General features: G+C 40.8%; 2 protein-coding genes and 1 non-coding gene across 11 annotated transcripts in view; all 3 read right to left on the minus strand.

Annotated features, from left to right (window-relative positions):
* Nucleotides 1–4,386, minus strand: part of ccser1 (coiled-coil serine-rich protein 1) — a 1,301,473-nt gene extending 1,297,087 nt beyond the window's left edge. For 7 of the 8 annotated variants that reach the window (XM_087979948.1, XM_087979953.1, XM_043674394.2 and 4 more), the window contains exon 1: nucleotides 4,239–4,386. The gene's annotated coding sequence lies outside the window, so the exon portion shown is untranslated. The remainder of the gene's footprint in view (nucleotides 1–4,238) is intronic. The other variant, XM_087979945.1, reaches the window with a different exon arrangement.
* A 40,553-nt stretch (nucleotides 4,387–44,939) lies between these two features.
* On the minus strand, nucleotides 44,940–45,068 carry LOC122539610 (U8 small nucleolar RNA). The gene has a single exon (XR_006309132.1). It is a non-coding gene; the product is annotated as a U8 small nucleolar RNA (small nucleolar RNA).
* Nucleotides 45,069–53,298: 8,230 nt separating this feature from the next.
* Nucleotides 53,299–121,691, minus strand: LOC122539489 (multimerin-1-like). 2 transcript variants are annotated; one of them, XM_043674387.2, is made up of 8 exons: nucleotides 121,327–121,687; nucleotides 110,196–110,315; nucleotides 96,141–96,247; nucleotides 87,024–87,119; nucleotides 85,791–85,964; nucleotides 78,572–80,638; nucleotides 64,485–64,631; nucleotides 53,299–60,192 (listed from the first exon to the last, which is right to left on the minus strand). In XM_043674387.2, exons 1-8 carry the CDS (start codon nucleotides 121,635–121,637, stop codon nucleotides 59,771–59,773), a joined length of 3,444 nt encoding a protein of 1,147 aa, XP_043530322.2. In that variant the 5' UTR covers nucleotides 121,638–121,687; the 3' UTR covers nucleotides 53,299–59,770. The 2 variants fall into 2 exon arrangements, with proteins under 2 accessions (XP_043530322.2, XP_087836080.1); XM_087979954.1 differs by lacking the exon at nucleotides 85,791–85,964 and having other exon boundaries at nucleotides 121,327–121,691.
* Between the last annotated feature and the right edge of the window lie 2,640 nt (nucleotides 121,692–124,331).

Below are 124,331 nucleotides of genomic sequence, written 5' to 3' on the forward strand. Positions count from 1 at the left end.
CCAAGCCGCCCGTTTGCTTGGCATCTTTATACACACAAAAAAGATGCCAACAAGGAACAGGGCCAGACCATTCAACCTGTCAAACCTACTCCGCCATTCAAGAAGATTATGGCTTATCTGCTTGCTTCAATTCCACGTTCCCAATCACTCCCATACAAAGGAAATCTACCACCGCCTTCAACACCTTCCAAGGCACGAGTTCAAAATCACATACCCCTCGGAGAAAAAAAACATTCCCCTTATTTCTGTCCCAAGAGAGCAATTCCTAACTTTAAAACAGTTTGCCCTAGTTCTGGACTCAAGAGAAAACATCCTCTCCAGTGTCCAAACTGGCAGTCAACACCATTCAGAATCTCAAACACTTCAAATCAAGTCACCCCCTAAACGCCAGTGGAAACAAGCCCAGTATGTCCAAACTTTCCTAAGGCAAGTCACTCATTCCAGGTATCAATCTCGTCAACCTCCTCCTGACCACCTTTCCTTAAATAGGGAAACCAAAAATGTGTGGTATTCAAGATGTGGTCTCAGCAATGCCCTGAATAACTGTATAACACTCACTCCCTTCACTGCCTTGTGACTTCTACTCTAAATCACAGAGCATTCAGACTTGGAACGATACCACTTTCGCTGGATCAAAATCCTAGAATTCCCTTCCTAGGCGAGTTCACTCTTAAAAAAACAACCTTCCCAGGAACGATTCCTTATTTATAGTATTTCAAGCTTGTATTTTCATGAAACGTCCTTGAACTTTTAAATCTGGACATGTCTCCAAAGATTGAAGAGGGTTGTCTTATGCAGCATGTCTAATGGAGTGCACTGCCCCGAAAAAGGTGGCAGATTCAATGGTTAACTTTCCAAAGGGAATTGGATGAATATTTGATGACGTGCAAAACGATGGAAACTGCACTAGAGTGGGACTGATTAAAGTGCCCTCTCAAAAGAGCTGACGCGTATGCTGGGCTGAATGGTGTCCTCCAATGAGTGAAGAATTCTGAAGAGAAACTGATAATTTGAAACTTCGGTATACAGGACTGCTGAGATTTGTTTTCAGCTGAGAGCTTCATTTTTTTCTTGTAAAAGGGTAAGAACAGAAAATACTGGAGAAACCCAGTAGGTCTGATTGTTTCTCTTTCCACAGAAGCTGAGTTAATGATTTAAATTGGAAGAGAAAATCATATTAGACTCTAAACGTTAGCTCTTTTCTTCTCTCTCCACAGATCTGCTGAGTTTCTCCAGCATTCTGATTTTCTTTTTTTAAAGAAAAAGGTGTTTTAAAATTGTTCAGTTCAATATCAGTGAGATGGACCTTTCTGCAAGTAAAAATATAATGTAATCAACCCTCAGCTTCTGAAACTCAAGTCAACACAACATGGGAACTGGCTATATATATCTCCTCTTTTCCAATCTACGCATTAATGTCAAGTCATATTAGCGGATACAACACGATTAGTCACAACCGTGTCAACCCATCAGGTTTAATCTCGCGGAAAGTGGGCGAATTGGGAATATTATGCAGGATTAAAGTGTGATCTGCAAAATCAAAAAAAAAACTTTTACCAGCAGACTTTCCCAACAATTATCTCGAGCACAAATAAAAAAAGCATGACTTTCCAATTTCTTTTGTAAAGAGGGAGAAGATAACACTTTTAAAAAAAAGTTCGCGTCTTTCTGCTAAAGCCGAAGCCTATTCTCGCTCCAAATGCTGAGAGGAACTTGCTGCTCAGAGCTTCTCCCTTGCTTTCTGTTCAGCGCCTGCGATACATTTTCCTCTCAGCGCAATTTACGGTCGGGAGAAAAATCAGGAAGTTCAGGAAAAAAAAGCTCCTGGGAACCAGAAATGGACATCACCCGCCCTCCAAACACTGAAAGGCGGAGAGCGAGAGAGCCCTGCTGTGTCACGATGCAGTGTTGGACTGAACTTTGTCCCTGAATACGTATAGCACCGTAGGCGGTTTATTATGGAATAAAACAAATATTGTCACCATGAATGAAGCATGTTGTTTTATGTCACTGGTCAAAGGGCGCAATAATCATCTTTCGGCATTCCATTAGTTCCAGACACTTAACCTCATCAGCGACAGAACGAGGGTTGTGCAGTGAGCGGGAACTGCAGGGAGTCTCAATGCTGGATTGAATGCCCCCAACAGCCGCAGTAGCTGAGCAGAACAGCAAAAAACAACCCCCGAAAAACAGTGGGCAAGGATTGTTTTTATTATACGTTCACAGGATGTGGGAGTCACTGGCCAGACCAGCATTTATTGCCCGTCCCCAATTACCCAGAGGGCATTTAAGATCAACTACATTACTGGAGTTACATCTAGACCAGACTTGGTAAGGATGGCAGTTTCCTTCCCTAAAAGGACATTAGTGAATCCTGACAGTGGATTCATAGTCATTATTAGATTTTTAATTCCAAGATGCTTACTGAATTCAAATTCCACCAGCTGCAGTGATGGCCAAGAAAACAGAATTAATGTTTCTGCCACTCCAGAAGCGCCTTGCTTCTCCTCTACAGATGCTGCCAGACCTGCTGAATTTCTCCAGCAATTTCCGTTTCAGATCCGCAGTTCAATGTTTTATGTCCTTAAATGGACACTGAACGTTTTCTAGCAAACAAGGCCACGAAGGGGACTCCAGTTGTGCCCAGGTTCCAGTCTGTCTCGCCCTGATGGACAGGCACCATTGGCGGCGAGGGGGAAAGAGAACTGCGGCGGTGGTCTTTCTGAGCGGAAAGCTGGCCTGATGCTGGTTCGACCAAACCAAAAGGTGGAAGGAGCGAAGATTGGGCCGTGAAACAAACAGACAGACATTGCTGGAGATACTCTGCGAGCATTTTTTGGAGAGATAAGGAGAGTTAACGTTTGGAATAAAAAGTTCCTTCTTCAGCTATCCGAATCTAGCACCTTGGGCAGTCAGGCCACCCTACCTTGGAGCAAACCATGATGTTGGACTGGAAATTATTTGTCCAAATAATGTAGTTGTCACTTCACACTGTACAGTGATAGGACCTGGACTAAGATGTTAACTTTGTTTCTCTCTCCCTAAGGATACTGTCAGCACTGAGTTCATCCAGACGTTCTGCCTCTGCTTCTTATTTCAGTCATATGATTGATTATTTGATTGACCAGTGTCCTTTTGTTTTCGGAGTCTTGTAGCTTTCAAAATGTGTCAGCCCGATTATGCAGATACAGTATTTGTTTTTTTTTCCTCTGGCATGTACATTTGTACAATGACAATGAAAATAAATACAAATAAATTACATTTCTCAAGCGTCCTAGAACAAAATGTATTGCGCGGAAGTTGAGTTCTTAAAATAAATTGCAACTTTGCCCGCCCCACTGAGCACTCAAGTAGCGTCAGCTGAAACCATCTACTGCACAGTGTCGACTGAAAACAATACATAACAAATCCTGTTCATTGAGGGGGAACATCAGATCAGGGTGCTGTTCAAAAAAGTTACAGTAGCATTAAAATCAACTGCTATTTCTTACAGGTTAAATGTCACATGTGAAAATCCACTGAAATCAGCAGGTGCCAGAATATAGACCACTCGGGATAAAACATTGGAAAAAAAACACATGGGGAGTGGGGCGGGAAAAAGTGGCGAGAATCTTACTTCCAGCTATAAACAGTCAGTGTATGTCAGGCAACAACAACACAATACATAAGTGCCATCTTATTTATTCTTGGATGTGGGACAGCCTTTGAATAAGATCCACAAACAACCCTGGCTTCAGAATTACAAATGTAACACTACCCTGATGAAGTGATACATGCCTCCCTGTGGCTGCAAAGTAACAAAAGGGAAGCAGTACTGTTGTGAGATGGATTTTATATACATTCAATTAATTGCAATACAATTTCTACCACCTTCAGTGCGTATGCCACAGAGCCCCGCGCTTGCGCTCTGCCCCCAGACGGGACCCAATGTGGATACATGCCTTATTGTGGAGAGTCAGTGATACAATTTTATTCTCAATATTTAACGACAACAGTCCGTGACAAACCCGTCCCGTCAAAGTCTGCACCTCACACTCAATGTGTGTGTGTGTGTGTGTGTTAAGGGGAGGTCTATTTCTCCCAGGAAGTAGCAGCAATGGGGCCTGTCAGTGTGCTACAGATACACACACAGATCCAGTGTCTCTGCGCCACCTGACACTTTCTAGATAAACGTACGCAGCAAGCCAGGGAAAGGAGAGAGAGAGAGAAACAAACATGTTGAGAATTACTCCTGTTACCTGCCTTGTCAGCTTAAACCCGCTGACTGATGTCCACCTCTGTGTTCAGGTAGAAGGTTGTATCCATTAGAACCAGCGCCGGGAGTGGGAAGTGTATTTTTAAATGGACGGATTTAAAGGTGAATACCAGGCTCTTTGTACCTCACTGAGTGGCTACAGCCTCCGCCTCCTCCTCTTCCGTGTATATTCAATCACTGACGTGCCGAGCGTAGCCCGGGCGCACAGCGCTTCCCCCGGGTCCTAGAGCAAGCGAGGCAAAGTTGAGCCAGTACAGAAACCAATACCTACCTGAGAGACACACACACACAGAGACATGGGTACAGGCACACATGTAGTACCCGCGCAGACACAGACAGAAAGATACAAAGATGCTCTAATATACAGTGACACGCACAGATGCTCAAAGACTATATACAGAGATCCACAAAATCAAAAAAAGCAAATACACACAAAAACTGGGCCCAGTATGTGGAAAGATTGTGATATTTTCTTCCATTCACTCTAATTTTGAAAGTAGTGGGTTCAATGGATTTCTTTATTCATTTGTGGGATGTGGGCATTGCTGGCAAGTCTAGCTTTTGTTGCTCATCCCCAATTTGATCTCATACTGAGTGACTAAGCCATTTCAGAAGGCAGTTGGTGGACCACATAAATGTGCTGCCTTTAATCTTTAAGTCTGACATTTTTAAGGGTGAGATAATGCCTATGTTTTCCGAAAGTCCAAAGCTTCTTTATGATTTCTGCTTGAGATGTTAGCCAAATGCCTTATGAAAATTAATGAAACAATGGAGATAGAATGCTTGTCCTGAAAATGCTTTACCATAGCTTGAACCAGCCTGTTAAATCCTATTGGCTGCAAATTATGCTCAGTCAGTAACTCCATTATCCTTGTATCATGTAAAACAAGAAGGATGAAGATGCAAAAGATCATGATTATTTTTCTTCAAACAATTCCGATATGAGTAGCTCTTCATTACAATCATTACACGCCTTGCAGTACCTTAAGTCAGCCAGATGGACCTCAGAGAATATGAGTTCCTTGATTGGGGCTGTTAATCTGGAAGCCTTGGCTGACAGTTAAGAACAGGGGTGTCAGACATCCTGTTTGCTCTTTGAGCTGTCTCAATAGACAATAGACAATAGGTGCAGGAGTAGGCCATTCTGCCCTTCGAGCCTGCACCACCATTCAATATGATCATGGCTGATCATCCTTAATCAGTATCCTGTTCCTGCCTTATCTCCATAACCCTTGATTCCACCATCCTTGAGAGCTCTATCCAACTCTTTCTTAAATGAATCCAGAGACTGGGCCTCCACTGCCCTCTAGGGCAGAGCATTCCATATAGCCACCACTTTCTGGGCGAAGACGTTTCTCCTCACCTCTGTCCTAAATGGTCTACCCCATATTTTTAAGCTGTGTCCTCTGGTTCGGCACTCACCCATTAGTGGAAAGATGCCTCCAGAGTGTCCAATCCTTTACTAATCTTATATGTCTCAATCATATCCCCTCTCAGTCTTCTAAACTCAAGGGTATACAAGCCCAGTCGCTCCAGTCTTTCAGCGTAAGGTAATCCCGCCATTCCAGGAATTGACCTCATGAATCTCCGCTGCACTCCCTCAATAGCCAGAATGTCTTTCCTCAAATTTGGAGACCAGAACTGCACACAGTACTCCAGGTGTGGTCTCACCAGAGCCCTGTACAGCTGCTGAAGAACCTCTTTGCTTCTATACTCAATCCCTCTTGTTATGAAGGCCAGCATGCTAATAGCCTTCTTCACTACCTGCTGTGCCTGCATGCTTACCTTCATTGACTGGTGTACATAAACACCCAGATCTCTCTGTACGGCCTCTTTACCTAAATTGATTCCATTTAGGTAGTAATCTGCCTTCCTGTTCTTGCCACCAAAGTGGATAACCATACATTTATCCACATTAAACTGCATCTGCCATGCATCTGACCACTCGCCTAACTTGTCCAGGTCACCCTGTAATCTCCTAACATCCTCATCACATTTCACCCTGCCACCCAGCTTAGTATCATCAGCAAATTTGCTAATGTTATTACTAATACCATCTTCTATATCATTAACATATATTGTAAAAAGCTGCGGTCCCAGTACTGATCCCTGCGATACCCCACTGGTCACTGCCTGCCATTCCAAAATGGAGCCGTTTATCACTACTCTTTGTTTCCTATCAGCCAACCAACTTTCAATCCAAGTTCGTACTTTGCCCCCAATACCATGCGCCCTAATTTTGCTCACTAACCTCCTATGTGGGACTTTATTAAAAGCTTTCTGAAAGTCCAGGTACACTACATCTACTAGATCTCCCTCGTCCATCTTCAGAGTACATCCTCAAAAAATTCCAGAAGATTAGTCAAGCATGATTTCCCCTTCATAAATCCATGCTGACTCTGACCTATCCTGTTACTACTATCCAGATGTGTCATAATTTCATTCTTTATAATAGACTCCAGCATCTTTCCCACCACTGAGGTCAGACTAACTGGTCTATAATTTCCTGCTTTCTCTCTCCCACCTTTCTTAAAAAGTGGTACAACATTAGCCACCCTCCAATTCACAAGAACTGATCCCGAATGTATCGACCTCTGGAAAATAATCACCAACGCATCCATGATTTCTCGAGCCACCTCCTTCAGTACCCTGGGATGTAGACCATTAGGCCGCGGAGATTTATCAACCTTCAGACCTAACAGTCTCTCCAACACCAATTCCTGGCAAATATAAATTCCCTTCAGTTCAGGTCCTTCAGCCACTGTTACTTCAGGGAGATTGCTTGTGTCCTCCCCAGTGAACACAGATCTGAAGTACCTATTCAATTCTTCTGCCATTTCTTTGTTCCCCGTAATATATTCCCCTGTTTCTGTCTTCAAGGGCCCAATTTTAGTCTTAACCATTTTTTTCCCTTTCACATACCTAAAAAAACTTTTACTATCCTCCTTTATATTATTGGCCAGTTTACCTTCGTACCTCATTTTTTCTCTGTGTCTTTCCTTCTTAGTAGTCCTCTGTTGTTCTTTAAAAGCTTCCCAGTCCTCCGTTTTCCCACTTATCTTTGCTATGTTATCCTTTTTCTCTTTTAACTTTATATGTTTCTTAACTTCCCTCATAGCTCCATAGTTCCCTTTATTCAACAGAAATATTGTCACTTCCGATTGTACCCTCTCCCTCTCAAATTGCAGATTGAAGCTTATTGTATTATGGTCACTACTTCCCAATGGCTCCTTTACTTTGCAGTCCCTGACCAATTCTGGTTCTTTGCACAATACCAGATCCAGAATTGCCTTCTCCCTGGTCGGTTCCAGCACCAGCTGATCTAAGAATCCATCTCGGAGGCATTCCACAAAGTCTCTTTCTTGAGGTCCAATACCATCCTGATTCTCCCAGTCTACCTGCATGTTGAAATCCCCCATAACAACTGTAGTAACATCTTTGTGACAGGCCAATTTCAGCTCCTGATTTAACTTACATCCGACATCCAGACTACTGTTTGGGGGCATGTAGGTAACTTCCAAGAGGGTCTTTTTACCCTTAGTATTTCTCAGCTTTATCCACACTGACTCTACATCCCCTGACTCTAGGTCCCCCCACGCAAGGGATTGTATATCATCTCTTACCAACATGGCCACCCCACCCCCTCTACCCATCAGTCTATCCTTACGATAGCACGTGTAGCCTTGAATATTAATTTCCCAGGCCCTGTCCACTTGAAGCCACGTTTCAGTTATCCCCACAATATCGTATCTGCCAATTTCCAAAAGAGCCTCAAGCTCATCCATCTTATTTCTAATGCTTCGTGCATTCATGTATAGTATTTTTAATTTGTTACTGCCTTCACCCTTCCCATCAACTCCTATTTCACTCAACCTTACAGCATGATCCCTTTCTGAGTTTTCTGCCTCATTGATACAGTTGTCTTTCTTGACTTCCCTTGTTCTAACTTTTCCTCCAATTTCCTTCTTAAACATCCAGTTTGTCCCCTCCCCCCGCAACTTAGTTTAAACGTAGCTGTGTTGCAGTAGCAAACCTGCCTGCTCGAATGCTGGTCCCTAACCTATTAAGGTGCAAACCGCCCATCTTGTAGAATTTATGCTTACCACAAAACATACCCCAGTGATCCAGAATTTAAATCCTTGCTTCCTGCACCAGTTCCCCAGTCACATATTCAAGTCTCTGAGGCAGCTGGATCAGTGTCAAGGGCTCTCTCCATGTGTAAAAAGAGGGTGACTTGGTGATGGCATACCCACCCTCTGTGGAATTATTTCAGTGGCAACGGGAGCAAACCACATTCCTGAAAGAACTCATTCATAATATTAGTCTTTGAATTGGGGTAAGCATTTCTGGCATCATGCTTTTATTTGGGAAGCTTGACCCATTCAATCCTGCCATCAAAGACTGGGCCCAGTATGTGGAAAGATGGTGATACTTTCTTCCAGGCAAATGAGTTTGGGGCAGATGAAAAGCATGGTGGCTCAGTGGTTAGTGCTGCTACCTCACAGCACCAGGGTCCCAGGTTTGATTCCAGCCTTGGGTGACTGTCTGTGTGGAGTTTGCACATTCTCCCCGTGTGTGTGTGAGTTTTCTCTGGGTGCTCTGGTTTCCTCCACAGTCCAAAGATGTGCAGGTCAGGTGAATTGGCCATGCTAAATTGCCTACTAGCTGAAGCCAAAGCTGGTGGGGGGCTGTCATTCACATGAGCCATGTGTCACTACAGTTACAGTTAGATGAGAATTCCCAGAAGTATGCTACAATTTAACTTGTAAGGGTTTGAACCAATGTACGAGACTGTCATTTGGGATATCGTCAGCCTGTGTAATGTTTCTGTGGATGATGGACAACCTTTTACAAGGTCTGCCCCAGGTAACCATTTATTTAGTTAATATGCTAATAACAAGAAAGACCAATAAGGAGCACTTAGCGAACTTGGTGATAGTCCTTAGACATTTCTCCAAGGTGAATATCCACCTTAGAAGAGGAAATATGTGTGTTTCAGGCACCCCAATTGGCTTACTTGAGCTATGAAGTCAACAAGCCTGGGTTACACCCATCGGAAGATAAAACAAGGGAAATCAAAGGTGCTCCGGCTCCCATGTTTGTGCAGGAGCTTAGATCTTTCCTTGGACTGTTGTTTTATAATCAATAGTCCTTACATAACCTGATCTCCATTCTGACACCTCTGCATTAACTCTTCAAAAAGAGTTAGGTTTGGAAGTGGTCGCATGGCCAAGCCATAGCTTTCAGGGAAGTAAAGAAACAGCTGTCAACCTCGAAGGTAGTGGCACACTATGACCCCAAGCGAGACCTGGTATCAACATATTATGCCTCCCCATACAGCATCAGGATAGCATTAGCTCATAGGTGGTCCAGTGGAGAGGAATGCTCAATAATGTATGTACCCATGACTTTGGTTAATGCAGAGTGTAAATATGCTCAGAAAGAAAAAGAAGGTTTGATGGTCATATTTGGAATTAGGAAGTTCCACCAATGCTTTTGTGAATGTAAAGTTGTATTAATAATGGCCCACAAACCCCTGCTATGTTTTCTTAAAGAGCACAAGGAAATGCTGCCTATAGGTCAGGTTGTATTTAGTGGTGGGCTGTATTACTAAGTCCGAATAATTACAAGTTAGAACACCGTCCGGGAGGCCAAGTAGCAAACACAGGTGCACTGAGCTGCCTCCCTCTGGCCAGTACACCACCAGTGGTACAGCCACTGGAGGAGTCTGTAATGGTTTTAAATTTTCTGGACACACTTCTAGTCACAGCAAGAAGTGTGTCCAGCTCCTGGCACAGCTGAAACAGCACGGGTGATAGGGAGAACCAAAGGGCTGTCACAAATAGAACTGAAACATTTTTTGGACACAGAGAGACCAGATCACATTAGAGGATGGAATATTATTGTGGGGAGCAAGAGTGATTGTCCCAAGCAAAGGCCGCTGTGAGATACTGGCTGAACTCCACCAGGGTCATTGAGAGGTTTCCAAAGTGAAGATGTTGGCAAGAAGTTATATCTTGTGGCTAGGATTGGATGCAGTTGATGGGGCAGTACCCAGAGTGCAAATAAGGATAAAAATTACGACAAGCAGCTCCCCCACATTTGTGAGAATGGCTGGATAAACTCTAAACTCAGTTACATGTTGGGGTTCAATGTTCTTGTTCATTATGGATGTCCACTTAAAATAGCAGGATGTGCATAGAGGTCATTCATCAAATACAGGGATGATAGAAAAACTGCACATCTTTTGCAATACACCGACTTCAGGAAGTGTTGGTCACAGATAACGGGCCATTGTTTACCAGCAGGGAATTTGAGTACTTCGTAAAGTCAAATGACATTTAATTTATAAGGACAGCTCCATACCATCCATCATCCAATGGTTTGGCAAAAAGAGCAGAATAAACTTAGAACAAAGGCTAGAAGGAACAGCCTACACCTTGACTAGATACCAAATTGTCCTGGTTCCTATTTTATTATACGACCATCCTTCATGCAGCTACAGGGATAGCTCCAACAGATTTGATAATCGGGAGAAGACTAAAACACCTGGTTAAATCTGATCTTCCCAGACTTTGGGGGTGGGGGGTGGGCGGTGGTTTGTGGGGGGTGGTGAAGCATCAGGAACAGCAATACCTGACACAATACTCTGCTAAGCGAGAGAAACACTTTACTTCAGGAGATAAACGTTGGTTTAGGAATTTCCCTGTATGGGTAAGAGGCACAGTCGATGTGAGGTCATACCCAGTGATGTGTAAAGTTTGATTAGTGTGATGGTACTGAACAAGCATGTGGACCATATGAAAACTGCAAACTCACGGTGCAGGAGTAAAATGTGCCCAGCTCTTGACTGCCTTTCTGACTGTTCCAGAACCTGTGAGTTCTCCATCTCTGTCAAGCATTAAAGATACCTTGGAGTCTGAGATAGACACAGTGGATGCTGCTACCTTGACACCTTTACCTCCTAAAGAAGAGAATGTATTTCTTCCGTGATGCACCAGGTGCAAGAAGCAAGATATTGTATGTTGCATGCCATCCGTGTCAGAAGCAGAATTGGAGAAACCTGACCTGGTGTTAAAACACCCCAGGAGGAGCTACAAAAAAATAACTTGCCTATGTCCTTAGATTCAGGGGAGAGAGATATAATGATTGCAATGAGGTCAGCCAGGTGAACCTCGTAGAACACGAGTTCACTGATTGGGGCTGTTAATCTGGTCTAATCAGGGAGTCCTGGCTGATAGATACCAAGAGTAAAAAAGTGTGGCACTGGAAAAGCACAGCTGGTCAGGCAGCATTTGAGGAGCAGGAGGTTTGAAATTTTGAGCATAAGCTCTTAATCAGGAATGTTTGCAATCCCAATGAAGAGGTTATGCTGAAAACGTTTATTCTCCTGCTCTTTGAATGCTGCCCGACTGGCTGTGTTTTTCCAGTGTCACACTTTTTGACTCTGATCTCCAACTCTGCAGTCCTGACTTTCTCCCTGACGGATAGCAACAGGAGTGTCAGCCATCCTGTTCATTCTGAAACCTAGCTCTGAGGGGGAGCTGGATCATTGTCAAGGAATCTCCACGTTTAAATAAAGGTGACTTGCTGTGGGGGATACTTGCTTCTGTGGAGTTCTTTCAGGTACCTCTTAAGGATGCGCCACCTATCACAACATGGCATGTGCACAGCAACAAGGAGATCCATCTTAAGAATTTTGAATTTTGAAAGGATGTGCGAAGTTTGGAAATGGTCAAGCCAAAATCTTTATTCGTAATAGTTTTGATAATGAAAAGGACCATGTACAGTTGGTTCTGTATGACTTCAGACTGTCCGCATTGGAATTTCAAAGCTCCCCCATATGTTTTCAAGTGTGCTTCAGGTATGTTTAGAGTATAAATTTTATTGATCAATCACCGTTGCAATAAACATTTATATATGTGTTTTTCCAGTTCTTTTTGCATATATTGTATATGGGATTGTTATCTCAGTTGGCTGGGTGGCTTGGTTTACTCTGCAGAATAATGTCAACAGTGTGGGTTCAATTCTTGCACCAGCTGAGGTTACTATGAAGATCCTGTCTTCTTAAACTCGCCTCTTGCCTGAGGCATGGTGACCCTCACTTAAACCCACTACTTGTCATCTCTTTCTAATGTGAGAACAGCCCTATGGTGTTCTGGGGCTATGGTGACTTAATGTTTCTTTACTGTCATGCTGTGCAATGAAATAGAGTCAAGAGAGTGGTGCTGGAAAAGCACAGCAGGTCAGGCAGCATCCAAGGAGCAAGAAAATCGTTGTTTTGGGCATAAGCCCTTCATTTGAAATGTTGTCTCATTCCAAATGAAGGGCTTATGCCCGAAAACATCAATTCTCCTGCTCCTCGGATGCTGCCGGACCTATTGTGCTTTTCCAGCACCACACTCTTGACTCTGATCTCTAGCATCTGCAGTCTTCACTTTCTCTCTGTGCAATGGAATAGTTAATGTTCCTGGTTGAATGTTGGGGAATGGGCAAACTTACAGTGAAGAGGATGCTGATTTAATTTACTTAGAATCAGGGAAGTCTAGCTTTCATTACAAAGGCATGTTTATTTATCAAGGAACATTTTACTTTTAAATAATATTGGAACGTTTCCACTTGGGGCAAGATTGGGAATTCACAATTCAATTGAAATATGTAACCTCAAACAAAAAAGCCTGTATGAACGAACACATTGGAGGGGAGGTGACATCATAGAATTTAGTTAGTTTTATTGGGCTAAAGTACTTAATTAATGTATTTATGAATGGTTACCTGCCTCAGTTATGTTATAAAGATACAAATGGGTTAAACCAAAAAAACACATTTTATTAAACCATTCCAACATTCCATTTGGAGGAACCTGATTTTAAATCAATGAAAGAGTTATGCGCAGGAACAAAGTGGATCCATTAAATACTTTCATTGATTACACCAATCAGTTTCTTAGTAAGTTAACTATTTTGACAGGTACAGGTCTTTAACATATGTGTTAGAACCTATCTGCCAAATTAAACAAACTCAATTTGAAGACCCTCTGTGAACATGCAAAAATATCCTGGTCATTTTGATTTTGGGCTTTGGCCAGTGGGCAAGATTAGCTTCTGTTAAATTCTTTTTGTAACCAGTACTAAAAATCACAGAAACTCAACTGTGGACAGACATGATGTACACTATGGCAGGCAGTAAAGGTGTGAGAGATTCCCTGTCAGCAATGTGATGGAAAAAGGCATTGAAATCTCTGTCATCACAATCCATATGTCCAGATTAAGCATGCATACTGAAGTTCATATTGCAACCGCTACTGAGACTTCCTGACTGATGATCAACACATGACCAACTTCTGCTTGAGTTTTTGTGATTTCTTTGCATTGGTTTGCCTAATTTCACCAAAATCACACTGATAAATCGGGAAGAAAATCTACCCCGTCCATGGAGATTGTTCACATATTTCAGCCAGTTCTTAAACCATCCATGGTATTTCCAAATCAAAGTCTCTTTAAATCCATTGAACACCTGTGCCACATGATTGGCTTCCAAATGAAGTCAGTGGCCAAATTAGTCATCAATGTGTAGCAGACGATTGGTTATTCCATCTTCATTAAGTGCCACTCTACATGGATTGTTAAAAATGCATTTGAATTGACAGGCATGATTTTTAGTTCATAAACTTCAAACTATTTTAGATGTCAGGAAGCATTTCTTTTCAACGTGTGATGTGTGGTTTCACTTCCAAAATTTGAAGGCAAGTTAGATGATTAATCATTTGTTGTGTGGAATTAGACAACATTTTAATTTGTCCCACACTGTGCTATTTAGGCCCAGTGTAGATCAAAATCAAAAAGTGTGGTGCTGGAAATGCACAGCCAGTCAGATAGCATCTGAAGAGCAGGACAGTCGATGTTTCAAGCAGAAGCTCTTCATCAGGAATAACTTCCTGATGAAAAGCCTATACTTGAAACGTCGACTCTCCTGCTCCTCTGATGTTGCCTGACCAGCTGTGCTTTTCCAGCTGCCCACTTTTTGACTCTGATCTCTAGCATCTGCAGTCTTCACTTTCTCCTTCCAGTGTGGGTCAACTCTGTGACTTCATTGTAAGGTTGCTCCAGAGATCTTATGCATCAAGTACCTGAGTCTGGCCATGATCACTATGTATGGATGATAGGCAGGGTATTGACAATATGTTTCTTAGTCACTGTGTTCTCCTCAAAGTTGTTTTGCAGTGACACTGTTTTCACAATGTAATAGATGACATGCTATTTAAGCTTCTATCTGTACTCTCACTGGTTGTTTATAAGCTTAGATCTTTGTAGAACAGATATTTACTGAGAGAAGTTTAATTGTAGCACTCTTCATCACTTTCTGGATGTCCTAAACAGCTTTCAAATAGATGAACTAATTTCAAAGTGTGTGTTTAGAATATCAAATCTGTGAGGAAGATGTCTGGGCATTTTGAATTTAGAATTCTGATGGGAAATAACATTAAATCTTTCAGACAGTATGTTACACCACTCTTACACTTAGGAAATTGAAATGAAGTGCTTACTCATGCATCCTTCTCACACTTCAGTGGTTGGATTGGCACTTCACACTACTTCCATTATTTCTTTCTAAAGTCTAACACTTGCTGTAAAACTGTTAATGATGGTGCTTACTGAATCAAATCTCAAAAATGCTGCACAGTTGTAGAGAAGCAAAACCTGGTGACATTCAAAGCTTCAGGACATTGCAAAATTATTTCAGACGCAACAAAATATTTTCAAAGTGTAGCCATTGTTAATATGCAGGAACCCATTTTTTTCATAGAAATGAAATAAATTACCAGAACGCCTATGCTAGGTTTCGGTTGAGGACTAAATAGAGAAAGCTGGTAAAACGTGGTCTCCTGCAAATTGTACAGAGCTTTTACAATTACCCAAGAAAGTTACCAGGGATAAAGAGAAACTGCTGGAGGAACTCAACAGGTCTGGCAGCATCTGTGGAGAGTGAAACAGAGTTAATATTTTGAGTCCGATATGAGCATCATACAGAATGGGTTTTCCAGCATCCGCAGTATTCTGCTTTTATTTGAGGGCAGGTAGGAGCTTGTAAAGGTCTCATCTGAAAGATAGCATTTCTGACAATGTTGCACTCTCTGGTGGAGGGTTGTTTTTCAGATTGGAGGCCTGTGACCAGTGGAGTGCCACAAGGATTGGTGCTGGGTCCACTACTTTTTGTCTTTTATATAAATGATTTGGATGTGAGCATAAGAGGTACAGTTAGTAAGTTTGCAGATGACACCAAAATTGGAGGTGTAGTGGACAGCAAAGATAAATATGAGATGCTGTATTTTGGGAAAGCAAATCTTAGCAGGACGTATATACTTAATGGTAAGGTCCCAGGGAGTGTTGCTGAACAAAGAGACCTTGGAGTGCAGGTTCATAGCTCCTTGAAAGCGGAGTCACAGGTAGACAGGATAATGAAGAAGATGTTTGGTATGCTTTCCTTTTTGGTCAGAGTATTGAGTACAGGAGTTTTGCCTTGTACCTGGAGGAGAGATACTGAGCGGTAAAAGATGTGTTACTTACCACTGAATTCCCAGCATCTGACCTGAGTTTATAGCCACACAATTTACTGTATGTAGCTTATCTAGTTCAGTTTCTGATCAATGGTAATCCCAAGTTTTGATCGTTGGGGATTTACTGTTGACAATGGCAATGAACATGAAGGACAGATGATTAGGTTTTCTCTTGTTTGAGGTGATTTATTGCTTGGTTCTTATGCAACTTGAATTTTTAAAAAATTATGTGTGGCCTAAATGAGAGGCACCAAGCTGAGACCTACTGTGATGGGAGAGGGAAACTACGGTCAAAGTTGCCTGTGACCATTCTTACACACCTCCTGTTGGATGAGTCAACAACAAGGGCAGAGATTGGAGTGAAGTGCATAATGGTCATTCAGTTAGATCTTAGAATGAACGCACCACATCATATAAAAAAAAAGGGGATAATATTTGAAGGGAATTATGCAAGGTAATACAATTTATGGGATGATGTATATTCATTTCTATAAAAATTAACATCCACCATTTGAAGAATGAGGAATTCCACTGTAATGTTGTTAGTTGCTGAAGTTATAGAGGGAGACATATTGTTGACTATTTCAATCACTGTACAATATAAAGAGGATGTGCACTCTGCCTTTCATATTCTCTGGACAATAGCTTCATGTTGTTCTTCATGGGGAAGTTCTGTGCAGGAGATTTGGTTACCCAGCAGGTTTTAAGCACATAGGTAATAGCAGAAAGTAATTGAAGAACTGATGAGAGTAATTAACTTTCTTAACATTATGTATTAAATATGGCAGTATGTGGCTTTTCAGGTAATATATGTCCCCATTAATTCAAAGTAAGCCACAAAATGATAAGCATTCAGAGGAGAAATGTCTTTAAGCAAATTACAATAATTATGTAAAACTGCATGAATAAGTGATGAATTCTGAAATAGATAATGTTTGAAAACATGCATATATCTCTATTTGTACTCTTCAATGAGCTCACAGATGCATTATTATTGTTAGTTTAAGAGTGTATGCCTTCAGATTTAGCATAACTTTGGCATTTGCTAAAACATAACTGGGGCATCATACTTTGAAATGTTGTGGAAAGAAATACAGCAAGGTCTGGACAAAGAGAAGGTGGTGAGCTCAGCTCAGAGGAAGACAAAATCTTCCCAAATAACAACGACTTAACATTTATAAAGCATCTTTAACATGGTGAAACTTCCCAAGGCACTTCACTTCACAGTGGGTGTAATTGGATATATAATCATTTCTACAATCAGTAAAGATCTGTCATGGGAAATATAATTAGCCTTCCTTTAGGCAGGAGTGTGCAGTTTCAATTTACATAGCTTTTACATATTTAAAATGATTGTCTGGGTCATAGCTAAAAAATAAGAAGTGCCCATTTCAAACAGGAATAGGGAAAAAATATTTCCTCTCAGAAGTCTGTTTTTGATTTAACTTGTGTATTACGCACCATCACACCCCACATATATTTTGTTTTTTAGATACCAAATATATATTATTTTCCTTGTAAGGTTATTATTTCATTGACAGATTTAGATGAAGGTCATGTCCAGAGAGGCAGAGCAAAGCAGAAAGAACTGAATTAACTCAGCAAGTCTGATAGCATCTGTGTAGACAGAAGTAGAGTTAACATTTTGAGCCTGATATAACTCTTCCTCGGAGCTACAGAGAAAGAAAGATCTGGTGAATCAAAAAAAGTAATGGTGAGCTGACCATAGCTTGAATTTTAAAAGCCTATAGATTATAGAAAGGAGGAAATCTTGAGGAAGACAAAAGAGTTTGTCAGTTTTGCCTATCACAATCACAATCGATAGTTATGACAGCCAAAGTAGACACTGTTCTGCTTGATGTTGAAGTAAGGTGTGAGCAAGTTCATCTGTCTTTACAAAGCTGCTCTTTTCATTAATTATTCTCACAATGAATCTCTAATTGAATCCATGTTAGGAATAAAATGAAAACAATAGGTAATGACACATAAAAGAATCTCGGGATTTATTGACAGTCTCTGTTTTATTAAGACTCAGTTGAAAGTTTCTCCCATTTATGTGCCTTATTGCCATATCAATTGATACCTGAAACCAACAACAACATTTGTTATTCTCAGTCTAAAAAAAACTCTGTTGATGCAAAGTCCTCAGCATTTTTGCTGGCATTAATTCCAGATTTCCACACTGTTTCGTGTGAAAACATGCTTCTCGCCAGGTGAGTAGTTTTGCCCTCCAGTACTTGATCTGCCTTGATCACCTCAACCTACAGGGGGCAAACTTTTCCACAAAGGACAGGTGATTTGGAATACTTGGAACATTCCGTGGCACCAAGGCCTGGCCCATCCTTTGTAACACCAGGGCCAGGTGTAGTGATTCACAGATGCTACCGGCCAGAAACATACTGTCATACGTCATACTCCAGCAGGTAATTGAGTGCCATACAGGTGAATACAACATGACTGGTAAGCCACCACTTCCAAACATTTCACTCTTCTCAAAAATTCAAGGGCTTAAGTCAGCACATCAAAGGATAACAGCTGGTCCAGGGTCTCCCATGTGCTGACCCCTCAGACCTCCATGACAGAGGACAAGAAAGACTGGGAGGGCCACATTGTCATACAGTCTGGTATAAAAGGAGTTGGTGATCCTCAGGAAGTCAAACAAAGATGACGTGACTGAACGATCCTCTTCCTTCAAGCTGCTGATCATAGTGCTCTCCCTGTGCACCTTCTGGTAGAAGAAATGCGAGCACATCTCATCCTGTTCCGTGGAACGGACTCTAGATTGGAAGGCCACCTTGGAAACCTTCAAGACAAAGAGCAAGGCTTGCTGGCTCTTCACCTTCTAGAATTCGTCCTTGACACTGACACCTGTCATCTGCAGCGGCAGAAAATCCTATTCTTTTCTGGAGTTTGGACAGTTTTCCCTTGCCTTCTGAACTCCTTTGAGGATAAAGAATCTCTTGATGATCCCTTTGACTGTTCCCACAGGGGTCAAAATCCTGGAACTATTTCAGAACATCGTAGGCATACCATACCACCATCATATGAGTTGTTCAAGAAGGCAGCTCACCACCATGACCTTTACGAATGAGCAATAAATCTGGCCCACCCAGTGGTGCCCACATTCCATCAAATATTATCAGAAAAAATAAGAATTTGCTGAACTGGGTCAGCAAACAACGACATGTAAGTTGTGGATGTCGGTTTGCTCGCTGAGCTGGAAGGTTCATTTTCAGACGTTTCATCACCATACTAGTTAACATCTTCAGTGAGTCTCCGGACGAAGCTCAGCGAGTAAACTTACATCCAGAACCTCAACCTGAGCCACAAATCTTCTCAAAACTCGTTAACATGAAAGTTATGTCATGACTTACTGGGTGCACTGGAATTCAAGCCCTACTGTTCCCAGAAAATTTCAAATATTGAAAAGACTTAACCATCTATCCATAGAAATGGCAGGACAGGTTAATGGAGTAGTTAATCAGGGACAGTCCTGCCATGTATTATAAAAGCAGGGAAGTCATGTTCGAGCCAAATAGAACTTTGGTTCGGCCACAGTTGGAGTACAGTGTTCAGTCTGATGCCACGGGAAGAATGTGATTGCATTGGATGGGGCACAGAGAAAATTCACTATAATGTTGCCCGGGGTGAAATATTTTAGCTATGAAGAGAGGATGGATAAGTTCGGGTTTTTTTGGAGCTGGGAAGGTTCGGGGGATCTCACGGAGGTGTACAAGATTATTAGGGGCATAGACAGAGAAAATAGAAAACAGCTGTTCCCCTTAGTTGAAGGGTCAGTAACAAAGGGGCACAACTTTAAAGTGAAAGACAGGAGATTTAGAGCAGATATGAGGAAAAACTTTTTCACCCAGAGAGTGGTAGGGTCTGCAATACATTGTCTGGGAGGGTCATTGAATGGGAAACCTCACAGCCCTTAAAGCATTTGTTGAGCACTTAAAGTGCCTTAGCATTCCGGGTTATGCGCCTAGTGCGAGAAGATGGGATTAGTGTAGATAGCAGAGTTTTTTTGGGTTACAGATTTGATGAGTCAAAGGGCCTCTTCTGTGCTGTGTGATTCAGAAACCAATCAGGAAGATGGTTTTATGTTGACTATGTTCTATTCATTCCCTGAAGTCCGCCTGCAGCACATAGATGCAGTGGTTGAAAAAGGCAGCCTCACCACTACCTGCTCAAGGGCAACTGGGGACAGGCAATCAGAAACACACACAGACACACACACACACACAGACACACACACACAAGCATACACATACACATACACACAGACAAACATACACATACACATACACACACACCCCACTCCTGATTTAAAAGACTATCAAAAATCACACTTTGACGAGCATCCTCCCCCACTATATGAACTATAGATAAAGTTCTAATAGTCTTACAAGCCTATAAGACTGTTCCCTCATCAGAGGGATGACTGGTGATGGTTTAACCTGACAATCACCATGTTTCAGGAAAGGGGAGAGGTTGAGAAGGTGGGTTCTTTCAGATAACCTCAGCCAGAGTAAGAATTCAACACATTGTGTTGGCATCACTCACCAGCCATTCAGCCAATTGAGCTAACTGACCCACATTGCATATACTACTTGCAATGAGATCTGGTAAATGATTTTTCTTAATTGCAGTATCTTCTTTCACAGTCCAGTGAATGTCAATGTTGAAAATTGCTCAGGTATTTTGTTCTGTTCACAAAGTATATCAAGCCAGTCACTTATCACCTTCTCAGTGTATGCTCAAATATTAACAAAGTGATGGAAGATGTCAACACCAGTATTTCATCAATGACATTCCCTCCATCATAAGGTCAGAAGTGGAGCTGTTTGCTAACATTGCACAATGCCTAGCACCATTTATAACTCCTCAGACACCGAAGAAGCCCATCTCCACATACAGTATGACCAGTCCAGACTCAAGCTGATAAGTGGCAAGTAACATTTGTGGCACACAAGTGCCAATCAATGGCCATCTCATATGAGAGGATCTAAGCATCTGCCTTTGACACTCAATGGCATTACCATCACTGGACACCAACTATCATGGAGTTCACCATTGACCTAAAACTGAACTGGACGAGTCATTTAAACGCTATGCCTATAACAGAAGTCAGAGGCCAAGAGTTCAGCAGCTCATTACTAAACCTTTGGTTCCTCAAACCCTGTCCACCATCTACAAGGTACAAGTCAGGAGATTAATAGAATGCTCCACACTTGCCTGGATGATTTAGCTCCCACAACATTCAAGAAACCTGACAACATCAACTCTAATGACATCTTTTAAAGAAAGTGATTCAGGTATTTCTACAAAACTTGAAACAAATCTATTTTTTTCCAGACATTCAAAACTTAGGTCTTCCAAGGAATATGAAGTATGACGCTTCTTCATTACAATATCCCAAACTTAAAACACCAGGAAAACACCTAAATCTTTGATGCTCCTCCTTTGAGTGACAAATGTTACGGGCAATTTTAAACATTAAATTTTAAATATTGAAACAAAATCTCTCTCTGTATTCTCACATCTGTCCTTATGCGGAGTGTTTTCCAATTTCCTTCTTTTTGTTTAAGAAACAATGATGGTGTAATTTCCCTGCACCTTCTATTCACAGGTTCTGTTTTTTTGCCAAGACTGGAACAATAGTATAGTGAAATAAAACCAGAAGTAAGGTTACTTTCACACACTAATGGAGACACACTAATGGACACAGTAATGGAGATGGGGGGAGAGTGGAGCAAGGAGGTGAAATTGTTTGCAACACAAGCACACTTACAAATATGCAAAATATGTAGATGTGGAATCGGAATGGATAAAGATATCATTCAATTAGTAACAACTTAACTTCAAATGCCTGCGGGACACCAGTTTAACAATGCCCTTACTTTTAAGCTGAAATCCAAAGATCTAACATTGGAGTTAGCAGTTTGGACTTCCTGTTATATGGATGAGTTGTTTGGCTAGCCAGGACTTGAAGAGCTGTAGCCAGTTTCATCTCTTTAAAATCCCTTATAAAATTCTTATGAGGAAGTTTCTGTGAAATGTGGCTTATGTTTCACTGTTTTGACAAAAGGATTGTTTTATTTGCAAAGTGTACAAAACAGGTTGGTGACTTCTCCCTTTCCTTTGTAGCCTAACATTAGAGGTGTTGAATATTGTCAGTCGAACTTGTTTGTAGCAGTTCTGACCCCTTAACTGTCTGTTATTATCAAGTTGTCTCATCAAAAAGGCAACTAAATTCATTACTGTGGGAGTCATGTGACCAAGCCTCCTGTGGGATGAGAAAAAGTAATCACTGAGACCAAGGCTTGCATTGTAGTTAACCAACTGTCTCTGGTCCATTCCAGGGGTTAAGTAGAAAGTCATTAACATATTTTCTTGTGTGATGGATATAACTTGCAAACTTATAGTCTATTTTCTTCTTCTTCTTGGAGACAATCACCTCTGTGACAGATTTTTGTTCAATGACTTGTGTTCCAAATTCATTAGTAAGTAGGACAACCATAAAGTCTAGAGAAATTCAGGACTTCAGACAGCATGCGTAGAGAGAGTAGTAGAGTTAACAATTCGAGCCCAGTGATCCTTTTTGAACACATTCTGTTCGTGTTTCAGATTTCTAGTATCTGCAATTCTTTGTTTTTATATTTCCATTAATAGGTACCTGGGTGTTGATTACTGGGCAGATGGCTATTGCAGCTATCTTTATTGTGATTTTCACTGTGTTTTTAAAACAGTCACAAGATACATACATGCATTAGCAATGGATTTTATTCTGTTTGTGAGATAAGATTAGTGCAGAGTCAGCCTATCTGATTGATCCTGAGGCTTATTAGGATGAATCTTCTATTTGACGTGGCGTCAAGTTTATGATTAATGGGATACTGTTAGTACACTAGAGTATGCCTAAGAGTTGAAGAATCTTCGTGAAGGGAAACTTTGACTCAATTTGGATGTAGAAACCTTGTCATGAAAGTATTTAAGTGGAATTCCTGTGGAATGCTAACAGTTGTGTTGATTATGAAGAAAAAGTTATGAGGTGTCTTGCAACATAAGAACAATAGGTTTAATGGGGAAAAAAAATCAATCTTTGCGAAAGAAAAACATTGTTCATGACATTTAGAAAGATAGCCTATGAAGACAAATGAGTCATAGATTTCACTGCTGGTGCATGATTACATGTTTAAGGTCGACTCACAGTTTTGTAAAATTGGGTGGAAATGTTCTCTCTGTTAGTAGAACATGAATCCACAGTTCATAATAGAAGTAGAGAATCTTTTAGTGACTTATAACAAAAGCATAGTTCCTCTGTAAAGACAAACTGTTTACATCAGTAAAGAGGAAGTAACAGCAATGTGGCTGCTGCTGTAGGCAATCAATAGTTGCTCAAGAGGATTGGCAATGGGACACAAACTAGGAATAACTGATATGGGTAAAATAAAGGATTGAATGCAATCAAACAAAGGAGACCATTAGAGGGGAAAATTGGTGAAAAGACAGGACTGTGATTATTGATTACTACCAGCCCTTAACATTAGACAGAGGAGGTGAGGTAACAAAACACAGCCTATAGTCAGGTAATGTAGCACAGCTTGATTTAAAATCCAGCTTAGGTGGAAAATTATCCATTTGAATCATTTCTATTCACGGTTTACGATTAGGATCCTTTTGCATATCAGATTATTTTTCCATAGGATATCATGTGTCCAGTAAACGTTTCAATACTTTGTAACTAACATTGTGAAGTTATCACATTAGTAGATTCTGTCACATACTCTCATTTACTTGACCGACATCTCCAAATCATTACCTGACTTTGAGTCACAGAAACAAGCTCCAATCACCTTGTTCACTCTCTGTCTAACAAGACAAAACAGTGCACAGTTGAAACCCCGTTGAGGTCATTCAAACTTGCACCATAACACAATTCAGCTGTTAGCCATGCGCTCGATGGTTCTAAATCCATTTTTAAATTTTCATCTTTGTTTTCGGTGTGTATCATGGCCTTCCCTTCCTATCTCTATCATCTTATGCAGCTGTATAACCCTCTGAGATATTTGCACTCCTTCAATTCTAGTCCCTTATGCAACCCTGGTTTTGAACGCTCTGTAAACGACAGTCATGCTTTGATTTGCTGAGGAACTAAGGTCTGGAATTGCCTCTCTAACCCTCCCAACCTCCCTCTATTGCCCTTTCTTCTATTTGAAAACTACCTTAGGTATTTGATCAACTAAGGTAATGCCATCTCATGTGTCTTGCTGCCAATTTTTTCTCTGAAATGCTGCTGTAAAGTGCCTTGGTATATTATAAAGTAACAATGATGCCACATATATTCAAATTGTTGTTTGTGCTGGTATTGGCATTTAAGAAGACAGCTTTGACGATAAAAATTAATTGTTCATCTCCAACCCTAAAATACATAAGTCAATTATAAGCATTTTTAAAAATTCTTTAAGTGAAATGGGCATTGCCAGCACAACCAGCATTTATTGCCTGTCTCTCATAGTACTTGAACTGAACGGCTTGCTTCAGATTTATGTAATGGAACCTTCCCAGCCCCTGAAAGGTGTTGGCAAGCCAGTTAGGAAAATGTGGCGAGCTCAGAAGTCATGAAAGAAGAAGTCTGATTCTGCAACTAAGTTTTGAACAGTGAGATGTAAACCTTGCTAGCAAGCAGCAAGAGGTCTATTTGGTTGAATTTGCATGCCAAAAGTACCTTATCCATTTAATTGATTTGCATATTACCATTTTCCCATGTGCTGGAGAGAAGACAATTCCTGACAGAAAGGTCATAGCAACCCCAAAGGTCATAGCAATCCCTAGCAACCCCAAATCTCTGCTTGCTCCTTCCAGCCTCTACCTTTAGCAACAGTCCCTAACATTTCAGAGCATGCTCCATGGGAAGCAAATCTCCTCACTAACTCCACACACCCCCAACCCCTCCATCCAACATGTACTGACCTCTCGACATCCTTAGGGTTCACTTGAGGACCTGTGGGGGATCTTGTAACCCTCAACCCACAAATGTACTAAAGCTGTTACCAATGCAACCTGTTCCAGCTCATACCACTTCACCTCATTTGTTTGAAGGCCTTCCAATATGTGATACTTCCACATTGAACAATGAGATGTTATATCACACTGGGCATTAGGGCAATAATAGCATTTAATTAGAGTGCTAATGTGGGATGAGACTAAGGACAAGTGACTGTTTAGCTTGGTTCTTGTCGCTGCAGTCACGATGACCAGCGATTGGATAAATTAGCAATACATTAATGTATTTGTGAGGAAATGACAGCTGTGCCACCTAACATTCTCTTGAAGTTATGCTAAGTTTTTACGCACCGTATCAGCACAGTGATCATGGCATTGACTTGTGGTTCCATGAATCAGTGTCGCTCATGGGACTCAGAGGCCTGTGTAGCCAGAAAGAAAAGGAGAAGGGACACCAGTGCAACCAATGTCCCCTCAAAAACATTTATATTTTGTTCTCCTCTCACAATATGCACTGACAAGGGAAGTTCGTGGCTGACAATGTTTGACCTGATGCACAACTGGATGGATACCTCCACTATTGCTGAGTGCAAAATAGAACAAGCCAAGGGTCCATAGAGGTGAGATGCATATCTAATAAGATGAGCTGCAGGGAATACCATAAGTAAAGTTGCTAAGGCTCACATAATCCCCAAAATTGACAGTCGATTTCTGATAAAATTCAGTACATGGTTTCCTCTTCAGCCTATTGTAAATTAGCACCAGATTATCTGGCACACATTTTAAATTAAAGCAGTTTATTATTGAATTACTAAAAGGAAGGAGGCTCCAATTAGCTGGAAGCAAAAGAAGTTAAATTAAATTTTGGACTGAAAAGAAATTGCTCATTTATATTCTATTAAAGAAATTATATCCAATTTGACTCTACCTGGCAGTAGCATGTGTAACTGCCATCTTATAAAATAATCAACATTGTCACGATGAAGTATAGATTTTCAGACCATTTTATTTGAACAGCAAGTGGTTGTTGTTGAAAAGGCTTAACTTTAATTTAGTTTGATTGCGTGAAATAAAATGGCACAAGGTGCAGCACAAGGAAGACTAAGCATAATTAGATGGTTTTAAAACTTGACCTTCAAAAGGGTCACAGTACATCATGAATTTTGCACTGGTTTCACACTAATGCATCATCTTATGCTGGTGAGGGGTGAGAAATGACAAAATAAGTTCACCAAATCTGCTGAGACCAATTGTCAGAAAGCCCATATAAAAACATGGGCAAATTTGCCAAAATTACTTTGCAGTTTTTGCCAGCTGTGTTAGGCTTGCACATGAACATATCTTAAAACAACACAAAGGCAATTTATGGGGAACTCAACACATTGGGAATCATTAATATCAGAAATAGACATACAACAAGGCCCGTCTGTTTTAATGTAGAAGCTGTTTACTAAAATCCTATTTTATTGATCATCCCTCTCCCCAGATATCTTAATTTGTTTTTATGTGTTTATATAACCTTGGTTTAAATGTTGTGTTTGTCACAGCATTAATAATCAAATCCAGCAATCAATAGAAATAATCTATTTGTGGGTGGCACGGTGGCACAGTGGTTAGCACTGCTGCCTCACAGCGCCTGAGACCCGGGTTCAATTCCTGCCTCAGGCGACAGACTGTGTGGAGTTTGCACGTTCTCCCCGTGTCTGCGTGGGTTTCCTCCGGGTGCTCCGGTTTCCTCCCACAGTCCAAAGATGTGCAGGTCAGGTGAATTGGCCATGCTAAATTGCCCGCAGTGTTAGGTAAGGAGTAAATGTAGGGGTATGGTTGGGTTACGCTTCGGCGGGTCGGTGTGGACTTGTTGGGCCGAAGGGCCTGTTTCCACACTGTAATGTAATCTAATCTTTCACTGTTCACCTTCTCAGAGTCTTATAAAATATTGAATATCTTTCTTAGACTCCCCTTAACCTTTTCTGCTAAATCAAACATGGGCTATTTTTGTTCATGCTCTTAACTCCCCTGCCAAGCTGCTTCCAAGTAAATCTATGTTGTATTATTCCGTGGTCCCAAAATTCAACTTAAAATGGGATGTCACTAACTTTAGATAATACTGCAAAAGTGCTATAATCAGCGCTTCATATACAAAACACGAAAGTCTATAAATTTGTAATTTATCTATACTTCCACTTTTAAATAATTGTGTGCCTATACACCTATACCCTAAATGCAGATTATTAAACTTAAGGTGATGTTATGTTTACATATCTATGTACTATATGGAGAACTCCAAGATATTGAGCTGTTTGGACATTTTCAACATTAAAAAAGATTTTGTTTATCAAAGGTCAAAGGAGCCAACAGGTTTCTTGGAAATGATGTCTAACATAAGCAGTTCTACAATCTCATCCGTAAATTTCCATGTCGTTTGCCATGCACAACCACTTCACCCTGTTAGAGACTCCTGTAATTTGAAACCAGCAGCAAATTTTGTTACAAATCCCTCTAATTAATGTCTAAATTGTCAAAAATAAATTAGGTTCCGATGCTGCTTAGTCACAAGATACTTCTTACTGACTTGAGAATTATTATCCCTCAATAGATGTTGCCATCACTTTTATCAACAGAAACCACATATTTAGCATGTGTTCTGGGAAGCATATAAAAAAAAAAGAAAGATTTACATTTATATAGCATTGTTCACCATTCCTGAACCAAATACTTTACTGCTGAAGCATTGTTGTAATATTAACTGTTAATAGAACATAGAACATAGAACATTACAGTGCAGTACAGGCCTTCGGCCCTCGATGTTGCGCTGCCCTGTCATACTAATCTGAAGCCCATCCCACCTACACTATTCCATGTACATCCATTTGCCTGTCCGATGACGACTTAAATGCACTTAAACTTGGCAACTCTACTACCGATGCAGGCAAAGTATTCCATACCCTTACTACTCTCTGAGTAAATTATAATAAAATAATTTTGGAGCTGTGCCATATCTACAACATTTTTATGCTTGTTGAATTGAATAAATTAATCAAGCTCAATTTTCTCTGTAGAACCAAGTTTAACAATGCTTGATCAGTCGATAGTTAAAAGCTCAACGATGTGATCCTTCATTACAGGTTCCAACACTTCTGCTCCAAACGGTAAACAAACTGCTCTATAATTACCAGAGCTCATCAATTGTAAAAGGCTGTTAAAAGTGACTTGAAATAAAAGCATGTGCTACTTTCTCTGCAGTTCTGGAGGGAAAAAAGTACAACTTTCTTTTTTCAGAAAATTAAAATAAAACGGAGCAGATTTAGGACTGAGTTGAGGAGGAACTTTTTCACCCAGAGGTAATCTGTGGAATTCCCTGCCCAGTGAAGCAGTTGAGGATACTTCATTGAATGTTTTTAAGGCAAAGATAGCTGGATTTTTGAACAGTAAGGGAATTAAAGGTTATGGTGAGCAGGCACATAGGTGGAGCTGAGTCCACAAAAAGTTCAGCCATGAGCTTACTGAATGGCGGAGCAGGCTCAGTGGGTCAGATGGTCTATTCCTGCTCCTATTTCTTGTGTTCTTCTGTTCTTAAACAAGAATCCAGTTTCTGCCACAGACAGAAGTGAATGCAAACTGTAAAATTGATTTTCAGTCATTATTGTTTTGGAGGATTGGCGTGTGAAGTCAAGAAAATATTTTAATTGATTAGCTTTGAAAATTATTTCAATTTTTTCTCTTTGGAGGATTATGTTTTAGGACAGTGCAAAATCAGTGTCGAAAATTGTATCTTTTGCCCCCGTTATAATAATGTCATTCGGAACAGGATTCAGACAAATATGTGACTGATGGCTAACCACCTCTGACAATTGACCTAGTTGTATGACATGATGGACCGAAAGGCCTCTTTTCATGCTTTAAAACTCTATGACTTTATTACAGTGGCCAAGGCTCCAGCCTTGTTCTATTCTCAATTGCTCTTGACTAAACTCCCCTCCCCCACACCTTCCACCTCTACTTTGATTGATGAATAGATGCAGCCCTCACAATGAAGTGAAAATATGCTGGCTGTTATCTCAAATGGAAATCAAAGGGTCTTTTCTATGTCTATGTCTTTTAAAGTAATGCACTACAACTCCAAGGCTATCTTTTAACCGAATTTGAATTTATTTAAGGAATCATTTGATGTCGGAACTGAAGAAAGGTGAAAAATGAATTTGAGCACAAGGCCTGAATGAAATGTAATGGATGTTTGTCACACTTTACGAAGTTAACAGGGGATCACATGTGATGTATAACAGAACGTCAATTATTTTGATTTCTGTCTCTCGGCTGTCACCTCTCTCCCTATACTGATCAATAATCCCAATGGGAACAGATACTTCCATTGCATGAATTTTTAATTATAAACCAACATCTATAAAATTATTCACAACTATAAGGAGCCTAGTTGCTTACTTTTGCATTGGATATTTTGAAAGCAACTGCACTCTTTGCATTAGGCAGTAAAACAGCAGCATACTGTGATCTCATCAGGAATATTTGTTAGTAATTTACTCCTTTTTCTCTCCTGAAGGTGCTGATTCCAATTGCAGTAGACTTTCTTGAATAAGAAGAACTCATCTTCTGCTGCCAAAACCATCTTTCATACAAGATCCTTCACAATGAAAATGTGCTGATTATCCAGTGGCTGAAGCCATTGTAAGCAAGTCCAGTCCAAATGTCAAAGCGAATCTTTCCAGCAATATTTCAATTGGAGTGCTAGTTCCCAGGACAGGGGATGTCGATCGTGATCAATTTGCATGTGCCTTTTCTCAGAAAGGAGAAGACTTGTGGGGAAGAATTGCTGGTTAGTTGGAAGTCCCCAGGAGCATTCTCAAAGCATTTACATTATATTAAACAAAAGCAAAGTTTCCATAGTAATAGAGTCGTAGAGTCATGCAGCATGGAAATAGATCCTTTCGTCCAACCAGTCCATGTCGAACATAATCCCAAACTAAACTAGTCCCACTTGCCTGCTCCTGGCCATTTCCTATTCATGTACTTATCCAAATGTTTTTTTAAATATTGCAAATGTATCCAAATCTACCACTTCCTCTTAACCTCCTACACTCCAGTGAAATTTGTGGGTGGCATGGTGGCCCAGTGGTTAGCACTGCTGCCTCACAGCGCCAGAGACCCGGGTTCTCCCCGTGTCTGCGTGGGTTTCCTCCCACAGTCCAAAGATGTGCAGGTCAGGTGAATTGGCCATACTAAATTGCCCATAGTGTTAGGTAAGGGGTAAATGTAGGGGTATGGGTGGGTTGCGCTTTGGCGGGTCGGTGTGGACTTGTTGGGCCGAAGGGCCTGTTTCCACACTGTAATCTAATCTAATGTCCCAGCCTGACTGAATAGGCTGGGGCTGTTTTTTGGAGGCTGAGGAGTGATCTTGTAAAGGTTTATAAAATCATGACGAGCATGAATAGGATAAATAGACAAGGTCTTTTCCCTGGGGTGTGGGAGTCTAGAGCTAGAGGGCATAGGTTTAGGGTGAGATGGGAAAAATATAAAAATGACCTAAGGGGCAACGTTTTCACACAGAAGGTGGTGCATGTATGGAATAAGCTGCCAGAGGAAGTGGTGGAGGCTGGTATAATTGCAGCATTTAAAAGGCATCTGGATGGGTATATGAATAGGAAGGGTTTAGAGTAAAATGGGTCAAGTACTACAAATGGGACTACATTAGGTTAGGATGTCTGGTCGGCATGGACAAGTTGGACCGAAGGATCTGTTTCTGTGCTGTACATTTCTATGACTGTCCAGCCATTCTTTATAACTCAAACCTCTCAGATCTGACAACACCCTGGTAAATCTCTTCTGAACCCTCACTGGCTTAATAATATCCTTCCTAAAGCTGGGTGACCAGAACTGGACGCAGTATTCCAGAAGAGACCTCCTACTCGACCAAAATGCTATTCTTTCATTAGAAAGAGATGTCTGGTGGTGGTTTCACCACACCCCAGGTGAAAGGAGAGTTTGAGAAGGCCGGTTCTTTGTGGAAACCTCAGCCAGTCTGGGAATTAAACCTATGCTGTTCGCCAGCCATTCAGACAACTGAGCTGTACTCTACACGCAACCAGCTTTAAATTCACAATTAGTTTTTCTCATTTGTTTCCAGCAATACCCAGATGGTGAGAGGTGATGATATGATGGAGGTGTCAATCATTAAACTGTGGAAGTAATTTGAGGAATTTTCTAGTGTTTTCAGTTAATCACCAAGTGTCACTTCAGTTTTGTGCATACGGGTTCAGTGCTCCACCTAGTGGTAAGGTAGAGCACTGCTTGTTTCATTGTAAGGCAATCGAACAGAAATCTGATAGATATTTCAGTTTCCAAGTTTAACGATGAAGAGCAAGCAGTTTTAATTGTATTTTAGTCAGGGCATTTAGTCAAGCAGAGTAAGCATGACTTCATGAACAGGAATTCATGCCTGACAAATTTACTAGGATTTTTTGAGAACGTTGCAAGCAGGAGGGATAAAGGGGAACTAGTAGATGTAAGGTATTCCACATAAAGGTAATGCACATAAGGCTAGTACATGTAACCAGAGGAATGCCACAGGGATCAGTGCTGGGGTCACAATTATTTACAACGTAGATTAATGACTTGGATGAAACAAGTGAAGATCTGAGTGCCAAGTTTGTGAATGACACAGAAATAGATATGAAGGGGTGAACAGTATCACAAAGAACCTGCAGAGAAATAGAGACCGGTTAAGTTACTGGGCAAAAACTTGACAGGTGGAGTATGATGTGGAAAATGTGAGGTTATGCACGTTGCAAGGAATAATGGAGGAACTAAATATTATTTAAATGGAAAAAAACTGCAGAAAGTCATAGAACAGAGGGATTTGGGGTCCTTATACATAAATTGCAAGAAGCAAGTTTAAAATTCAGTGATTAATAGGGAAGGCGTTTCGCATGTTGCCTTTCATTTTAAAGTGAGTGGAGAATGAAAGTTGTGAGGTTTTGCTAAAACTATACAAGGTAGTAGTTAGACTATACCTGGAATATTGTGAACAGTTTTGGACCCCTTACCTAAGGAACGATAACTTGGCATCAACCATAGTCCAGAGACCTTCACTTCATCCTGGGTATGGAGTTATTTTCTTACGAGGAGATGTTGAGTAGGTTGGATGTTCTCATTGAAGTTTAGAAAAATGAGAGACAACCCTTTTGAAACATACAAGCTTCTTAGGGGGCTTGCCAGTGTTGATGCTGAGAGGTTGTTTCATTTGTGGGAGACTGTAGGACCAGAAGACATAATCCCAGAGTTATGGTTGCCTATATAAAACAGCAATCTGGAGAAATTTCTTCTTCAAGAAGGTTGTAGAGTCTGGGACATGAGTATATTTATGGCTGAGATACACAGATTTTTAGTCAGTAAAGGAATCAAGGGTTATGGGGAAAATGCAGGAAAGTGGAGGTGAAGATTATCAGATCAGATATGATCCCACTGAACAACTGAGCAGATTTGATGGCCAAATGGCTTACTTCTGCTCCTATGTCTTACTGTCTAATAGTTTGATAGGAGACAAAGACTCAGAATACAAGGTAGACCATAGGGGACTGAGATGAGAAGGCATCTTTTTCAATCAGCTGTAGTTGGGGGGGAGGGGATGCTAAATGTTTAGAATTCACTACTCCACTGGACTGTAGAGGATTAGACATGGAGTAATATTCAAGACTGCGATCAACAGATTTCTAGCTATTGAAAATATCAAAAGTTATGGGGTAAGTGTACGAAAGCAGCATTGAGGTCAAAGATCAACTACAATCTACTTGAATGGCAGAAAGGCCATTAATGGGTCAAATGGTCTTTTATTTCCCATGCTCCCATAATCCAATCACCTTCCTGGCTGAACCCATCAAACCTCACAAATCTGGGATAAATATTGGGCTCTCTGTCGTTAGTACCACAACAAGGAGTGAGTTTGCCCATAATGTTGGCCTTTTGTTGGTGGAAGCTCACTGGATAATGTCCTCAAATCTGACAGAAAGAGTTGGGGATTCAATCCACTCTTCGGAGACTTGAGCTTAACACCCAGTTTGGTGCTTTGGTGCAATACCATGGATGTGCAATACGGTTTGAGGTATTATCATTCAGATGAGTTTTTTTAAGCTGAGGACCCATCAATCTTCTTGGTCGGTCATACATGATCCCAATTGTTTCAGAGAGTAAGGGTGTGCTCCCTGGTGCCCTAGCCTACAGATCACTCAACCAATGTCACAAAAGAGGGAATCTGGATAACTCCATATTTCTGCTGTGGAATCTTACTGTGCTCAATTGGGTTGCTGCATTTCTAACATTATAACCATAACTACACTTCAAAAAATATTTGATTGGCTGTGATGCACTTTGAGATACTTTGGGAATGTGAAATAGCTGTACAAATATAAATCTTTCTGAAGTTTCTAGGGAACTGCAGCACTTCTGATAGATAAGTCATTGAGAATGCAGCAGTATGGTATAGTGATTCCACAATCCAGAATAATGTACTGCATCATTATCCATTCAGATGTGAGGGATCCTAAAGTCACTTTATAAAAGCACCAATTCATGATTATATCCTAAATGGTATAATCTGCCTTCAATACGCTGCACCTGCCCTCTCAAATGATAGTAACTATGTCATAGCCTTATCTTTCAAGATGTTAATGGTTAATTAAATGGAATCTGAAAGGGTATTATTAGCAGGGTGTTTCCCATTCTAACCATGGGCCATTCACTTGGTGTGTCTACAGTGATTATTACTCTACAGGGCATAGCTTAACACCTAAGGGATCATAAAGACACTCTGGATCACTCTCCATCTCTGTATGCTTTCAAACCATCTTTGATTTGTGATTGATTTATAAATTTTACAGCTCAATTGTCCATAGTCTCATGGATGCAATCATCAATGTTATGTAACATTCAGGAACATTGGCCCAGCAAATTATTGCAAATCTGCTAAAGCTGTCCATCTAATAAGTGGATGTGGTTTGAGAGGTAAAATAATGGAGTATATTGTGAAATGCAATCCTTTTCATTGCAGGTGTATGAGCACGGTGCAGCTAGGTTTCAAAGGAGGAAAAGCAATTGCTTACTACAGCACAGTTTGTAACAGAACAAGTCATGGGGTGCAGTTTGCTGCTTTTAAAAGTAAGTGTTAAAGGCTGCTGTGTGGAAATCTGGCGAATTACATATTTCAGTGAGAATTGCTTTAGTTAAGAGACTGCTACATGAGGGATTTCTCAGTGGGTTTCCTCAGTTTAATTGTTTGTGAAATAATCCTGTTTGTAAACAGAAGGGCTGAACACTGGAAAATTAATGCTATAAATTCAACTCCATTTTCTCAGAAATTGTTCGAAACCTTCACCTCTCACATGCCTGCTGCCAACCCTCACCTACAATCACCCTGTTTCCTGAAGGCCGAATAAAATCTTCACTTTTCTTAAATGTTTGCTATCACTTGATTTGAATTTTCTCCCAAGGTCTCCACCACTGACGTATAGTTCCAACAGTGCGTACCATCTACAAGATAAACTGCAGAAATTCTCCAAAGCTCATTTGACCGCACCTTCCATATCCACGACTACTGCCATCGAGAAGGACAAGGGAAGTGTATGCATGGAAACGCCACCATCTGCAAGTTGCCCTCCAAGCCTCTCAAATATCGCTGTTCCTTCGGTGTCAATGGGTCAAAATCCTGGATGTCCCTCCCTAGCAGCAACGTGCATGGACCTGCGCAAAAAATCTGCAATTCCCTATCGCCATCTCAATGACAATTAGGGATATTGATGCTCTGCTGGTGGGTTGTCCTCACAATCTGCATAAATTATGGTGAAAAATGAGAACAAAGTAAATCACATAATATTCATTTACTTCATATAATCAGTTCCAAATTTCAGTATTTCATGAAAGAGAGTTATAAAGTGATGGGAAGTGACTTGGCTGTGTTTTATGGTTTATACATTTGATTCACTTCAAAGCTAAACAGAAATGACAATAGGTGTGGAACAATTTCATTTACAGAGTTGTGTACGAAGCTTTAAAGTGTTGTTAGCCTATGCTTCTTGCTCAGCTTCTAGTATTTCAGTTTACTTTCCCTGGAATCAGTGAGCAAGTCTAATCAACCAAATCCTTCAGAAGGAAAAGATGGTCTGTCATTGCATCACAACACAATTTGTAATATCTTCACATTTCATCTCAATCCAAGCTCAAGTCCCGTTCATACATGACTGATGAAGATATCCAAAACCAAAATAGCTTTATTGAATAACCTGGAATTCCATTCTGAAGGCATTTCTTTTAAATGGATTCATCAGGATGTGTGCATAGCTGGTGAGGTCAGCTTTTATTGCCTGTCCCCAATTGCCATAGGAAATTTAAAAATCACACGACACCAGGTTATAGTCCAACAGGTTTAATTGGAAGCACTAGCTTTTGGAGCGACGCTCTTTCATCACGTGATGAAGGAGCAGCACTCCGAAAGCTAGTGCTTCCAATTAAACCTGTTGGACTATAACCTGGTGTTGTGTGAGTTTTAACTTTGTACAGCCCAATCCAACACCGGCATCTCCAAATCATGCCATAGGAAATGTAACAGTATGCCCCCTCTCCTGAATACTGAGTGGCTTGAGAGCAATTAAGTGTCAAGGAAATGGCTGTGGGTCCAGAATAAACTAGAAACCTGACCATTTATGGACAGCAATTTATGTTCACTGAAGAATAATAGTGCAGCAGATGTGTTCTAACAACACATCACTTTTAATTCACCAGTTACACTGCCTACTGTAGTATTTCTTGCATGATGAAGGTTGTGCCTGTTCTGTAAGAGCTTCAAGGTCATTGAACCATAAAACCATAGGACGATGACAGCACGAAAGGATGCCATTCAGCCCATCATGTCAGAATTGACTGAATCAACAAACTGCCATTCTAAACCCTCTTACAAGCACCTGGTCCATTGCCTTTTGGCTTTAGATAGAGATCCAGGTTCCCTCCAAATGAATCAAGGGTTTTCATTTCAATACCCAAAAAGGGTGATGATGATATAGTGGTGAGCATAGCTGCCTTCCAAGCAGTTGACCTGGGTTCAGTGCCCAGCCATCGCAGTGTTGTGGTTTCTAAACTGACTTTTAAGGGTGGCATGGTGGCTCAGTGGTTAGCACTGCTGCCTCACAGTGCCAGGGCCCTGGGTTCAATTCCTGCCTTGAGCAACACACTGTGTGGAGTATGCACATTCTCCCTGTGTCTGCGTGGGTTCCTTCTGGGTGATCTGGTTTCCATCCACACTCCAAAGTTTTGCAGGTCAGGTGAATTGGTCCTGCTGAATTGAGACTAGTGTTAGGTGTATTAGTCAGGGGTGAATGTGGGGTAAGGGGTCTAGGTGGGTTGCTCTTCGGAGTGTGTGGACTTGTTGGGCCGAAGGGCGTGTTTTTCACACTGTCGGGAATCTTAAAAGAAAAATTTTTATGGAGTGGCTCAGTGGTTAGCACTGCTGCCTCACAGCACCAGAGTCCCAGGTTCAATTCCAGCCTTGGGTGACTGTCTGTGTGGAGTTTGCACATTCTCCCCGTGTCTGCATGGGTTTCCTCCGGGGGCTCCAATTTTCTCCTACAGTCCAAAGATGTGCAGGTTAGGTGAATTGGCCGTGTTTAAATTGCCCATAGTGTTAGGTGCATAAGTCGGAAGGAAATGGGTCGGTGTGGACTTGTTGGGCCGAAGGGCCTGTTTCCACACTGTAGGGAATCAAATCTAATCTAATCACTAACTAGGCAGCAAATTCCAGACACCCACCACTCTGTGGCTAAAAAGATTTTTACTCATGCCCCCTCTAATCCTTCAACTAATCACCATCAATCTCTGTCCCCACTAACTGATTTCTCTGATTGGGGAAATAGGTCTTCACTGTCCACTCTGTGTACACCCTCATTATTTTGACATCTCAATCTTGTCATCTGATCCAATAATAACAGTGTATTAGTTGCCAGGAGCAGATGATTTGGAAGTAAAGGAATGACATTGACAATGGGATTACCTTTATACATTTGTGTTAGCTTGATTGATTGTTTCTGTCAAGATGTTGGTAAGTTCCAGAAGGTTTCTCTTGTTTGGATCATGATTGGTGAAATGTTGCATTGATAAGGCATGTTGGTAATGTGAAGATTATTTCTGCTGTCCCCCACCACTGATTCTGCCAATTATTCCAGGCATACATTTAAGAAGGAAAGAGAGAGTGCGGTAGCGGTGGCCTTGCTGATGGAATGCGAAGAGCAAGGAGTGTGATTTAGTGTACATGAAGAGGCACAGCCAATTTCCATCAAATAAGATAGGATTGTAAAATGGGCCATGGTTGTATTTTACTGTCTGTAACAAAAGAAAATAGACATGCATTCATGAAGGCTCTTTCAGATCGGTGGAACTTTCAAGGACAAAAAGAAAAGTGAAAGCCTTTTATTTACTTAGCGCCAGCCATGAGCACAGCAATCCGAAAACACAACAAATGAAATATTTTTGAAGTGTTGTCATCTGTGTAATGTGGGTAATGCAATAATGACTGATTAATCAACTTGAACAAAATTGCTTGAGGGATTATTATCAACTAGGACTGCAGACGCAAACCTCCTGCACTCCATCTTCTCTATTCACTCCCATTCTCAATTTCACAGGGTCTTATACTTCTATCTGAGGAAACAGGTGAGGGCTAATTCCACATCCCATTTAGAAGATGACATCTCCAACAATGCAGCAATCCCTCAGTACTGTAGTGCCTGCCCAGAGTTTGCTGAGGAATATAGACAGGTTGAGCAAAGACTGATCGGATAGATTTTAAATGTGAAGTGATGCACTTTGTCAGGAGGAATTGAGAAGCTGAACACTATTTAAATGCAAAAAGATTGCAGAAAGCTGTGGAACAGAGGACTTCAGGAGTCCTCATATATGAATCCCCAACAAGCTAGCATCCGAGTTCAGCTGGTAACAGGGAAAGGAAATGGAATGTCAGCCTTTATTTAAACAGGAATGGAGCATAAAAGTAGGGAGGTTTTGCCAAAGTTATTCAAGACACATGACAGACCACAGCTGGAAAACTGAACAGTTTTAGGCTTCTTATCTATGGAAATATATACTGGCATTGGAGGTTCATGAGGCTGATACCAGGAATGGTCAGATTGTCTTATGTGGAGAGGTTGAGTAAATTGGACCTTTACTCACTGGAACTTAGAAGAATGAGAGGTGATCTTACTGGACCATAGAAGGTTCTTACGGGACTTTTCAGTGAGAGGGTTGTTTCCCCTTGTCTGAGAATAGAAGACATGAGGACATAATTCAGAATAAGGCCTCATTCATCAAAGACGGAGATGAAGTGAATTTCTTCTCTCAGTGGGCTGTGAATGGAATATAATGGAATATATCACTTAGAGTCATAGAGATGTACAGCACAGAAACAGACTCTTCGGTCCAACTTGTCCATGCCGAATATATACCCAAAATTAATCTAGTCCCATTTGCCAGCACTTGGCCTATATGTCTCTAAACCCTTCCTATTCATGAACCCATCCAGATGCCTTTTAAATGTTGTAATTGTATCAGCCTCCACCACTTCCTCTGGCAGCTCATTCCCTACATGTACCACCCACTGCGTGAAAAAGTTGACCCTTAGGTCTCTTTTAAATCTTTCCCCTCTTGCCCTAAACCTATGCCCTCTAGTACTGGACTTTGACACCCCAGGGAAAAGCTCTTGTCTATTTATCCTATCCATGCCCCTCATGATTTTATAAACCTCTATGAGGTCACCCCCTCAGCCTTCAATACTCCAGGGAAAACAGCCCCAGCCTATTCAACCTCTCCCTATAGCTCTGTCAGGAAGAATTGAGAAGCTGTATACTATTTAAATGCAGAAAGCTACAGAAAACTGTGGAACACAGGATTTTCGGAGTCCTCATCTATGAATCCCAAACAAGCTGATAACCGGGAAATAAAATAAAGTATTGGCCTTTCTTTCAAAGGGAATGGAGCATCAATTCCATGAAATTCTTCACTGCAGATGTTGGCTGATCAACTTTATTCAAGCCTGAAATAGATAGTTTTTTTTAATCAGTGAGGGAATCAAGGTTAAGGTGAAAAAGAAGGAAAGCAGAGTTGAGGATTATCAAATCAGCCATGATCTCATTGGGATGATCAAATCAGCCATGACCTAATTAAATGGTGGAGCAGACATAATGGGCTGAATGGCCTACTTCTGTTCTTACATCTTACTGTCTGACTTGTCAATTTAGCATAACTTCCTGGCTTTTGTATTCTGTCCTGCTGTTAATAAATTTCAGGATTAGATTAGATTAGATTTTTTTTAGATTAGATTACATTACAGTGTGGAAACAGGCCCTTCGGCCCAACAAGTCCACACCGACCCGCCGAAGTGCAACCCACCCATACCCCTACATTTACCCCTTACCTGACACTATGGGCAATTTAGCATGGCCAATTCACCTAACCTGCACATCTTTGGACTGTGGGAGGAAACCAGAGCACCCGGAGGAAACCCACGCAGACACGGGGAGAACGTGCAAACTCCACACAGTGGAGGCTTTAAAATCCTCTAGAAATAAAAAGGTTGAATCTTTTCAAAATTTCTCCAGTCTGCGTCCATTACTCAACAGCGAATTACATTCCATCCCTATTTTTTGAATGGCAATACATTTGGAAACTCATCAATAAGAATTAGAGTTTCATCCTTCCTTACTTTGAAATACTGGCAAATTTTCTTCCTCATTTCAGTAACTGTGTGCAGTTTCTGCAGCACTTTGTTGGGAATGCAACCCAATTCCAATGTGGACAATGTTTTCATTTTGAAGTGTCAACAAGCCAATGTGGTCAGAATAAAAACTGAAAGAATTGTGGATGCTGTTAATCAGAAACAAGAGCAGAAGTTGCAGGAAATCCTCAGCAGGTTTGGCAGCATCTGTGAAGAGAAATCAAAGTTAACATTTTGGGACCCTTCCTCAGACCCTTCAGAGCAAGGGTCATCTCTTCATAGATGCTGCCAGACCTGCTGAGGATTTCCTGCAACTTCTGTTTTTATGATCAGGATAAGGTCTGTCATTTTGAGCAAAATAACGTGTAGAATGTAAAACTGCACGTTGTCTTTAGATGAGAAGCACTCGGGTTGTCACAACTTTTTCCAAGAGTATTTCCATTTGCTTTCTCAGTGATTCAAGAAGTTCGAATGAGGCTTTGACAAATATGCAGTTGAACATGGATAATATGCTTTTATTTGTGTGTTTTATTGTTTAAAGTGGAGTTGGAGGCCTCACATTGATACGATATATTGCATTGTTCTTTGGTTTGTGCTGATTCCCTAATTTGTTTGTTTTGTGTGTAAGGTCAGGTTATGGCCGTAATTAAGATTGATAAGAGAACGCAGGAGGCAAGGCTGTTGATAAATTCTACCTTTTATTGAGCATTGTTCTGACTATATACAGGAGGGGGCTTTCATTAGGCTCCACTTCAAATCATAGACTCTTTTTATATGATTTTGCATCACTATGACATAGATTTATAGTGTCATACACTTTTGGTCCAACCAGATGATTCTGAACATAATCCCAATCTAAATTAGTCCTAACTGCCTGCTCCTGGTCTATATCCCCCAAACCTTTCCTATTCATGTACTTATCTATGTGTCTTTTAAATGTTGTAACTGCCCACATCCACCACTTCCTCAGGAAGTTCATTCCACACACAAACTGACCTCTGTGTAAAATATTTGGCCCTCATATGTTTTTTTAAATCTCTTCTCTCACCTTAAAAATATGCCCCCTATTCTTGAAATCATCCACCTTATAGAAAAAAACACACCTACCATTAACCCTATCTATATCCCTCATAATTTTATAAATATCTATAAGGTCAGCTCTCAACCTCCTACACTCCAGTGAAAAAGTCCCAGCCTTTCTTTGTAACTCAGACATTCCATGTCCATATTTAACATTAATCATTCACACTACAAGCCAAGAAGCTCAGCTTTCAAAATGTACCTGCGTAAAGGCCATGCGCAATGTCCACCCTCTAATTTTTTATTTTCTTTAAAGAAAAGTGTTTATATAACATTTATATTATGTACTTCATAGCTACATGATATTTCAAAGCATTTTACAGCAATGAAGCATAATCGCTGTTGTAATATAAAAAACTCAACAATTGATTTCTATGAAACAAAGTCCCACAATGTTCTTGTAATAGTGTTTGCCATTGAAACACAGAATATAGACATATCAGATAACAATGATTATCAGTTGTGTCTTTGACAGCATGATGGGTGGAGGCCTTAAAATCCTCTAGAATTATAAATGTTGAATTTGTTCAAAATTTCTCCCGTCTGTGTCCATTCCTCACAACAAACTGCATTCCTTCTCTATTTCTTGAGTGGCAATAGGTGGCATACATCAATAAATGTACTTACTTGAATGTGATTTGCAATGAGTGGCTTGAGAGATGCTTGAATGCTCTCGCTGTGTTTTCAAAGGGTGCTTGGCTGATACCATGGTCCATACAATCTGTTCTGGACAGCTGGGAGCTATGATTTGATGGCACTTATGATAATACAGGTAATGTAGTGATGACTACTTAGGCATAACCATGTAATTGTTAACAATTTCATGAGAGCCGTGCAAAATTGTGAAGGATTAGGCAGTAATTCCTAAGTCGTCACCACCATTCCCATTTGACATCTAATTGGATATTTGCTCAAAGCATATTACAACTTTAACATTATGCAAGACCTATCGGGATATAAAGGGATACTTAAGTGGTGACCTGAGTTTAATTAGCTAGAATTCTGAGTAGACAGACTCTGCTTGCAGAAAATAAGCAGTGGCCCGGAGTAAACCAGAAGGCTATTAAATGTAAGACAGCAGTGTGGGAATGTGGCCCAGTAAAATGTGAGGCCGTGTGTTAGACTGAGCACAGACCAGGGAGAGAATTGACACTACTGACTGCCAAAGGCAATAAGCAGGTTTCTGACACTTGTAGTTTGTCTAAATCCAGGAGAGTTATAATGAGTTCTGAGACTAAAATAAGGACAATTTTACAGCAGGAGCCACAAAGTAAGACCTGTTATTTCAAGAATAATACAGACTCAGCATAGAAATGGAGCATTCATCCCCAACTGCTGTAAGCTGGTGAATATGCCCCACTCAAGTCCTGTTGACATGGAAAATGCACCTTCCCACACAAGAAATTTTACAATAGTACTCAAAATAAACACAAAAGATGCAATAGTGAATCTTTTAGAAGTTTATAGTACAGAAAGATTGTATCTTTGCCAGCTTATTCCTCAAGCAATTGGAATTATTTCTTCTGCTTCCATCACCTTCTCCTCAACTCCACAAAGCTCTATACCTCTGATCGAATATTGATATAATTTTCTCTTAGAAGACACAATGATCTCTCTCTCTTACCCATTTTCTGTGACCAAGCATTCCTCAATGTAACTGTCTTGTGCCAAACTTGTTCTCATAACCTGTCTCCTCACTCTATTGCTGACAATGTTAATTTAATGACCCCTTGTTATTCAGTCTATAAACATTCCTTATTCACTTTTTTTTATTTAAGACTTTATTAAAGCATTTATTAAATTCCTTCATAACTCTGAATTCTGATTAGACAGCTCCAGTATTTCTAGTTTCTCCTCATAATTTCTTACAGATAGGAACTTCCCTATTATTTCCTATGTTCATAAACTTCAGAAGCTCGGAATACTGAGGCGAGTCATTCACCTCCTGACTCCTCAAAGCCTGTCCACCACCTGTAAGGCACGAGTCAGGAGTGTGATGGAAATTCCTCCCATGACTGGATGAATGCAGCTCCACCAAGAAGTTTGACACCATCCAGGACAAAGCAGCTCAGTAGATTGGCACCACATCCATACGCATCTGCTCTCTCCACCACTGAAGTATGCACTGCTGCTTCTGAACTATCTACAAGATGAACTGTAAGAGTTCAGTAAAATTCCTCAGACAACACCTCCCAAACCCTGAACCACTACCATCTAGAAGGACAAGGGCAGCAGATAGATGGAAACACCACCACTTGAAAGTTCCCCTCCAAGCCACTCACCATCCTGATTTAGAAATATATTGCCATTCCTTCGGTGTCACTGGGTCAAAGTCCTGGAATTCCCTTCCTCAGGGTATTGTAGGTCTACCTGCAGTACATGGGCTGCAGTGGTTCAAGAAGGCAGTTCAACACCACCTTCTCAATTGATTTTGTTTAAGGGTATGTATCAGATTACAAATATTGTGGCATTTAATGTCTTTAAGTATATCTTTATGTTAATGTCTTTTAGTATATCATTAAATACATCCATACTAAATGTATTCTTTCATGGGATGTGGTATCGTTGCCAAGATCAATATTTGATGTCCGTCCCTAATTACTATTGAAATAAATGGCTTGCTAAGCAACTTCTGAAGGCAGCTAAAAGTTAACCACATTACTGTGGAGAATTGAGGGAAGTGTGGCTAGGTGGTGTTATTGTGTACAACAGAATTTGTGTGCCATACCATCACAGTGAAAAATACATACTCAGGATCTCAGTGCCAGTAACTGCATAGTCATAGTTGACCGGGGTGGAGTGGAGGAAGGGCTGACAGTAGCCTAATGTCAATGCGCAATGAGAAAGAAAATGGTTTGCAAGCTATTCACGTGTTTTTTGTATCACTGCTAAGAAAAGTCCAGTCATGGATGACACACATCCCAGAGAGGCTGAGGGACTTGCAGATGAAAATAATGCAAGAATAGCAGACTCAGAAAATTTGTAAAGGTATGATAAATAAGTCAACAAACACTTGGTGATTCTCATCTCAAAGGTATATACCTTGACCTTCTCCCCCACTGAGCTGTAATGTTACAAATACCTTGCAGTTCTACAGTGAATGACAGAATACTGTAATAGTCCCACCGCTATCTAGAACATCAAATCCCAAATGCAGGTACAAATATACAGAAAGTAGAAATATGTTACTGCTTGATTTCACTTCTGTGGCAGTAAAGGATCATAGGATGGAAGACCCTGTGAAGATGTGAAAAGGTGTAGAAATGACAGTAAAGTTGCCTAAATGTTGAATTGAACAAACTGAATGTGGTATGTCGATTTTTTTTTTAAAACTGGACAAACCATGTTGGTTATTTGCATTGTTAGACACTTACTTTCACCGGGCTGAGAATTCTATTGGAAAATGGGGAGCAGAGGCCAAGGTGGATTCTGCATTAATTATTGATTCTGGCATAACTCTATGCCACTGAGTACCACCCTGTGTAATCTAAAACGATGTTGCAGAAATCCCCTCAATATACAGAACATCACAAGTCACAATAAACTTGATGCAGATCACAGACTATCTTTTTGTTATTGAACCTATTATTCTAATTAACCCATTCAGAGATTTTATTACACACATCTGGAGCTGGTAGGACTTGACCTCAGGCCTCTCAGTCCAGGGGGTAGGGACACAACAACTGCGTTACAAGAGGGTCTCAAAATTTTTAAAATCTCAATTTTCTAAAAACAAGGGAGAGGCTAAACAGGCTGGGGCTGTTTTCCCTGGAGCGTCAGAGGTTGAGGGGTGACCTTATAGAGGTTTACAAAATTATGAGGGGCATGGATAGGGTAAATAGACAAAGTCTGTTCCCTGTGGTCAGGGAGTCCAGAACTAGAGGGCATAAGTTAAGGGTGTGAGGGGAAAGACGTAAAAGAGACCTAAGAGGCAAGTTTTTCACACAGAGGGTGGTACGTGTATGGAATGAGCTGCCAGAGGAAGTGGTGGAGGCTGGTACAATTGCAACATTTAAAAGGATTTGGATGGGTATATGAATAAGAAGAGTTTGGAGGGATATGGGCTGGGTACTGGCAGTTGGGACTAGATTGGGTTGGGATATCTGGTCAGCATGGACGGGTTGGACCGAAGTGTCCATTTCCATGCTGTCATCTCTATAACTCTAAATTGTACATTTGCTGCTACAGGATTTGAACCCAAGTTCCTATGACATGAGCTAAGTCCAAAAATTGCTAATCAAGCGACAACACCACTCGGCCACTGTCTCCCTGCAAAGAGCAAAATGGTCACTGAGAGGTTGTTAGTTCCTCAGAGGTGGGAGCGAGTTATTAATCACCATGCATTCCATTCACAATTTTGTGCAACTCCATAAGGAGTAACAGGTAAAGATGTACCTTACTGATGACAACAGACTGTCTCATTTGGAAAATTATATTGGATGGGGGTCTCTGTAGGAGCTATAAAACTTTGAACTGAATTTCAGGAGGGAAATAACCCATGGGCCATTGGAGGTTATCCTGCACTTTGCATGTAAATTAGAATTTATTTACATTCTGAATTTAGTGATAGCTCACATTCTACAGGGATGAAGTGAAACCATTTTGCAACCACAGAGTAATAGCTGATACCTCGACTATCTTGTATCATGTAGCCTGAATTTTAAACAAGGACTTGAGGGGATGGTTTAACAGTAACAGACTCATGTTTGTCTGACAACATTATAATACGTTCATTAAAATTCAAAGGAAAAGACAGCATTCAAAAAATTGGATTGTCTGCGAATGTGCCATCCAATAATATATTGATGTTGTAAACATTCTTTGTGCTACACAAGCCAGCATTATGTGAGAATGTGACATTCAAGGCACACTTAGTTCCAGGGGATTGTGATATGTGTTTTTTTTTCCAAAATACAAGTTATATGCAATTTTGCAGGAAACGAGGGCAAGGCTGGCTACATGGTTTTTAATATGCGACTCAGGACAGTTCTAGGGTCACGGAAGAACAGTACAAAGGTGACAGAGAATGAGACGAGAAGTAAGTGAAAATGTGAGGAGGAGAGAGAAAAGTAAACTCCATGTTGGGCAGTTCTGTTAATAGTTATACTGTTGGGAAGGAACCAGATGACACAGTAGGGGATTCTGTGAGATGTTCCAAGCATAATTGCATATCTTTGTGTTTTTAGAATTGAGAAAGAAGTTCAAGAAGTTAGTTACAGTCAACTGTGGAGTTAGCGATCTGAAAAGGTCTTGGCAGCTGTTTAGACTGAGAAGAAGCCAATTAATGGTACAGCTCATAGTCAGGGTTAAGATACTCACAAACAATAGTTGCTTGATATAACTGATGAAGGTTAGAGTCCTGAGGAAAAAAAACAGTGGCAGTTCTGGTATGGTGAAGCTAGTTGTTGGTAAAAAGTTGGAGATGTGCCTGCGAATAAGCACTGGAGTGCAGCTTCTAACTTCAAGGAAGTGTAGATCCAGGAAACAAAGTGATAAAATGTTAATTCAGGATGTCAGAATATAAATTGTGCATCTATTGTAGGTTATATTAGTGCTTTCATGTTGTGTAATAATTGTTTGCTTTAAACCTTACAATCTTGTGGTTTTATTCTCCTCTTGAGTCCCTGAATTACTTTGACAACTAAAATCAGTTACTGGTCTCAAGCCAGACTGTAACATATTTCTAGTCCAATATCATAATAATTGACAAATCATTCCCCTTATCCAAAATGGAGGCACCTTCATTATGCACGACTGGTGAGATACTTGGGAATTGAGCCAATCTGAAATAAAGAAAAACATACCAAAGAAGTTCTCTTACAAGTGCAATTTATTCTTCTCACCAATCCTGTCGTCGGTTTAGACCAGGTTCAGTAATTTAAATTGAATGAGCCAACTGAGTTGAACAGAGTTGATAGTTAATAGATAATTGAATGAAATTTCAGTAGTGTTTAGTAGAAATATAATAACCCTCTGCTACCCAGTGCAATATTTTGGGGAGGAGAAACCAAGGTGGTGCAATGACACTCTGTAGCATTTCTGACTACTCTGTTCGCACCTCCAATGCCAGACAGTTCGTCTACATCTGGTGGTGGACTGAAGGAAAGAGAAAGACTTGTAATTCATACAGGGGTATTCCAACCACTTGAGCCCTTGAAAGACTTTACACCCAAGAAGTACTTTCTCGCAGTGTAGTTATATTAGGAAATGTCAGAAATGTACAATAAGAATGTAGGAAATGCAGCAGCTAGTTTGCATACACCAAACCCACAAGCTGTAGTGAGATAATAGTGAGATAATCTGTATTTTTTAATATTGACAGAGGAATAAAGCTTCGCCAGGACACTAGAAATAACTCCCCTCTCTTCTTAAAAATAGTGCAATGGCATTTGGTACAGTGATCTGACAGGAGAATGGGGTCTTAGTTCAACATCTCATCCAAAAGACAGCACTCCTTTAGGACTGCACTAAATCATCCATGATTTATATCAAGCTGTGCAGTTAGGTGGCACAGTGATTATCTTTGCTGCCTCACAGCAGCAGAGACCAAGTTCAACACCAGCCTCGGTTGACTGCCTGTGTGGAGTTTGCATCTTCTCCTTATGGTCTGTGTGGATTTTCACAATCCAAAGATATACAGGCTGGCTAGATTGGCCATGATTAAACATTTGTAGAAAGTGAGAACTACAGATGCTGGAGATCACAGTCGAGAGTATGGTGCTGGAAAAGCACAGCAGATCAAGCAGCATCCGCGGAGCAGGAAAATTGATGTTTCCGGCATAAGCCCTTTAACAGAAATCAATATTGTTCCTGATGAAGAGCTTATGCCCGAAATGTCGATTCTCCTGCTCCTCGCATGTTGCCTGACCTGCTGTGCTTTTCCAGCACCACACTCTCGACCCCCATGCTTAAAAGTTTCCCATTATTTCCAGGAATCTATAGCTTAGATAGATTAGCCATAGGTAAAAGCTCATGTGGGGTTATGATGATGGGTTGGGTGTATCTCTGGATGAGATGCACTTCAGAGGGTTGATGCAGACTTGATGGGCCAAATGACCCTCTTCCTGCTCTGTAGAGATTCTATGACTTCAATCCAGAACCATCTGCCTCAGAAGCAAGATGGCTAGCTTCCAAGCTACTGCTGCAATAGGATCGGTTTGGATGACCACCGTTATGTCATCACCTGGGATGGAATTGTGATACTGAGTTAACAGCTTACTTGTTGTGATATGGCTAGGGAATTAATTCAGCTTGGGAGGCAGCAGATGATCAACAGGAAATTGAAACCTGTTCAAGCTGCAGAAAGAAAGAACTTCCAGATAAAAGAGCTGATTGTGAGCTCAGAACATCTCAAAGCACATCATAAGCAGCTAATTAATGTTTAAGGTGAAAATCATGAAACAGTATGAGCTTTGCAGAAATGCCACCCAGTCTGTTGTATATCATATTCATGAAGCAGAAACTGTGGCAGATTAGGGCAATATGGTCAAACAAATGGAAACAGATAGAGACACAAATGTCTTACCTGCTTCATGTTAGTGTTGTTTCTGTAATAGTGATTATGTTATGACATAAATTATGAGCATCTTGTTATGAAAAGTAAGAGCTTCTTTTGTTGCGATTTACTCATGGTCCATCCTTCAACACAGACTTTTATGAAGCCTCTCAACTAACATGGAAAGAAGATTACTGGGGCTATTTACAGCATGACACACTGAAGGAAGCATGCTACAGATTGTAGCCAAATGCTACCTCAGGTCTTGCAGAGTCTGATTAGCAACCCCTTTTTTTTCCCTTTCTGTGCAGATCTCCAAGGTCCATGAGTGACAGTGACTTCCCCAATTGTGCGCAGAACATCCCATGGCCTTCTCAATCACCTTGCCCAGCCAAACTGTTGCCTTCAAGGATCTGATTAATGACTGATGCAATTAAAAGAAAGATCTCAATACTGAGTGCTGCCTTTTATGAGTGTAACTCAAAATTGGCAGGCCTGGAGGTTAATTTTCAAATGTTTGAGTAAGCTTTTCATTCATGGTATAGAATCTCTACCGTGTGGAATCAGGCCATTCAGACAATCTTGTCTGCACTGACCCTTTGAAGAGTGTCCCACCCATCTTACCCTATCCTTATAAACTTGTATTTCCCATGGCTAATCCACCTAGCATACACTTCCTTGGACACTAGGCAATTCAGCTTGGTCAGTTCACCTAACCTACATATCTTTACACTGCAGGAAGGAACCAGAGCACCCAGAGGAAATCCACACAGACATACTGAGAATGTACAAACTCCACACAGATAATTGCCTGAGGCTTTTTCGAATCCAGATCCCTGGTGCTGTGAGGTAGCAATGCTAACCACTGAGCCACCATATACTGTTAGTAGAAAGAGGCTTGTATTGCAAATATATTTCACACCAGGAGTACTGATATTCTAGCCACTTCTAGAATAAACTTTGACACTGAGACACATATTGGATGTATCTGATACAACTGTACACTTGCAATAGACATGCGAAGGTAATTTCACTGCATGTCATTTCAAATTTGGAATAAACACCTATTAAAGAAAATTAATACTTCTCAGAAAAAACAATTTATTCGATGTCAGAATCTATCTTCATTTTCAACATCACTGTTGAAAGGGCAGATATGCAACATGAAAACCCATTCAACACGACAGAAACCAATTTGTAATAAGTTAACCTAGGCTATGTTTTTGCTTTCTGTCACTGAAACATTGTGCACTGCAATAAATTACTAACTGAATTGGATAATAAAGTACACAGATGCACTATAATGTAAACTGATGAAAAACGCCCAACTGAGACAAATTGATAACATACAGAATTTGAAATTTATGGTAGTCTCAATCCTTGTGTTCTCATCAAACAGTATTCATTCCATGTATGGATCACATTTTATATGATGGAAACTACATTGGAAATTACACTACAGCTCAAACAGACAGAAGGTACAGAATTTATGTTCTATAATAGTTTATTTCGACAAACGTATGTATAAAATGACCATCCACTTTCATGCAAACCACCCTTGTTGATTTATCAGAAACCCTGTCGTGTGAAGGAGGTTTTTTGTAGAAATAGGGCATTGTAGCCAATGTTATGCGGTGTGACATATCAGAATAAATGTGTCTGCAGGTTAAACTAAAATTCATTTGACAAAAACATTATCATGTGTATCAGTTAATAACCAAATTCTTCACAGTCATATTATTTGAGGGAGGGGGTCAAGACTGAAAGTCACTGCTTGAAGTGGGGGGGGGGGGGGGGGGGGGGAATGGAAGAGACCATTGCAGTGGGTTAAGTTTATTTTCTATTGTTTTGTATGTTTTGGACCACCCCTGACTCTCTCCTGCAGTTGGAAGCAGGATAACGCAATATACAATATATATTCAAAGTTTGTGAGAAGATTTGTAGCTTGGGTGGTCGTTGTTGTGGTTCTGTTCGCCGAGCTGGAAATTTGTGTTGCAGACGTTTCGTCCCCTGTCTAGGTGACATCCTCAGTGCTTGGGAGCCTCCTGTGAAGCGCTTCTGTGTTGTTTCCTCTGGCATTTATAGTGGTTTGAATCTGCCACTTCTGGTTGTCAACCAGAAGCAGCAGAGACAAACCACTATAAATGCCAGAGGAAACAACACAGAAGCGCTTCACAGGAGGCTCCCAAGCACTGAGGATGTCACCTAGGCAGGGGACGAGATGTCTGCAACACAAATTTCCAGCTCGGCGAACAGAGCCACAAAATACAATATATATTTTATAAAATATATTTGTGTTAGTCTAGAGCCCTGTGTCTATATGTATAAAGCTAAGAATTCCATATGTTTTCTGAGCAACTCTATCAAAGTCTCCTGCACCTTCAAGATCTGTGTATGTCTCACTGTCTCCCACCCAAATTTCACTGTTCCCACATATCATTTAACAATATACCATTGGAGTTCAATGCAGAATTGATGTCACAGGTTTTATTTTACATGGGGAAACAACAGCTAGATACCTTCAGAGTGGAGTCGGTTGCAACACAATTACAAAGGGTCATAATAACTTCTTTCCGTGATTCTATATATGAACACAACAAGATTCATTGGTGTGTTTGTATTGTATGTGAGTAACAACTTAAACATATTTATGGTGCAGTAAGAAAATATAGATCGAAGTGACTGGTGTATTGACTTATAAGTGCCTCTAAATAATCACTGATGAATACACAACAGAACTTGAATCTTTATTCATCACTGTGTTGAATCGTTATTTATTATCAAAGACTTAATTCACTCTATAACTTCTTGTGACTAATCTGAGGCATTTTTAATTGCATTCTGTGTCACTGACCTTTCCACATTAGCAGATAACTCAGCCACCGACTTTGTTTTAATTCATTCATGGGATGTGGGACTTGAGCATTGCCAGCTCGTTCAGCATTTATTGTGTGTTCCTGGTTGGCCTTGAGAAGGTGACGGTGAGTGGCCATCCATGTATTGTAGGTAGACCATTGCTATGGGTCCATTGGAAAACTAGTTCTTCATTCCTCCCAGCACGTACCCTGCCAAGCTCCCTGTAGAAAACTGTTGCATGGTTGTAAAATTGCATTCCTCACAGCCTTAATGAGGGGAATCCTGCAGTCTTACCTGGTCGGCTTTATATGCAAATGCAGTCCCACATTGACACAACTGGTTGTTAAAAGCCCTGTGAAATGGCCTGGTATGCCATTCTTTTACACGGAAAAATTCAAAGACTCCAGCAGATCATGGACACCGCCCAACATCAGCACTTTTTTTGTGGCAATTAGTCAAGGACAATAATAAATGCCAGCCTGGAAATTGACATCCATCTCCCAAGAATGACTTATAACACAAAAATGCGCATTTGTGAAAGGTAAGTAGTCTTTATTCAATAATTTCTATTTTGTGTGAATTGGAGATTTGTGTTAGAACTCTCATTAGAATGCTGTTGCTGTGTCAATTTCTGTTTTACTCCATGCTGATATCTACATCAAGGATGATGACAGAATAAAATTCACCCTGTAATTTCAAACTCCAGACTGGGGTCAGAAAAAGCTTACTGCAGTTATACAAGAATTACATAGTGTAGGACATGGAATCACTTAAAATGATTCCGCACAATAAAATATGGTCTAACCTCATACCTAGTGCAACCTACTTGACATAATCAAACGTTAACTACCTTCTGATGTCAGCATTAAATACTGACCCAACTGATAATGTTTTAACATCAGTCTCTTCCTGCCAAGGCTAAACTGACCATTTTAAATAACCATGATCTACAGTTTGCAGATGACTGCAGTGTGATTGCCCACTCGCGCCAGATTTACAAGCCTTCAATCTCTTCAAATCTGTGTACAAGAGACTCAGCGTAACCTTGAAATACACCAAAACAAATCTCATAAATCAATCCATGCACAATCAGCCAAATATTTCACTTCCCATATATGGTGAAGGAATATGGAATATTTTGAGCACCTTCCACAATGTGGCAGAGAACTCTTCCAAAAGATCTCCTTTGACAAGGAGATGCAACAACTCACCAGCTTGATCAGTTCAGCCTTATACAAACCACAGTAGTGGGTAGTTGTTAACAAGTCAACAAAATTCTTTGTGGACAAAGCAGTACCGCGTATTACTGACACATAACAGCACCAGAGAAATTTTATTCACAATGCCCCCACCACATCCTCTAAATTCAATGGGAGGACCATGAAACAAATACCCGTTTCTTGAAACTAGCTCCATTAGTGTTCAGGCCAAACCTCCTTCAAAATCAAATTTGATTGATTGCACATAGCGTCTAGTTGGCTAAAATCCAGCTCTGCTACCAGCTTTAAAAAGGACAAAGAAAAACACTTCAAAAATAATGTGAAACTGTCAAGTGTGACAGCATTGATCTTAATGACTGGGATGAGCTTGCCACCTATCATTCAAAATGGTGTCAACCTGTCGATCTTTGAGTCATAACGTCTTAACACAGAGGCCGAATGGCCAGAAAAAAGGAAAAGGAAGCAAAGCCTGAGCTGAATATGGACATCCTGCCCAATGTGCCCAAGAGATACAGATCAAGAATGAATATGTTCAGTCACATGAAGACCCATGCCACAAACTCATATTGCTGAGTGGACATCATCTTTGATTCGAGGGATAACCATTGCCAATGATAGGCAACATCAACAAGCAGTGACACCCTGACAAAGGCACATGGGGAGGTGAGAATGATAGTGATAAGCTTCTTCCACCAGCCACTCCAGCGATAACATCTAAAATCTCCCATTTTATACCATATTTTATTTTGCTCCCATTAGCCTGGTTGCAAGAATAACTTGTAGCCAGCTCCACTGTGTTTTGTGGCTGGCGGCTAAGAGATGCATAGGCATTGCCAAAATAGCAGGAGGGAGTAGCTGATCCCCTAAGCATGAACAGCTGAAATTCGACACCTTGTGATGCATTGCACAGCATTACTGTGCCATGATAAAAGTACCACATTAAACCAAAGTTTCACTGGCATATGGTAGCATAACATGATGCAAAGGTTCAAATCTTGCTCACGTTATTATAATTGTCTCATATAATCTTATATTAACATACAAATGAACATAAAGGAGACTATATCAGTCATTAACCATACATGTTTTATTGTATTGTTGAAATCTTGAAATCTGTACCGAACTGACATAACGTAGTTATAATTGTAAAATTGCAGCAATTACATGCCAGAGCTTTGCATGCAAAAGTTACGACTAATAACATTAAATAAAATATTCAGGTATCCATAGCTTTTAAGTTCACTAGTTTCTTGAAGTACGGCTGTCACTTATGTAGTCAGAATAATTACTAGTGGGGTGTTGAGAGAAGGCTATATTATTTCTGTATTCCGACTTAGACATCTTCAGTTGTTATTCAAAGTTACATTGATGTGAATGAAATCTTTATTGAGAACTGACTAACCGGTAAGAGTTGTGTCGAGACATTACATTTCTGTGTGTATGTCGTCAGTACAGCAAAAACAAGAAAAAGTAGGCATGGCTATACTGATGTCTATTGTAGCATAATCTCATTTGACACGGGGCAAAAAATCTGAGACTCCTATCCGCCCTTGCAGATGGATTAGAAAGTTCCCACAGCACTATTCTGTATAAGCACAATGAGTTGGAATCATAGAATCAGACAATACAGATGAGGCCCTTTGGCCCATCAAGCTTGTACTACCAAAGTTACACTAATTCTATTCTAGTTCTATCTTCCAGCATTAAGCCCATATCCTTGAATAGCCAGGTCCCATTTCAACCTGCTATGCTCCAAAAGAAACAACCCAAGCTTATCCAGCTTCTCTTTATAGCTAAGGTGCTCCATCCCAGGCAACACCCTGGTGAATCTCCTCATAACTTCCAGTGCAATCACATCATTCTTATAATGTGAAGAACAGAACTGCACACAGTTCTCCAGCTATGCCCTAACCAAAGTCCAACAGAATTCCAGCATAACCTCCCTACTCTTACAATCTATATTTCGACTGATAAAGGCAAGTTCTTTCTGCTGTTCTAACCATTATATAATCCTCAATTATCATCATAGAAAATAAGCATCAAATCATTTTGGGAACCTATGCACAAATTGGCTGTCACATTTTTCACATTACCAGCATGGAAATAATGGGCTGGTCATGTCATTCTCATATGACACAATGATATACCATATGATCCTAAGGTTGTACCTTCCAAACCCATAACCACTTCCATTTAGAAGGACAAGGACAACAGCTGCCTGGTAGATTACTACCACCTGCATGTTTCCTCACTAAGCTAGGCAGCATCCCAATTTGTAAATATATTGCTGTTCATTCATTGTCACTGGATCAGAATTCTAGAATTCCTCTCCTTGACAACATTATGGGTTGACCATACATGGACTGTTGTGGCTTAAGAAGGCAGCTCGCCACGACCTCTCAAAAGCGACAAGGACTGACAATAAATGCAGTGCCTAACTAGTGACATCCACATCCCACGAGTGAACAAAAAAGAACTCACTTCAAAAGTATTTCATTGACTTGACACTTCCAGGTGTTGTGAAAGGAATCTTGTAAATGCTATACTAATAATATCACTGGACTCTTAGACTTCACCGCAGTGTGAAGAAAGTTAGATTTGTTAAATAGACCTGGAAGTAAAAATTAGTCGCAGTTATGGTGACCATGTAAATGGCACTAATTATTTTAAAAACTCATCCTTAAAAGAAAGAAATTGCCTGTCCTTTTGCCATGTATCCTGTAAGACTTGAAGCCCACAGTAATGTAAGTGTATCCTAACTGCCCTCTGAAACAGCCTAGCAAGGTATTCATTTCAGGGGCAGTTAGGGATGGCAAGGAATGCTGGCTTTGCCAGTGATGCCATCATTCTGTGAAAGAAGGGATACATTTTTCATTGTCATTTTAGGATTGAAGAATGATAGCTTGGCTGATTTTCTTGCTTATGAATAGATATAATTTTTTGCTCTAACGGAAATTTTAGTGAAAGGTGATAGATTTATACAATCTAAAAGGAAATGAGAACTGTCTATTTTTTTCTGATTTAACTGATTACAGTGAACAAAGCACAATTTCTCTTTTGTCATTCAAAGAGAAATTTCACCTTGAGCAAAGAAGATAATAGTTTTGTCTGATTTTACAGGGATGTAATTTGCCAGTGAAGTGGAACCAACAGCAGCAACAATAAGCATTTGTTTTTTTTGTAGAATTAGTGCTACAATGAGATTGCTTTGGATTGAAACCATAAGATTGATTTTTTTTTGTAAGCACATTTGAACCATGCACCATGTCCTGAGGGTTCGTCCTGAAATCCTTAAATTAAGGTCACTTGATGTGATTTGCTTCAGATATTGGTTGAATAAAGACAGATTTAATAACAGGTCCAGATTTTATAAGTTATTGACTCTTGAGTAAAGTGGGAGAAAGCAGTCTATTTTGAATGAGGAATTGAAAGTGGAGTCAGATCTTGATGGATTGTGAAGGTCGCACATGTCAATTGTCAAGGAATGGGAGGAATACGATGAAAGAATAAGTTTAGTATTTTTTTCTGGGGAAACCCAGAACTGTCATTTCAGTCAGATTGACATTGTACCACGATACAGCCACCACTTCTTCTCCAACAAACACACAGAATGTTGGAGAAATTCAGCAAGTCTGGTAGCATCTGTGGAGGAAGGGTGTGTTCTCCCAGTTTATTTAGCAGTCAATAAGCAATAAAATCATAGAGGGGACCATTTTCAAACAATAGTGTACATGTATTTTGCATGCAAGTTTCTCTTTCATCACCATTAATCACCCCCTTAACACTTGCCCTAAGTTTCTACACAGGGAGCACTTGCTCCTTCCCATCACTGTCAAAAGTATATATCAAAACGTTTCTCAATACCTTTCAGTTTTGAAGGAGATTTCATTTTGAAATCATTGATTGCTCTTGCTTTCACAGCCTTCTTAATTGGGGAGGTGGAGGTCATTACCACCTGCATTGTAAACAAAGTTCTTCCTCGTACCCCACTGCATCTCATGCCTGAAACCCCAAATCTCTCTTCCCTGGTCCTTGTACAATTGTTAACAGGAGCAGATTTTTTTTCTACCTTTCCTAAGCCAGTTTATAATTGTTTACACACTCCAAACCTCCCTTCAATCTCCTTTGCTGCAAGAATAATAGTCTCAGCTTTCTTTTGAATTTTGTGATGTAGGATGTCAGATTTATTTATACTTTAACATTATTTATTTTTGTGTTTGAATTTAAGCTTGTGGCATGTGAGCTTTGATCTATGGTCTGAAGGGAGTTTAATGATTAACTTGTAAGTATTTCTGTAGCCACGGTGATTTTATTTATAAACAGTATGTGAGAGAGTTTCTGGTGTGTAGTAAGTGTTTTCATTGGGAGGGTTTTTATGAACAAAGTTAACAGTTGCACGTTGGTCTTTAAGTTTTGAAGGTCAGAGATTGTTATTTGTCTTTTTGATTGCTGAAACTCCCACAGCTTGCAAAAAAAGCTTTGGGTTTTAGTTTGGAGCTTTTGTAGAAGTCTTAGCTGAGGATATATGTGTAAAACAGTTGCTCATGATGAAAGGAAATGGTTTAGAACTCTTAAGAAACAAGGTGTCCTCAGTGTAAGCAGCTTGAAAGTGATAGAAATGTTTGATTGTAACCCTAAATGGGTTAATTGAAGCTAAGAATGTCTAAGGTCAAAAATATGAAGGCTCCAGGAAGAGGCTGTCAGATAGGTCAAGATGGGAAATAGAAGCCAACGTAAAAGTCAGGTCTAAAGATATGAAAGAGAAGTGAATTCTCTGGGAGAGCTTTTGGAATTAATGGAATTGTATTTTCCAATAGAATCCCTACAGTGTGGATACAGGCCCTTCGGCCCAACAAGTCCACACTGACCCTCCAAAGAGTAACCCACCCAGACCCATTCCCCTACATTTACCCCTGATTGATGCACTTCACCTACACATCCCTGAACACTTATGGGCAATTTAGCATGGCCAATTCACCTAACCTGCACATCTTTGGATTGTGGGAGGAAACCCAATCAAACATGGGGAGAATGTGCAAACTCCACACAGACAGTCGCCCGATGCTGGAATCAAACCCAGGTCCCTAGCACTGTGAGGCAGCAGTGCTATCCACTGAGCCACTGTGCTGCCCAGATGAATCTAAATCTTTTAACTTGTGTAATCTGCAAATAATTTAGTTAATTGTATTTTAGGATAATTGCTTTCACATAATAAACACCTGTTTTATTGTTAAAACCTTGTCAGCAATATTGTGTGTTGGTGTTTCAGTGAAAGACCACCTTGTCAAAACTGAGAAGTGACATTTCGACCCAGATTTCAATCTGGGATCTGACAGTAATCTCATCAGCCTGGATCATAACAAGCGAACAGAAGTTAAAATTGAGAAAAATGTATCAGGAGCTGCCGTTTCACCTTTGCCTGCTTTGCAGCGATGCCTAGATAAATTGTATTCCAATGTCTCCACATTTTTTGAATGAGGCTGCACTCTTGCTTTTTTTAATTCTTATCAATGAAACAGTTTGGGATAAAAGTGAACTCAAACCCAGTAGATAAAAGCACAATGCTTTACTCAGGAGCACACTAATTTAGACAAAACCTGGTGATACCATTGCCTAAATCCAGTCCGATGGCAAGGTTGGCTCCTTTGACTATAAAACCCCCTTCACAAATTTTCTTTCATGGTGTTTACTCCAAACCTGATTATTCATGATCGTAATTGTTACAAAGTTCATTCACATAGTGTTCAATTTGAATTAGTCCGTTGGTAGTCCACAATATCCATGCAGTAATATTTTAAGAACTTCAGAACAGAAGGCTCCACTACTGATGATCAATAATAATGACCTGGATTTTATGCAGAAGTGGTGTCCCATCAAGCAGTCAGAAGGTAGGGGACAAGCTCACCCTTGGAAGCCATAACTAGACTTTTACGATCCTCAGGAGAAATGTCCCAAGAACCACAAGCGTTGGTTAATCTGAGTGCTTGGAACCTGTTAGCCTCAACAGCATCATCAGAAACAGTAACCACCTTGGGGAATATAAGCTGTACCCAGAGACAGCACAAAGTAGGAAGCCTGGAGTGCAGGTTAGTGGGGTCAGGGCTTGCTGGAGTCAATTGTACAGATCTGGGAAATCTATGGGTGCTGGCTTGGAGTGGGGTTGGAACTGATCGTAAGGTTGGGGTTTTCTTCCAGCCTGGGCAGTCTTTACCAGCAGGTGGGTGCAGTGAGGCCTCTGTGAGCCATAGGGTACCCCATCATGGAGTACTCCCCCTCCCACCAAACCCAAGTCCTCAGGCACTCTCCTTACCTTTACTGGGTGGCCTTCCTGGTGCTGAAGTGCCCATCAGCCATTGGCGGTATTTCACTTCCAGTTCCAGGAAGAAGTTTTTAAGTGGCCTTTAATTGGCCACAAGACTCTCTACTGGTCTAGGATGGGCAGGCTGACCACCACCTGTACCACTGCTGCTAAAGTACCAATGGAGTGGGAAGACAATGGGTACAGCATCCTCTTGCCATCCCACATAATGATATGCCCCCATTCTTTGCTCCAGCCTCTTCCTGGGAGGAATGCAGGATGATATTCCAGCATGTAGCTTTCAACACAAGGAATTTTCAATTGGAATCAGTGTGATCACCAATCAATGGTTTCAGTCCAGTACCTTGGCAACATGCTTTCATTTTCCAACAGCCTTAAGTGGTGATCAATTGTTGTGCATTTAATCTCAGCATTTACTATACTGGTGGGTCATATGATATGCTGTGTGCTCTCCCCATTTATTTGATTTCTGTTTGGTTTCTGCCAAGCAAGGCTCTGGTTAGACCATGCTTAGAATTATTGTTAGCAATTCTGGGTACAGCACATACTGAAGGATATATTATCTGCCTTGGAGTAAGTGCAGTGTAGATTTGCCTGATTGATACCTGGATTCTGAGAGTTACGAGGAGAGATTGGACAAACTAGGGTTATTTATGTCCAGTTCTGAGAACACATTGGAGAGAGTGCAGAAGCAATTTACAAGAATGGCTCCAAGGATGAGAAGTTTCAGTTATGAAGATGGATTGAAGAAGGTGGGACTGTTCCCCTTGGAGAAGAAGGAGGCAAAGAAGACATCTAATTGATGTTTTCAAAGTCATGAGTGGGTTTAATAGTGTAGATAAAGAGAAACAGTTCTTGCTCCTAAAAGGATCGAGAACCAGATTTGAAGCAATTTACAAAAAGACCAAATGCAATGCGTGAATAACCTTTATAACAGTGAATAGTTAGGGTGTAGAATGTATTTCATGAAAATATGGTGAAGGCAAGTTCAATTGAGGTATTGATTAATGTTTTTCAGTATCTGGTGCCATAATTATTTCTCAGGGCACAGCAAGGGTTAAAAAAAATCATTGAATATTACTAATAGATTTGGATTCTCCTCGAAGAGAAGTATGTTACAAAATCACTTTAGACATGCAGTAGTACAAGATACCCCTGTGTCTGTTTTATTGATTTCTCAGAGTTTATATATCATTCTGTATATATGTTCTGTTTCTTTTAAGTACGGTACAATAGATAGCCACCAAATGTCGTCACGGGTGGAAACTTTGCTGGAATTGAGCCAGATGTTAATCTTAACCAAACTCTTTGCCCGTAGTTTAGTTCCAGCATTGCGTCACCTGTCACAACTCTGCTGGCAGAGGCATCATTGTTCATATCTTTCGATTGAAAAGCGAGTTTATCCACTCCATCAACCACTAGGTATCCAGCCAAGTGTGGGCTGGAAGACTCAATATTGTATTCAAAAACATACACACCAAGATAAGGAATCAAAAACTTCCCACTTCCTGGTGCATAGCCAGCACCATAGTTGACGTAGAGATGGTTAAACTTGATTGGACCCGCAGTTTTCATCTCATAGGTATGTGCTACAAAGAATGTCACCATCGGAGCATATCTGTAGGATCCTTTTGAGAAATCTAAGAAAGAATTCAAAGGAAAATCAGATGAAAAGTTTGAGAACAAGAAAAAAACTGTCCAAGTCATCAAATGTTTCATTATCTGCTGTTATTGTTGCATTAACCTGTTAAAAAGAATAAGCATTAGCTATGGTAATCAGCAATATTTCCAACAGGGAATTCAGAAGGAACCCCTTTACCAGTTGGCCTTCACTATCACATGAGTTAAGGTGAGTCAAAAAATTGCCTTTCAGGAAAAACTTGCAAAAGACAAAAGGAAATAAGGAGGAGAAAGGAAGGCTGAAAGATTAGATGGAGAAGGGTTTGAGGAAGTTCTTGTGGAAGATAAATGCTACTTGAGCTCAGCTGGGCTGATGGGCTGTTTCTGAGCTATAAATTCCACTGAAATTTTAATTTTAGCAATTTTGGTCTTCTGAATCTAAGTGCTAACTTAACTAAAGGTAACATAGTTAAGGGGGAAGTTAATCATTGTGAACAGCATTACGTGAAAGGAAAGAGTGTATATTTGACACAAAATACAACATTATTTCAGTCACCTTTAACCTCAACATTAAAAAAGAGAAACTTTACAATATGAGTAAAAAGGCGTATTGCTTGAGCAGAAGGGGACTGCTTTTTCTTGTGACTCCAACTTTAAAGGGGTAAACAAATGCAGATTCGACATTTTTTCTTACACTGGATCCAAATTAGTATCTCAGCTTTGGAATATGACCTGATTCTTGCTTGGCACCAAATCAGCCTGTTCTGCACATTCCTATTTATCACTTCACTTAGATAAGATACAGGTAAGAAAGAGCCTTTAAATATAGCTTAATCCTTTGTTAAAGCAAAATAATTTCACTTTGATTCTTTTGACAAAAGTTTAAAGTGATATCATTGCAAAGGAAAACACAAGGCAGATTCTGCAACTCCTGCCAATTTATCCACAACATGTTTGAATTTTACATCCAAGGACTAAGGCTATTATTTTAAACTTAAATAAAGACAACTATGTTGTAATGAAAGCTTAAATGAATTAGCTGGTACTGGGCTCGAAAATAAATCAATAGAGAAGTAGTGGCAGGCATTTAATGGATGTTTCAGAACAGGTCTATTACTACAGTAAAGAAAAAAATTCAGAGGGAGGACTCATCATCCACAGTTAATTAAAATGACAAAAGCAGGTAATTATACAAAGGTGAGGGGCAGATCAGATAAATAGTCAGAATATAAAAATTGTCAGAAGTACTAACAACTGAAACCATGGAAGAAATTAGACAATGAAAGGAAGCTAGCTTAAAATGTAAAAACAAATAGCAAGAGTTTCTGTAGGTATAGAAGGGTTCTGAAGAAGGGTCATTGGATTTGAAATGTCAACACTGATTTATCTCCACAGATGTTGCCAGAACTGCTATGTTTCTCAAGCAATTTCATGGCTTTTGTTTCAAATTACCAGCATCTACAGCTCTTTGTTTTATTAAAGAGTTACTGGAGTCAGATGGAAATGTAGAATTTGAAACACAGACAGATCAACCACGTGCATATTGAATGGTACAGGAGGCTTGTAGAGTTGAATGGTCTATTTCGACTCCTAAATCATCCATTCATAAAATATGTTTTGTTTAAAAGTGTGAGACTGGAAGGTAATGTTTGGCACTTGACAGAATTCCAGCTTCCAGTTCAGAAGGTTATGAGTTTAAGTACCACTCCAGGATTTGAGCATCTAATCTATGTTGACACTTCAGTGAAGTATGGAAGGATTACTGCTTTCCTCTGAATGAAATGCTAAACTAAAGCCCTCTGTACGTGCTCAGGGAAACATAAATGATCCCATGGCTCTTGTTGAAAAGCAGGGATTTGTCCCAGTGACCTGAAAACCACTCATCCCTCAATCAATATCACCAATAACAGATAAACTGGGTCATTTATCTCTTTTGTTGTTTGTGGGACTTCGGCTTGTACATCAGCTGCAATTTTGCTGCCATCACAGTTACTGCACCCCACAAGTAAAGCTCTTTAGGATGTGTTCAAAAGTGTAGAGACTGTGTACAAATGCAAGCATTTCTTTCTCATGTAAAAGGCTTGTGGCATGTTACTGACTGTCAAGAAATAAATGGGCCACTATTGTGAAACCTCTGAGCTAATGTCTTGAATCCAATCAATATATTTCTTCTAAGAATCTGAATAAGCCTTTGCATCATTTGAAGTTTGGTCATGAGCAATTCTGGGCTTAGAATCTCTTCATATACAATTGAGTACAATCATTGAATACTCATGCTGTCCAAATGTTCAAGAAATCCTACGTTTTTCAAATCTGATTAGTAGATGGTCATTAAATCATAGAATCCTTACGACCCAGACCCAGACCCAGACCCAGACCCAGACCCAGACCCAGACCCAGACCCAGACCCCGACCCAGACCCCGACCCAGACCCAGACCCAGACCCAGACCCAGACCCAGACCCAGACCCAGACCCAGACCCAGACCCCGACCCAGACCCAGACCCCCTGCATTCTCCATGGCTAATCCACCTAACCCTTACACCTTTGGACTGTGGGAGAAAACTGGAGCACCCATAAGAAACACATGCCGACCCAAGAGAATGTGCAAACCTGTGTCTCTGGCACTGTGAGGCAGCAGTGCGAACCATTGAGCCACCATGCTGGATTTTAGTCCTTAAATGTTGAGATGTTGTTGCATATATTCTAATTTAAGAAGGAGCAATTTGGAAAATCCTCAAATTATTTCAATTCTCAATGCTGCTGAGGGCGATGGTTTCTCTGTGGAATACAGAGTTCATGTTAGTCAAGGTGTATCACTTGTGCTGAGAGGTAGTAAGTTTGAGAAAGCAATAGTGACAAGGAATTCTTTAAGTGGGGCAGGGGGTGGCAGTCAGCATGTGAATCAGATTAATGCCAAGAGTATGGGGTTTGATCACCTTTCCAGCTGAGGCACACTTGAGTCCTGACGACTCAGCACACTCGTAGTAAGATATCATGGCACTATGACACTTCAAGAAAACAAAAACAACAAGGATTTGCCTTTTGGTAGAGAACTGGTAGATGTTAAATTACTAAATGTTTCTTTTTGGAAGGGATGGGTAGAGAGAATCTGAATATAAATACTGAAAACGAAGTTCAGAATCAGCAAAGTCAATGTCACTAACTGAGTTAAACACCGAGAATTCTTTACTTTTGGGTCTAAATTAGATGCTGAATTAATTGAGTGTCTAAAATTTTGTGATTTGGAGGTGCTGGTGTTGGGCTGGGGTGTACAATGGTAAAAATCACACAACGCCAGGCTATAGTCCAACAGGTTTATTTGGAAACACTAGCTTTCGAAGCGCTGCTCCTTCATCAGGTGGTTGTGGAGGACAAGATCATAGGACACAGAATTTATAACAAAAGTTTACAGTGTGATGTAACTGAAATTATATATTGAAAAAGACCTGGATTGTTTGTTAAGTCTCCCATCTTTTAGAATGATCATGTTGGTTTCAGTTCTTTCATATGTAAATCCCAGAACTTTCTTAAAGTTACATTCTCAAGTGCACTTTAACAATAGATGCCATGTTGGCCCAGATAATGCATTGAAAGTGTGAGGTGCCCTGTGTGAGGCTGTCTGTGCCCCAATGTTCAGACTGTTCTAATCTAAAGAAGGGATTAATAGAATTTTGGTTTTTTGATCAAAATAAAACAGAATCAAATCCTAGCTGGGCTACATTCAATGTGATAGAATCAGTTTGTAGTGCTAGAAATGTTGGTTGTGATATAATGCTTTTGTACTGAAACAGTTGGCTTATTGAAACCGTACAAAAACATTAGAATATGGGAAATTGGAGAAGGAATTGGCTGTTTAGCCTCTAAAGCCTATTCTGCTATTCATTTAGATCCTGATTGATCTACTTCAGTGCCATTTTCCCACATTAACTCCATATCCCCTGATGTTGTTAATATCTAGAAGACTAAACTTTTTCTATCATGAACATGCTCAACGACCATATTCCCAAGACCTCCTGGCGTAGAGAATTTTAAACATTCATCATCCTCTGAGTGAAGAAATTATTTTATATCTGCGTCCTAAATGGACTATCTAATATTCTAACATTATCTCTCAACTTCTCAATTTGTTGAGATCTCATTGATGGGTTCTATTGATGCAATAGCCCACTGGACTATTAGGGGGAAAGAAAGAACTCATTTTGGTCAACATACTTGGATATTTCATTTGTTAAAGCTGTCGCTTTCTCTGTGGACCCGGCCTTGTCCACTGTGCAGGAAAAATATACAGAGAGAAAATTAAAGAATCTCACCTGTCTTCAAGGCATTTTCATCCAGTAGCTTTTCATCACAGGTATGACCACCAAATGGGGGACGGCAAGCACATACAAAGCCTTTTCTTTGGTTAATACATGTTCCACCATTCTGGCATGGGCTACTATTACAGCTGGTGGATTCCACTGCAAATACAGATGCCAAGAATCAATATAAAATAGCTGAGAATTTTACAGTACTCTCTCTTCAGCACAAGAACATTTTGGGAGCCTTTGGCCACCCCAAAATGAGCTGTGTTTGTCTGATTGGATGAACCTTGTCCTCTGAAGTCGCAATCAACTTAATTGAATCTGCCAATCATCAGCCCCGACCATTGCTATGTATCAACTTTCACTTTTTCAAATAAAACAATAAACGTCAAGGAAAGGATTCAGAAAAGATTTACAAGGATGTTCCAGGGTTGGAGGATTTGAGCTAGAGGGAGAGGTTGAATAGGCTGGGGCTGTTTTCCCTGGAGCGTCAGAGGCTGAGGGGTGACCTTCTAGAGATTTATGAAATCATGAGGGGCATAGATAGGATAAATAGACAAGATCTTTTCCCTGGGTTGGGGGAGTCCAGAACTAGAGGGCATATGGTGAGAGGGGAAAGATATAAAAGAGGCTTAAGGGGCAACTTTTTCACACAGAGCGAGGTGCATGTGTGGAATGGGCTGCCAGAAGAAGTGATGGAGCTGGTACAATTGCAACATTTAAAAGGCATCTGGATGGGTATGTGAATAGGAAGGGTTTGGAGGGATATGGGCCAAGTGCTGGCAGGTGGGACTAAATTGGTCGGCATGGACGAGTTGGACTGAAGGGTCTGTTTCTATGCTGTACATCTCTATGACTATGATTCTAGTTGTAAACCCAATGGACTAAAACTGAACTTGTCCAGCCCAGTCCAACACTGGCACTTCTACATCATTAGTATGTACTCAATGGCTATGTGTGCCATGGATGGGAAACATCAGTTAATATGATAGCAGAGTGTAGCTGTTAGCAAGTTTGTGAGAAGATTATTTCAAGATGATGTTTATCAAAACTGTTGCAGCATCCCCTATGCACATCCACTCATTGTCCAGTGACTCTTTACTTTTGAAATGTTCATGCTTATATCCAAGTTACACCACAGACTCATCCCTCCCTATTTCTGTAAACTTCTTAAGTAATCTCTGAGCTCCTCCAGTTCTGGAATCATTCTCATCCCAATACTCATCCTGGAATATAAGCTCTGAAATTCCCTTCCTAAATCTTTCCAGCCATTTATCTCCTTTCCTCCAAACCTGATTACCTTGATTTTGGACACTCATCCAATTATTTATTTAATATGTGGCTCAATGGCAAATTTTGCTTGATGAAGCTTTTCTGAAGTGCCTAGGGGAACTTTATTATATGAAATATGCTATGAAAATATATGTTGTTGTTTTGTGGAACACCTAAGTTGCAAATCTTCCATACTCTAATGTCACGCAACATTAGCCACTGCTTCGGTAGAAACACAGAAAATAGGAGCAGGAGTAGGAGATTTGACCCAATGAGCCTGATCTGCCATTCAATATGATGATGTATGATCCTCTATCTCAACACCATACTTGCACTCTTTCCCCAAAACCCTTCATACCCTTAGCTTTTAGAAACCTACTTATTTCTTTCTCAATTATAATCAGTGATCTCCACAGCTTTCTGTGATACAGAATTCCATAGAGGCGGCACGGTGGCTCAGTGGTTAGCAATGCTACCTCACAGTGCTAGGGACCCGGGTTCAATTCCCGCCTCGGGCAACTGTCTGTGTGGAGTTTGCACATTCTCCCCGTGTCTGTGTGGGTCCCCTTCGGGTGCTCCGGTTTCCTCCCACAGTCCAAAGATGTGCAGGTCAGGTGAATTGGCCATACTAAATTGCCCATAGTGCTAGGCGTAGGGGAATGGGTCTGGTTGGGTTGCTCTTCAGAGGATTGGTGTGGACTTGTTGGGCTGAAGGGCCTGTTTCCACACTGTAGGGAATCTAATCTAATTATGGATGGCTCAGTGGTTAGCACTGCTGCCTCACAGTGCCAGGGTCCTGGGTTTGATTCCCGCCTGTCTGTGTGGAGATTGCTCATTCTCCCCGTATCTGCGTGGGTTTCCTCCAGGAGCTCTGGTTTCCTCCCACAATTCAAAGATGTGCAGATCAGGCGAATTGGCCATACTAAAATTGCCCACAGTGTTGGGTGGTTAGTTAGGGGTAAATATAGGGTAGGGGAATGGGTTTGGGTGGGTTTCTCTTCAGAGGGGCGGTGTGGACTTGTTGGGCTAAAGGGCCTGTTTCCATACTGTAGAAAATCTAATCCAATCTAATTTAAAAATAAAAGATTTACCAGCCTGCGAACAAAGACATTTCTCCTTATCCCAGTCTGAAATGTCCTGCCATGTAGCCTAAATCCACAACCCCCTTTCCTTGGCAGCATCATCCATTTTGTCATGAAATCATACCTTTGCTCTCAAATCGTAACATCTTTCCCTGTGTTCTTAAAAACATTTTAAAAGAAGTTTAACTTCCTTTCATTTCTGAAAAGTGGACATCAGCTTGTAATTTTCACTCACGTTCTCTCTGCACAGTTGCTGCTTGACTTGATGGGTATTTCAAGCGCACTGTTCTAGCTTCAGATTTGTTGCGAACATCTTGCTGACTTTGTGAACATCTGGAGTGGTGTTCTATAGCGGTGTTCAAATCCCAGCATGGTAACTGAGAGGATTTAGGTTCAGTTAATTGATAAATTTGGAATTAAAGTCTTGTTTCACTAATAAAGGCCATGAGCCCACTGAATTGTTGTAAAAATCTATTTGATTCACAAATGGCCCTTAGAAGAGGCAATGTGTCTAAGTTACTGCAGAGCCATGGAAACGTGTGTTATCTAACTCCTCTCTTAAGCACCAAGGAAGAAAACATCATGGACAGCAGCAGCTGAAGGAGGCAACTCACCATTATCTTCACAAGGGCAAGAGAGGAAGAGGCTAAAAATTTTGGCCTTTCCAGTGATGCTTACAATCCAAGAACAATTGAAGAAGAAATGCTTTTGCTTGAAAATTTCAAGCAAATTTTGAAAAGTAAAAGTGGAATTAAAAAGCCACAAAACCAACAGACTGTTGCAAACAACTGACTGCTTCACAAATATTCAGCTAATGTGTGACTCAAGTTTTACACCATTGTGCTTGAGTCCAGCAGTTCAAGAAGGCGGCCCAGTACCAGCAGCTAAGGGCAGCTATGGTTAAAAATGAATTCAGATATTGCAAACAATGTTCAGACGTAAAGAACGAGTTGTTATAACATTTGCCTATATTCAGCCAGGATGACCCCATCGTCTATGCTTAAGCTACCACTCTTCACTGAATGCTTGAACAGTCACTTTATTGATAAGGAAACCTGATTCCAGAGGTAATTATAATGGGAGGAGGCTTATGTGGAATGGAACTGCCAAAATAAATGAGTTGGACTGCATGGTAAGTTATGTGCTATAGATTCAGCGTTGTTCTGGGGAATAATTATGTTCCTGTTTACAAAGTTCTTCAAGGCCTCATTTATTAAATTTCTGAATCTTATTTTAATGCTATACTTTCTGCACTATTGGTGGCATTGTCTTCAACCATTAAATGGAAATTTATTTTAAGCCTTCCTACCTTGTCATATCCCTTCCAATCTTTTAAACCCACCCTCGTACCTTGACATGCGATTATACTGTTACTCACATCACCTAACTCGCTTTTTTCCTGTTTACTAACATCGAAACTCTGACTTCTAATAAACTCTGTCAAGTTCTGTGGCATCTACAGCAGAGAAGAAGAAAGAAAGACTTGCATTTAAACAACAGCTTTCATTACTTACAGGTGTAACTAAATGCTTTACAAATAATGAAGTACTTTTGAAGTGCAGCCACTACTTAATGGAAGAATTGTGGCACCCAATTTGTACATAATAAGCTCCTTCTAAAAATAGTACAATAATAGCCCAGACGAGCAGATGTTAGTGATTTTGAATATTGATAAGGACCCTCTGGTCTTCTTCATAATAATGCCAAGTGATCTTTCAAATCCACCAGAGACAAGTCCTTAGTTCAACATCTTGTCTGAAAAATAGCACCACCAAAAATAGCATCACTCCCTTAGTACTTCCTCAGTCTTGATTTCAGTGCTCCAGGCCTTGAGTGGAACATGATTCCACAGCCTTTGAACTCTAAGACAAGCCATAGCCCACAAAAGGACAGAGAGACAGGTTGCCTTCCTTAAGAATCATATTGTTCCTCCACATTATGTTTCTCCTGGTGTGAAGTACTATCATTAACAAATCCACTGTTACCTTCACTGCCAACATGCATCCCTTCCCTGAAGACACTACCACCCATCTCCCTTCTCCAGCCTCCATCACACCCTGAGAGGACAGCACAAGCAAATTTGGAACAACCTGTTGTCCTTAATTGAACATGAAAGGCAGAGGCAACCAATTGTGATTGTGCCTCCAAGAAGATTGGGCCTGAGTGTGCACTGCAGAACTTGCAGAATTAGGACCCAAAAATGATTCCGAGCCTGAAGCCAATCTAGCACCTGATTATTTCATTCTTTGTATTTATACTCCACAGATCAGTACTAGCTGCAAATATGATCAATACTGAGCACATTGTATTGAAACCATTTATACCAGCTGCCTTTCTCTTAGAGAGAGTTACAGGTGACAATTTATTACCACAATTATAATTTGACAAGGCTTTAATACTAAGGTTGCTGCAATATCGAGAAGCTCTTCAGTATCTCTCCTGTGATGGATCAGTGTGCTAACATCTGGATTCAAAGGAAGGTCAGTTCTTTACAAACTTCACACAATAACATTGCATTGCCAGCTTCTAATAACATTGCAGCTGTGATTTCAAGGAGGATACATGACAGTCAATCCATCTCATAGGGAGAATTGAGAGCAGGTAAGTGTTCTTTTCCTCCCACCCATTCCCCTTGAAAAAGATTTGCAAACAGAGCTGTCAGACAGAAAGAAGGAGAAATGAAAGCAGTCTGATAGATTTTTATCTTTGCTGCCTGGGTGGTAATCTAGCAGAGCAGATTGCCCACCTTTTGGAGAACACACCCAATTATCATCGCACTGATTGCATGCTTGATCAGAAGAATACACACAAGTCAGTGTCAGCTTAGCCTTTAATGGACATTGTAGATGGTAAAATAGTGTGGGCACTTTCAACCAATATCTTGCAATTGTTTGCACTGATAATACCTGTCAAGGCCTCAGGTTTCCATTTACTGAGGCTCAGAACCCTGGAATTTCTTTCCAAACTTCTCTTTGTTCCTTTGAGTCTCAGTTTAATACTTGGACTTATGCTTTTGGTCACCAATCCCAGAGTCTGTTCCCTTGACTCTGCATTAATTTTTTACCTAATTATGCTGCTGTGCTTAGTTTGTTAAATGTGTTATATTAATGCAACTTGTTGACATTACTGGAAATAAATGCCCCCTTTCTAAGTTTCTTTTTAAAAAAGAAACTACACAGTTTGTTTAACATTACAAAATCTCGTCCAACCAGAGAAACAGGAAGTGTGGTCTTCATAGGAACACAAGGAGGTCATGTAGCTTCTTTAACATGTTCCCCTGTTCAATGAAATCATGGCTGATTTTTGACTCAATTGCTTGTACCTCCATTTGCTCCACATCCTTTAAATAACAAAACACTATCAGCCTCTGTTTTAAAATTAACAACTGATTTTGCCTCCAGCCAGAGACACCCAATCTGCTGAAACTGGTTCTCCCAATCTAACTGTTGCTGCTCTTAAAATCTTGCAAACTTTGGTCAAATCATCACTTAACCTTGAAAGTTTCAGTGAACACAACTCCAGTTTGAATAATACTTTTTCGAAGTTTAACTGGAGGCATCCAGATATCATTGTGGTGAAAATACACTGCACTCCCTCTAAGGAAATATGGCTTTCCTAATGTGGGGTGCCTAGAACTGCACACAGTGATTCCAACCATGGTCATCCCAGGGCTTTGTTTAGATAAATGAGTGACTTCTATAACTTTTAATCTAATTTTCTGTATCCATAAAGGTTAGTGTTACATCAGCCTCATTTCTTTGCATCTTGGACACACTGCCCATGACCGTTTCAACCAAGGATACTGATAATTACATCTAATTCCCTTTTCCTGTACTAACCTATTTTATGAATCATTCACCCGAGACTGCTGGTGAATTGAGACTTTTTCATGAGATCACTTAGCAGGACTTTGTATTATTCAGACAATGTATGTGTGTGCTTCTATTAAGGCATTTGTTACAGACTGCATTTCAATCACTCCCACTTTTCTGATAGCAAGTACAATTCTTAGCTGTACATTATCTTAAAGGGAACTGCCTGCTGTTTGACACTAATGCTGTTTGCACAGCAAATGAATGACTCTGCCTGAATGCAAGGATAATGTTAAGGTTGATTTCTTGCACACGCAGTCAATAAGAGAATTTTCTTCAATTAGGAAATTTCATTGGGTAAGCAGTTCTGGGACCCTGGGTTCAAATCCTGCCATGGCAGATGGTTGAATTTGAATCCAATAAATATCTGGAATTAAGAATCTAATGATAACCATTAATCCATTTTCGATTGTCAAAAAACTCATCTGGGTCACTAATGCCCTTTAGGGAAGTCAACTATCATCCTTACCTGGTCTGGCCTACATGGGACTCCAGACCCACAGCAATGTGGTTGACTTTTAACTGCCCTCTGGGCAATTAGGGTTGGGCAATAAATGCTGCCTAGCTAGCGATGCCCTCATCCCATGAATGAATAACCAAAACAGTATACACTTGAGGGAAATATGTGGTGGATTTTGTGAGTTTCTGCTCTTTGTGTGTGCATCAAACTATTTCAGTTTCAGGTCTTTATAGACCAGAGTAAGGAAACACAAATACTGCAAGACAGAATATTTCTGACATTACAAAATATCATCTTTTGGGTGAGACGTTAAACCATGTATCTGCCTACCATCTCAGGTGGATGGAAAAACTGCCATGACACTATTTGAAGAGGAGTACTCCTGTCTATCCTCACTACATTTTACCCATTAACCCCAAAATCATTAAAACTGATGGTGTCCACCAATTGGCTGCCACATTTCCCACATTACAGCAGTGATTATAGTTCCAGAGTGCTTTAATGCTGTAAAGCACTTCAGATTGTGAAAGATACCATATAAATGCTTGTCCCTCTCTAAAGTATCATTCATTGTGACGTATTTGTAAAGAAAATTGTTTGAGTTCACCCGTCATCTTACATGTATTTTGGTAATATTCTTTCAAGTCTAATTGAACCTTGGAACACTGCTTGATCAAACAGCTTGCCTTTCATCATTCCTGCCATTATACTTCAGCTGGATGTATATTATAACAATTGGCAAGAGGCTGGTAATATCCCAGTTTCCCTTCTCTTTCCTCACTTTCAAATCCCTCAAAGGCTTTGCCCTCCTCACTTCAGTAGTCTTCTCCAATTCTACAACCTCCCAAGTTTTTGTACACCTCCAATTCTGAGTGGTGGGAATGGGTAGTGAGGGAGGGGTCTAGTTCAGGATCTAATTACAGAACTACAGGTTCCTCCACTGCATCTCCAGAAGAAGGAGATTGCCTTGGGAAGAATACAGCATACTTTTGCTGGATTGTCCATCTGTGCTCCTGTCTTCCTTGCCAAGAGTTAGGCTACATGGATTTCCATTACATTTTGTCTGTGCTTGTGGGTGAAGTAATGCAGTGGTTCAATTATTGCCTTCTGCAGGATGCCTGACCAGAAAACTCTCCCTTCAGCCATCAAATGATTTACAGATGGAAATTCGACCTGCTTGGCCACATTACAAATCACCTTCCATGGTCAACAAGACTAGTGACATTTGGAAATCCCCATCCCAAAATGTTGCTGATGTTGCAGGTCAGCTGAAAACACCAGAGCTGAGATTGATAGAATTTTGTCAGATGGAGGTAGTCAGGGATCAGAACCAAAGCAGGTTGATGATTAAAGTGTACTGTTCGATGAGATGGAAATGTGTCTGCTTAGGTTCCAGAGCCCTGGTCTTAATGTACATTGAGAATTTTGGTTTACTGGGAGGATGAGTTTCATCCTCAACAAGCTTGGTCCGGTTTTCTGTCAGAGGACAAGAAACATTGGTCCCCCAAAGAAACTTCCTCTAATGCTCAAGCATTCCACCTTCTGGGTAGTCAGAGAAAATCATTAGTGGTGTTCAAGACTGTATTGACAGACTGGGATACTCTGTTGAAGAAGGATAGATATAGAGTCATAGAGATGTAAAGCACGGAAACAGACTCTTTGGTCCAACTCATCCATGGCGACCAGATATACCAAACTAATCTAGTCCCAATAACGAGAGTCCAAGGCAGTATATTCCTTTTGAGGTGATGGGAAAGTCTGGCAGGTTTGGTTAAGGAAAAGAAGGAAGATATGTCAGGTATGGACAGCAGGGATCGAGTGAATCCTTAGAAAAGTATATAGGCAGTAGGAATATACTTAAGAGGAAAATCAGAGGGCTAAAAAGGGACATGAGATAGCTTTGGTAAATAGGATTAAGGAGAATCCAAAGGGTTTTTACAAATATATTAAGTTCAAAAGGGTAACTAGGGGGTGAATAGGGCCCCTCAAAGATCAGCAAGGCAGTCTTTGTGTGGAGCCACAGGAAATGGGGGAAATACTAAAAGTGTATTTTGCATCAGTTTTTACTGTGGAAAAGGACATGGAAGATATAGAATGTGGGGAAATAGATGGTGACATCTTGAAAAATGTCCATATTACAGAGGAGGAGGTGATGGATGTCTTGAAATGCATAAAAGTGGATAAATCCCCAGGATCTGATCAAGTGTACCCAAGACCTCTGTGGGCAGTTAGGGAAGTGATTGCTGAGCCCCTTTCTGAAATAGTTGTATCATCGATAGTCACAGGTGAGGTGCCAGAAGACTGGAGGTTGGCTAACGTAGTACCATTATTTAAGAAAGGTGGTAAGGACAAGCCAGCGAACTATAGACTGGTGATCCTGATGTCAGTGGTGGGCAAGTTGTTGGAGGGAATCCTAAGGGACAGGATTTATACATATTTGGAAAGTCAAGAACTGATTAGGAATAGTCAACATGGCATGGCAAATCATGTCTCATGAACTTGATTGAGTTTTTTGAAAAAGTAACAAAGAAGATGGATGAGGGCAGAGTGGTGGACATGATCTACATAGACTTCAGTAAGACATTTGACAAAGTTTCCCCTAGGACACTGATTAGCAATGTTAAATCTCATGGAATACAGGGAGAACAAGCCATTTGGATACAGAACTGGTTCGAAGCTAGAAGACAGAGGGTGGTGGTGCAGGATTGTTTTTCAGACTGGATGCCTGTGACCAGTGGAGTGCCACAAGGTGCTGGGTACACTACTTTTCATCATTTATATAAATGATTTGGATATGAACATAGGAGGTATAGTTAGTAAGTTGCAGATGACACCAAAATTGGAGGTGTAGTGGACAGCAAAGAAGGTTACCTCAGATGACAATGGGATCTTGATCAGATGGGCCAATGGGCTGAGGAGTGGCAGCTGGAGTTTAATTTAGCTAAATGTGAGGTGCTGTATTTTGGGAAAGCAAATCTTAGTAGGACTTATACACTTAATGGTAAGGTCCTAGAGAATGTTGCTGAACAAAGAGACCTTGGAGTGCAGGTTCATAGCTTCTTGAAAGTAGAGTCGCAGGTTGATAGGATAGTGAAGAAGGTGTTTGGTATGCTTTCCTTTATTGGTTAGAGCATTGAGTATGGGAGTTGGGAGGTCATTTTGTGACTGTACAGGACATTGGTTAGGCCACTTTTGGAATATTGCATGCAATTCTGGTTTCCATCCTATTGGAAGGATGTTGTGAAACATGAAAGGGTTCAGAAAAGATTTATAAGGATGTTGCCAGGGTTGGAGGATTTGAGCTATAGAGAGAGGCTGAATAGGCTGGGTCTGTTTTCCCTGGAGCATCAGAGGCTGAGGGGGTGACCTTAAAGGTTTATAAAATCATGAGAGGCATGGACACAGTAAATGGACAAAGTATTTTCCCTGGAGTGATGGAGTCCAGAACTAGAGGGCATAGGTTTAGGGTGAGAGGCAAAAGCTATAAAAGAGAGCTAAGGAGCAACTTTTTCATGCAGAGGGTGGTGCGTATATGGAATGAGCTGCCAGAGAAAGTGGTGAAGGCATCTAGATGGGTATAAGAATAGAAAGGATTTAGAGCAATATGGGCCAAGTGCTGGTTAATTATTCTTTTATTTTGAGTCACTATATTGAGCAGGATGCCTTTGGGAGTGGTGGATACATTCTTCTATGCCAGAAGGAACAGGGGTCAGTGAAATTCACTCTAAATGAAGAAAAATAAGGCTTAGTTTCACAAACAGAAGGGTGCTTGTGGTGCACTGGTAGTGTTTAAGTCCCATCTTCTCCAGGCATCATATCTCTGCACAGGTTGACTTAAAACATCCAGAATAGCAGGATCTTGTGGCACTGTGGCAGTGTATCTGCCTCTGGTCAGAAGATCTGGGTTAAGCTCCACCTGTGTTCAAACAGGTTGATTGAAAATACTGAGGGCTCTCAGGGCACTGTGGTAGTGTCCCTGCATCTACGTTTTAAGTCTCACCTGCTTCAGTGGCATGTCATAGCACATCTGAACAGGTTTATTAAAATATATTGACTTATTAGAGGTCAATGCAATGCCTAGTTTCAAATAAAATGAACAATAATGGGGAGATCCAAGCATGACTTTAAATTTGTTCTTGTTAACTGTTAATTGACAGCCAGCTACATCTCTGGGGTCTGGTAGGTTTAAGACCCACAGCTAAGCCTGTAGTCAGAGGAGGATGGACAATAATTTGGATAGGGTTAAGCAACCTAGCTAACTGCAGCCACAGAATGAATGTAGAATCAAAAGAAGCTCACCTACTTACCATAGCTCCAATTCAATGCAATTTAAAAGAGAAATACCTGAAGGCTTTCTTCCACAAGGAATGATTGTGGACATACAGAACAGACAATAGGACGGTGAACCTATCAACAAAGACGGCATACTCAAACTACTGAACCTGTACATTCAACAACCAAATATATGAACAAATCAACAGCACACCCATGGGCTCACCCATCTCTGGACTCATAGCAGAAGCGGTAATGCAAAGATTAGAACAAAAGCCTTACCGCAAATTCAACCCAAACTCTGGGTCAGATATGTGGATGACACCTTTGTAATCATTAAAAACACAGAAACACACTGGATCATCAACGCAACACTCACAGGAATCCGATTCACTAGAGAGGAAGAAAAGGACAACCAACTCCCATTCCTAGACGTGATGGTACAGAGAACACCGAACGGAGAATTCACCACAAAGGTATACAGGAAAGCCACACACACAGACCAAGTCCTGAACTATGAAAGCAACCACCACAACACACACAAAAGAAGTTGCATCAAGACACTGTTCAAAAGGGCCACATCACACTGCAGTACACCAGAACTGCAAAAAGAGGAAGAAGAACACCTAAACAATGTATTCGCCAAAAACAGATACCCGCGCAATTTCATCAACAGATGCCTAAGGGAAAGACAATGGAATGAGGACATGCCGCAACCCAAAGGACTAGCCACACTACCATACATCAAGAGCATTTCTGAACTGACAGCCAGACTACTGTGACCACTAGGACTCATAACAGCACACAAACCAACAGCCACTCTCAGACAACAACTCACCAGGACGAAAGACCCGATACCCAGCATGAGCAAAACCAATGTAGTGTACAAAATCCCATGTAAGGACTGCACAAAACACTACTTGGACAAACAGGAAGACAGCCAACGATCCACATCCATGAACACCAACTCGCCATGAAATGACACGACCAGCTATCCTTAGTAGCCACACACTCAGATGACAAGCAACATGAGTTCGACTGGGAAAACACTACTATTATAGAACAAGCCAAACAGAGAACAGCCAGGGAATTCCTAGAGGCTTGGCACTCATCCACAGATTCGATCAATAAGCACATCGACCTGGACCCAATATACCGACCACTGCAACGGACAGCTGGAACTGACAACGGGAAGCGGCAGAGACAAACCACTATAAATGCCGGAGGAAACATCACAGAAGCGCTTCACGGGAGGCTCCCAAGCACTGAGGATGTCACCTAGACAGGGGACGAAACGTCTGCAACACAAATTCCCAGCTCGGCGAACAGAATCACAACACAGAGCACCCGAGCTACAAATCTTCTCACAAACTTTGAACAAGGAATGATTGGTCAGGCCATAGTCAGAGCTAAAAATATAATTGGAGCTTTGGCAATGCAAAATCTGGATACTTTTAACCAATTATACAAACATATTTGGAAATCAGAGCAAGGGTTTCACTTCAATATTGCAAAGGAAGGTGTGCATATTTCAGGCACTTGCTGCCTAAAGTAGGGGATGCCAAATTCAGCAATGAACATCCAGCATGCGGGCAAATTGAGCATGCAATTTCCTACCTCTAAATTTGTCATTTAAGCGCATTTTAAGCATTTGAAAATTGATATCATTACATTTCTATCCAGATTAATTTTAAAAATGGGAAGAATACATAATTGGGTCATGATGGTTTTAAAATATCATGTTCCCACAAGAGCAACTACAACTGGAAATAGTTGGATGCCATTCACCTCCTCTGCTTTGCCATTCAGCTAAATCTTGGCTAATCAGCATCTTATAACCATCTACTGGTATTGGCACCATTACCATTAATGCCCTTGGCTAAAAGAATCTCAGTTTTGACACTTTAAATAATCTGCAGCTGTGACCGCACTTTGTGGATGGTACCAGTTTTCCAAAAGCCTTTGTGTGAGGACATGCTTCTTGACACCAACTCTGAATGCCCCTTCTCTAATTTTAAGATCACAATATTCTGCCATATCACCTTTTCTCTGTAAATTACCAGTTTTTGCAACATTACTGCTGTGATAAATATCCTGTGTCATACATATTTCCTGTGTATTTTAACTAGAATTAGAATTAGACTTACTACAGTGTGGAAACAGGCCTTTTGGCCCAACGCGTCCATGCTGAACCTCCAAGGTGTAACCCACCCAGACCCATTCTCCTACTACTCAGCATTTACCCCTGACCAATCTACCTAATCTACACATCCCTGAACACTATGGGCAATTTAGCATGGGCAATTCACCTAACCTGCACATCTTTGGATTGTGGGAGGAAACCAGAGCACCCAGAGGACACTCACGCAGACATGGGGAGAATGTGCAAACTCCACATAGATAGTCACCCAAGGCAGGGATCGAATCTGGGTCCCTGGCATTGTGAGCCACTGTGCCAACTAATCAGTTAATACAATAATCTGAATTTCAGTCACAGGATGATCTGTAACAAAAATAGAAATTCTGCAGAATGTCCGCAGATCTTATAGAGAGAAAGCAGATTTAACAGAGTTGCGGAGCTCGTTTCTGTAGTGTCGTGGTTATCACATTCACCTGTGGTGGTACAGTGGCACAGTGGTTAGCAGTCTCTCAGTGCCAGGGACCTGGGTTTGATTCCAGCCTCGGGTAATTGTGTGGAGTTTGCACATTCGCCCTGTGGGTTTCCTCTGACAAATCAAAGATGTGCCAGTCAGGTGGATTGGCCATGCTAAATTGCCCATAGTGTCAGATGCATTGGTCAGAGCAAAATGGGTCTAGTTGGGTTATTCTTCAGAGGGTTGGTGGGGACAAATGGCCTGTTTCCACATTGCGGGGAATCTAATCTATCATTTTGGGTCCAATGACTTATTAAGAATGGTCATTGGACTTGAAAATTTTATTCTGCTTTCACCAATATTCACTGATACTGCTTGATTCTGTTGAGTTTCTCCAGAAATTTCAGATTGTGTTTCAGATTGTCAGCTCTTTGTTTTGTTTTATTACAAAATGTTCTGTGTCTCTTGTCTGTAGCTGAGTAAGTGCAAAAGCACCAATAGTGACCAAAAGGAAAGAATAACATTTGAAATATATAGTAGTTACCTGGAAAGGTGTCCTTGTCAGCATTTCGTTGGCTTCTCCCTGTGTTGGTTGTAATATTGGCTTTGTTACTGATTCTTGGTCTCCTATATAACTGCTTAATTTGCTTCTGGAACTTTGTAAAATTCCTGACAACATTAGAAATGCTCCTATCCATATAAACTGTAATATTAGTGAAAAACATGCCCACAGTGGCTTCACTGATAGATTGCATGAAGTCTCTCAGTTCCTCCTGAAGAGCTGTGATGTTTGGCTTTACTACTGGCACTGCAGCCTTTGAAATACTGGTATTGACATGAGCTATCAACAGAGACAAATTCTGACAAAGTCCCCAGGTTTTTCCAGTCACCTCTTCCACTTGGGAGAGCCTCTTGTTCAAGTTAACCCATTTGGACTGTAATCCTGTCACTTTGTGACTCAACACCTGATATTTAGGAGGTGCAGGCTGGACTTCGCCTTGTGTTCTTTTGGGTGCTTTACGTTTGGTTGATGATTTCAACCTCCCCATTAGAGAGTTCAGTTGTGATTCAAGTGCTAGAATTCGTGGTTCATAGTCTTTAGGTTCTGGAGGGGAATGAAGGACAGCTTCTTCCAGATGGTGAATCATCTGTTGGTGATCTTCAATTGTAGCCACGGTTCTATTCAACAACTGAGACATCATCATTAGATTTGGAAGTACGCTTATCTCACTTTCCTTCAGATCCTGAAGGCCACCTATCGTTTCCAATGCAAACTGGTGTCTCACCAAGTCATCCAGCATTGCCTTAAAAGATGCATTTAACTGAGTTAATTGTGGAATCACACTCAAAACATCACTCTGCTTTTCAATATTCTTGTGATACAATTCCAAAACATATTCCCGTAGTTCTGTGACATTATTTTTCAGGATGTAATAACCATCTCTCATGGAATCAACAGCATCATTAATGACTGTCATTGTATCATTCAAACCATCCTCAATTTCAAGACGGCATTCAGCTAGGAAATTGGTGAGTGACTCATCTCCAGCTTGGTTTTGGTTTCCGAGCGGTGAACCATCTCCTGCATCTTTGATAGATGCAACCAAGCTGTTCACGGTCACACTGAGATTGTTGAAACGCTCAATGAAGGAGGCGAGTTCAGCACCGCGGACAGCGTCGCTACGGTCAGGGAAGGCGCGGTTAGCAGCACCATGGACAGGGCCAGCGGCCGCAAAACCATAGCCAGCGGTGCCTGTTTCATCCACTGGCACGTGTCCTTCATTCACGGATTGAAGGATTTCCACATCATATGACAAAATGCTGATTCTCTCGTTCATTGAGGCCAAGAAGTCTTCTAATGAGGTGAAAATATCAGTGAATGTATTATTTAAGTTATGCAGTTTATTCTCCATTTGGTCCAACTGGTCTGTATTGCTCTTGCATTCTTCAACCATCTCTTGGCATGTTCCAATCACCATTTCCTGCTTGTCACCAACTAACTGTGTTAAGTTGAAGAGCTGTAACCTGTGCACATTTACTTCAGCATACAGTTGGGATATCATGTGGCCCTGAATGTTGACATTTTTGGTGATATTCAGCGAATTCTTTTGGAAGCTCTCCTTCCACTGGCCTCCTTCCTCCTCAGAAACGGTGGCATCTGGGAATATCTGATTGGAGTCCAGCCTGTCCTGAGTTTTCATTACCTGTGAAAATGTATGGTTCATGGTTTCATAGAAAGCATCAATTCTATTGCTTTCTTTTTTCAATTCTGCTTGAAGCGACTTCAACTTTTCATTCATTTCCTGAGATGTGCCATTACAAGCTGCTGCTATATCAGTTCTAAGCACTTTCATTTCCTCCCTGATCTCTTGGAATTCAAGAACAGCTGTATAATTTTGCTTCAATGTTCTGGACTGAGAATTCTCAGATAGCGATAAAATGGTGCTGTTTAACTGATTGATTGCATCTTTGGTGCTTTGAAGTTCCTCAGTTAAACCTGAAATGGTTTTGTAAAGCTGAGTTACCATGTCCTGCGTGTTGTCTTGAAACAACTGAATTTGTTGCATCACCAGGTCTTTTATCAGCTCCTGAATCCCTTTTGATTTTGTTGCTGAAACAAAGAAATTAAATCAATTTAAAGAACTGATTCCTCCCCAACAAATAATTGGGAGAACATTAGTAACATGGTGACTGTGTGTCAATTTGCAAGCAAGAAAGGCCAATCCACTTAATTATGCTAATTCTCTCTCACCAACATAAGGCATAATTTCAAATGGGAAGATCTTCCTTGTCAGTAAAGATGATGCTTCATTTCTTCCCTGCCCCAAATATTTAATAATCTGTTGAATGGAATTGGATCTTTAGAAATCATCCATTCAGATTTTACCATTATAGAAAAGCACACACACTGTCCCATTTTTAATTCAAGGAGTAAATTACAATTTTGGGACCTTGTCTTAGGTATTCTCAAGGATGTAGCACCATTGCTATTACTCAACTGATCTAATCTTATACCTTATGTATAATTCCTTGGTAGAATATTGATAATAACCATTGTTGAGTGGAAGCATGATTACCTGTAAGTCAGAGGTTAATGGGATTGAGAAGAATATTTGAGAGTTGAGCACATAATCTTGATCTACACTTCAACAGAGTGCTGAAGGAGTGCTACGTTGTCATGGGTGCTGTCTTTTGGCTGAGATAATAAACTCAGGGGGAGGTACATGGCACTATCTGAAAGGAAGGGAACTTTTCTTGGTTTCTGACTTATATCTATACTTCAACTAACATTACTAAAACAGGCTATCTAGGTCATTGTGTCATAGTTTCCTGTGTACTAAGTTACAACATTGGCTATTTCTTCATTCTTGAAGAAATTAATGCTTTAACCTTCTGCTGTCTTCATGTTTATTTTTTTAAAAATTGTGAATGTGCATTGCTTTAAAACTGAGTATTTAAAAGTAATACAGTTGCCAAGTTCTTTCTGTGGGGAACTGGTTTATCAAATTCAAATAGAAAATGGAATATTATAACTATGGAAATCTATTGTCTTGCATATGTCATTTTATCAATCATTGCAATTTTTACATATTGTAGGATTTGATTCAAAATTCAGAAATTTATCTGCCACATCAGATGACTCTTGCATTATGCCCACCAAATCCTTAAGGACTAACATATACTTAGGGCATGCTAACAAAAAACCCTTCCATTTCTTCCAGTAATTCTCATTAAATAGTATTGTACTGTTTTATTGGATCTGAACAGGCACAATCTCAAAGTGTCACCATCTTGCCATTTCCTGTCACTTTTGAAAACTCTCCCAGTTACTAACATTTGTTCTCAGACTTGTTTTACCTTTTTTTATTATTGCTTGAAAAAATTCTGTTTCTCTTTATTGTCTGATAATGACCTTATGTATCACTCTCTTTAATTTTCTTTGCTTGTTCCTGTTGTGAACCTGTTTCCTCAATACATTTTCCACCTTCTTTCCATCTTCCACAACTGCCTTGATTACTTTGTCTCCTTTCCCCCACAGACAATACTCCTTGTGTGTTTATTCCAATGTATCTCAGGTCACCTTGGATGGGATTGTGTTTCGAGAAGATGAAATAGATTTGATTTCGTATTTTACAATTTCCATGCAGCACATTCATGAACCAATAGATTCTGATAGAGCACATATTCGACAAAAAGGGAGAAAGCTCTATGACACAGTGTTGCACGCCTTTAAAAGCAAATGATTTAAGCAGTTTCTTATCTTTGGAATTCACTAAACAATGAAAACCTTAGACAACAATTTCCTGTTCAAAGTCTTTTGATAGTCCAGCCCGTTTAGAGCCCTGGGTGACAAATATATCTGACTATGAAACAAGGCAATTTAGGCTTGGTGCTGTGGACTCAATTGTACTGGGACCAGACTGAGCCCGATACATAATTTAACAAAAGACCTTTGACCTTTTGCAGCTGCAAAGCGCAGTCAATTTCCATTGATTGCACAGGGACTCAAGGAATCTGCGGGGATGGACAAAATACATTCGCAGTGTGGGCCAGCTGAGCTAAGTGCACTGCATCTTAAAAGAAAGAATGAGTTAACAGTGCCACATGAGGTTAATAAAACTGACAGTTGTATACATCAATATTGCAGCCCACTGTAAAATTTACAACCTATTTGTCTGCTGTCAGGGTAGGCATGTCAAAACAGGACACAGGATGAGGAAGAAAAACTCACCAGCTCATTTTGGAGAGTTTTGGGTTATTCTTGAAACAGATGGGAGTGGCTGGGGTGAGGGTAAATGGTCATGATGATAAATTTCCTCAATCATACCAAAAGATTCACAACAAAGCTCTAACAGTATTACCTCAAAAACAATAAGAAAATCAAGAACTGAATGTGTCCAGTGGCCATTTTAATTGCATTTACTCCTTAGTTTGGAATTGGATTTGTTTTTTTAAATAATTAATCATTTTGACTTGATTAAGCAAGTGAGGAACTAAATTACACTTTATCTAATTGTTGCTAGGTGTAATACACTCTCTGTAAAAGAAGAAAGCTGTGTAGCCCAGATCAAAGGTAAGGTCATTGTTTTTTTTTTAAATGTTTGGTTTTAAGGCTTAAGCTAATGCAAACTATGAAAATAGGATTAGAAGGTTTTTTACTCAAAGACACGGCTATTTTAAAAGCAAATTGGTTTAGTTTTGAAACTTAAAATATGTAACAGAATATGTGCATTCATATTGTTTTTTTTTAGCTTTAATCTGTTTTTGGCATCACCAGTTTTGTAGTCACACATGGACTTTTCTAATTAAATGATATTTATAGATCTTGACGAATACATAAATATATATGTTGAGTCATGTGAGGTGGTAATTACTCACTGGGAGGTGACATTGTGTTCTATTGATGCATCTTGTTTTGATAAAGATCTGAGGAATTGATAAGCTTGGAGACAAGCCATTCCAAAAAGAATGATCTTACAAAGTAATTGGCATGTCAAAGGACTTATGATGATGTAGGAGGGAATTTGTCACTAAGTTGATCATTACTTTTAAAGAAGTCGATCAGGAATTGGGCAGACACTAGCTAGCTAATCCAAGATTGACTGTCCATGCAATACTAAGCCATTTAGTGTTCCAAAGTCTTTAATCATTTACAGGAGTAATGGCTAGCAAAGGTTAATAAGTGGTGATTCTTAATGGTTAGATGTACAAGAGAGGAAGACCTGAAGACAGAAGGAAGGTTTCAGTAAACAGGAGAGAACCCAAGATGTGTGCCCAGTCAGACAGAATCATAATCTGATGTCATTAAGTGGATCAACTGAAAACCACTGCTTTATGAAGTTTTATTCATTTTGTACTTGCAATGATAAAAGTAGTACATTCTCTGAACTTGTGAAGACATATTTGGACCTACATTGAGTCTTGTAACTAACTAATCAAGACTAGGAAATTTTTAGATTGGATCTCAAATTCAGTTTACAATGATAATTGACTTGAGTCTTACAATTGAAGTAAACTCCAAAATCTTACATTGGTGAGCAATAGATACTTCTTTACACTACCGATGGCTTCTGAAGAAGGGTGTAATGGGGATGGATTGCAGGGTTAGAGGTGGTTGCCAAGGCTGAGAGATTCTATTTTTAATCACCACTAGTTAAGTTATTTTCACACTGGTGATCAGTGCACTGAGGAAATTAGACAGAAATAGAGAAAAGGGGATGGGAATGAAATTCTTAAAAACAGTTCCAATATCTGCCATGGAGTTGCAAGCGTGTTTGCTTTGGATGTTCAGGGTAATGTGACAAAGAAATATTTACTAGAATGAACCAAATACGAAACCTATGGGAACGGAAAATGGAAGCTAGAACCAGCTGTTTAACAATTCAAGACAATGATATTCTCTGGGGATCACCTTGTGATTGATGGGAGATTTTCTTCTGTATATAGTTGTGCTTGGCTTAGTTTTGTCATTGGATTTGATTCATTGAATGACTTATATTTCACGTTTATTTGTGGATGTACACCCTAGTGGTGGATATGGGGAAGAGGTTTGAAAGAATGGACAAGTGAATGGTGACAGTTCATCTAAACTGGTCTTGAGGAGGTAAAACCCAGCACAGTATGGGCTTTGTCATTTGAAAAGCACAGTCATAGAATCATAGAATCCATGCAGTATGGAAAGAGACCCTTCGGCCCAATAAGACCACACCAACCTTCCAAAGAATAACCCACTCAAACCCATTCCTCTCACTATTTCTCCACATTTACCCCTGACCAATGCACCCCTGAACACTATGGGCAATTTAGCACGGCCAAACCACCTAACGTGCACATCTTTGGGCAATGGGAGGAAACCGGAGCACCTGGAGGAAACCCACAGAGATCAGGAAGAATGTGCAAACTCCACACAGACAGTCGCCTGACGCTGGTGATTGAACCTGGGTCTCTGACATTGTGAGGCAGCAGTGCTAACCACTTGAGCTACTGTGCTGCCCCCAAAAATAAAAAAAATGATAGAACCACTTACAGAGCCTCAAGATGTCTAAAAGTACTTTGCAGCCAATGAAGTACTTTCGATGGGTTATTTGTTGTATTATAGCAAAAACGACAGCCAATTGGTGCAATGCAAGCTCCCACAAGCAGAAAAGTAATTGTGCCTAGTTTCTCTGGGAATGTTGAGTGAAGGATTAATATTGACCAAGACACATGTGTCAACACCTCCACTGGAGGCAGGTGGTCTTTTAAATCCAGCTGAATGCTAGCAGACAGGGCATTAGTCATCTCATCTGAATGACAGCACCACCATGATGTAGCATTTCACTGGAACATCCAGCCACAACTTTGTGTTGAAGTCATGGGCCTGGGGCTTGAACTCTAATCCTGAGGTGCAATTGAGTCACAGTTCATACTGAGCAGCTTAGCTAAAAGTTTGAAGAAATCTGAAATCCACATTGTCAGAATCTGAAGTCTGACTGTGCAACCCCAATTGGCAGTGTTACAGATAATGATAGAGCCGACTTGATCTATTCTGAGCATCCTGAGGACCATGTCAATGAGCTTGATATGATTCTTGTTTTCACTAATCATTCATAGGATGTGGGCATCATTGGCAAGGCCAGCTTTTATTTCCCGTCCCTAACTATCCTTGAATGGAGTGGGCTTGCTGGCCTATTTCAGAGGGCAGTTAACAGTCAACTATCTTGCTGCCCTGTTCCATACTCTGCCCAATTTAAGAGGTTGCAGGCTAGAAGCATTCGCCATACCTTTTGAGGTTGACTGCAGATTTTTCCCTTGATCTTCATTTATCTTTCCCTCCAGAGAGTACAGCACACTCCGTACATCATTCATGTTGGCAGATATGTTTTCCACTTTCCTTCGCAGTATGCCCAGCTTAATTTCCTGATTATACAGCTTGTCACTGAATTTTGCTGTTAATGCTTTAAAACATCAAAATGAGCCATAACCATTACAATTCATTGGGCTAAGACCACATACGCATTTCAAGGATGATATCTAATTATACAAACAGCAGCAGGAGGAGGATTACCCCCTCTGTGAGGCACTATGTTTACTGTATCAAAAATATAAACTTCTTCTTGATCAAGAGCTCTTTCTCAGCTTTGTGCCTTCCACATGAAAAAAAACTATTACACCTGCAATGTGGAATCTACATTTTGAACATAGCCCTTAATAAAGTACAGATATCTTCCCTAACGTTACTAATGCACTTGATTTGACTGTCAAGACACTCTAAGGTGAAGTATTCCCTGAGGTTTCCTGAATCAGGGGCTGACTGTCAATCACAATTACACTGGAAGGGACTCAGGAGTTGGAAGCAGCTGGTTAACTTTTTAATTCAGTGACATTCTCCTAGTGCCCAGTTGTGATGGATTGAAGGAGTCCCTGTTATCAGATGATTTAATTATTTTTATTGATTTTTTAAAGCCATTTATCAAAATATATTATCTTTTCAGCCCCCAACTCCAACATTTCAACATAGGAGTGGAATTCTGGGCAGGCAAAGACAATCTCAAAGCATCCACAGAAGATAAACACGAATGGTGGACTAGAGAAAGATGCAATGAGAAAATAATATTTATTTACTGAGTTGTGTTTGATTTTGGATTTTCAACATCAGATTTTGTAAGGTGACAGACAGTTTGAAACTCAGAACTATAATTCTGTCAAGTCAAAACAAAATGTGGGGTCTGTTTTTGTGGGATTATGTACATGAACAGCACAGTGGAATGTGTTTCAATAAATAAAACATTTCCTCTATCTACCTGGTCAACTTCTTTAATCATCTTAAACACCCCAATTAAAATACCCCTGACTACCTTATCAATGTATAGCATGTGTGGTTAAAGCTCTGGAAGTGAATAAATGTAACAAGAGGTTTGTTTATGCAAAAAGGTCTTTCTCCATGACACGTGTTCAAATAACCCCATTTAATTATTCGGTCTCAAGATAAAAAGATAATGCAGTGTTTTCCAGACCTGGATCATGAGGTTGTTGAGGATCCTGGGGCACACCAGCTCCAGTTATCTGACTCTCAGCTTGATTCTCTTCCGCTTGTCTCCTTAAATGTTGGTCTATGAATAACACAGCAGTTTGGAACTTCTCATAACAATCACAAAACAACATTGCTTTGTGGAGGAAGCACAAATATCCTACGAATCATTCACAAATGCTGCAAGAATGCAAAGTCTGGAGCAAGCATCCTTCTCCTTCACCCTGACCACATTTATTGCTATACAGTTGGCATTGGCAAGTCTCCAGGATTATGCGGACATCCAAAGGAATTGAAAATCGACCTCCCGAACACTGCAACAACCAATCCAGGAGATAATGCATGCAGGCATTGAAAAATGTTGGGTAGCTTTCAATTTTGTTTTGTAGTTTTAAAATATTTTTTCAAGGATCAAAAACATGGCACTTTGAATATGTAGGTGGATGCAGAAGATCATTTGGTAATATCAAGGATGGGTACACCGAGATTTGGCAACATGTGAAACAAAGGATGAGGGTCTATTAGCACAAGGAATTCATCAAAAATTGCAGCTGGTGTTCGACAGCTTGACTTTAGCAACTAATGGCTGTCATTTAAACAGGAAACACCAAACTAGAAATGAACGGCTGTTGCCTGTTGTATTGGATTGTGGCATAGTCCAATGAATAAAGTGTACTCAAATTAGATAAGTAAACCTGACGAATATTCAGTGGCCTAATCTTGCGCTGGAAGTGTGCCCAATCTGGGGCTAATGTCGGAAGGGAAAATTTAGCTACAGAGATATTCCTTTGACTCTGACAATTTACATTGGAAATGACAAAGACTGTTTGAATACATTCAGCCCAAATATTCAAAGTAGGTTCTCCAGGTGGGCAGGAAGGGCATTTAATTCTAAAGGCTTCACTTAAGTAGTAACCTGGATCACTTCAAAAACATTCATAATTTCCGTGAGGAAACTGTAACTTTGACAACATTCCTTTGGGAGTTTCTGCAAGATTTTTATTTTATTCATACATTAGAAGCTCTGGCTGGGCCAGCATTTCATAGAATCCTTATAGAGTGGAAGCAGGCCATTTGGCCCTCTTACCCTATCCTTGTATTTCCATAGCCAATCCACCTAACCTACACATCTCTGGACATTATCGACAATTTTCCATGGCCAATCCATCTCACCTGCACATTTTTGGACTGAGAGGAAACCCACACAGACATTGGAAGAATATGCAAACTCCACATAGACAGTCGTTTGAGGCTGGAATCAAAGCTGAGTCACTGGTGCTGTGAAGCACTGGTGCTAACCATCGTGCAACATTTATTGGTCATCCCTAAATGCTATGGAGAAAGTGATGGTGAAATACCCTCTTCAACCACTGCAGACATTGGCATGTAAGGATACCTGCAGTGCTATTCTCGTTGAGTCGCACAGTGGTTACCTTGTTACCTCACAGCACCAGGAACCAGACTCAATTCCAACGTCAGGTGACTGTCTGTGTGGACATTCTCTGTGTGTCTGTGTGGGTTTCTTCCAAGTACTCCGGTTTCTCCCACAGTCCACAGATGTGCAGGTTAGGTGAACTGACCATGGAAAATGCAGCGATAGGGTCTTGATGGGTTATTTTTTGGAAGGGTGATGTGGAATCGATGGGCTGAATGGTCTGCTTCCACAATGTAGGGATTCTCTAAAGCTTTTACCTATCCAAAGAAAAGAAGCAAGATGAGGGATTGGGTGTGTAGATGTTGTAAGGAAATGCAGGGGCACCAAGGCTAAATTTTCAAAAATATCTGGTAATATAGAACATCCAAAGGCTGTTTTACTCAAAGCAGGTTGGCAGGTGAGTCTTCTAATTATTGAAGTGGAACCCATCTTTAGAATCCAGACTTCTCATGTGGCCTCAAGACTTTGCAATCCTTGTACTTTTGGTAAACGATTTCCAACCTTCCAGTGCAGCTTGCTCATGCCAGAACCCCAATATAATAATCCCCCATCAGCAAATGAAATAACTCAAACTGCATTTTATGATTTATCAGAGTTGAAGTCGGAGGTACCTCTCAGAGCATTTAGGAAAGTACCTGATATTGCTGTAAAAAGACAACCTCCAGAGAAGTTGAAACTTTATTGCTGGAACAGCACAGCAGGTCAGGCAGCATCCAGGGAACAGGAGATTCAGCAGAGAGTGTTCAGCAGGAGAAGATAAAAGGTAGTACACTCTCTGCTCATTCCTGAAGAAGGGTCTGTGCCCGAAACGTCGAATCTCCTGTTCCCTGGATGCTGCCTGACCTGCTGTGCTGTTCCAGCAATAAAGTTTCAACTTTGATCTCCAGCATCTGCAGACCTCACTTTCTCCTCAACCTCCAGAGAACCCTAAGAGAACCCCTGATCCTCTGGGATCAGTACAAGAATTTAATAATAGTTGAAGATGAAGAACAAAAATCTCTTGGGATCAGTAATTGACACTGGAAGAGTTGAGAGAGGTGGAAAGGGAAAAGTACATTTAAAAATATAAGCAAGAATAAAATGCAGCGCGGGTAAAATAGGGGATGTTAGCATGACTGGTTATCATGTCTGAAAATTTACTGATCTTATTAACAATTTAATGGGAACAGACTGAAGTCTTGATCTTGATGGTCTGTATTTGTCATTATCTGTGGAGCTGTTTTGGCAAAGCAATTAGAGATGGAATATCAGGCTGCAGTGAAAGTGTGGATGACAATAAGTACACAAATGGCCTGGAGGAAACCTTAGAGGTCTTAGAGGTTAGTAAATCTGTTCTCACTCCCTTTTTCTTTCTCACATCATGCACTTCGCTTTCTCATTCTTAAGGGAGTTGTTTGCAAACTGAAGTCACAGACTGAATTGTTTTGGGCTGCCAACTCCCTGCCTCAAAAGGTGTACAGATACGGATGCTCTGAAGTGCTCATCAGGCAGCCTATCAGCTGTAGGATGTTGCTCCCAATGTCAGACATTTTGGAGGATTCAAACGCAGGGTGCACAGAAGTGACCCCCAGGGCGTGGGCAGGGAATTAGGCTCATTATGAACATTGTAAAGCATGAGTGACTGGAACTTTCCAGCCAGCCTCCACTTTCCTGATGTAACAGGGGCAGCTGCAAGTAGGCACCTATGGCAGGATGGAGTGGGAGCTGTCCTCCAAGCAGGCCTGCAGACCCTTCTGTGCCTTCAAGGGTAGTTGGATTCAACTGAAGTCGGCTTTGTGGAAGGGCCTGACCAATTTTCCTTTTGTAACTAATAACGTTTTTTTTAAAAAGTGGTTGAGAGGGGCATCCTCTTGTTGAGGTGCCCTTACAGTTATTCACATTGTACTGCAGTCAGTTACTCTTGCCACTGACCTTGTCGTTACAAGACTCCACCTGCCAATTATAATTGGATAGGAAACCCATCTCCTGACCAGGCAGGGGTTTCGTAAAATGAAAATCTTCACTGTATTCCATCCCTCTGGAAATTGATGTTTCCTATCTCCATCACTGAGTCCTGAGGCTTAGCTCTAAGTTTTGGCCTGAGATTACATGGTAAGGTAATAGGTGACAAAATAATTGTCTGACCATGTATTGTATAATATATTGTATGAGATCAATAAATTGGTGCTAAGTCTGTTCACCCATTTATGTTTTCTCTTAAATGATGGAGAATGTTGGAATGCACCGTGTAGAGCTTAGTTGTCAATATCTCTAGCAGTTCTTCAGGCTGGATTTTTTGTCTTCACTTCCTGGGTACTAATTTGGTGGGACAAATGTCAGGTTTTTTCTGTACAGCCCACCTGATTTTCATTCCATTGAATTCAAGATCAAATCTACCACATCATGTTCACGCAGTTGGCTTAAAGTGCTTCACTTTAAAGTTAGATGCAAAGGGTATGTGGCAGGCATGAGGGAAACATTAGCTTCCAGACAGAAGTCAAGAGGACATTCAGAAAGAAGCATGGGGGCAAGTAGAGAGTGAGCCCCAAAGGATAAAAATACAGTGGCTAGACAAGTGGCTGACAATGGTAAATATCGGAAGATTGAAGAGTAGCCTAACATTGGAGCTGGTGTATAAGAACATGTAAGGCTTGAGGGAATCAGTGAGGCAAGATGGGGGTGTAGCTATTGAGAGATTTGAAAGCATGGATGGGAATATTGAGATCCATTGGAGTGCAGGGTAAATCGAAGGAGCTGGCAGGGACTGGGATATCGAGTGTGCAAGGCTGGGCCTGAGAGAGAGATGGTGTTTTCTGCAGTTTGTAGACAATGAAGAGTTGAGGTGAGAAGGCTGCTAGAAGAAGTAGTCAAATACTGAGGTGATGGAGATAATGGATTATGGTTCCAGTGCGGAGTTGGGAAGTGATAAGGGTCAGGGTGAGGAATATTGATTCTGAAGAAAGCAGTCTGGTTAATAGAACGGTTGTAGTGGAGAGCTCAGAATTGAGAAGTGTGTCAAGGGTGTGCTGTAGTGGTAATGTCACCAGGCTGACAATCTAGAGGCTATGGTTCAGCGTCTTGGGAGCTGGGTTCAAATCCTGCCAGAGCAGTTGGTGGGATTATGAAATTCAATTCATAAGTATTTGGAATTGAAAGCTAGTGATGGTGATCATAAAAATATCACCAATTGCTATTTAAAAAAGGCTTCATCTAGTTCATTGATGTCTTTTGGGGAAGGAGGTCTGTCATCCTTATCCACTCTAGCATTCGTATGACTCCAGACCCACAACAATGTGGTTAACGTTAACTGCCCTATGAAATAGTCTAGCTAGCTAGCTCAGGGGCAGTTAGTGATAGGGAGCAACTCCCACATCCCATGAAAGAATAAAGCAGAATTCCTCATCATTTGATTCAAATCTTCTCTAAAAATGACAATCATTTAAAAGAATGGCAACTTGTACCAATTTGTCATAGATTTTAGGTTGGTAGAAAATTATTTTGTCCCAAACCCTGGAGCAGAACTCACAAACACCTACACTAAACTAAATGTAGTCAATGGTTTGCCTAGTTACAACAACTTCACTGATAAAATCTCCAAGGCAGTGAAAATACCAGACTGAGTGAGATGTAAAAACTTTTGTTACAATTGGTTCCTTGATGTTATTTTGTGTAAAGATGTTTTGCTTTTCACATCTGATGTCATGATTCAAAATGCAGTGCCTGAAAGAGTGGGGGGTTGAAGCAGATTTGATAATTAGAAGGAACTGGTTGAAAAGTTTACAGAAAAAAATAATTGAGAGAACCAAATTGTTCAGCTCCTTCAAAGACCAGGCACATTCCAATTATGTTCCTTGCTGTAGTGTTACATTCCATGATAATTTAAATTAGATTACCTACAGTGTGGAAAAAGGCCCTTCAGCCCAACAAGTCCACACCGACCCTCTGAAGAGTAGCCCACCCAGACCCATTTCCCTCTGACTAATTCACCTAACACTATGGGCAATTTAGCATGGCCAATTCACCTAACCTGCATATCTTTGTACTGTGGGAGGAAACCCACACAGACACAGGGAGAATGTGCAAACTCCACAAAGACAGTCACCCAAGGCTGGAATCAAACCTGGGACCCTGGTGCTGTGAGGCAGCAGTGCTACCACTGAGCCACCATGCCACCCCAAATCCTCACATTGACTTCCTGTGACATATACCATGAATCACATTAAAGGCAATCATATGGTACTTTTTGTTGTAACCCCAGAGGAGATCACTAAACAATGTTACCGTCTGGTTAGGAACAACCTCCATTTTTTAAACGTAGACTAAAGGTGAGTTCCAGGTTAATTATTTTGGGGGGATCTGTTGTGAAACAGTGGTAGTGTCCCTTCTCCTGGACCAGGAGGCCTGGTTTCAAGTCCCATCTACTCCAAAGAAGGGTAATAACATTTGATTAGAAAAATAGGTTAAGAGAATAATGTCACAAGTTTTCATAGTCATTGAACAGTGATAATTTATAACATTGAGCCTTAATTATTGACATTTTGTTTTGCACATTTTTAGTTTGGAACTGAGTTGAAGTTGAACTTTGAACATTGAGCGGCAGCTTATTATGGAAAAGAAGAGAGACAAAACAAACTCATGTTTGTTTGTGGGATCTGGCCTGGAGAGATAATTGCAGATTGGTTGCCGCCGCCGTGAGAATACTACAGACATTTTGGCAGTGAGATGTGTTGCTTGGGGACTGGCAGCTGATTGGATGTTGAATGGGTCAATTAAGGATGGAATGGTGTTGGCCAGTCAATCACAGAGAATGTTGCAAAAGAAAGAAAAACTATCATTTGAATTGGTTTGGTCTGGGTTTTGGGCAGCAGCTGTGTGCATGGAACCTGCTGGTTTTGAAGTTGCAGTTGAGTTTTACTCTTGTCGAGTTTTACACCCATCTGAAGAATTTCTGAAGATTTTGAGGAAAGAATCTCAATCTGTAAGATACAAGTAAAATTCACCTGCATTCTGTGGAAGTTTATGAGTTGGTGACTTCGGAATTTAAGAAAGATGGAACCCTATCTGAAGAAGGGTGACTGGACCTGAAACATTGACTCTGCTTTTTCTCCACAGATGTGGCCAGACTTGAGTTTTTCCAGCAATTTCTGTTTTTATTACAATCCCATGTGTCTGGAATACATTGTTTTATTCAAGGATATCTGAAGGTCTGGCACCTAACTGGGGCTTAGTTCATAGATATTAAGTAGATTGCTTTGCTGTTTATCCATGTTGTGCTAAAAATAAATGGTCAATTTTTTTTTGTTTAAGAAAAATGTTGATTTCTGACATCTATTATTTACAGAATATGGTTGGGAACAGTTCGGCAATTTTGAGGGTCATAGAGTCATAGAGTCATAGAGATGTACAGCATGGAAACAGACCATTCGGTCCAACCCGTCCATGCCGACCAGATATCCCAATCCAATCTAGTCCCACCTGCCAGCACCCGGCCCACATCTCTCTAAACCCTTCCTATTCATATACCCATCCAGATGCCTCTTAAATGTTGCAATTGTATCAGCCTCCACCACTTCCTCTGGCAGATCATTCCATACCCGTACCACCCTCTGTGTGAAAAAGTTGTCCCTTAGGTCTCTTTTATATCTTTCCCCTCTCACTCTAAACCTATGCCCTCTAGTTCTGGACTTCCCGACCCCAGAGAAAAGACTTTGCCTATTTACCCTATCCATGCCCCTCATAATTTTGTAAACCTCTATAAGGTCACCCCTCAACCTCCGACGCTCCAGGGAAAACAGTCCCAGCCTGTTCAGCCTCTCGCTATTGCTCAAATCCTCCAACCCCGGCAAAATCCTTGTAAATCTTTTCTGAACCCTTTCAAGTTTCACAACATCTTTCCGATAGGAAGGAGACCAGAATTGCATGCAATATTCCAACAGTGGCCTAACCAATATCCTGTACAGCCACAACATGACCTCCCAACTCCTGTATTCAATACTCTGACCAATAAAAGAAAGCATACCAGACAACCTCTTCACTATCCTACCTACCGGCGGCTCCACTTTCAAGGAGCTATGAACCTGCATTCCAAGGTCTCTTTGCTTACCATTAAGTGTACAAGTCCTGCTAAGGTTTGCTTTCCTAAAATGCAGCGCCTCTCATTTATCTGAATTAAACTCCATCTGCCACTTCTCATTGAATGTTTTAATTTTACTTTGCTGTGAATCCACTAATCAGGGTGCTGATTTGGTTTGGCCTGCTGTACCTGTGTTGTAACAACCATATGATGTTAGTACAGTCTACGATACATGTGCAATTTGGTTCTAACTGTCAGAAATAACATGCAGTAAAAATGAGTATTAGATTGTAATTGAAAACCTTGTAGTACACATGAAATAGCAAATATAATCAAGACAGATCCCTTAGATTTCTCAGCAACTCCTCCCTGATATTAATGACATGATTGCTCACCAAACCTCACAAAAGTTCACAAAGGATCACAATTGTTTATTTTTACTGATGTGGCCTTGAAACCGCCTCTCAAGAGTTATCCCATAATGACCTGATGGACAATTGTTTCTATTTTAGTCAATCACATTCCTGACCTAAGTTCATGTTCTCCTTGACTCCAAAGCTCCACTTCAGTAATTGTTCACAGGCTCAACTCCAGCTTCTTACTAACAGCTAGCTTAACAAAGTTAGGTATGTCCCTAGGTTTTCCTTGAGCTCTAACTTTGCTCAATTGTATGAAGCAAGTACTGTGTGTAGGTTTTCCAACACTGTCCTGCCACCTCCCCGACCCCCCCGCACCGGCCCCCCCAGTTACGCTGAAATATCAATGCTCAAAAGCAATTCCTGAGCCCTACATGACATTCCCCACATAAAGCCAGTGACCTTTCCACCTTTTCAGTTCTCCAGGGCTTCCTTTGAGCTTTGACTCCAGCTCTTAGCTACCTACTAATTCCCTGAACTTCTTCCTGAAACTGCTGTAACCTCACAAAACTGCTCTTGACTCTTCACTTCAGCTGCTTTCCCAGCAGTACATCTGACTGCTGCACTCGTGAAGTGAAATCCGCTTTAGTCTCTGTTTTGGTCTCCAAATATACTGTATCCACAGAACTTCTTCTCAGTGATTCCTGAGCTATTAAAAAACTTGTAATAATACCTGCCCAATCGCAGAGCAGAATTGGATGTTGGCACCTAACAACTTTTGGAAGAGTCTGTCCTCTCAATGTTGCATTCTCACAGAATGCTGGAAATTGATTTCATCACATAAGCAAGACATAGAGAAAAGTGAAGGATATGCAAGAATGTGAAAGAAGGCATGCTCAAAAGACAGATCAGAAAAAAGCCCTGAAAATCGTGATGAAGGTGACAAGATTTGAGGAGTGGGGGCCAAGTGAATAGCGAAACATAGTTGGAGAATGGAGAGGAATTGCAAATTATGGGCACAATTCTAAGTAATTCAAAATCCATCTTTTTACACAAGGTTTACATTTTTCCCAAAGATCAAAGCATCATGTGCACACCAGAACTAAAGACTGGTTGAGATCAAAGAACAGTCAGAAATTAGGCTCAGGTTGGATAGGAAAGCAAAACAGAGGAGTCATTAGGAGTCAGTGACAAAAGTTAAATATGTGACTTAAATATGTGCCTGGGTCAGGAACTGAAATACATAAACTTTACACTGACCTGTAGGTTGACAGGTAGCTCCTGTATAGCCAGGACAGCACTTCCATTCCAATGAAGTCACTATCTTGTGCCTCATTCTGTAGGTTGGGCGGTTCAGGATCTGGTATCTATGAGCAGAAACATCCAGAGGATTTAATACTGACAACAGCATTGATTTTCTATTTCCTTCAACAAAGCAATCTCTTTTATTTCAAATTTACGTAATGAAGAAGATGCCATATGCTGACAATTTACCAGAATAGAATCCAATCATCAAGCATAGGCCACTAGTCCGTGTCTTTGTTACTTTCAATTTGACACATTTATGGGCAGCCTCATATAATCTACAATAAACCTGAGGACATTCAAAACTCAACTGTCCATGTGTGATTTTATTCACACCAGTTCCCATTTATCTCTTATCCCAGTGTCTCTGACTTACATTGGCTCCTACATTTGACAATCCCCTCAACTCATGGCCTTATCCTTTTCCAGGTATCTTGATGGGATTTCATGCCGATGGAGCACTCCACTGCTTGGTGCCAGGGATCATTGCCTTTAAAGGTGAAGATTGTAATCATCTAATAAGTTTTGGGAGGGATAACTGAGATCAAATGGAAATAGGCAACAGATGATGATTGCAGATTAGTTAACTGATAAATGGGTGAGCACTTGATGTACTGTAGAGATAGGGAAAAGAATAAACAATGGTTGTTGGAGTTTTGTGACGTGCTGTTTGGAATAAAACTCTTGACTAGAAAAGTATATGCCTTGGCTCTGAAGATGCAGTGGTAATGCCCCTATCTCTGAGTCAGGAGGTGCAGGTTCTATTCCCACCTGCTCCAGAGGTGTGTTGTAACATCTACGAACAGGTTGATTACAAAATATCAAAGTATATTCCCGGAATCTGTCTAAACAATCTTAAACCTCAGGTATTTCATGAAGATCAAGGTCCACTGAGAATGGTGGCCACTATAAGGGGTAGTTCAGAGCAGTAATGGAGGTCGAGGAACAAAGATGAGTGGGATTGACTCACCTGAGTCACTTCAGGCCCCTAAAAGGAAGGGATAAGAATTGCTGTGGAGGGTAGGGGTTATCCTTCAGTGGGAGGGGGAAGGCCTTGGTGCTAATGGCCTGTGAGACATTGGCTCACCATCGCTCTTCTCAAGGGCAACTATGGTTGGATTAGCCTGTGATGCCCACAGGCTGACAATGAATAAAAAAGCACAACAACACAGATACCTCCTGTTGTTAGTAGAATTGAATTTGAATTGAATTGAATTTATTGTCCTGTGTACGAGGCACAGTGAAAAGCTTTGTCTTGTGAGCAATACAGGCAGATCACAGAGTTAAGTAGCATAGATAGGTAAATAATAGGTAAACAGTGGCAAAAACAAAAACACATGTACAGACAAATGTTAAATGTTTGTGAGCCCATTCAGTATTCTAACAACAATAGGTTAGAAACTGTTACGAAACCAGCTGCTGTGTGTGTGTTCAGGCTTCTGTACCTTCTCCCCAATGGTAGAGGTTGTAGAAAAACGTTGCCAGGGTGGGATGGATCTTTAAGAATGCTGCCAGCTTTTCCTTGACAGCGGGCCTGGTAGATGGATTCTATAGATGGGAGGTTGGCCATTGTGATTGTCTGGGCTGAGTTCACCACTCTCTGTAACCGTCTGATATCTATTTATATCAAGGTAATCATGATTTGGAGCAGCTGGTATTGGACTGGGGTGGACAAAGTTGAAAATCACACAACAGGTTATAGTCCAACAGGTTAGTTTAGAGGCACCAGCTTTCTAAGAACTGCTTCTTCATCAGGTAGTTGTGGATTCCATACTGCTGTGAATTGTGTCATAAACTGCAGTGAAACTTAAACTTAGTTTAAACAAATTTCAAGAAGTGTTTGCTCTCCATGTTAATTAATAATAGAATTCCTACAGTTTTGTGGACAGGCTAATCAGCCTATACTAACTCTCCAAAGAAAAACCCACCCAGACCCAAACACCCTGGCTATAACTCTGCATTTCTGATGGCTAGTCCCCCTAGCCTGCACATCCCTGGACACTAGGGGCAATTTAGTATGGCCAATCCGCCTAACCTGCACATTTTTGGACTGCAGGAGAAAACCAGAGCAGACACAGGAAGATCATGTAAGCTCCACACAGGCAGTCAACCAAAGCTGGAATTGAATCCCAGTCTTTGGCACTGACCGTCAGCAGTGCTAACAACTGAACCACTGTGCCTCCCCTCATTATTCTTTATATTGGTAGTTTGTGTTCACCTGAACTTGATTATGAGCAATTAGCTTGTGCTTTCATGGCAAATTAATGCACCTTTCACACTGGAAAGGTTACAAACACTAGCAAATCTTATGAATAGAGCAAGACTAATGGGAGCTTAATTCAGCATCTCATTTGAGCCAGCAATGGAAATCCGGAAGCCAGCTGTCAGAAACTGTGCAAGAAAATGAGGAAAAACAAGTATCTTCATCACAGAGCTTAACAAATAGGCAGCTGCAATGACAATATGGTTCAGTACACAGCAGGGTCTGATGACAGCATTGCCATCAGGGTGGTATTAAATGAATGTCAAATTGGAGGGGAGATAATTTACCCCACTCCAGCCGATCTCCTCAGCAGTGATGAGGGAGGCATTTAAAAAGTCAGTCAGCAGGTCAACACACCCCAGCCTCCCCCCTCCACACTACCCAGATCTCCATCCCACAGCAGCAAACGGTATTTACTCAGGCTTAAAAGTGGGGCAAAGGGAGGAGGCGAACATCCTCCCAAAATAGAAATAAAATTGATTTTGATAAATTGCCTGAGAGATCTTTTTAATTGCAAGGATTAGAGAGGGAACAAATACTCACCCCACCTCAGCAATTAGAAAGTAATTCATTATCACATTGCAGCAAGAGGTTTGGAACATCGCATGTTCCTCAGCAATGGGAGAATAGAGTCAGAGAATTTTACAGTGCAGAAGGAGGCCATTCGACCCACTGTATCTGTACCAGCTCTGGGTGTAGAATTTTGATGGCATTACACTGTGTTCTGAGCCCTGAGCCTTCAGTGTGATAGATAGGAATGAGCACGTGCTCATTGTAAATTAGAAATGTGATGTTTACTGCATTGTGCTTGATCCAAAATCTTGTCCTGTTTGAACGGTCCTATAAAATGCTGGGCCACTGGCAACACAGACAGTGTGAGGCCAGCTGTATTCAGCAAATCCAGCTCTAACATACAGCCTGAATGCTGGTCCATAAAGGATTCCTGAAACTCTCCGGCAGAAAGGTAAAGTGTGTTTATGGCAAAAGAAAAGGCTATTTCACTAAATGTGGGGCTGAGAGGTGAAGGAGTATCTTATCCACTGCATTCACACCACAGTGAGCAGCAGGTCATCACTTCACCATATTACACTTCACTATTTGCCATGGCACTGATCTCGCTGCTCCCAATCTCCAAATACATTCACTCTTTCACTTCCTCCTGCCACCAATCACTGCCACCACTAGCTTCTCACATTAACATCACCCCAGCACTGACCAAGTGCTTCCTTGTCACTTTCTCTTTCCCATTAAAGACTTGGCTTTCAACTGTTTGTCAGTGAGCACCCAATGTGCCTTTGCAGTTTCCTGGTGCATTTTAAAAAGAACCTCTAATAATGGGCAGCATAATGGCTCAGTGGTTAGCATTGCTGCCTTGTAGCACTAGAGAACTGAGTTCGATTCCAGCCTCAGGCAATTGTCTCCGTGAAGTTTGCACATTCTCCCCATGTCTGTGTGAGTTTCCTCTGGGTGCTCTGGTTTCCTCTCACAGTCCAAAATGTGCAGGCTAAGTGGATCAGCCATGGAAAACGTTATGGCAGGACGCTGATTCTGGATAGAATGCTCTTTGGAGGTCTGTCCGGACTCATTGAGCCAAATGGCCTCTTTCCACACCCGTGGGGTTTTATGACTCTAATATCAGGTGCAGCATGGGTCTATTCATTTCTATGTATCATTCTGATTTCACCCATGAGCCAACAGATGAATTTCTACTTCATGAGGTCTACAACATTGGCACCTGCACTCAGGTTGAGGAAGAGCTCTGAGTGTTATCCACCAATTTCCATATTGTCTTTGGGGACACTATATCTTCAACATCTTTATTTTTTCTCTGGGGTCTTAAGGGCAACTATACTGGTCATGATGTTACTTCAACTGCATTCTGCCAACTCTACATAGCTGGAGAATTAGCCCTGCAATTTTCCTCCTCTGTATGATTAATCCTACACCAAATGGTGAGATTTATGGTGAGTCATTGAGAGGTGAGGTTAGGTGGGGATCTTTGTCAAATTATTTGATCCCTGATTCTCTAAAACAATCCTCCACGTCTACAAAGTACAAGTCAGGAGTGTGATGGGACATTCTTCATTTGCCAGAGTGAATACAGTTTCAAACAATTCTCCAGAGCTCAACATATCCGGGACAAAGCAGCCTACTTGATCAGTGTGCAATCCATCAATTTAAGCATTCATTTGCTTCACTACTTATGCACAGTGGCAGCAATGTGTACCATGTGGAAGTGACACTGCAGTAACTCATCAAGGTTCCTATGACCTAAGCCACATCAGAGGACAAGGGCAGCAGATACAGGAACACCTTTTTCCCTCCAAACCACACATACTCTATCTTGGAATGACAGACAAAATCTTCCAACTGAGGCCTCTTTGAAGGATGAGATGACTAATTTTCTGTTAATCAAACAATTCTGAGTACTCTGTCATATCTTCCATCTGATTGGGGTAGAAGTTCTGCTATCCAAGAGCTGCTGGCCAATCAGAGGCTGGCAATTTCAGTGCTCAACAGCGCCATGTAAGAGATGGTGGCTGCTACTGGAAGAGCAATACCAAATCCCAGGGTTGAGGAGCAAAGGAAGTTATTTATGAGGGGGTGAGCTGGAGTTTCCAGGTTTGGAGGGGAATGGGGTTGGGATTGGGAGGATCAAAAGCAAGGATGGGGTTTCCCATCAGCAAGAATCCCCTAACCCTCGGTCCATGCTCTTGGTCAAGCACTCAGTTATTTTGATGGAGGCCTCCCCACTCCCAAGGAGACAGCCAGCCCATATTCTTTTTGTCTCCAGGATCTTCCCACTCTGAATCTAGATCCAGTGAGGAGAGAAGGTGATGGAGTTCAGGTGTGCAACCTCCATGCAGAATCAAATGCCCTTCCCGCCTCCTACCTCTCCACCTTCAGGAGCACAAGTTCTACATCATCATTCCAGTGCTGACCAGGGGCCAAAATCCTGGAATGCCTTCCACAACAGTGCTGTCTGTGTATCTAGACAATGTGACCTGCAGCAGTTCATGAAGGCATCTCACCAGTGTCTCTTCTGAATCACTTAAGAATGGGCAATTAATCCTGGCTGACCCAGGTTTACCACAATCTGTGAATGAATGAAACAATGCTAGGTGCTAGACCATTGCTTTCTCTTCACTGACATGTATTCCCTGTGTTCAAATATCCACAGTTCTCATGATTTTAACATGATTCTACAGGATACTCAGTGTAAATGCCCCATCCATGTATCATTTTCTTAGGTACAGAAATGCTTGTAAACATCCAAAAGGATGAGAGGGAAAACTGAAAGGCACACTCAAGGAAGAATTATGGGCTGTAGTTGGAGTTTGCGATATTGTGCAAAAGCTTTGAACATAGTGCAGCTATATAAAATGCACTGATTAAGTATAAAGTGATTAAAATATAAAATGTTTCAATAGTTCAAAGAAGTGACTGCACTAACAAGCACAGTGGCTCAGTGGTTAGCACTGGTGCCTCACAGCACCAGGGTCCCAGGTTTGATTCCAGCCTCTGGCAACTCTCTGTGTGGAGTTTGCACATTCTCCCCGTGTCTGTGTGTGCTTCCCCTGGGTGCTCCAGTTTCCTCCCACAATCCAGGTGAGGTGAATTGGCCATGCTAAACTGCCCATGGTGTTAAGTACATTAGTCAGGGGTAAATGGGTCTGGGTGGGTTGCTCTTTGGTGTGGGCCTGTTTCCACACTGTAGGGAATCTAATCTAATCAGAATTCTGACTAAACCATGGTATTATATCATAAACATATGAGGTTTTATTCAGTGTAAGAATCAGCAGATCTGGTGTCAGCAACATCTGTCTGATGTTCTGATGAGGGTAAATGATGCATCTGTCTGCTTGATATTTAATTATTTCCTCTTCACTTAATTTCTGCTGGAAGAATGCTTGATTTGATCATAACCATTTTCATTTACGTCTTAGAGAATAGATTCAATGTTTTTTATTGTTTCAAGGTGAACGGATTTGATTGAATTGCAAGTAGAAAAGCAGATAGCACAAGCTTGGTCAGACTAATATGACAGTGTCGCTGATGATGTACTGTATTTTGAATAGCGCTAACAATTGTAAGCCCATTGCTAGGGTTTCCAAATGATTTCTCTTGCACTTGCTACCTCTGACAGAGAAATCCTATTGAGGCATGGTCCCAAGGGCAGTAAGCACTCCCCCCATACTGTGCCAGTTCAATCTCACTCAGCATTAATCGTTCACCACAAACTGAATCCACAGAAAAAAAAGCTTGCATTTTTTATATCTCCTTTCATGACTTCAGGATGTGTCACAGGAGGTCTCCAATCGATCAGGTATCTTTGAAATGTAGTCATTGTTATAATGTAGGAAAAGTCAGTAGAAGCACAGCAAGCTCCCACAAACAGGGATAAGATTAATGATCAAAATGTCTTAGTAAGGCTGGTTGAGGGATAATTATTGACACAGGATTCTGGGAAAATCTTTACTGTCTTTGAATGTCTTTGAAGCATGACCATGGAACTTATTTGCTTCCACCTTAAAGGGTGAAAGTAAAAACGTTTAAGAAGAATTTAGATGTATACTTGCGATGCCAAGGCATACAAGACTATGGGCCAAGTGCTAGAAAGTAGGATTGGAATAGTTAAGTGGTTGTTTGTGGCTTGCATAGACTGGATGGGTCAAAAGGCCTTTTTCCTGTGTGGTGGATCTCTATGAAAGCAGATGGATTCTCACTGGAAAGCTGGTTCCTACAGTGGTCTGTCGGTCTCACCTAAAATACCAACAATTTTATCTGCTCAAGCATCTTGAACAAAGTTTAAATCCACAACCCTCAGTTAAAAATCACACAACACCAATTTATAGTCCAACAGGTCTATTTGGAAGTACTAGCTTTCGGAGTGCTGCTCCTTCATCAGATGGTTGTGGAGTGTAAGATCGCAAGACACAGAATTTATAGGCTATAAATTTTGAGTCTTACGATCTTATACTCCACAACCACTTGATGAAAGAGCAGCACTCCAAAAGCTAGTGCTTCCAAATCAACCTGTTGGATTATAACTTGGTGCTGTGTGATTTTTTTGTTCATCCCAATCTAACACCGGCATCTCTAAATCATGACAACCCTCAGTGTTAGGGATCACCCTGTTATCCATTAGTGACAGCTCTGTGACCTATTTCTCTTGTGTAAGGGTGTCAAGGTTTGAAAGTGTTAATGTTGAGGCATGCTTTAAGCACCACACACAATGATGATGTCATTATAGACTTGTGGGCAGAACAGTTTAGAATTACAGAGAGTGAGACTTAACATTCAGGTTCTCCACATAGTCTCTGAAACAATGTCTATCAAATCAAAGGAACTTTTAACTAGTTGCAAGTATGCAACTAGTTGGCCCAGTTAATGGTTTCCTCTACCACAATAGACCAAGCATGTTGTCGCTCCCTGCACTTTAAGGGGATCGTGGTAGCAAAGCTACCCCATGGTTGTATCTACCTCGCTTGCTACAAGCATCACCTTGGGAAGCTGAAGCAAGCATTGGCTTGATTTTGTCTTTTTCTCCTTTCCATCATGTGGACAATTTGTACTGCTCAGCAGATTCCAGAGATTCAGAGTGGGAGATGAGTTAGGAATTTTCTTATGGAGTCTTGCTGTTGGCTACCATGACATCTCAATGGGAATCTGTTCACATCTCTGCACAAATAGCGATTCTGGTCTGCTACCAAATTTATGTTGGACAATCAGAAAATTTCAAAGGAAATATTATTGGAATGCATAGGAGAGTACCAGGCCATTTGGTCCATTGTGATTGTTCTGGCTATTTGAAAGAGCTATCCAATTAAACCCGCTCCCTAGATCATTCCCCATAGCTCTTCAAGAGTATCTTTATCAAGTATATGCACAATTTCCATTCCAACCTAACTGTGTTTCCACGATCATTTTGGATTGTGTCAAGTCAAAGTGTCAAAGAGTTCCCTATATTTCCCCTTTCATTCTTTTGCAAAACACCTTAAAATCTATCCCTTCTGCCAGACAACACAATATCTCTTCTTTTACTCCATCAAAATGCTCAGTATTATGTTGATCCAGTTTATCTATCACTGGAATTAATAATCTTGAATCATTAAGTCTTACACCACTAAAGTCGGTGGAGTAGTGGACAGTGCAGAAGAGCATTGCAGGTTACAGGGGGACCAGGATAAACTGCAAATTTGGGCTTTGATGTGGCAAATGGAGTTCAATGCAGATAAACGTGAGGTGATTCACTTTGGGAAGAATAATAGGAAGGCAGAATATTGGGTCAATGGAAAGATTCTTGGTAGTGTGAATGTGCAGAGGGATCTTGGATTCCATGTACATAAATCCCTGAAAGTTGCTGTAGAAAGTGCTGTTAAGAAGGCATACGATGTGTTAGGTTTTATTGGTAGAGGGATTGAGTTCTGGAGCTGTTATGTCATGCTGCAACTATACAAAACTCTGGTGTGGCTGCACTTGGAATATTATGAACATATTCCAAGTTCTGGTCACCCCATTACATGTGGAAGCATTGGAAAAAGGGAGATTTACCATGATGTTGCCTGGTCTGGAGGGAAGGTCTTATGAGGAAAGGCTGAGAGACTTGGGTCTGTTCTCAGTGGAAAGAAGAAGGCTAAGAGGGGATTTGATAGAGACATACATGATAATCAGAGGATTAGATAGGGTAGACAGTGAAAGACTTTTTCCTCGGATGATGATGTCAGCTTTTACAAGGGGGCATAGCTACAAATTGAGGGGTGATAGATTTAAGACAAATGTTAGAGGAAGGTTCTTTACTCAGGGACTAGTAAGGGCGTGGAATGCCCTGTCTGCCAATGTAGTTAAATCAGCCACATTAGTGAGATTTAAACAATCCTTGGATAAACACATGAATGATGAAAGGATATTGTAGGGGGATGGGCTTAGATTAGTTCACAGGTCAGCGCAACATTGAGGGCTAAAGGGCCTGTTTTGCGCTGTATTGTTCTATGTTCAATGTGTAGTTATGAATTTGGCTATCTAACATACCACCTATTTGATACATTAAGGTGAAGGATTATCCAGCCCTGGTACAGTTTTATATAAGCTGCCAGCAAAAACTAACTCTACAGAAGGTATCACTGCAGGACTGTATGCTTGGTACTGATCAGGGCACAGAGGTTATGAACAAGAAGGTAGTTGCAGCAGTGAGGAACTCAATGAACAGAGGTAAAGGAACACCATACAGAGGAAGAATGATCTCTGGGTATGGGGTTGGGGTTGGGTTTGGGGTTGTATACCATCCAATGGAAAAACAGGATCAGTGGAACCCTGAAACAGATATCCACCGCCTCCTTGGTTATCACAATCTAAGAACTTAAAGCAATAAAAATTCAGCAAACGGTGACTTTAGAAAAATAATATCAATTTATAGTTAGATTAAAATCACAGAAGACACAAGAAATGGTTCCACAAAATCATGAGAGTACCACCTTGTAGAATTTTTAAAATTCTAACTCAGGAGAATAAACATGTGATTTGATTCCATTGTATCAAGTAGATTGATAATTACATTTGACCCATCTTCCTCAATGATTCCATTGGGGAAGATATTCTGGCAGCGGTGGTCATTGAGTTAGATACATTAGGGACATTTAAGTGACTCTTGGATAGGCACATGGAAGATAGTACAATGAAGGGTAAGTAGGTTAGTCTGATCTTAGAGTAGGATAAAAGATCAGCACAACATCAAGGACTGAAGGGCCTGTACAATGCTGTACTGTTCTATGTTCTATGATTCACTTACTTGTGCATAGTGTTCACAGGGTTACTTTGTTCAAAGCAAAAAGTAAACTTGGACTGTTTTACTGCTGCGAAGGCTAAGTAGCACAGTGAATCAGAGCGTTCACAGTGAGTAACAGGTAGCATGGTGTGGAATCAGGATCTGGGGCAGGGAGAATACAGCAGAGCCCAAAGATAGGCCTGGGGATCTTTGGTGTCTGCTGAGATGGAACTGAACCAGGAGAAACACCAGGGCCCATGAATCCTGATGTCTCAAGTTCTTGCGCCGATTTTGGATGCGTCACAAAGCTGATCCTTTTTTTGAAAAGCTGTTCCTTTTCTCAAGGATACTGTGTCCTTGGTTTTTTTCAGAGGGGTTGTAAAACACTCCAGGCTCCAAAATGACTGGTTTGGTACAGAAATGAAGGGTATTGGGGAGACCTTTTTGTTTATATGTAGACAGATGAGACTTTAGACCAAAGTTTATGCTTTAGAAATGACCTGTATAATGAAACGAGAGTGGTCAGTTCTAAGAGCTGAAGTCTTGATTGAGTCAGTTTAGCTGTGGGCTATGTGGAAACAGGCTGCTAGACTCTCTCTCCTACTGCCCTTCTAACTTCGATCTGTCAGTCCTCATTTCATTTTTTGCTCTGTGTTTAAGGGTTTGTATATTGGGACTGCTGTACATATTCAGAACAGCATAATTAAGTCTAGTTTGGGATAGTCTGAGTTCTGTGGGTATTCTATATTCTGTTCTTTGTGTTTTATTCTGTTATTTTGTGAATAAATTTTTGTCGTTTTTTAAAATCTGGCAGTCAACCTAACTAATTTACTCTGGGTAATTTTCACTGTACACTTACCAAAACAAATTGCAAAGTTACGGTCTGGGCTGCCTGCTTAAGAACGTTTTGAGTTGGTCTGGCCTAGTCCACAACAGATGTCACTTGTGTAAGGTCTTTTCGTTTTGTCACAGCTGATTGACTGAGGTTAGATGAAAGACACTGCTGCTTTTGATTGAATCAACTGAGACCACTGCTCACTCATTGGAATGTAAGATCTGAAAATGGTGACAATGCCTTAGTTGGAAATGTGAGTGTTCAGCAATTGACCAGTATAGTGTTCGGTAAAGAAGAGGTGTGTGTGTGTGTGTGTGTGATATTAGACTTAAATCTGTTTCCTCTGCTTCTTTATTCTGACCGAGCTCCCATGACATTATTGCAATATGGCGTGCTTATTCCCCTTAGTCAGGTAATAATCCTTACACACAACAAAGCCTGTTTGCTGTTCTGTTCGATCACGGCTGACCAACTTCTAAACTACAGTTAGCTACTTTGGTTCTGTAACCTTATCATCCTTATCAAGCAATACATCTATTAATCTTAGTTTTGAAGCCTGCTAGACAAGGGTGTCAACGGGAAGGGGGAGCAGAAAGACAAATGGATTTGAGAACATAATTGGGGCAGCCATAATCTTATCGAATAGCAGAATGGCTTAAAGGCCTCCGATTGCTCCTATGTACCTCTGGCTCAGTTGACACCCAAACTCAATGAACATTTGGGAGAGACAACTTGAGATTTTCACTATCTTGTGTAGTACGTACTTCTGGCACCTGAACGTTTAACACTAATTTTTAAGGTTATGCCCTTTGTTTTGGTGTCATCTACCAAAGGGAATAATTTATGACTGTTTACCCTGCCAAATCCTTTAATACCCTTAAATAACTCAATTAGAGCACCCTTAAATCAGATTTACATCCATGACACATGTCTTCTGGCATGCACTTGGTCACAATTAGACTTGAATTGTTACTTCATAGAACATAGAACATAGAAAAGTACAGCACAGAATAGGCCCTTTGGCCCACGACGTTGTGCTGAGGATTAATCCTAATCTAAAATTAAATAACCTAACCTACGCACCTCTCAATTCACTGCTATCCATGTGCATATCCAGCAATCGCTTAAATATCCCAATGACTCTACTTCCACCACCACCGCTGGCAACGCATTCCATGCATTCACAACTCTCTGCATAAAGAACCTAACTCTCACGTCTCCACTATACCTTCCTCCTAACACCTTAAAACTATGACCCCTTGTGGCAGTCAATCCTGCCCTGGGGAAAAGTCTCTCACTATCGACTCTGTCCATACATCTCATTATCTTGTACACGTCGATCAGGCCACCTATGTTCCTCCTTCTCTTCAGAAAGAAAAGTCTGAGCTTAGTCAACCTCATTTTGTAAGACAAGCCCTCCAGTCGAGGTAGCATCCTGGTAAACCTTCTTTGCGCCCTCTACAATGCCTCCATATCTTTCTTATAATAAGGCGACCAGAATTGGACACAATATTCCAAGTTTGGTCTCACCAGGGTTTTGTAGAGCTGCAGCAAAACCTCGCAGCTCTTAAACCTGATCCCCCCTGTTAATGAAAGCCAAAACACCATATGCTTTATTAACAACCCCATCCACTTGGGTAGCAACTTTGAGGGAACTAAGCACTTGAACACCAAGATCCCTCCCTCTGTTCCTCCACACTGCCAAGAATCCTGTCTTTAATCCTATATTCAGCATTCGAGTTCGACCTTCCAAAATGCATCTCTTCACATTTGTCCAAGTTGAACTCCACCTGCCATTTCTCAGCCCAGCTCTGCATCCTGTCTATGTCACACTGCAGTCTGCAACTGCCCTCGATAATATCAACGGCACCTCCAACCTTTGTATCATCGGCAAATTTACTAACCCACCCCTCAACCTCCTCATCCAAGTCATTTATAAAAACTATAAAAAGCAGAGGCCCAAAAACAGAGCCCTGTGGGACACCACTCACCACTGGTCTCCAGGCAGAATACTTTCCATCTACAACCATTTTCTGCCGTCTGTCAGCCAACTAATTCTGAATCCAGAGAGCCAAATCTCCCTGTATCCCACACCTCCTGAGTTTATGAATGAGCCTACTATGGGGAACCTTATCAAATGCCTTGCTGAAGTCTATATACACCACATCCGATGCTCGACCTTCGTCAACCTCTTTCGTCACCTTCTCAAAGAACTCAATAAGATTTGTCAGGCATGACCTGTCCCTCACAAAGCCAAACTAACTGCTTTTAATCACGCTATGTTTTTCCAAATAGTTATAAATCCTACCCCTCAGAATTCTTTCCAAAACCTTGCTGACCACAGATGTAAGACTGACTGGTCTGTAATTTCCAGGGATTTCCCTATTACCCTTCTTGAAAAGAGGAACAACATATGCCTCCCTCCAATCCTCTGGTATGACTCCTGTGGAGAGTGAGGAAGTAAAGATGTTTGCCAGGGGTTTAGCAACCTCCTTTCTCATTTCCTGAGGCAACCTTGGATAAATCTGGTCTGGCCCTAGGGACTTATCAATCTTAATGATTGCCAAGCTTTCCAGCACATCAACTTTCTCAATCTCGATCTGTTCAAGCCTGTTTCCCAGCTCCTCAAAGTTCTCATTCAAAAAAAGCCCCCTTTCCTTTGTGAATACTGAAGCAAAAACTCATTTAGGTCTTCCCCTATCTGCTCAGACTTCACGCACAAGTTCCCTATGCTATCCCTAACAAGCCTTACCTTCTCCCTGATCATTCTCTTATTCCTCACATATGAGTAAAATGCTTTTGGGTTCTCCCTAATCCTTCCTGCCAAGCCTTTTTTGTGCCCCCCGCCTGGCTCTCCTCAGATAACGTTTGAGCTCCTTTCTAGTAAGCCTGTAATCCTCTAAAGCTGTGCTAGATCCTTGCTTCCTCTACCTTACATAAGCTGCCTTCTTCCTTTTGATAAGAAGCTCCTCTGTTCTCGTCATCCAAGGCTCCTTAATCTTACCCCTTCTTGCCTGTCAAGCTTCACTTGCAACAACTGCTCCTTAAACTGTTTCCACATGTCTGTAGTGCCCTTTCATAGGTAAACAGTTTCTATAATAGGTAACGTTGCAATGTCCAGCAATATTGACCAGGAGTGAGACATACCTTGGCTGGCAGTATCCCAATTTCAATGGACATGGGTTTGTTTGCTGCATCACAAATGTCTGTTCATTCTCTATTGTCACGGTAGGCGAGAGTCTCGTATGAACGTAAGCACACCAGTTCCTTGGAAACAAAACAGGAAGCATTAGATATAGTTGGAAAAGGGCTCATTTATTCTTTGAATCTCCCGCTCACTTAATATTATACACAACGTGCAAGACCAGCAGAGGAATATGTGAAGTGCTAATGAAACTCCACTGAAAATTACAAGGAGTGAATTAGTTGGAGAGAAGTGTGCCCACCTGGATCCAATCTATTAAATTCACTATAGTTTTGAAGGAATGCTTCAGCAGAAACTCACAAGCAATAAGAGTTGTATTGTGAGTTGTGTGTGCTGAATATTACTGAAATATGGTAAATATTGTTAAAGTTCTTTACTTTGCAGTCATCAGAACAAATGCAATGATGCCAAATGTCAAGCAATCATGACAATTTATACAACAGGAGAAAAGAGTGCTGATTGTTTGACAAATCAAGTCTGATTGGCAAGGAATTTGCTATGGAAAGGGCACCAAGGAAATAAAGGCTCCCTAAGCTCCTGGATAATTCAATAAAGGCAGAAAGCTTTTGAAACTTTCCTTCCTTCTGGTTTTTTTGTTAGATGTGATTGGGAATCACTCGCTGAATAATCTTGAGTGTGTTAATTGCTTTACAAATTAATTTAATTAATTGAGCTCCTAATGAGACTCATTTACAGATGTTTGAAGTAATATCCATTGAGACCCAGGGCAAACAAAAGAAATATGTCCAGACCTTGCACCATTTTTGAATTACTTTTGAATTCCCTAGGATCTTGGAGATCCATTATTTCCGAATTGGCCAAAATACTACCATGGATAAAGCATGCTATTCTCCCGTAGCATAAATTTTTGTTTAAAATTTGACATTCTTGCATTTGTCCTGATGAGTGCAAGTCAAAAAGTTTCAACAACATGTCTGTCTTTCCAACAATGTTCAAATGATTTAACCCTTAGATTTGTAGGACATTTAAGTTTCTAAAATGGTCTGTTTCATTTTGTTGGGATTGTTCTCTTTGTGAAAAGGACATTCCAAATTATCTACCCTGTGTCCTAACAAATATAGTTTGCCTATAACTTTTAACTAAATGTGTAGGTATTTGCTAGGATTGAATAGTGGGCTGAATGGCTTTCTCCTCTACTGTAAATTACACTGAAAAGAGAAACAATTTGGTCTGCTGTGGAAATCCAGAACTGGAGGGAGGTCACAATATTAAAATGAAAACCTGCACATTTAAAAGGTGACATACCAAGCATTCTTCCACGCAAAAGGTAATGAAGGTTCAGAACACTTCCTCAGAAAAGACTGTAGATACCGAAGGACAATTGGAGCTTTGAAGACTGAGATTGATCAGTTTCTCTTTGATAGGGATATTAAGAGATATGGAGAGTTGGCAAACAAATAAAATGCAGGTACAAAGCAGGGCCTTGATCTAACAGAATATGAGAATAGCCCTGAGGGGCTGAATGGACTCCTCCTTGTCTTTGGCTCCAATTTGAAGAAAAAATCACAAAAGACTATGTTGTCACTTGCTGAAGAGATTTTTTCTTCAATAAAATGTAAGCTAGAAAGAGTCAATGGTGTTTGTTGACCTTGACCAATTATATTGGCCCATAGAAGATTATACTTACTTGTTCAAATAAATTCATTTTAGTGGAAATTTGATCTGTAACCTAACTCACACAATTTCAAACCCACTTTATCTTCAATCTGCCAATTTTCTCCAGAACAAGAGTGCACATCTATCACTTTTTTAAATAAGGTAACTTTTCTTTCACTTTATCCTGGCTTCAATTGCACTTGCCATCGTGACACATAATTGTGTACCTTAAACTGATGCAGGGCCTCGGCAGGGGGTCATTGAATTCCTGTTGAGTTATCAAACAGAGGATAGAACTGTGGCAATTAAGCCCATTGAACCCTCATTGACCCTGCTCTGCCGTTTAATTAGACCATGGCTGATCTGATTGTGACTTGAAATGCACATTCCTGACAATCACTGATAGCCAATCACCCCCTTGTTTATCAACAATCTTTGATTAGATTAGATTACAGTGTGGAAACAGGCCCTTCGGCCCAACAAGTCCACACCGACCCGCCACCCACTCATACCCCTACATTTACCTCTTACCTAACACTATGGGCAATTTAGCATGGCCAATTCACCTAACCTGCACATCTTTGTGACTGTGGGAGGAAACCGGAGCACCGGAGGAAACCCACGCAGACATGGGGAGGATGTGCAAACTCCACACAGTCAGTCGCCTGAGGCGGGAATTGAACCCGGGTTTCTGACGCTGTGAGGCAGCAGTGCTAACCACTGGGCCACCGTGCCGCCCACCTTAATCTATCCACCTTAACCTTAAAGATATTGAAAGACTTCTGCTTCTGTTGTTTTTCACCAAGAGAATTCCAAAGACTCATGACCCACTATGTGGAAAAATATTTGCCTCATTTCTGTTTTAAATGGATGACCTCTGATTTTTAAACAGTGATTTCTAGTTTCAGATTCTCCCATGACAGGAACTGCTTCTCCACATCTACCATCTCTCGATGACCCCTCAAGATTGCTCTTGTTATATGTTTTAATCACCAATCATTCATTGTGAAGTGGGATCAAAAACCTAAATGCTTTTAGTTTTGTTTCCACAGAAGGTTACAGCCAGTAATTTCCCCCTTCCTTCCTCCACATAATTCAACTTATAAGTTTCCAACTCATGGCTAGTTACTTATCCTGCACAGTGAGAGGGGTTTAGCCTTTATGTGCAGCAAGAGCGGTTGACTGGAATTAACATTGGGAGACTGCAGTTAGCCTCAATATCCAGGGAGTTGTTGGATTGGAAGGAAAATGAAAGACATCATCCAGCATTCCCACACTTCATCACTGTTCAGTGACTTGTTCTAGAAAAGCGCATGTGTGGTTGATCAGAGAATAGCATCAATCTTGGGTATCAATAACCTCTTCAGCACAGTCAGGGCTGGCTCAGTGGTTAGCAGTGCTGCCTCACAGCACTGGGGACCAGAGTTCAATTTCAGCCTTGGGTCTGTACGGAGTTTACAAATTCTTCCCGTGTCTGCGTGGGTTTCTTCCCCATGTTCTGGTTTCCTCCCAGTCCAAAGATGTGCAGGTAAGGTGGATTGACCATGCTAAATTGCTCATAGTGTCCAAGGATGTGCACGTAAGGTGGATTGACCATGCTAAATTGCTCATAGTGTCCATGGATGTGCAGGCTCGGTGGATTAGGATTTCAGAGTATTGGGCGTGGGTTTGGGTGGACTGCTCTTCAGAGTGTGGGTGTGGATTTGATGGACCAAATGGCCTGCTTTCACACTCGAGGCCATTCTTTGAACGGTGTATCTGGAGCAGTCCCTCAGTAATAAATCAATCTTTTCAGAGGAGAGGGGTGGAAATTAATTAGCAGGAACGTATTTCCAATCCCGAGTAGTTCCTAACGAACATAAGAATTGTCTTTTGGAATGCATTCACAACTGAATTTTGCAGTTGACCACCTTTGGAGAACCCCATTGTGTTTGCTGCTATAGTTTCAGTTTCGTTCATGCACTCATGGACCAGCAGATGGTAGCATTGTACAGCACAGGCCAGGTTAGGTTCACTTCACACTCACTGAGCTTTGTGTATCTGGGAGTAAACCATGAGGGCTTGTTGTAGTTCCGACTGCACAACAGTCTCATGCCCAGAATGTGCAATGTAAGTGAAAGCACTGTCATTTACATCACTTAATGCTGGGGATGCCAGAATTTCCATAGCATTAAAAACACTTCATAAGGGAAGGGCGAGGGTTGGGGATGGAGGTGGGGTAAATTAATCAAGAGGGAGTTCCACCGGATTTTGGACTGAATTTTATCAGGACCTGAATGATGTGGGCTGTGCTGAGAAATCTGGGAGAACCACAGAAGTTCAGTGAGGCCTTTTTGACATAGTGAATAACTCATTGCATTTTTTAACGAAGTTGTTTAGATTAAACTCCCTACAGCATGGAAACAGGCCATTCAGTCCAACAAGTCCACACCAACCCACCCAGACCCACTTCCCTGTGACTAATGCAGCTAACACTATGGGCAATTTAGCATGGCCAATTCACCTAACCTGCACATCTTTGGATTGTGGAAGGAAACCCACACAGACAAGAGGAGAATGTACAAACTCCACACAGACAGTCACCCAAGTTGGGAATTGAACGAGGTCCCTGACACTATGAGGCAGCAGCGCTAACCACTGATCAACCCCCAAGGGGCGTAACAACAAACACAGACCCTGCAAGCGCAAACCTGTCACTTGCAAACCCCAACACTACAATTGGTTGGTGTGGGGATTGAACCCACGACCTTGGAGTTATTGGCACTGCTCTAACCATCAAAGCTAACTAACCAACACCAATGATTATTTCTGGAAATTGAGATGCAATTCTTATTAGGCAGCCGTGAGTTGCCTGTTTAGGGACATTATTGCTTAATAACTGCATTTCTACCTCATTAATATTCCGTTTTCTGTCCTAACAGCTGCAACAAGCAAACTAAATGTTAACAGTTCTCAATGTGGAAGTCAGAGTGGGCATCTGGTTACTTCAGCTCATTGTTTGCTCCAAAGGACCACCCTGCTGGACATCTGGTGTCAACATCTGAAAACATGCTCCATGGGCACCAGTCACATCCATGGACATTGGCACCAGACATGTGTCAGCCTCTAACAACCCTCATGGCACATAAATGATTTACTTACAACACACTTCTGCATTTCAATACTTCACTTTGTCTCAACTCTCATTGTAATATTGCAGTAAGGAAACTGTGTGCTCAGGGACATGCACCCAGTGCATGGACTGGACCAGGCTGTATCTCCAGACTGCTCACTCATTCTCTTGGCACTCAATCATTTGGAACCTACTGGGATGCTGGCAACATCCTTGCATTGCCTCACCTTGCCTTTTTGCACCTAGCCTCTCAGCTGGAGTTACCACACTCACGATACAGCTGTCTTGCTTTGCCATTTGACATGGAAGAGAAGGATGGAAGCAGTCAGCAGTCTTCAGTCAAATTAAGGAGGAGAGCTTTCGGTCGGGGGTGTCCTTGGCACAGTATGTCAAGGGCAGTCTCCAAGACCAGTCCACGGCTTTGGACACAATCAGTCAGTGGTTTCGGATGAATGGAGTTAGCATTTTTGCCATGGGGGAAGGACCTGAATGTCAGGCAGACTGCCATCTATCCTGACTCTTTTTGCCCTATGGTGAACTGTTTTCCTGTTAGATTGAGAGAGAGGTGGGAATGAAGGGGCAGATGAAAGGGATTGGCACAGCTGGTATTTCCAGTGCAGGTGGGAAGGTGGGCCAAGTGAGTGAATGGGCAGTGCAGACACTGTGTTTTGTTGGGAGTTAAGGTGGTGATAGCGAGTGATGGAAGGTGTTACTGGCAATAGTGAGAGCATGAGGTAAAAACAATGACTGTAGATGCTGGAAACCAGATTCTGGATTAGTGGTGCTGGAAAGGCAAAGCAGTTCAGGCAGCATCTGAGGAGCAGGATTCCTGTATTCCTGATGAAGGGCTTTTGCCCGAAACATCGATTTTACTGCTCCTCGGATGCTGCCTGAACTGCTGTGCTTTTCCAGCACCACTAATCCAGAATATTGAGAGCATGAGCCTTAGTAGGCAAAGATACAGTGAGTATGAGGTATTGGAGAGAGCATGTTGACAGCCATGCTGCTAGAATAGAGAACTTTCTTAACCTTCTTCCTACATTACTGTGCATTCCTCCAGATGGCTGAGACTGCACTGACTTGATGATAACCACAGACCAGGCTGGCATTATCTGGTGTCATGGCCTCCAGTAATGATCCTGGGGGTAGAGACAGTCCCTGCTCTGCACCACCCCATTCATTGGGACCTCCAGATCCTTCTCCAGAAAGTGGAGCACCAATTTCTCGCTGTGTCCAGAGCAAATATCATGAGTCACACAGGACAATTCTAGACTGACAATGCTGGCTGTGTGCAGAACGACCTTTTAAAGGGATGCAGTGCAGTTCAAGATGTCCTGGTGATAGCCAGTTGTTCTGAGACCAGCAAGTGGTCAAATGGAGGAAGAGTCAGATGAGAGGTGCACTGTAGGAACAGGGTAGCTGGCTAATTAGGTGAGTTTGATAAGAAAGCTCACTAGGCTTTGGGGAGAGAAATCCAAAATGAAACTCAATTAAACAATTTGTCAGAAAAAATAAGATTCAGCCTAATGCATTTTACCAGTCTTAGTTGAGAGATGAATATTAACCATTGGAAATGGGGGAGAACCCTATGCTTTTTTAAAATAGTGCAGTAGAATTGTTTGTATTCACCCAGGAGAACAGACTGCATGGTGTGGTGTGTCCTCAGGCATACAGGACAGAAGGAGCAGGTTTGGTAAAGGTCAGGTGATGCAGGGCCGAACCAAGTGCAACAAAGTGAGGCTGTGGCCAGCTGGAGAGACTGAGAAAGGGACAGGAAGTTCAGGGAACAGAGACTGAAAGGAGTGCTGCTTCTCCTGCCTCCGTTAATGTTCAGCAACTGTGGAATGGACAGCCACTCCCCAGTGCCTCTCCTCACCTTACTATGGGTTAGTATTTCACTGGGCTCCTATCTACATCATGTTGTTCTCATTTATATTGAAGTACTTTCAGGAACCTCTAAAAACAGTGGAATCACTGAATTGTTACACTGCAGATGGAGGCCATTTAGCCCATCACATCTGTGCTAGCTCACCAAATGAGCATACTGACTTCATGCTATTCCCTTTTTACCATAACTCTGCACTTTATTTATATATCAATAATTATTTAAAGCCCCCTTGAATGCATCAATTAAACATCTCCACCATATTTCTAGACAGTATTCCAGACCTGAATCAATCACTTGGTGAAAAAGTTAAAAATCATACAACACCAGGTTATAGTCCAACAGGTTTAATTGAAAGCACACTAGCTTTCGGAGCGACGCTCCTTCATCAGGTGGCAGTGGAGGCTCAATCCTAACACACTGAAAAAGGTTTTCCTCACTTCGCATTTACTTCTTTTACAAACACTTCAAATCTGTTCTTGATCCTTTTATGAGTTAGAACAGATTCTCCCTGTCTACTCTGTCCAGCCCTCTCATGATTTTGAAATAATGATTCAAATCTCTTTTTCGCTTTCTCCTCTACAGGGAAAACTGTCCCACCTTCTCGAATCTACCTTCAAATCTGAATTTTCTCATCCTCCATTCTTGTAAACTTCTCACTCTCTCCAATATAACAAGCAAAGAAACAGAATCCTTCCATTTTAACTGCACTCCCATTCCAGGCTCAGTGTGCTGATTTCCACGGTCAAGTAGCCCATCTGTACTTTGGATATCCACTCACACATGAAAAATGGCCCTTTGTAGAAGATACCATAGATGTACCAGCACTCACTGATACTGGACTGTAATCAAATCAGTGGCTTCATGAAAGATAGAGCTAACAGAAAGGAGAGAGATATGAAAGTAAAACTTTGTTCAAAAGCAACAACAATTTGCTTTGAGATAGAACCTTCCATGTTGTAAAACATTCCAAGGCACTTAATAACAGTGCTACTAAATTCAATTTTACAACACGACACAAATACCATTCAAGGAGATATTAGGTTTGTGAGGTAAGTTTTAAGGACTATTTTGAAGGTAAAGGCTAAAGTAGAGAGATGAAACAGTTGAAGGATACAGTTTAAGATCTAGACTGCTGAAGACCACCAATGGTTTAGTCACTAAAACCACAGACATGCCAGAGGTGACAATTTGGAGATTCTCAGTTTCATTTTATCTTTCCTTCCTTTTTTTCTCTTCCTCTTTTCTTCCCTTTCTTTCTGAGAAAGAAAGAACAGGATATTTTCAAGATGGTGAGAGGACTGGAACTGTGAGGAACAGAGAGGTTTAGGGGTGTCGAAATCTTTAAAAACTAACAGTCAGACTCATAGATGTTTACAGCACAGAAGGGAGGCCATTTGGTCCATCGTGTCTGTTTCAGTCAATAAAGATCTGACCATACTATTTCCAATTTCAAAACCTGGAGGCTATGGTAATGTAAGTGAATACCTTAATATTGCTTAAATGTTATGAGAGTTTCTGACTCAACCACCCTTTCAGCAATCAGTTCCCGAATCCCACCATGTTCTGGATTAAAAAACACTTCTCAATTCTCTTCTTGAGCCTTTTATCTCTTAACTTAAATCTCCACGCCTTCTGAGCATCGACCCCTCTACTAATGCAAAATATAGCTTCCCATCCATCTAACTCTGCCACTCATAATCTTATATACCTCTATCAAGTCCCCTCTCAACCTTCGCTGCTCCAAGGAAACCACCCCAGCCTATCCAATCTTTCCTCTTAACCCAGACCCTCCAGCCAGGCAGCGTCATGGGAAATCTCCTCTGTACCCTCTCGAGTGCAATCACATTCCTCCAATAATATGGTGACCAGAACTGCACTCATCACAGTTGTGGCCTAACTAATGTTTACTGCACTTCCAGCATAACCTCCCCCTTCTTGTAATCTATGCCTCAGCTAATTAAAGGCAAGTATCCTATTTATCTTCTAAAGCACCTTTTCTACCTGCTTGACTAGCCCCAGGGATCTTTGGATACACACACCAAGGTCCCTCTGATCATTAGTATTTTCCAGGATTCCACCATTGATTGTGTTATCCCTTGCCTTGTTCAGCAAAATGAAATCACTTGAAAGTTTAGAATGTTCCAAAGAGTTCTGAATGTTCTTTCATATCATTGACAGTTCTTTGTCATCCCTGACAGTACCAATGAAGTTACGCACCTTTCAGTCTTGTCTGCTTTTTAACAATCCCAAGGGGAGCCCAGCCTGTTTCAAGTAGTGTCTGACATTTCTCATAGATGTGCCAGGACCATATTCAAGAGGATACCTCACCTCTCCAAAAGGGTACTGTGGCTTTCCCAACAAACCTGCCCCTACCAAGCCTAGCCTGCACACTTTAGCTTTCAGTCACCCATCTCACCAAAATCACACAGAAACAGAGGAAGTTGCTGCTTCACATGGGCAGCTGACCTCAGAAATCAAAAGTGTGCAATTCAGAATTGGTGTCCATTTTCCCCTCACTCCTCTGCCATACCCTGCACAATTGGAAGAGGCTGAGATTGGGGATGGGTCCTCCAGAATCACTCTCTGACAACATCTCCATTCAACATAAGGGGTCTTGGAGCAAGGGTATGGTAGCCCAGTGATTATATCACTGCATTAGTAATCCAGAAGCCTGTAGTAATGAGGCAGGAGCAAATTACTGCAGATACTGGTTCTACACTGAAAACAAAAAAATGCTGGAGGTCACAGTGAGTCAGGCCTCATCACTGGAGAGAAAGCAAACTAAAGTTTTGAGTATAGATGACTCTTTCTCAGAGCTGATGAAGAGCCATCTGGAAGCGAAACGTTAGTTTGCTATCTCTCCATGGATGCTACCCGACTCCTGTGATATCCAGCATTTTTTTGTTTTCAGTTGTTACCTGTAATAACAATCCTGGGTTTAAATCCTGACATGATAACAGGGGAATTTAAGTATGAATCTGATCTTCATAATGATGACCATGAAGCTATCAGGTCACCATAAATGTCACTCTTTCACGAATCATGGCTGTTCTAATCGGTTTTGCTACTGTAAGTGACTCCAGACTCAGAGCAATGTGCTTGATTCTTAACTGGCCTTTGAAATGGTCCAGCAAACCATTCACTTCAAGGACATCTGAGGATTTGGTCTTGTGCTGGTATTGTCAACAACACCCACATCCCACAATAACAAGCTGACTGCCTGTCCATAGTCAGTGCATGCGATATAAAGCAGGAAATAGAAAACCAAATATTTTTAAAATAATAAAAACACGTTTCCTTTCCAAGGTGATGACTTAGTGGTGTTGTCTCCAGTCTATTAATCCAGAGACCCAGGTAATGTTCTGGGGACCTGGGTTTCAATCCCACCATGGCAGATGAAGGAATTTTGAATTAAAAAAAAATCTAGAATTAAAAGTCTAAAGATAACCATGAAATCAGTGTTGATTGTCGGAATTACCCACCTGATTTAATAATGTCCTTTAGGGAAGGAAACTATTGTCCTTAACTGGTCTATGACTCATGTGACACCAGACTGCAGAAACGTGGTTGACTCTTTACTGTCCCTTGAGCAATTAGGGACGGGCATTGAATGCTGGCCTGACTGGTGACGCCCACATTCCATGAATGAATAAAACGAAATAGAGTATGGCCCCTCCTGCTGAACTGTTGCAGTGTTCATGATTTTTTTTATTGAAGTGCTTCAGTTCAATGATGCATATTTTCAGAGAGTAGTAAGCCTTCTAATGTCAGATCTGTGCGTCATTTATTTAGGGAAGGAGGGATATCCGGATTTAGATAACAATCGGCAGTTGGAGCCCTGTCAGTTTTCCGTTTGCTGCTCTGGGAGTAGGGACACCAATTGTGGCGTTCTCGTACTAGTGGTACCACACCAAGCACTTCTTTCTGTTCCTTACGATTTCGCATTGTAATACATGGTCACATTAGTGACTGAGCCATCTCACTCTACATATGCTCTTACATTGACAATTAAACTCTGAATCATGGAAGTTAAAGTAATGGTCTTGTTTGTTGGATACTTGTTCCTGCTTGGATAATGTAAGATAAAGTCTAGATAGTGCAACCTGCAATGTAAACAATGATAGGAATTGCTAAGTACAAATAGATAGAGACTACTAATTTAGATTTCTCTGTGCAGAAAGACACAGGCAGGAGAATATATTAGGTATAGAGCTTCCAGATTTCTGAATACAGACAGATAGTGAAATAGAGAGAGAGCCTGAAATCAACATGCCCTATAATATAAAGTTTCTTCACTGTTCTAATGAAGAATTACTGGACTCAAATCATTAACTCAACTTTCTCCATTCAGGTGCTGTCAGGCCTGCTGAGCATCACCAGCAATTTCTGTTTTTGTTTCAGACCTCCAGTATCCACAGTTCCTCATTTTATTATACAAAGTTTTTGTTGTACTTACTTTCCCCTGGCTGTTTCAAAGTTTGGATGGCTGCTTCCAGACTGGCTGTAAAAAGGACGTTTCAGCCTGGAGCTGGATTTATACACTCCTTTTTCTGCACGGTAATCCACTTGCCTTGGAGATCTGTTGGAAGATGCACTCTGATCAATCAGCTTTCCAAGCCCATTTTTCTCCTTCTCTGTTGTGCTAAAACTGCTTCCATTCTTAATCATTCCAAATACTGCTGACCTTACTGGGGACTTTGCAACAAGTCCCCCATTGCAAACTACTGAAAAAGGAAAGGCTATCCCCAAAATAACAAGTGACCACATTCTTGCAGAATTGAAAATATAACTCCTTCTTTGTGCAAATTCCACCCTCCGTCTGGCATCCCCTGCTCACAAGAGTCTGCGAGAACAGGATGAGCTTGCTTTTTTGCCAGCTTTTATACCTTGTTAGAAAGGAAACAACATCTGCATTTTGGAAGTGACATAAGGAAACAGAAGGGCCCTTCCCAGGAAGTTTGGGAAAAAAAAAGTTTGATGCTGTTTCTGTAACCCCCACAGACAGAGGGGAAAAAGCATTATTGATTCTTGTGAGGGAAATGAGAAATTTCATTTGCATTATATTAGAGATGAAAGGTGAAGATGTTGATATCCCTTGTTGTCTGAACTCCTCCTGCTGCAATAGCCTTCAGGAAATGAATGGAGACAAAAGAATATTCTTGTCAAATTTAGGTTATTGTTGCAAAGCTGAAAGTCTGGAATTGAGTTTTTTTTTCAAAAGTTCACTATTATCCAGAGATTAGTGGCTAGGTTGCTTTATTTATATTTGTAAACCGGATTTGTAGTAATTAATTAAATTTGGAAACAATAGCTGATTCTTGAGTTGTGAGTAATTTATTTTTATTAACCTATTTCCCTAATCAATCTGTTCAGGGATGTTACTACACAGCTCTGGAGCATGTAGGACTTGAACACGGGCCTCCAATTTCAGGAGTAAGAATACTACCACTACACCACTGAACACCTGAACTTAAAGCAACTGGATGGGATGCTCATTATAGGATCTGCCCAATGTTACTTTCTGTTGACCTCAGTGAAGAGGGGAGAAAAATATTGACCATTTTACCTTTGGATGGTCTCCAAAAAATTCTAAAGCAAACTTCTAGTTTTTTTCTTTAATACTATTAGATCTAATGTCCGTACATTGTGAGAAATACATTTTATCTATTAACCATTTTAAGCTGAATAATGTTTAAGAACAGCTTTTGAAAAGCCTTATTCAATATCTTGGCAAATGGTTTTGCTTCAGTTATGTCCATTATGAAGTTGTTTATGTTGTACTTGAGCTTTGAACCAGAAGGACATAGCTTTGTTGTGCAGCCTTTTTTACAGAAAGTAATACTAATGTATCTCACTTAGTTGTAATCAGATCTTTCCCTGATTGCTTTCTTAAGGACCATAACCTTTAATGTGGAATTGGTCCCTATCCAGTCATTCCTGCTGTAGTAATAATTCATACACAAGATAATTTTTTTAATAAAATACCTCTTTTATATTGATATGCCTTTGTCTGCTTGTCAGTTCAGTTAAAAGGATTTTTCCATCCATTTTTACCCTGCATTATAAAAATGTTTGACCATCTTAGTTCTGCTACGATGTTGACACCTCTTTGGTTTTGTATATGTAGCAAAGGCTTTGTAATACTAGTTGTGACAATGTGAATTTCATAGAATCAGACAGTACAATAGAGGCCCTTTGGCCCATCAAGTGTGTTCTGCTAAAATTATGCTATACCTAACTCTAGTCCTACTTATCAGCATTAGGCCCATAGCCTTAATTCTTTTGGTCATTTCAAGTGTTCATCCAAAAGTTCTGAGGTTACCTGCCTCTATTACCCTCCCACAGCAGTGCATTCCACACCCACACCACTCAGAATATTTTGAGGGATTTGGGCCATCCTCAATAAAAGCAGAAAGGATAAACATAGATGGGGAACTGGTGTTACCTAGTGCGCAAAGGACAATAATGGTTTCTATAATACTCTTTTTTTTGTACTGTACTATTTGAACACTGTAATATATTATGGCTCACATCCTAAAATTAACACACCAATAAAGAGTCAACTTTGAATCATTGAATGTCAATCCTAAAGGTCTTCACCTTTTTTTCTTACATAAGGCCTAAGTTGAGTCAGCTGTTTCACCTTAATTGGCAGAAGATATTTTAATTTGTTCAGCTCTCTTTGCTACAACTGCATTTTTTTCTGTAATTATTCTTTGAGCTGTGGAAAGCTCGGAGCTTTCTGTCAGATTTGATTGCTTATCAGATGTCTACTTAAAGTCTGTTTGAAGACGAATGGTGTAGCTTTGACATTTGTGGCAGGATTACTATCTGGTATCTTCACAAATTGGAGTGAAATAAGTTGTAGGATGTAACAGATGACCTGCTGTTATTTTGTGGAACTGAAGCTAGGACCATGCGAGCCATTTTAATAGGAAATGAGATTGCCAGCAACCTTTTGGACACCTCTTCTGAATTAGGGAATTGATTTATCTGAGGTTTGTCTGACCCATGGTCATGTGATCCCTCTTTTTGACAGCACCAGAATTTTTTTATTAATTGTAAAGTACCTTGGTTACAAATAAAAGTTGTTGGTACATGAAGACCATACAGTACAATTTCAGGATAACAGTTCTCTTACCATGTTACTGACATACTGTTACTTGCTTTAACCTTCTATCACTGGGGTGGATGGTAACAGCCCCAAAGAGAAGCTCTGGTGAAAGATCGTTGACCTGAATCATTCAGTCGATTTTTCCTGCAAGAGATGGGAAACTGGTTCAGTTCTAGATTGTGAAGTTAGAAGTGACAGTGATTATCCATGAGTTGGATTCTTACTCAGGTAAGGGATATACCTGCTATCCAATTACACTGCGTCACGATGAGAATAGATCCTGCAGGATGACTGTCTTTTTAAAATAGTTCTCAAAGTATTTCTGTGTCTAAGACAGTAAAATTGTG

This window comes from Chiloscyllium plagiosum, unplaced genomic scaffold (genome assembly GCF_037043375.1).
Source record: "Chiloscyllium plagiosum isolate Xiang-an unplaced genomic scaffold, Cpla_swu_hap1 HiC_scaffold_36, whole genome shotgun sequence".
NCBI classification, from domain to species: domain Eukaryota; kingdom Metazoa; phylum Chordata; class Chondrichthyes; order Orectolobiformes; family Hemiscylliidae; genus Chiloscyllium; species Chiloscyllium plagiosum.

What these genes read in the sequence shown, in the direction of transcription:
- LOC122539489 (XM_043674387.2), bottom strand. Translation starts at nt 121,637, where the DNA reads ATGTGGTCACTTGTTATTTTGGGGATAGCCTTTCCTTTTTCAGTAGTT. An exon ending in TTTGAAACAGCCAGGGGAAA is followed by an intron (nt 110,316 to 121,326) that starts GTAAGTACAACA and finishes TTTGTTTCCAAG; the next exon opens with GAACTGGTGTGCTTACGTTC. An exon ending in TGAAAATGCCTTGAAGACAG is followed by an intron (nt 60,193 to 64,484) that starts GTGAGATTCTTT and finishes ATTCTTTCTTAG; the next exon opens with ATTTCTCAAAAGGATCCTAC.